The 142,141-nt window shown below is 55.0% G+C and overlaps 1 protein-coding gene across 1 annotated transcript; it reads right to left on the reverse strand.

Moving 5' to 3' along the window:
- Positions 1-38,130: 38,130 nt before the first annotated feature.
- Positions 38,131-104,770, reverse strand: HS3ST2 (heparan sulfate-glucosamine 3-sulfotransferase 2). Its single transcript, XM_066278526.1, has 2 exons — positions 103,938-104,770; positions 38,131-39,250 (listed from the first exon to the last, which is right to left on the reverse strand). The coding sequence occupies exons 1-2, from the start codon at positions 104,399-104,401 to the stop codon at positions 38,632-38,634; spliced, it is 1,083 nt and encodes a 360-aa protein (XP_066134623.1). The 5' UTR covers positions 104,402-104,770; the 3' UTR covers positions 38,131-38,631.
- Between the last annotated feature and the right edge of the window lie 37,371 nt (positions 104,771-142,141).

A 142,141-nucleotide genomic window follows, 5' to 3' on the forward strand; every position in this document is an offset into this window, starting at 1 on the left:
ATTGGTCTTAAATGGCACGGTGTAGTTCTTGTTAGAGAATGATAGTTTAGCTAGTATACAATTCTAAGTTGACAGCATTTCTCTTTTCGGCCCGTGGAGATCTCATTCTATTGTCCACAGGCTTCCATTGCTGCCCTTGCTCAGTCTGCTGCTCAAAGTTATATTCCTTGGGCAGCTTTTAAGATCTTTGCTCTCGGTGGGGGAGAGGGGAGGGGTTGTCTGAGCGATTCTTCAAGTTTTATTATGATGTGCACAAATGTGGATTTTTAAAAAAAACCCACTTTTTTGAACATGTAGGCTTGCCTACTCTCAGGATCCATTTATTTATGGGTTAATTAATTAACTTACCTTCAGTCATTATTTCTTCAAGGATTCCTCTTCTTCATTGTTTCTGTCTCCTTCTTTTGCTCAAGGGCGGGGTGGACGTCCTAGGATGTGTGCCCTCTCTCCCGTCCCCAACGGCTAGCCAGGGGCCGAGGGTGTTTGTTCATTTCCACCAGGGCAGTAAGTGCCCCAACGTGTCAGTTCAAGCTGCTAGTGTGCCTTCTCCCAATCCCACGGAGTCGAGCCCGCTGTTCATACCCCTGTCTGTCTGTGGGGTTTTGTGTGGGCCCCCTGGGGAGCCCCTGCCCAGCATCTCTGGAGGCTCACTTGCACTATCAGTGGGGGTACAGGTGGAGTTCTGGGGGCAGCAGAGGGGACAGAGGTGAGGCGTTCTGCGGGATTCACAGGCAGGCTTCTAGGTGGGGTCTGCGAGCCAGCCACCGGGATCTGTGGCTGGTGTCTGAGATCCACAGTGAGGATGCTGTGAGCCTCTGTGCTTTCCCCCTGCTCTTTCTCCACACTAATCCCTGAGTGATCTGGGTGGGGGAGGCCAAAGTGGTCCTCTTGGGGAGGAAGAGGCTGGGTCCACCAAGCATTTGCTCTGCTCAGTCAGCCCTGTGGGAGCGACTGCATCCAGCCAGGCTGCCCGGGGGGGTGGGGGAGATTATGCACGTAAAGTAAAACTTCTCTTCCCCTCTCCGGTGTGTCTGTTTTTGGATTTGTTGCTTGAATGGGGTGCTGGAATCTCTCCATTGGACTCCTGGGTTCCCAGAGAGGGATTCCCACCTGCGGAAGGGTGTTCAAATCGAGATTTCTGCTGGGGAGTGAGGCTGGGATCTCCCATCCACCATCGTGCTTACCTCACCTCGCAGTTCCCCTACCCCCTTCTTTTTTTTTTTTTTTTCTTTTACAGAAAGAGAGAGTCAGAAAGAGGGATAGACAGGGACAGACAGACAGGAACGGAGAGAGATGAGAAGCATCAATCATTAGTTTTTCGATGCGTGTTGCAACACCTTAGTTGTTCATTGATTGCTTTCTCATATGTGCCTTGACCGCGGGCCTTCAGCAGACTGAGTAACCTCTTGCTGGAGCCAGCGACCTTGGGTTCAGGCTGGTGAGCTTTTTGCTCAAATCAGATGAGCCTGTGCTCAAGCTGGCGACCTTGGGGTCTCGAACCTGGGTCCTCGGCATCCCAGTCCGACGCTCTATCCACTGTGCCACCGCTTGGTCAGGCTGGACGTAGGATTAGACAGTATGTTCTAGAATCAGCGTCTCTCAGCCGCTCCTCGTTTTATCTCTCTGTGCAATATGCTGGTTAGTTTTTTTTTCAGATCTGTGTTTCATGTCATTATTTTCTCTTTATCTGTTTCTTATCTGTTGATTATTTACTGTTCGTTGAGTTTTCCACTTAAATTATTATTATTTTTTATTTCTGAAAGTGATATTCAGTTACTTTTTACTCTTGCCTTTGCTCTTTTTGGATCACATTTTCTTTCTTTCTTTCTTTTTTTTAAAAAAAATACATTGTTTTTGTCCTGAATCTGACAATTCTATGTCAGGATGCTCATAGAGGTCTAAGTCTGCTAGTTGTTGTTTCTATTGATTTTCATCCACGGTGGCTCATTCATTCATGTGTCTTTCAGTTTTTATTAGTGAGCTGGTGTTTAGTGAGGTCCTGGGAGGCTGGGGTCGAGGGTGAGTCCCCGTAGAGAGAAGTGGCACTTTTTTCTTCTGAGCGCTCTGAGCACTACCAACCTGGCATCACTCTGATTATTCTTTTGTCTTGGGGTTTTCTGGATCATGTCGAGACCATGACTTAAGCCCCAAAGGTGTGTGAGAATAATCCTGTGGTCATGAATTCTTAAGGATATGTTGTTTCTCTTTTAGATCCCAGACCAAGTCCAACAGACACCTGAGTCTTACCTCTTCGCCAATAGAGGAATTATTTTCTAGTCAAACTTTTCACCAAGCCCTGGCCGGTTGGCTCGGTAGTAGAGCATCGACCTGGTGTGTGGATGTCCTGGGTTTGATTCCCAGTCAGGGCACACAAGAGAAGTGCCCATCTGCTTCTCCACCCCTCCTCTTCTTTCTCTCTCTCTCTCTTTCTCCTCTCCTGCAGCCATGGCTCAATTGAAGCGAGTTGGCTCCGGACGCTGAGAATAGCTCCATGGCCTCTACCTCAGGTGCTAAGAAGAGCTCCGTTGCTGAGCAACGGAGCAATGCCCCAGATAGGCAGAGCACTTCCTCCTAGTGGGCTTGCTGGGTGCATCTTGGTTGGGGCGCAAAGTCTGTCTTTGCTTCTCCTCCTCTCAAAAATAAAATAAAATAATAAAATAAAATAAAAATGTTTCACCAAGAGTATAGTCTTTCCCCACGTGGGTAGGTCTAGGACTTTGGTCATTTGTCTCCGAGTAACTATTCGAATCAGTACAATAGTAAAAACATTTTGGTCACTGAGACCGGGCAAATAGCCACATCTGGCGAGAGCCTCAGTGTCTAGGGGCCACCCTCATGTCCAGCCTGACTTTAGCTTTTGCCACCTAAGGGTTTCTGTTGCTTGCACTCCAGTCCATGTATTTATTTTACAAAATTTCCTATGTGTTTTGTGTCAGAAAAGAATTCTCTCCCTCACTCTATTAGGTTATTAGCAGTGCAAGCCCTGTGCTATTTTATTTTCTTCTTAACAACAGATAAGAAACATATCTGGTGCAGTAAACATTCACTTAAAACATAAGTTTTATAAATGAAGGAATTTACCTATGTGCATATTTCTTTGTACATTTCTGTGAGAGGTTTTTTTTTTTTTAAATTTCATTAAAATTCTTCTTTACACAGATAAATGTAAACATATGGGCTGATTTCTCCACTTTGAAAATGAAATTTCTTTTTCTTTTTCTTTTTTTTCTGGCAAACAGGCAATTACAACCTTCTTATCACTGTCTCTTAATGATAACGTAAGATAGTCCCTTTGTCCCAGATGTGAGTCCTTTGTTTCTTCCTCATGGAACGTTTTTGTTTTTCCTCTCCTCAGCTAACTGTCTCAGAGGTCATTATCGTTGCACATGCTTAATGCTATTTATAAAGCCAAAAAAAGAAAAACAAATCCAGAGAGTGTGTGTGAGAGCTGAGCAGACAGAGAGACACGGCGTGAGAGGTAGGACAGACGCAGGACGCAAAGCCCGAGACGGAGAGGCTGCAGGCACCCACGGACACGCGCCTTCCTCTCTGCGGACGTCTCATGAGAAGGGGAGAGCGTGTGCCCCCTCTGACCACAGCCCCCCTGGTCAGCTCCTGTGTCACCGCAGTGGCGTAACGGGGCTGTGGCGATGGCCGCTGTTGCGTTTCTTGGGGGGCCGGCGTGGGCTATTTGTTGATTTCAGGGTTGCTGCTAGTGACCCTGTGGACTAGAGGAAAGAAGCCTTCGTGATCAGACTGGGTCCAGGCTGGAAGCTGCACGACGACGAGCCATTTTGGGGACAGCGCCTGCTGAGGTCGTCGAAGTGGGCTTCGTTTTTGATAAACTCTCTGGTCTCAAGTCTCCCTGCAGCCGCAGGTGAGGGACGGCCAGGAGAGCAGTCCGGTCAGGGCCGGGGGGCCCCCCGCCAGCCTGGATACTTAACAACAAGGTGGCTTCTTCCTGCGGCCATCCGAGGGGTGGGGTGGGGGTTGTCCTTGGATAAGTATTGTGGACACAACGCCCTCGGAGACACGGCCTTGCCTCGGTGTCACTGAGACAATGTTTCTTTTAGGGCTAGCCCCTGGGGTGGGTGCTATACCAGGCAGGGCCGGTCTCGAGAGCCCCCTCTGGGCGGTGGTGCGTGAAAAGTGCTTACAGAGAGACCCGCACACCGAGCCTTGAGTCAGCGGACGGTCTGCACACGCTGGACGTCCCCCCCACGGCGTTCAAACCCGGGCCCCGGACGCCTCTCACGTCAGTTGGGAAGACGGCCGTGGAAGGAAGGGTCAGCAGTCCTGGCTCGAGCGAAATCAGCGTCCAGACGCGCACAGCAGCCAAGGCTTAAGTAGTCGGGGCCAGACACCGGACACCCTCGCCAGGCCCAGGTTGCGCACCAGGCCAAAGCACCACGTTCCGTCCAGACGTCCAGAGGAGACGCCACAGGCAAGCCCAAAAGCCAGGGTTGTCATGGCAATGTGGCAGAGCGTGGCCCAGGAATGGACCTGGGGACAGGTCCTGAGCTCAGGGAGTGGCTGGCCACCTCTTTCTGAATTCACTTTCCACCACCATCATCAAATCAGACCGTTTTTCTGTCTTCAGATGGACGAGGGTATGTCGGCCATCCCTTTCTGCAGTTACGGCCCTACACCAGTAGGTGGCGACCCTGCTTTGAGGAGTCACAACTCGGGGTTTATTTGGGAACTGGACACCATGATAAGGCACATTACACGCGTTATTTCATTTAAACTTGCGTGCTACGTAAAACAAACAAAAAGAGGTTTAGCAAGTTCTAAGAGCTTTGCTTAATGCCGTTCATTCAACAGGACGTTCTCAACACATTGCTTTTTTTTTTTTAGTTTGGGGCTGGCAGGAATGGGAACGATGACCATCGTGAATGCCGGACGGTGACAGGCTCTCAGATGAACACAGACATTGAAAAGATGATTAACGGCGTTCAGGGCTCACGGTAGCAGCCTTCTCAGGAGCCGGAATGTTGTCTTACAAACATGATTTAACTCAACCCTCAAAAAAAAAAAAACAAAAAAAACCCCCTATAGATCAAACCTTGCTGTTGTTCTCACCGCGTGGGTGATTTCACCGGGGCTCAGAGAGGGTGAGCCCATCGTAGGTGTCGGCATGTCAGAGCAGGTGACTGCCCCAAGGTCAAAGGCTTACTGTTCCCGGTGCCTCAAGTTCTGAGTGGGGAGTGCGGGCAGGGAGTCGAGACCCTTGTGCTCTGCTGGGAAACTTGGTCTCAGAAAGCAGCCTCTCCAACCTGACAAGCAGGGTGCAGGCGGAATTCTGACCCCAGGTCCTAGCACTGGTGGTGACTCAGGGACTTTGAGCTCCACTGGAGGGGGTGGCTGGGGTTTGTTTTTCTCACCTACAAAAGGATGGTTGGACTCTCTTTGTACAAAGGTTCCAAACTCTCATGTCTCAGGTGACAACCATGAGTGACTCGGGGCGGCAGGGGCTGCAGGAAACTGCTGGGCACACGTCTGACTTTCAGGGGCCGTTGGTTCTAGGCAATCCTTGACCCATAGGAATGCTGGCTGATTGTTCCTAGGTCCCCTGATTTTACAGGAGCACCCCGAAATCTGGCTTTTTATGTAAACTCTTCTTTTAAAAAAATGTTGGCAATGGATTTCAAGCTTTAAAAATAACATCTGTGCCTATTTTTATTTTTTTTTTTGACACAAAGAAAGAGTCAGAGGGAAAGACAGACAGAAAGGGAGATGAGAAGCATCAGTTCTTCATTACAGCTCCTTAGTTGTTTGTTGATTGCTTTCTCATATGTGAGAAAGGGGGGGGGCTACAGCAGAGTGAGTGACCCCTTGCTCAAGCCAGTGACCTTGGGCTCAAGCCAGTGACCTTGGGCTCAAGCCAGCAACCCCATGCTCAAGCTGGTGAGCCCGCGCTCAATCCAGTGATCTCGGGGTTTCGAACCTGGGTCCTCTGAGTTCCAGTCTGACGCTCCGTCCACTGCGCCACCGCTGGTCAGGCACACCTGTGCCTATTATTAGCACACCCACACACTTATACACACATAGCATGCACGCCATGCTCTGGATGGGGCTGGCCGATCCCTGACATTCTTCAATTCCTTGACCTTTAAAGGTCACGGTGCCGGCCAAGTGGAGTTGAGGAAGGAGAAGAAATTAGGAAGAGAAGGGAGCTGTCCGAGGGGCTTCCCTGGGATGCCGCCCTCCCACAGCGGCTCTCCCAGACCAGTGGGTCTACGCTGGTCAGTTCCAGAGCCACCTGGGAGCTTGGTCATCCTGCCGAGCCCAGGACTCTCTCCGTCTGCACTGAGCCTGGACCTCCTCTGTATACCGGGGGGGGGGGAGGGTGCTCTCCAGATGACTCTGATCACACTGAGGTGTAGTCCGTCCGTGGCTCTCAGCGCCGGCTGCTGTGCTGCGAGGCTCACCCAGGGAGTCTTTATGACCAGTGATGCCCAAGTCCTGCCCCGGGCCTGTGAAGTCAGGTGCTCTGAGCACAGAGAACAAGTTTCGGTGTCTTAAACAGTCCCCGGACAATTCTAGTGTGCGCCCAGGGCCGGGGACCCAGTGACCACAGCTTCCCGGTCAATGCTTTTCACACTGTAACGTGCCGGAAGGTCACCTCGGGACCTTGTTCACAATGCAGGTCCTGACTCGGTCAGTCTGTCTGTCTGTCTCTGGAGGGAAGCCCTGAGTGTCCCGGGCAATGCTGCTGCTGCTCTGGGGACCACACTTGGAGTGGCCGGGGTCTGGGAGGCTGTTTTCCAAACTTCCCCAATGCCAAGAAGCACCTGTTCTTGTTAAGTATCCGAATCCCATGGGGATGAATGAAGACCACCCTCATGAGAACAGGCAAAGGCTACTTGTTGAGAACTTGGCACGAGGCAAGAGAGGCAGCCGCGGGTCCCTTGAGCTGGGCGGAGACTCAAAGGCACGTGGGGGAGTGAGAGAGCTTTGTCCTGAGGAGAGGGGAGGGGCCAGGCGTGCCCTGATTGGCGCGTGGGCCCCGCGGGGAGCTGGAGACTGCCACCGAGAAGCAGGACATCCTGTGATGGGTTAGGAGGGCGTACTTGGCTGTCTCTGCCGAGTCCTAAATGGAAAGTGGGGACAAAAATCAGGGAAGCCGTTGATGAAGTCCTGGTGGGCGGGGCCGGTGGCGGTCAGGGCCGTTGTTTACTCCCTGGGCTGGTTGCTGCGGATACTGGGTCAGAGTTCTGTTTTCATCTGTAGCCCGGCCCTACGCACGCGTGTGTGTGTTCAGTTTGGACTCCCTGGTTTGAGAGATCTGGGTGGAGGCCCAGGGCATTATCATCGCCAGGACAGACAGGGAGGGGGTGTGGGGGCGGAGGGGGAGCCGTGGGAATGAGCCGCGAGCGATTTCATTCCCCGGGTGCCCACCCCAGGACCGGGGCGTGGTGAGGGGTCTTGCACGGTTCAGATGCCAGTTCTCTAGAAGGTAGCGTCTTCAAACCACAATGATTTCTTGCTTTCTGTGGTCTGAGGGTCGGCCGAGACCTCCCCGTGTGAATGAAGGCCCGAGAGCCCAAAGACAGCTGCGGGAAGCGCTTTGAGGAAGGGCTGTCGCTGAGGACTGGGGGCCATCGACACAACGGGTCAACGTGGGCCCCGAGGTTGCATTCTGGCAGATTTTACCCAGGAAGGGCAGTGACCCCCGGGGACTCCGAGACGGAGTTTCTTTCAATAAGATGCAGTGACTGGGGTCGGGGGTTAACTGGCTGCAGGCCGCCTGCTTTGGCGGGGACGATGTGACCGTTCACGGTCTTTGAACGACAGAGGAAGGTACGTGTGGCGTCAGTCCTATCAACGACAGCTCGTGTTCACTGAACACACAGCGTGTACCACACACCGTTCCAAACACGTGCAGACCTATCCCCCACTCAGCCCTCATGAATGACAACCTGATGAGTTAGGTCTTGATTGACAGGTAGGGAAACTGAGGCACAGAGCAATGAATGCATTTGCCCGAAGTCATAAAGTTAGAAGGCGGGGGGGGGGGGGGAGCGAGAGTGTGCGCTGACCACCAGGATGCCCACGCCGTGTACAGGACGCACTCGTCAAAGGAGTCGGCGCCCTTGGGAGCCCCAGGAGTAGACAGACAAGCAGCAACTGTCAGGCCAGGAGGGACTGGTTAGGGTGTCTCAGTCTCCCCAAGGACATGACCTCCTGGAACCACCCCGTCCTCGTCCCGAAAGGTGGCCGACCTTCTGCTCAGCCGCTTCCCCGCCCAGCGGGGGACCACTCGGTGCTGGTCCGAACACACCCAGGGCCAGCTCGGCCGTCGGGAGCTGGTGAAGATGCGGTCATGGTGGAAACGGTCACACTGTCGGTTGCTATGCCAACCTGTGAGGCCACTGCGGCTATCTTCTGGGAGATGCTGAGGCAGGAAAGGTCCTGGGGGCTGAGATGGGGCGGGGGGGGGCACTCAGAGTCTTCCTGAGTGGGTTTTTTTTTTGTTTTGTTTTTTTGTATTTTTCTGAAGCTGGAAACGGGGAGAGACAGTCAGACAGACTCCCGCATGCGCCCGACCGGGATCCACCCGGCACGCCCACCAGGGGCTACGCTCTGAGACCCACCAGGGGGCGATGCTCTGCTCCTCTGGGCATCGCTCTGCCGCGACCAGAGCCACTCTAGCACCTGGGGCAGAGGCCAAGGAGCCATCCCCAGCGCCCGGGGCCATCTTTGCTCCAATGGAGCCTCGGCTGTGGAAGGGGAAGAGAGAGACAGAGAGGAAGGAGAGGGGGAGGGGTGGAGAAGCAGATGGGCGCTTCTCCTGTGTGCCCTGGCCGGGAATCGAACCCGGGTCCCCCGCACGCCAGGCCGATGCTCTACCACTGAGCCAACCGGCCAGGGCCCCTGAGTGGGTTTTGAGTCTAGTCGGCCCCTGATAGCCTTCAGCGGCTTCCCTGACTCTGGGGTAACGTCCCCTGCCCGGCGTGGCTGCCGGACACCGCCCCGCACCACCAGCTGCCTCTCTGGGTCTTGATCCTCGTGTCCCTGCCCTCCGCCACCTCCCAGCCTCAGCCTGTGGTTCTCTGCCTGGTGCTCCACCCTTCCCTCCCCCCTCCTTCCATATATATATTTAATACTTGATTCATTTTAGAGAAGAGAGAGAAAGAGAGAGGTTGGGAGGGAGGAGCAGGAAGCATCCACTCCCACACGTGCCTTGACCGGGCAAGCCCGGGGTTTCAAACCAGCGACCTCAGTGTTCCAGGTCGATGCTTTATCCACGGCGCCACCACAGGCCAGGCCTTCCCCTCCCTCCTTCCTTCTTCATCCTCTGGCTTCAGTTTGTGTCTCTTCGTTTGGGAACCTGTGAGGACCAAGGACTGTGAAGGCTGTGAGTTTTGCTTCCCTTGCAGACGAGCCTGTGCTTATGCTGGTGGGAAAAGCTTGCCTCTTTCTGACCGGGGAGTAAGCCTTGCCCAGAAACAAAGATGCTGGTGTGTGCTCTTCGTTCCAAAAGAGATGGAGAGATCTGTTGTCAGAGAGATGAGCCCCAACCCCACCACAGACTCTCAGGATCCCTCTGGACGTGCGAGCTGGCGTCACCCTGAGTGTGATCTCTCCGTGCACGCGTGCAATGCCTCCCTGGCCTCTCAGGCTGTTGTGCCGGAACGCGGTGATTGGCGAGGGTCGGCGAGGAAGGCCGTCAGCAGGCTCCGTGCCAGGGGCTGAGGAACAGATCCCGGCAGCCTCTGAGACGGTCCCCAGGGCCACCTCCCAGCCTCAGCTAGTGGTTCTCTGCCCGGAGCTCTGCCCTTCCCTCTGGGACGGTCCCCAGGGCCATGGTCACCCTCGTGTTCCTGCCCTCCACCACCTCCCAGCCTCAGCATGTGGTTCTCTGCCCGGAGCTCCGCCCTCCCTTCTGAGACGGTCCCCAGGGCCATGGTGACCCTCGTGTCCCTGCCCTCTGCCACCTCCCAGCCTCAGCTAGTGGTTCTCTGCCCGGAGCTCCGCCCTTCCCTCTGAGATGGTCCCCAGGGCCATGGTGACCCTCGTGTCCCTGCCCTCTGCCACGTCCCAGCCTCAGCTAGTGGTTCTCTGCCCGGAGCTCTGCCCTTCCCTCTGAGACGGTCCCCAGGGCCAAGGTGACCCTCGTGTCCCTGCCCTCTGCCACGTCCCAGCCTCAGCATGTGGTTCTCTGCCTGGAGCTCCGCCCTTCCCTCTGAGACGGTCCCCAGGGCCATGGTCATCCTGAGTCAGTGACTGTTCGATCTTCTGCAGAGGGACGGTCCAGCAGAACAGCCGGTGACCGTGTGCGATTGGGGGAGAAGGGTTTGAAAGGAGCTGAGTGTCCAAGCAGTGTGACTTCGGCATGAGACTGAGGTCTCAGCGGGGCCTCTGCAGGAACCAGTGGCGGTGTGTGTGTGTGTGTGTGTGTGTGTGTGTGTGTGGCCAAGACAAGGGGAGGGCATCTGGCTTGCAAGAAGCCAGCACGGGCAGTGGACACTGAGCAAGGGCCAGATTCAGCCCCTGACACTTAGCCGTTCTGTCCCCAGAATGCAGGCGCCCACTCATCCAGAGAACAAGCATTAATGGGGGAGGGGGGTGCTTTTCAAATTGCTGAGACTGTGTTTCCAACACCCACAGGAAACAGGACCTGGGAGACCAATCAAGGCCAGCTCTAGAACCATCCGGAAAGCTCACACTTTCTTGCACCCCTAACTTGTGGACTGAAATGGCACTCACACACCCCGTCCTAAGTGATGAAACCACTTCACGTCAAGGCCGCGTCGCCGCAGGGGGGGGGGGCTCCGCAAGAACTGCTGAGCACAGGGGGGTGGCTTTCAGACGTCACCCCGGTTTTCCGGCTGATGCCGCCAGTGGTCAGACAGAGGAGAAGTCCCGCTGAGCCGGACGGAAGGATAGAAGAGCAGGGAGCGAGGCGTGCTTGCTGCAAGAGGTCTCTTGCAAAGGTGGAATCTTGGAAACTCCCCCCAAAACTGTCACTGGAGAGGGCAGGGCCAGCAACTGGGGCAGGAAAGACCCTAACTGACCTCCAGCCAGACCCTCCTGCCTCTGAGCTCCCCCGCCTGCCTCTGAGCTCCCCCGAATGCCTCGGAGTCCCCGGGTCGTGCAGGGAGGAGCGGGTGTCGAAGCCCCCCAGGGCACGGGGCTTCCAAGGGTGGCCCTGGTGGTCGGGGCCCTTGGCCTCGGGAGTGCATCCTTCGTTAGCCGTCTCCGGTGTGTCCCGAGCGAGCGGGGAACAGCTTAGACACAGACGCCGTGTGCCTGATCGACCGGTTTCCACCGAGTCCATACCTATTAGGGATCTGTTAGTAATTACCCAGTTCCACTGGTAAATCTGTTAGTAATTACCCCCCCCGGGGGGGGCGGTGTGCTCCGTGGGCAGTAACGAGCCCAGGTGCTGTCTCTCGGGCACCAGGACACCGGCGTCCTCTCTCAATAGGGTGACAGCGGGTTTCAAGGGCAATGGAGAGACTCGGGCTCACAGGTCGCTGTAATGGCTTTCGGAAAACTGCAGAGAGGGGTGGGGCGCTGGCACGGAGCTCCCCTCCGGCTTGATGGTTTTGGAGGCAGAGGGCTTAGCCCCCGCTTTCTGCTCTGGGCGGTTTTCTCTGCGTTGACTGGTGTAACGCTCACCGTGGCCTTTCCAGCCAGGGACCACTTAGCGGATGAAGAAAGTCAGGCTCCGGAAAGGTGACGTGACGTGCCCGGTGGGCTAAGGATGGAGCTGGCGGTCGATCTGGGGGACGTTGGGGTGGAAGCAGGGGTCCTGGACAGAAGAAGGGCGCCAGGAACCTTTTCTCGTTTCCCTTCTTGACTTCATGCTCGACGAGGGCGTGGCTATTTTAAGGAGATAAAGGCAAAAAGTAGGATTCTCATATCCGAAATCTTTGTCGTAATTCCTTGTTCTGTCTCACATAAGGGAGGACAGAGGTCCCTAACCTCTGTCCCCTCTCACATGCTTGTCAAACAACCTGCAGGTTCGCACAAGTTACTGTAAGACCCCAAAGTTCATCGTGCTAACAGCCGCACATAGAGCTTAGGAGAGAAAGCGGGTTTTCAGATAAAACAGAGATTCCCAGGGATTGGAAAGATGGTAGAATTCCGGGTGATTTTTGTTCCGTATCATACTTATATTTCATTTAAAATGGTCTCTGAAACAGTTACTTCTAGAGGAAGCAACCCTAACAGCTCTCCTCTGAATGCCATTTCAAAGAGAGTGGAAATGAAAGCCACATCTTTGACTTGAGAGAGCGTCTCGGCTGGAGTCAGGAAAAACAATGGTCTTAAACCAGGGGTCGGGGACCTGTGGCTCGCGAGCCAGATATGGCTCTTTTGATGGCTGCCTCTGGCTCGCAGACAAATCTTAATAAAAGAAATAATAACATTAAAAATATAAAACATTCTCATGGATTACAATGCATTCATTTCCTACTGCTCATGTTCATGGTTGCGGGTGGCTGGAGCCAATCACAGCTGTCCTCCGGGACAACACCACATTTTTATTGGATAATGCATCACGTACATGGGTCATTGTATGGCTCTCATGGAATGACATTTTAAAATATGTGGCGCTGGAAATGCTGAGGTCGCCGGTTCGAAACCCTGGGCTTGCCTGGTTAAGGCACATATGGGACTTGATGCTTCCAGCTCCTCCCCCCCTTCTCTCTCTGTCTCTCTCTCTACCTCTCTCTCTCTGTCTCTCCCCCTCCTCTCTAAAATGAATTTTAAAAAATAAAAAAATAAAATAAAATATGTGGCGTTCATGGCTCTTTCAGCCAAAAAGGTTCCCGACCGCTGGTCTTAAACGCTTTAGTCATTAAACACGTCAAAGACGAAAATGCATGAGCACTGACCCCAGGAAGCTAAGGTCCAGAAACAATAAACTCAAGGAAAGCAAAGTCAACATGTCCGACCCCTGCTGGGCTCTGCAGAAGGCACGGCTGGGATGACTGGCGATGTTGAGCATGTTTTCATCTACCTGTTGGCCACTGGTATGTCTTCTTTGGAGAGATGTCTATTCAGGTCCTCTGCCAATTTTTATTTTTATTTATTTTATTTTTTTGCTATGGAGTTGTAGGACCTCTTTATGTATTTCGGATCGGAACCCCTTATCTGAGATGTGGTCTGCAAACATTTCCCCCCACTCTGCAGGCTGCCTCATCCTCCTTCTGGTCGTCTCTTTCGTTGTGCGGAAGCCTTTTAGTTTGATGTAAATGTTAGAAATGCATTCACTTAAAAACCATAAGAGCAACAACCTTCTATGAGCCAAACAAATCACTTTTTTTTTTTTTTTCCTGGCTGTGGCTCGCCTCTCACCTGTGGGTCAGGAGAGCAGAAATCTGAGAGATGCTCTTCCAGGTGAAGGAGGAGGCAGAAGCCAGCCCCCCGCCAAGACCCAGAAGTCTTGGCCCGATGGCCTATGTCGCAGGTGAGGGGGCGCCCCAGAGGCCATGGGGGAGGCGGTTGGAGAAGCGAGGGCTTCCAGCACTCAGGAATGCGGCAGAAAGGCGAGGAACAGGGTAGCGGAGACCGCCAGAGGCTCGCTCCTTCTCCTCTGTAACAAAAATGCTGATCGCCTTGGGGCTCATTGCAACCTGGAATGGGAGTGATCTCCTGCTCTGTCTTGTAGGTAAATGTGGCTGTGGAAACGTAAGAGGGATTGTGTAGGGTTTCCAGGAAGTCTTCTTAAGAGGGAAGGGGCACATCCTTCTTTCTTCTTTTCTTCCTGCTGGCCGCTTGTAAGATGGGTGCAGTGGCCAAGCACGGGCAGCCATCTTGGCCCGTGAGGTGATGAGCTAAGGAGAACGGAACAGCAGGAAAGGAGTCTGGGTCCCTGATCACCATGGGGTTACCAGAGCCTTCCTGGACTCCCTAGTGCCAGGCTTATTGTTGCAAGAGAAGGATGTGTTTCTTTTTTTTCTTCTTTGTGTCGAGGGCTGACTTTCAATAGATCGCAGCGAGGGAGCTGCTCTGCTCCGTACGAAACCCCGACCCCCCCCTTTTTTCCCTTTGGGATGTGTTTCTATATTGCTCAAGTCACTGATAGGTTGAGGGGTGTTGGGTGGCAAGCACCTTGGGCAAGGAAGGAAGAAAGGTCATTTAATGTGAGAAAGAACACCCAGATGGCAAGCTTCATCTGAGATTCAGTCAATGTTTCTCAAAATGCTCCTTCATCCACCAGACAGCAAGGTGACCAGGCAGTGCCCAGGGGACCAACCACCCCAAATCTTCTAAATCAGCCTCTGTGGAGGTAGGTCCCAGAGCTGCATTGCAACTTGTCCCCCCAGGGGGGTTATGCACATGAAGGCCTGTGATCTAAAAGAAGGAAGGAAGGGAGGGAGGGAGAGAGGGGAGGGGAGGGGAGGGGAGGGAGGGAGGGGAGGGGAGGGAGGGAGGGGAGGGGAGGGGAGGGGAGGGGAAGGGGGGAGGGAGGGAGGGAGGGAGGGAGGGAGGGAGGGAGGGAAGGAAGGAAGGAAGGAAGGAAGGAAGGAAGGAAGGAAGGAGAGTATAGATCAGGGGGAGTCAACCTTTTTATACCTACCGCCCACTTTTGCATCTCTGTTAGTAGGAAAATTTTCTAACCGCCCGCCAGTTCCACAGTAATAGTGATTTATAAAGTAGGGAAGTAACTTTTTTATAAAATTCATAAAGCAGAGTTACAGCAAGTTAAAGCACATAATAATAATTACTTACCAAGTACTTTATGTTGGATTTTCGCTAAGTTTGGCAGAATAAATCTTTACAAAACAACTGACTATAGTTAAATCCATCTTTTTATTTATACTTTGGTTGCTCCGCTACCGCCCACCATAAAAGCTGGAGCGCCCCCTAGTGGGCGGGAGGGACCAGGTTGACCACCACTGCTCTAGACTATTGATCTAAATCCAGTTTGCCTGAAGGGGAGGGTTGTCACGTGACGCCCTCCTTGTGGGAAAGTTCGGCATCCCTGCCCTGAGGAACTCGGGCAAAGCTATGAGATTTGCTCTGGTTAATCCGCGTGAGCAGAAGCGTCCCTTCCAAACGAAACCCCTTAACGCCAGCACACGTGTTAACCATGTCTCAGTAATATTCCAAGTGGAAGCGATCTGATCAGCAGGCGTCCCGGTATGAGGACATCGTGGAGAGAGTCTCTCTCAACCTGTGCTGGAATTGCGGGTTGAGGAAGCTAGTAGTAACCTTTGCGTGTTCAGCCACTGAGACTTGGAGGTTGTCACGGCAGCAGAGCTTAACCCATTCTGACTGGTAGCAGCTGAGTGATCTAACACGGATTCGCCTCGTTGTACAGAGCTCTGCGGCTGTTTTCTTCCGATTGCCGAAGGGAATTTTTTACTTCATTTCAGTGAAACATTTTCTAAGTGTGTACTTTTTTTATTCTTGTGGGTGTCTTTTTCCCCCCCCTCTTCTCTCTGCTGAATAACCTTTTTAAACGTGTGTGTGTTTCCCCCAGTAAATATTTTCAGACCTGCAGCACGTTGAACAGGATTTACCAAATTCATCCCTTTTGATCATTTTTGTCTCTTACTTTATTTATTTCTTTATGCCATCAGTGCCTGAGTGTACTTCAGGAGCTCAGCCAAATTAGCATGTAGCCAGCATTCTCTCCTGTTTAAGAAGACATCGGCGTTTTGACAGCTAGGAGGAGGTGCGGAACGGTGTTGAATTCTACTTCGTTTTATTTTCCAATGGACCTAAACTTACAAAGGCATTCTGGGATGGTGAGACACCGTGATACATGTCACCTTACTACCCAGTATATTTATTACATTACTAAATTATAAAAGCTTGCAAGAAGGATCTCTACACAAGCTGGCAAAAAGTAGTTAAAGTGTTTAAACATTCATTCATTCAACCGATATGTATCCAGTGCCTCCAGTCTGCCAGAGGGACAGCCGGGAATGGCAGGTGGAGGTCCCGGGGGAGGGCTCATTAAGACTAGAAGGGTTAGAGGAAGGCTTAGGGCCAGTGGCCTGACTGAGCAAGTTACTTCATTTGCCCTCCCTGGGGCCTCAGTTTCCCTATCTGTAAAATGCAGGTGGTCATGAGTCACACAGTTATGTGAAAAATGGGCGAGCCCATGCATAGGAAGGGACACAAAGCTGGCCAACAGCAGATACTCTGGAGTTGTAGTCATGCTAGCCTTAGGCAGACACCCTAGGTGGGGACACAGGGTTTGTGAAGAGAGGTTTCTTTCTTTCTTTCTTTCTTTCTTTCTTTCTTTCTTTCTTTCTTTCTTTCTCCCTCCCTCCCTCCCTCCCTTCCTTCCCTACCTCCCTCCTTTTTCTTTATGCAGTGAGAGGCAGGGAGGCAGTCAGACAGACTCCCACATGTGCCCAACTGGGATCTACCCAGCATGCCCACCAGGGGGTGATGCTCTGCCCATCTGGGGCGTTGCTCCGCTGCAACCAGAGTCATTCTAGCGCCTGAGGCAGAGGCCATGAAGCCGTCCTCAGTGCCCGGGCCAACTTTGGAGCCTTGGCTGCGGGAGGGGAAGAGAGAGAGAGAGAAAGAGAGAGAAGCAAGAAGGGGAGGGGTGGAGAAGCAGATGGCCACTTCTCCTGTGTGCCCTGTCTGAGAATTGAACCCGGGACATCCACACGCCAGGCCAATGCTCTACCACTGAGTTAATCGGTGAAGACCAAGAGGTTGTTTTCTTGGAGAAAAGTGTGACAGTGGAGAAAGAAAGATGGTGGCAGAGCTGAGGGAGAAGGTCGCTTGTGTAGCTCGGGATGCTTAAGTGTGCTTTACGGGCAGAGGGAGAGGGAGAAAACACTGACAATTCCAGAGGTGGGACAGCAGGTGGAACTAAGCCTTGGAAAACCCAGCTTGGCACGGAATCCGGGTAGAGAAGTTAGACTCAACCCAGAGAGGCAGACCGCGCCTTCCGAGGCGGCGGGGAAGCCCAGAACGACAGCACGGAGATGCAGATGATGACCTCGGAGGGAGAGTGGAGGGGGTGCGGGCTCGCAGCTGCAGGTCTCCGTGAGGTAAGGAGGGTGCTGAGGCCGCGGCTTCAAGCTGCTGGGGAAAGGCTGTCAAGTACAGGCAGCTCTGGGCCCAGCTCTCCTGCTGGTCCCGCCCCAGGGCGCAGCGGGGGCAGAGAGACCCCGGGGCTGACGCGGGGCAGAAACATCCCTTCCTTCCCTGGCTTTTGAAAGACTGACTTCCCCCACTCCTCTAAAGATATTAAAAAGAACTCACAAGATTTCTAATCTGACAAGCATGCATTTTTTTTTCTTCTTTTTGCCCCAGGCTCCTTGGGAACTTAAAAGCAGCCAAGCTGTCACCCTGTCCTCAGGGATGGTGCGGAAAGGAGAATCTGGTCAGGTCCCTGTCACCTGTCACCCAGTCCTTCGATAACGTGTCACTTCCCCTTTGCTTGAGAAGGGCCAAACAAGTTGACCCGGCTCCCAGGCCCTCTGCCTGCTGGTCCCGCCTCTGCCGCCCGCACCCTTACCCACCAGCCTCTCCCCAGAGGCGCCCTGCCCGGTCCTGGGTGGGAGGCCGTCCAGGCTTTGAGTGCTGTGCGGCCTGGAAGCTTACAGCGCTGCCTAAGACGGCGGACGCCGCCATGACCTACCGCGAGGAAGGGAGGAAGGTGCTGGGAAGACAGGAAATACAGGAGCTGGCGCTGTCACAGATGGCGGAGACCCCCACGGGGTCTGTGTTCCTTCCCTGCTGTTTGTTCCCTCTGCCTGGAACATAGTGCTCAGGCCTGCCCGTCCTGGAGAGAGGAACTTCAGGGGCCCCTCCTCCTGCTGCCCTCTGTCCGTCTGTCCCGTGTCAAGGTCTGTCTCCCCCGCCGGGCCGGTCGGGGTCTGGTGTCCAGCCCGGGGACCGGGCTCCCACTCCCAGCACAGAGCAGGAATCAATACCTGTCTGGGCAGCGAGGCACCGGAGGAATGCATAAGCGAAGGAACTCATTGCTGGGGGGTGGGGGGTGGGGAGGGGGGCGAAGAAGCAGCGACCACGGGGACCTGCAGGGGGCGGTCGTGGGACGGGCAGCCCCGAGTGGGAGCGGCACTTAGGGGCCAACAGACCCGCGCTAGAAACAGCCTGGGGCCGGTGGGCGGAGGCTGTTCAAGGTTCCTTCTTTAGGGTCTTCTAGGGGCCGAAGGGCCCTTCGCCTCTGTTGCTGCAAACCCACCGGATACTTCTGCAGCTTGGCCTTTGGGGCTCAAGGGAAGGCCTCCCCTTGATCCACCTGTGGGTGCTGCAGGGCCGTCCGGTGATGAGGCCCCACTGGCTTTTCGGAGTTGGGAGTATCCTGAGTTTCCACCCGGGCTTTGCGACGTGGTTCCAGCTGCGAATTCATTCGAGCAAGTCGCTTCGCCACCGTTTCCGCACCCCCCCCGCACCCCCCCGACCCCCCCGCACCTCCCCCCCCGACCCCCCCCCCCCGCGGTCCCGTCCCCGCCTCCCCCGAGCCTCTGAGAAATGGGCGTGAGGGTGGTACTAGCTCAGGGGGGCCTGGCACCGGGCAGGGCGCAGGCGTCCGCGGGGACCAGTGTGAGAGTTGGGGCGTGGGGGGAGGGGGTTGTGAACTGACCTAAACGGGAGGTAGGGCCACCAGGCTCCCCTCGTGCGCCCCTGGGGGTGAGGCGGGGCCGGACGGGGCGGGGCTGGGCTGCAGAGGTTCTGGGGAGTCCAGCCCAGCTGGGGGGAGGTGCTTGTGCGCTCTCGGCTCCCGCGGCCTCCCTTCCCTCCCTTTCCGGCGGAGGCAGCGCTGCGGCGCACAAGGTGGCCCTTTTGGAAATGGGTTTTGCACTGGGCTGAAAGCGCCAGCGGCCGGCGTGGGGCCAGTAACCCCCGGGCTGGTGGGGACTTGCGGCTCTGGGCGGAGGCGGCTGCAGGGCGCGGGACCCGGTAGGGGAGCTCGCTCCAGCCGCGCTGGCACCGGACTGCCCGCCCTGCCGCGGGCGGAGTGGGCCAAGGTCCCACCGGGCTGCCGGACTGGCCACACAGAGCCAGACCAGACCCTCCAGGCATCGCCCTATGAGAGGCTGATTGGAGCCCTTGTGTCATTAGGAATCCTGGAGGTTTGTTGGATTGGATAAGGGAGGAGGTGGCGGCGACGGAATTGGATCCAGGATCTGAAGGGAGGCTGTAGCTCAGCAGCCCGGATTGACCCCTTTCTACCTGGTGTCCAGTTTGGTGGCTGTCACGATACGATACCGATTGCCACCTTCAGCCCCGGACTCAACAAGCTGAGGCGTGAGATTGAAGCTTTGCTTCTTACTGACTGACTTTGGGGAAATGATGTATTTGGGCCTCAATTTCCTTATCTGCAAAATGGAGCTGGTTAATAGGTGGTTCGCTCCCAGCCTGCTGTGGTCTAAAGTGCCTGTGTCTCCACCCCCTGTGCGAGCGTACGTTGTTGGATCCACGTACACAGTGGATTCCTAATGTCCACTGTGATGACAGGAGGAGGAGAGCCCTTTGGGAGGTGCTCAGGCCATGAGAGTGGGGCCCTGATGAGCGGGATTAGTGCCCAGTTAGGGACCTCAGAGGGTTCTCTTACCTCCTCTGCCCAGTGAGGACGCAGCTGGAACAGGGCTTGTCTAGGAGGCATGGAGCTGACCCGCACCACTCAGCCTTCCTGGACACCACGTCCCCTGGTGCCTGGATCCTGGACTTCCCACAGCCTCCAGCTGTGAGAAATACATTTCTGTTGTTTATAAGCCACCCTGTTTATGATTTTATTTTATAAAACACAGTCCTATAGCCCTGCAGACATGATTAATCAATGGCAGGCCTTCCTGCTGAGCCCAGAGAGCCTCGATTAATTACCCCAAGCGGCCGCTCATTAACTGGGGCTGGTGTTCAGGATGAAATCTGCACGTGGCCGCTGGCCTGGGGGTCTTGCCAGACCAAGAGCTTCAAGCCCTCAGTGGGAGGGGTGGACCCCCAGGCTGACACACAGACAACACCGGAGGACCCTCTGTCTGTGCAGGGGCCCACCCCACGGAGCAGGACTCACTTCAGTGGGTCGTTGGCGCCTGCTGAGCCTGCCCCCTCAGTGTGCCACTGTGGAGGCGGTTGGGAGGCGCTCTGACGGAGTCTGAAGCTGTCCACCAGGTGCGCTGGCCCTGGGGCCCCCGGGAAGGTGCAGGCCAAGGTCAGCTCCCACCTGAGCTCTGCCCAGGGCCACGTGGCTTGAGCTACCAAGCGATCTGCAGCTGCATGCCGCTTGTGCTGGCTGGGAGGTGCCCAGGAGAGGGCCCGCTGCTGACACAGCGTCTGACGGAGGCGTCTGCAGTGACAGTGACGGAGGCGTCTGCAGTGACAGTGACGGAGGCGTCTGCAGTGACAGTGACGGAGGCGTCCGCGGTGACAGTGATGGAGGCGTCTGCGGTGACAGTGAGGCCGGTGCTGCGTCTGAGGCCGCTCAGCAAGACACTCTGGGTACGCTGCAGCCAGATGCTGCTTGTTCGAGTGATTTTAGGCAAGTCTGAAGTGTGACGCGAGGTGTGACCACTCTTGCCTTGTGAGGCAGGGACTCGCCTCCACGCTGTAGGTGCTTTCGGGGGGCTGAGCACTGAGGGGGGGCAACGATGGACAGGCAGGAGGGCAGCACTTCCGGTCGACTGAGGGGGTGGCAGAGTCTGGGCTTGGTTTCCGGGGTGCCCTTGAGGAGCTCCGGAGAATCTGCTTCTCCTGAGCATCTGCGGTGACAGTGACGGAGGCGTCCGCGGTGACAGTGACGGAGGCGTCCGCGGTGACAGTGATGGAGGCGTCTGCGGTGACAGTGAGGGAGGCGTCTGGGTGACAGTGACGGAGGCGTCTGCGGTGACAGTGACGGAGGCATCTGAGGTGACAGTGAGGGAGGCGTCTGGGTGACAGTGACGGAGGCGTCTGCGGTGACAGTGAGGGAGGTGTCTGGGTGACAGTGACGGAGGTGTCCGCGGTGACAGTGAGGGAGGCGTCTGGGTGACAGTGACGGAGGCGTCTGCAGTGACAGTGATGGAGGCGTCTGCGGTGACAGTGAGGGAGGCGTCTGGGTGACAGTGACGGAGGCGTCCGCGGTGACAGTGAGGGAGGCGTCTGCGGTGACAGTGAGGGAGGCGTCAGCGGTGACAGTGACGGAGGCGTCTGTGGTGACAGTGACGGAGGCATCTGGGTGACAGTGACGGAGGCGTCTGGGTGACAGTGACGGAGGCTGACGGAGGCGTCCGCGGTGACAGTGATGGAGGCGTCTGCGGTGACAGTGAGGGAGGCGTCTGGGTGACAGTGAGGGAGGTGTCTGGGTGACAGTGACGGAGGCATCTGAGGTGACAGTGAGGGAGGCGTCTGGGTGACAGTGAGGGAGGCGTCTGGGTGACAGTGACGGAGGCGTCTGGGTGACAGTGAGGGAGGTGTCTGGGTGACAGTGACGGAGGTGTCCGCGGTGACAGTGAGGGAGGCGTCTGGGTGACAGTGACGGAGGCATCCGCGGTGACAGTGAGGGAGGCGTCTGCGGTGACAGTGAGGGAGGTGGCAGCGGTGACAGTGACGGAGGCGTCTGTGGTGACAGTGACAGTGACAGAGGCGTCTGCGGTGACGGTGACGGAGGCGCTGCGTGCCCACCGGGGCCCCACGCACTGTCACACCCACCGTTGCGTCAACAACGTCTGATAGAAGGAGATGTGAGCTGGAGGTTGCAGCCAACGTCTTGCTGTTAAACGCTCTCCCCTCCAGTCGTTGACCTTCCCCGTTGACGGGTGTCCCAGCCACCTGCAGCTTCCTCCTCTGAGTTCCGCGGGGTCACCCACGGGTTCCTGTCCAGGACCACCTGCTCCCCTCGGCACCAGCTTCTGCCCGGGTCAGCAGTCAACACAGAAGATGCTTCTTTCTCCCTCCCTGACCTCGAGCCCAGAAGTGTCTCTGCCAACTGAGACAGGAACGGCGTTTGACGCGATTCCCTTGCTCGCGCTGAAGCCTGCCGCGGTGCCGGCGGGCCGATCCGATCGAGAGAGGACGGGAGAACCCGGCGTGGGAGGGGGCTCTTGCCTTGAGAAGAGGACGGAGGGTGTGGACACGATGAACGGGAAGACTGCAGTGGCTTCTGAGGGGGCCGGCGACAGACGGACACTAGCATGTCCGTCTAGCATGCAGAGCGAGGCGGGTGGTTCATCCTGACTGAGTTGTTTGCAACGTCCGCTGAGCACTGGACGAAGGACTGACACAAGTCATCCACGTCCTCTCCTCCCAGTCCCGGAGGTCGGCCTGGAGGAGGCGGCATCGTTCAGAGGGGAACTTGCTCAGAGGAGGAGATGAGATCCCGTATACCCGCCAAGTAGACGTGAAGCAAGTGACGAGGGTGCGTTCGGGAGAGACCACAGAGGTCAGCGGAGGTCTTGTCCGGGGAAAGGCCAGGAAGGAAGGAAGCCTTGTGGGTGGAACCGTGGGGAGGCGTTTTGTCCTTTGACCTCAAGAGAGGATTTGAACCAGGTGGTGTTTAGGTGTCCATTAGAGGCTGAACCTGCACGTTCAGCCACGTCTGGCTGCCCGAGGGATGAGACTCTCGCTTTTAAGATAATAACATTATCATGAGAAAGTGCAAGTGAAATCATTGGTGACGAGAGACAGAGCTGTGTGTGTGGCTCCGTTAGCACTGCCTTGTGGGGACGAAGGCAGCAGGTGCAGACGGGAGGGGAGACACCTGTGTCACGTGCAAGAGGTACCTTGACCGAACTCGGCAATGGCACGTCCCCCTGCGGTTTCTCCCGCAGACTTTGGTAAAAAAACAAAACAAAACAATGGGGTGGTGGACAGATCGGGCAGTTGCTTGTTCAGGTTGACTTCCTGTTCCACCCTGGGCACAGACGCCTGGAAGAACGGCCCCTTGGGAACGGGAAGGCCAGCCCCTGGTGACCTGTGGCTCTGAGTCCTGGGGATGTGTGTCCCAGGTCGTGGCTGACCTGGTATCTGAGATGGATGGCATAGTGTCAGCCCTTGTCCCTGTACCGTGGGCAGGTGAGCCCAGGGCCACCACCAAGGATTTCGGAAGTCTGCTGCTTAGATGTTTTTCATTCTGCACTGACCACCAGGAGGTTGGGCATGTCCCAACGGAGTAATGGAAATGGATGAAGGCATCGGAAGTCCTTACTATGGACATCGCTTTATGGATGAAGCAATTGAGGTCCGGAAAGGCTAAGTCATAATAGAACTGATGTTAGAACCCAAATGTTTCTGACTCTAGTCCTTGTAGCCTCATATGGTGCCTTTTCAAAACTGTAGAGACTGAAGGAGGACAATGCAGGTATAATGAACCCTGGCCAGTTGGCTCAGTGGTAGAGCGTCAGCCTGGCATGTGGAAGTCCCAGATTCGATTCCCAGCCAGGGCACACAGGAGAAGCAACCATCTGCTTCTCCACCCCTCCCCCTCTCCTTCCTCTCTATCTCTCTCTTCTCCTCCTGCAACCACGGCTCCTTTGGAGCAAGTTGGCCCAGCATGGCTCTACTGCCTGCCTCAGGCACTAGAAATAGCTTGGTTGCTGAGCAACAGCCTTGGATGGGCAGACTATTGCCCCATAAGGGGTTTGCCAAGTAGATCCCAGTTGGGGTGTATGCAGGAGTCTGTCTCTCTGCCTTCTTGCTTCTCACTTAAGGGGGAAAAAAAGATGTAATGAATTGATTATGGAAAATAGTTACAATTTTTCCCTTTTCTGCGTCTTTTTCTCTTGCAAGGTGACCCTGAAGTTCTTCCTGTCTGGAGGCACTTTACTCTGGAACCCGGGCTGGCCTTGTTACCGCCTGTGTTGGTGTGTCAGCTTTGAGCTCACACCTCCCGGGCTCTTACAGGTTTTCATTCACCTCTTGGAACCCTGTCATTGCCGGGGCGGGGGGTGGGTGGGGTGGGGAGGACAGCCTGGGTTAACCGGCTGGAGGATGGGAAACCCCGTGGAGCAGGGTTGGTGACCCCAGCTAACTGCAGACGTCTGAGGTCAGCCTTTGATGGCCCAGCTCAGTGGAAAAGCTCGCTAATCCAGGAAACCGTGCCCAACACCCAGTGTTCACTGCTGCGCACGCCTGGTGTCCTCGGCTTGCTGGTTACACGGCCCCGTGTGGCAGCAGGTTGCTCACACAGAAAACCCTCTGGAAAGACGCACTATAGAATGCTGGCAGCAGGCTGGTCACGACTCCAGGAACCTGAAACCCTCCGAGGGCTCTGCACTCAGAGATGGATACAAAAGAAGAGAGAAAAAAAAGATACTCTCTAATTCCATCCGCGAGATGTTGCCCTTGGAGAAAGAAAAAGGAAACCGACATTCTGTGAGAGGCAGTGGAGAGTCATGGGCGGTTTTGAGGGCGACGCTGTTCACAGCGGAGGGCGGGTGGGGGAGGGAGGGCTCCGTGTCACTCAGTGACGAAGTGGCAGAGTAGGGGCTCTCGTCCAGGTCGGCTGGACGGCCCAGACCACCTTCTTCTTACTCGACTCTGTTTCCCCTCCAGTCACGGAGGAAGCTGGCATCCAGCTGGGCCCTGTGCCGACCTTGGGGTTCCCTAGTCGAAGGGAGGGTAGTCTCTCTCCCTGGAGGACGGGGAGGGCATGGAAAAGAAGGGGGTTTGGGGGTGTCACGGGACAAAAGTCTATTCAGAGCTCGCTTTCCTTCCAGCCGAGAAACACCGGGTCAGAGGGTTCCAGATGTAGGTAAGGAATCGTTTTGGATGGCGGTTTCCAATAGTCACTGGGTGCTTGGGACTCCCGCCTTGTTCCGTGTCCTGACCCGGGCTTGGGCTGTGAGCCCTGGTGATAGATCTTGGGGCTGCTCTTCCTCCGAGTTCTGGACTCGGTTGTGTTCCGGAAGAGGTTCTGGGGGAGGGGTCTAGGGTTCTACGTAGATGCGCCTTCGGCCGGCGTCTGAACTTCCTGGGCACTTCTGGGTCCTGGACCAGCTAGGGTTTGTGTTTCGTTGGGTTCTGCTGTTGGCTTCAGACCCGAGGGCCTTGGCTGAAGGGAGACGTGAGAGGGGATGGGGGAGGCAGGTGGGCTCGGGACCACCACCAGGGAGTGGCGTCCCCTCTTAGACAGTCCTCTCCTTTTCCTGCCCAGCCAGCCCCTCCCGTCTCGTCTCTCAGGAGATCTTTCTCCCTCCCCGTGGAGACGGCCGTCACTCCTTGTCCACCCAGGCGTGGACATATAAAAGCAAGCTTTGCATGGCGCCTCCAACTTTGGCCGCTGCCCCAAACAGCTGCCCCACGTCCCTGACACTGAGCCGTGGGTGAGTCCTGTGCGACTTGATGTCGCAGGAGAATTCTGAGGACAGGTTCTGACCGCACGCGGCTCGGGCAGCGCTGCCCGAGAGCCTGTAGCCCCTGGGCTGCAGGAGCCCAGAGTGTCCCTGTGGTCACCTTCTGATCGGGCCAAATGCGCCGGGGCTCCGTCTGTGCAGCGTGAGCTGGGCAAACCCAGGGGCTGGGGGTGCTTTCTCGGCTGGGTTGTTTTGGGGGCGGGCTCCCCATCAGGAAAGTTGGTAGCTGCCCTGTTTCTGCAGGGCCCAGGCCAGTGGGTGGCTGTCTAGCCCTGCTCAGTAAAAAGAGGTAGGACCAGAAACAGGCTTACAGAGGTAAATGCCTAGATTCTGGGCTGGGGGAGACAGGGTGGACAGGGGTGGGGCCACGGCTGGGAGAAGATGGAGGGGCAGGGAGATGGGGGAGGTAACAGTCGCATTAGAATGTTAAACACCAGCCCTGGCCGGTTGGCTCAGTGGTAGAGCCTCGACCCACCGTGTGGAAGTCCCAGGTTCGATTCCCGGCCAGGGCACACAGGAGAAGCGCCCATCTGCTTCTCCACCCCTCCCCCTCTCCTTCCTCTCTGTCTCTCTCTTCTCCTCCCACAGCAGAGGCTCCATTGGAGCAAAGATGGCCCGGGCGCTGGGGATGGCTCCTTGGCCTCTGCCCCAGGCGCTAGAGTGGCTCTGGTTGCGGCAGAGCGACGCCCCGGAGGGGCAGAGCATCGCCCCCTGGTGGGCAGAGCATCGCCCCTGGTGGGCGTGCCGGGTGGATCCCGGTCGGGCGCATGCGGGAGTATGTCTGACTGTCTCTCCCTGTTTCTAGCTTCAGAAAAATACAAAAAAAAAAATGTTAAACACCAGCCCTGGCCAGTTGGCTCAGTGGTAGAGCCTCGACCCAGCGTGTGGATGTGCCAGGTTCGATTCCCGGCGAGGGCACACAGGAGAGGCGCCCATCTGCTTCTCCGCCCCTCCCCCTCTCCTTCCTCTCTGTCTCTCTCTTCCCCTCCCACAGCCAAGGCTCCATTGGAGCAAAGTTGGCCCGGGCGCTGAGGATGGCTCTGTGGCCTCCACCTCAGGCACTAAGAAGAGCTAGGTTGTTGAGGAATGGAGCAACGCCCCAGGTGGGCAGAGCATCACCGCCTGGTGGACTTGCCGGGTGGATCCTAGTTGGGGCGCTTGTGGGAGTCTTTCTCTCTGCCTCCTCTCCTCTTACCGAATTAAAAAAAAAAAGAATGCTAAACAGCAGGCTCAGTGGTTGTTGCGTTCTACCTGCCGAGATTCCCAACACTTGACATCCAATTATAACTGTGGGTTCCTGTAAAACAGCCTGTTAACAGCTGTAAATGATCACCGTGTCGGTGGAGTGGCTGCTGGCTGAGAGGCCAACGCCGAGGACTACAGAAGTTGTTAACAAGCAGTAGTGTCTCTCTGCGTCCTCCTGCTCTGGGAGGTGCATGGACCCTGGAGGAGGACTACAGAAGTTGTCAACAAGCAGTAGTGTCTTTCTGCGTCCTCCTGCTCTGGGAGGTGCATGGACCCTGGAGGAGGACTACAGAAGTTGTCAACAAGCAGTAGTGTCTCTCTGCGTCCTCCTGCTCTGGGAGGTGCATGGAGCCTGGAGGAGGACTACAGAAGTTGTCAACAAGCAGTAGTGTCTCTCTGCGTCCTCCTGCTCTGGGAGGTGCATGGAGCCTGGAGGAGGACTACAGAAGTTGTCAACAAGCAGTAGTGTCTCTCTGCGTCCTCCTGCTCTGGGAGGTGCATGGACCCTGGAGGAGGACTACAGAAGTTGTCAACAAGCAGTAGTGTCTCTCTGCGTCCTCCTGCTCTGGGAGGTGCATGGAGCCTGGAGGAGGACTACAGAAGTTGTCAACAAGCAGTAGTGTCTCTCTGCGTCCTCCTGCCCTGGGAGGTGCATGGAGCCTGGAGGAGGACTACAGAAGTTGTCAACAAGCAGTAGTGTCTCTCTGCGTCCTCCTGCTCTGGGAGGTGCATGGAGCCTGGAGGAGGACTACAGAAGTTGTCAACAAGCAGTAGTGTCTCTCTGCGTCCTCCTGCTCTGGGAGGTGCATGGACCCTGGAGGAGGACTACAGAAGTTGTCAACAAGCAGTAGTGTCTCTCTGCGTCCTCCTGCTCTGGGAGGTGCATGGAGCCTGGAGGAGGACTACAGAAGTTGTCAACAAGCAGTAGTGTCTCTCTGCGTCCTCCTGCTCTGGGAGGTGCATGGAGCCTGGAGGAGGACTACAGAAGTTGTCAACAAGCAGTAGTGTCTCTCTGCGTCCTCCTGCCCTGGGAGGTGCATGGAGCCTGGAGGAGGACTACAGAAGTTGTCAACAAGCAGTAGTGTCTCTCTGCGTCCTCCTGCTCTGGGAGGTGCATGGAGCCTGGAGGAGGACTACAGAAGTTGTCAACAAGCAGTAGTGTCTCTCTGCGTCCTCCTGCCCTGGGAGGTGCATGGAGCCTGGAGGAGGACTACAGAAGTTGTCAACAAGCAGTAGTGTCTCTCTGCGTCCTCCTGCTCTGGGAGGTGCATGGACCCTGGAGGAGGACTACAGAAGTTGTCAACAAGCAGTAGTGTCTCTCTGCGTCCTCCTGCTCTGGGAGGTGCATGGAGCCTGGAGGAGGACTACAGAAGTTGTCAACAAGCAGTAGTGTCTCTCTGCGTCCTCCTGCCCTGGGAGGTGCATGGACCCTGGAGGAAGGAGCTCGTCTGCCAACGGGTCTGGAACGACACGTTCTGCCTCACGTACAGCTCTCTGTGCATGTGACGAGGGGGGGGAAGGCTTCTTTTCCAGGGTCCCTCAAATGTCCAACTGGTCACCCTCCATAGACAGGTGCCGACGGCTGTGCCCGAGGACCTGCAACACTACACACACACACACACACACACCACACACACATTGTGTGACTCCTGCCCACATAGACCATTGGACTCAAGGAAACATTCAAAACACATTCCTGAAGAGCTTGCTCCGCCCTTTATCGTCCCAGAGCCAGCGGCCCTTGCCCTCTGTCCCTTCTCTGGGCCAGCATCACTCAAGGGTCTGTCCCAGGGCTTAGCCTGACGGAGTTTGCTGTCTGTCTGTCTGTCTGTCTGTCTGCACCCGCTTCACCCCACGCAGGACTTCCCCAGAGGTTGGCATCCGTCGGTCCTCGCTTTCTCTCTCCAGACTTACAGAGATTTTTTTTTGCTTTTTATTGTCTCAGGGGTATTTGGAGAGAGAATGGAGGGAAAGTGGGCTCGATTCACCTTCTGAAACAAGAAGCAGGGTGTTACATTTTAAAATTTCGTAAGCTTTTTTTTTTTTTTTTTCTGAAGCTGGAAACGGGGAGAGACAGTCAGACAGACTCCCGCATTCGCCCGACCGGGATCCACCCGGCACGCCCACCAGGGGCAATGCTCTGCCCACCAGGGGGCGATGCTCTGCCCCTCCGGGGCATCACTCTGCCGCGACCAGAGCCAGAGGAGCCATCCCCAGCGCCCGGGCCATCTTTGCTCCAATGGAGCCTTGGCTGCGGGAGGGGAAGAGAGAGACAGAGAGGAAGGAGGGGGGAGTGGAGAAGCAAATGGGCGCTTCTCCTGTGTGCCCTGGCCCGGGAATCGAACCTAGGACTCCTGCACACCAGGCCAACGCTCTACTGCTGAGCCAACTGGCCAGGGCTGTAAGCTTTTTTCTCCCTTGTTCCATCAAGGAAAAGATATATGTAATATCAGTGGCGATGTTGCCAAATATGTGATAGATATCATCGCAGTCATCTCCTTGAGGATATCGTGACACAGGGACTGTCATCATCAGCCCTTTTTATAAGGAACGAAGATACAGAGAGGTCAAGCTCATACAACCCGTAAGTAGGTAAAGACAGTCTATTCAGTAAATGGTGCTGGGAATATCAGACAGACCAATACCTGCAGAAAGATGAAACTAGACCACTCTCACATACTATATCCAATCATAAGCTTAGTAATTTAAAAAAACTTTAAAAGATTTATTTATTCATTTTAGAGAGGGGAGAGAGAAAGAGAGAGAGAAGGGGGGGAGGAGCAGGAAGCATCAACTTCCATATGTGCCTTGACCAGGCAAGCCCAGGGTTTTAAACCGGCGACCTCAACACAATAATAAACTAAATAGATTAAAGAATTAAACGTAAGACTTGAATCCATAAGCCTCTTAGAAGAAAACATAGGCAGTAACATCTGGGACATTACTCTTCACAATATTTCTTCTGCTATAGCTCCTCAGGCCGTGAAAACCAAAGGGAGAAAAAAAATAAACCAATGGGACTACATCAAACTAAAAAGTTTTTACACAGCAAAATAAAGCAGCAACAAAAACAAAAGAGACAACCTACCGAGTGGGAGAAGGTATTCACCAATGATACATCTGGTAAGGGGTTAAGATCCAAAGTGTGTAAAGAACTCCTACTTCTCAACACCAGACAAACAAGCAGTGAAATTAAGAAATGGACAGAGGACCTGAACAGACACTTCTCTATAGAGGACAAACTGACTGACGGCCAGTGGGCATAGGGAAAGATGCTCAACGTCACTAATTATCAGAGAGATGCAAGTTAAAACCTGCAATGAGACACCACCTCCCACCTGTCAGAATGGCGCTCATCAACGAATCAGCAATGGTTGTAAGGTGGGAGGGGCAAGGGGGGGTTGAGTGTGAAAAACATGAAGGGAATAAGACGTACAAATTGGTAGTGACAAAAACGGTCATGAGGATGTAGAATACAACATAGGGAATATAGTTGATACTATTGTCATAACTATGATACATATGGTGCCCAGGCGGGCCCCCCCCCCCCCGGGACTCGGGAGGGTGGGGCTAGTGGATCTCCCACTGGGGGAGACGTGGTGTCAGTGAGTGGCATCTCTCTGGTGCACCGTGCCCACTCTAGCCTGCAGGGGACAGGTGGGGGAGAAGTGGCCCCTTGTCCCAGAGCCACACAGCTCAGTGTCTGACACCCCCTGAGTTTGTCCTCAAGAACCCTCCAGGGGAGTCTACGCCATGGCCCAGGTAGCTGATTCCTTCACAGAGCTTGAGATGGCCAGGCAGCCAGGAGGGTGAAGCTATCATGTTCCTGCAAGCTGACGTAGTTTGGTGGGGAGTGCTCTACCCAGGAAAGACGGCATCTGTGGGCAGTCTGGGAGAGGGACCCAGCAAGGGACCCCGCCCACTGTCCCTTCATCCCTTTCCCTGGAGCCACATGACCCAGTGTGTTCTTGCACAAGCCCGGTTGCTCCCCGCGGGGGCCGGCAGCGTGCAGTTGCACACAAGGTTTTGTGTCCTGGACCTTTCAGAGGGCACCGGCGTTGCTGGCGGGCTCCTGTCTCTCCGTGGTGGGCAGAACCCTTGCTGATTCTCACAGCCAGATGGTATGTGGGTGCCTCTTCTCAGCTCTGCTGTTCCAGGCTGGGGAGCCCAGCATGAGATTGAGAGCCCGCCTTTCCACCCCCCTCCTCGTGTTCTTCAGGGGGCACCTTTGTAGCCCTCTGGATTCTCAGCCACTGCACCTGGGTGTGAGGACAGGCTTTTTCTGATCTCTCTGCTCTTCCTTCCAGTCTCAACGTGGCTTCCTCTATAAACCCTCGTTTTTGTTTTTGTTTTTATAATTTTAAATTTTTTATTTATTTATTTTTACAGTGACAGAGAGAGAGACAGATAGGGACAGACAGACAGGAACGGAGAGAGATGAGAAGCATCAATCATCAGTCTCTCGTTGCGACACCTTAGTTGTTCATTGATTGCTCTCTCATATGTGCCTTGACCGTAGGCCTCCAGCAGACCAAGTAACCCCTTCCTTGAATTGAGCCTTGCTCAAACCAGATGAGCCCGCGCTCAAGCTGGCGACCTCGGGTCTCGAACCTGGGTCTGCCGCATCCCAGTCCAATGCTGTATCCACTGCGCCACCACCTGGTCAGGCTAAACCCTCGGTTTTAAGACTTCTGTTCTTAAAACCAAGTTAGTCTTCAGTTGGTTATTCAGGTTGATTGTTCTATAATTTAGTTGTAACTCCAGTTTGGACCTGGGAGGAGGTGAGTGTAACTTCCACCTGCTCCCCCACCAGCTTGGTGTGCTGTATCGAAGCTGTTGTACTGGTCTGGAAATCTTCTATCACCCTGCTCCTGGAGAAAACATTTGGCCCTAGAAAGCTTTAGCTTTTTGGTCTCGGTTTGGATTGCCTCAACTATGACAAATGATTATCGTGAACTCTTTGGATAGAGTCCATCAGGATAAACTCAAAATATAACCTATTCTAGCTAGAAAAGAAAAGATAAAAGTTCCACAACTTCCCAAATCACTGTCCCGTATTTCAAAACGGAAGGAAGGTCTCATTGTTAGTATAGGAGAGGATTTTAGGTAGTCTATTGAAGGGTGTGGGGGGAGGAGAGGGAGGGGGTTGAGGGAGGGGCGGGGCACAAAGAAAACCAGTTAGAAGGTGACGGAAGACAATTGGACTTTGGGTGATGGGAATGCAGCATAATCAAATGTCAAAATAACCTAGAGATGTTTTCTCTGAACATATGTACCCTGATTTATCAATGTCACCCCATTAAAATTAATAAAACATTTTTTTTCATGTTTGTTAGGGTCTGAGGGATCCAATAAAAGACTAGTATTCTTTTCCTCTGAATTCTGAACCCACTGAGGAACAGACGAAAGCACAGGCAGGTGGGAGGCTGCAGTGGCCTTCTCTCCACGGCTCAGATGAGACCTGGTGTGTTAGTGTCCTCTCTACCTCATCCTCTCCCTGACACTCTGGGCAGCCCACCCGAGGGAATGTGTGAGTCTGAGAAACAGACTCCTCTACCCTGATCACTGCCTGAGTCCAGGCTGCGAGGAGAGGGGAGGAGAAAGAGACGGGAACTATGATGTTTGATAAATTAGCTTTAGCCAACCAGGAAATGTGGACCAATGACTGCACCCACCCACCCACCAGGGAAAATGTTCACCACCTTTGGGAAGAGGAGAGAGGGTAGACAAGAGTCTCAGAGTGTTCTGTGACAGCCCCTTGTCTTCGGAGCCAAAGGACTGGGGCAGAGACACCGCCTCCCAGCAGTCGTTAGGCCTTCGTATCTTAATCAGGGTAAGTGAGACTGGTTTTCCACGTGTGACAGAAACATAAGGTTTCCTTTCAAAATAAATGTAAGTAAATAGGAAGGAATTGATGAAGAGGAAAAGATTAAGGTAACAATAGCGCAGGGGGTATGGGGATCTGACCGAAATGAGAAGGATGATGCTCCAATGTCTAAAGTTTGGGAAATGCTGGTCCCTGAAATCTCAGCGCCACATTGAACCTTCACAAACATCAGGGTCTCTCGTCCTAAGGTGCTCTGTGAGGACAGCAGCTTTGGTGGACTTATCTGACCCTTGATCATGGCTTGACTCGGTTTCACCCAATAGAGAATGGTTAGAATGAATCACCTAAGGCCCTCGATATATCATTGGCTTTGACTTCATATATATATATATATAAATCATGTATGGGTCTAGTCATATGATCTTAATCATATTGATCCAAGGTCTTCAATTCCCTCTCTCTCCTTCGCTCACTTCTCTAAATTCACTGTGAGAATCAGAGTGGGTAGGGTAGCAAATTTCTTTCTTTTCTTTTCTTTTCTTTTTTTTTTTTAAACACAGCCTAAAATGGGGCTGTGCCTTTCTGTAATTTGAACAGCTGTTCCTAGGTGAATTGGAAACATGTCCTTGTCACCACACCACGCGGATAGACCAGTATTCTTTGACCCACTGGTTGTCAAGGTCACAGTCACGGTTTCCAGGAGACAACACACAACAGCCAAACTTGTTGGCTACATGGTGACTGGTAGAATTAGCTGAATGTGAATTATACCAAAAAAGAAAACCTGAATTTTGGGGGGAAAAAAGTCTTGGCCTCCAAATGGGAAACATGAAGTTATCCTACCCAAAGCGTCCATTCACTCTCGGTCACACCTGGGTGTCCTTGGCTGTCAAAGATTCCCAAAAGGTAATGGCCGTAAGCTTGGGCTCGAAAATTGAAAGTCATTTCCCAGGGGGAAAGTCATTCCCCCCCCCAAATAGTCCCTCAGAAAAAAGACAGCGTGATCTTATGGCTGGGTCTTTACAAGGTCTCGGCATTAAAAGACAATCTCTGTCGTGAGCCACGCAGGACTGTTGGAAGCAGACTTGGTGCTAATTTGGGATGTTGACAGAGGGCGCCGGTGGGATCTGGTGACAGAGAAGGTGAAATTTAACACGAATTCAGTCCTTGTCCTTTGTGACATGAGCTCACGGTGCCAGGGTTGGATGTAGACAAGACCTTGGAAGGTCATCTTGACAATGGCAATGTAAAGTAACTGTGTGGCTGAATCATGACTCCACCCTTTTCTCAACAACCAACCAACCAACCAACCAGCCAATGACCAGAAAGGTCAACTGTCCTCATATCCTGAGACTGTGAAGTGCACTTTGAATTTGGGGAAGAAAAACTGACAGTAGCTTCTGAACTGGGTGTGGTGTCAGTGGGCCCAGGGTCCGAGCCAGTGACCGGGCATTGAGCCCAGTGCCCTCAATCCTTGGTTCCCAGTTTAACTCACCTAGAAAAGTCATGCCCCAGGGGCATCTCAGGCTGGCCTATGACACTCTTCTCCAGAAGAAGAACTCCTACTCTTTCTGCAGGTATTTTCTTGCAGAAAAAAGACACCTCTCTCTGGGAGGTGTCCTACTCACGCTTTCTGGTGTGGCTCCCCCGTCACCCCCTCCGGGAAAGTCCCTGCTTCTGGGAGGTAGTGGCTCCCCCTGGCCTCGGTGTTCCTGCCAAACTCCCCGAAACGGGCTTCTAGACACCATGGCGTCAGTCACTTGGACGCCTGTAAAAACGTTTGGGGCAGGAACATGGGTCGAGACACGGACGTACACTTAGGCTTTTCTGTCCCCTGGTCTTGTAAGCCAGACTCTCATTTCCAGGAAACTTCCACGATGCCTGTCGGAGCGGACAAAGTCCCCTAGGGGTTCAGTCATCTTCCCTGGCCACCGGTGGGTACTCCGGAGCTACCTGGGAGGTGTCCCCAAGTTCAGTTCCTTGGGACCTTCCTGTCCAGGCCCCCGGGGCCTCCAACATTCCTCTACCTGGTCCCATGTTCATCCATCAGACATGTGCTGTGTGCCTGCTACATGCTAGCAAGCTACATGCTTGACCCCCAAGAAGTTCCCGGTCTAGAGTCAAGGCAGGCATTTGAACGAAGAGTGATTATCTCGTGCTGATGAAAAGCCGTCACCAACAGGTGAACACACAAGAGTGAGCGGGTGACTCAGCCTGGCTGGGAAGGCTTCACGGATACCCGGTAAGGGACACCGGGTGAAATCTTACAGGAGCACGCTCGGGGTTTCTATTGGCTGGAGAGGCGGGGTGGGTTTCTATTGGCTGGAGAGGCGGGGTGGGTTTCTATTGGCTGGAGAGGCGGGGTGGGTTTCTATTGGCTGGAGAGGCGGGGTGGGTTTCTATTGGCTGGAGAGGCGGGGTGGGTTTCTATTGGCTGGAGAGGCGGGGTGGGTTTCTATTGGCTGGAGAGGCGGGGTGGGTTTCTATTGGCTGGAGAGGCGGGGTGGGTTTCTATTGGCTGGAGAGGCGGGGTGGGTTTCTATTGGCTGGAGAGGCGGGGTGGGTTTCTATTGGCTGGAGACGCAGGGTGGGTTTCTATTGGCTGGAGATGCGGGTGGGGCGGGGCATTCCAGGCAAAGGGGTGAAAGAGTCCGGAGAAGAAGGCCCAGCCGCGGTTCCGTGAGGCTGGAGCCGAGGGCGAGGGAGGAGAAGCAGCAGATGACCCAGGAAACTGGCGATCGCGGATGCCGGGGCACCACTGGCTCTGTGTCCTGGGGTCCCAGTGCTCACCCAGGGCAGGGCTGTGAACTCCAGGCCCACAGCGGCCAGGCAGACCACTAGATCAGAAAGGGGCAGGTGGGGTTGGAACACCAGGAGTGCAGCCCGTCCGGAGATGGCTGTGCATCCCTCCCGTGCTAGAGCACAGGCTCTGCATGCCCAAGCGGCCGTTAGAAAATATACACATGGGCCCTGGCCGGTTGGCTCAGTGGTAGAGCATCAGCCCAGCATGTGGATGTCCCGGGTTTGATTCCTGATCAGGACACACAGGAGAAGTGCCCATCTGCTTCTCCACCCTTCCCCCTTCTCTCTCCCTCTTTCTCTCTCTCTCCTCCCTTGCAGCCAAGGCTCGATTGGAGCAAGTTGGCCCCGGCACTGAGGATGGCTCCATGGCCTCCACCTCAGGTGCTAAGAAGACCTTGGTTGCTGAGCAACAGAGCAACACCCAGAATGAGCATAGCATTGCCCCCTAGTGGGCTGGCTGGGTGGATCCCCATTGAGGTCCATGCAGGAGTCTGTCTCTCTGCCTCCCCTCCTCTCACTAAAATAAAAAATAAATTAATTAATTTAAAAAAATCTGGATATCCATTATTTTCATATAAACCCTCCTAAGACGAAAACATTAGAAATGATTTCAAAACCTTACACTGGCCTAATCAAAACATATCTGATGTCCTCTCAAACCCCGGGCCTCTCGTGTGGCATTTGGGATGCAAAGCTTCAAAAGCAGAAGCTGAGAGTGGACATAGCTCGTCATCCGTTTCAGAAAGCTGTCCTTACAGGTCTCTCTGTGATGTTTACACCTGGGGGCTGGGTGCATCGCATCTGCACACCCTCACTGACACCCACACCCTCACTGACACCACACTCTCACTGTCACCACACCCTCACTGACACCACACCCTCACTGACACCACACTCTCACTGACACCACACCCTCACTGACACCCACACCCTCACTGACACCACACCCTCACTGACACCACACCCTCACTGACACCACACCCTCACTGACACCCACACCCTCACTGACACCACACCCTCATCCCCCCAGGCTGTCCCCAGCACACATCTGCACATCCCCACTGACACCACACTCTCACCCCCCAGACTGTCCCCAGCACACATCTGCATACCCCCACTGACACCACACTCTCACCCCCCAGACTGTCCCCAGCACACATCTGCACACCCCCACTGACACCACACTCTCACCGCCCCCCCCAGACTGTCCCCAGCACACATCTGCACACCCTCACTGACACCACACCCTCATCCCCCCAGGCTGTCCCCAGCACACATCTGCACACCCTCACTGACACCACACCCTCATCCCCCCAGGCTGTCCCCAGCACACATCTGCACACCTCCACTGACACCACACTCTCACCCCCCAGACTGTCCCCAGCACACATCTGGACACCCTCACTGACACCCACACTCTCACTGACACCACACCCTCACTGACACCACACTCTCACTGACACCACACTCTCACTGACACCCACACCCTCACTGACACCCACACCCTCACTGACCCCCCACCCTCACTGACACCCACACCCTCACTGACCCCCCACCCTCACTGACACCCACACCCTCACTGACACCACACTCTCACTGTCACCACACCCTCACTGACACCACACCCTCACTGACACCACACTCTCACTGACACCACACCCTCACTGACACCACACTCTCACTGACACCACACCCTCACTGACACCACACCCTCACTGACACCACACCCTCACTGACACCCACACCCTCACTGACCCCCCACCCTCACTGACACCACACCCTCACTGACACCACACTCTCACTGACACCACACCCTCACTGACACCACACCCTCACTGACACCCACACCCTCACTGACACCACACTCTCACTGACACCACACCCTCACTGACACCCACACCCTCACTGACACCACACTCTCACTGACACCACACCCTCACTGACACCCACACCCTCACTGACACCACACTCTCACTGACACCCACACCCTCACTGACACCACACTCTCACTGACACCCACACCCTCACTGACACCCACACCCTCACTGACACCACACTCTCACTGACACCCACACCCTCACTGACACCACACCCTCACCCCCCCAGGCTGTCCCCAGCACACATCTGCACACCTCCACTGACACCACACTCTCACCCCCCAGACTGTCCCCAGCACACATCTGCACACTCCCACTGACACCACACTCTCACCGCCCCCCCAGACTGTCCCCAGCACACATCTGCACACTCCCACTGACACCACACTCTCACCCCCCAGACTGTCCCCAGCACACATCTGCACACCCTCACTGACACCACACCCTCATCCCCCCAGGCTGTCCCCAGCACACATCTGCACACCCCCACTGACACCACACTCTCACCCCCCAGACTGTCCCCAGCACACATCTGCACACTCCCACTGACACCACACTCTCACCGCCCCCCCAGACTGTCCCCAGCACACATCTGCACACCCTCACTGACACCACACCCTCATCCCCCCAGGCTGTCCCCAGCACACATCTGCACATCCCCACTGACACCACACTCTCACCCCCCAGACTGTCCCCAGCACACATCTGCACACCCTCACTGACACCACACCCTCACTGACACCCACACCCTCACTGACACCCACACTCTCACTGACACCACACCCTCACTGACACCACACCCTCACTGACACCACACTCTCACCATCCCCCCAGGCTGTCCCCAGCACCGGCCCCCAAGGTGCAGGGAAGGCCTGAACCCAGTCCGCCGTGTGGAGAAAAGCCCAGTGCTCAGGACATGAGAGAGCCATATTTATTTCACATGGACAAGCATGATTGTGTCGCATGCTGAACGTGAAAGCTCGAGTGAGGCACGTTACCCGTAACAGCAGAATTATGTGCTTTTTTCTTCTCTTTTTGTCCACAGGGAGCAGAGACAGTCACCCTTCAAGCAGAGCTGAGACCACAGGCTTAGAAAGCTCTGGGCGATTCCATCGCCAAAGGACTTGTCTCTGAGGAGTGGCCCGGGGGTGGCGGGGGTGGGGTGGGAGGGGCCGCTGCTTCCGCTCTGCCTGTCGTGGTGAGGATGAGGATGGTCTCCCATGCCACCACCCAGGGCGGCTCAGCAGGGGTCAGCTCGGAGGAGAAGTCCCGGACACGCGGGTATGACCACGCTCACGCTTGGGTGGACAGTGACAGGGACAGCGGCACCGTCCCCACTCAGAACAGCTGTCATAACCGGGAGGCCATTCTTCCTAAAGCAGTTTCCCCGTGCAGCTTCCCGGCCACAGGGGAACGGTCTGGAATCGACAGGAAGCAGGTGGACTTTGCCCGGACGGACCGACCGGGAAGAGAGCTGGAGGCGGGGACGCTGTGGTCTCCTGGCCTTTGGCTGGGCTTCGGGGTTCCAGGGTGGTGGGACCCAAGAGGGGACAGGGGGCTGGAGCCCCCCGGGCGGGGGTGAGGGGGTGACAGGCTCCCGGAACAAACCTCACGGGGCGGGAGAGAGACCCACAGGGGGCCCGGCGGGCGGGGCTCATTCCCACCTGAAGTCCTGCCCGACGGTCTCGTAGAACCTGATGTTGTGAGGCCTGTAGAAGTCCCGGAGCTGGTCGATGACCTCGGGGTCGATCTGGACATGCGCCCGGCCCTTGGACTTGCCCAGACAGCGGGGCAGGAGGTTCGAGGCCGTCCTTCTCAAGCAAGGGAAGCCCTTGGTCTTGTTGAAGTAGAAGTGCTTGTCGGTGATGAACCGCTTGACGCCCAGGAAGTCCTGGACGCGGCCCAGCTCGCCGGCCGGGTCGGTGATGAGCCGCTCGCCGCTGACGAAGAGGATCTGGGCCAGCGGGAAGTAGCGCAGCCAGCGCTCCAGGTGCAGCGCGTACAGCCCGATGCGGATGGCGCTCCAGGATGCGTCCACCAGGCCCAGCGTGCGGTTGCGGAAGGACAGGCCCTCGAAGGTGGGGATGTCCGGCTTCTTGGACAGGGTCTGCGTGTAGTCGGAGATGGCGCGGGTCACGGGGTTCCGCACCACCACGATCAGCTTGGTGTGCCGGGACATGTTGAAGATCCGCCGCGGGGCCTCCTGCGTGACGAAGTAGCTGGGGGTCTTCTCCAGCGTGATCTGGGTGTCCAGGGTCCGGGGCATCAGGCTCCTGCCGGCGGAAGCAGATGCCGTGAGACGGGGCTCCCCTACCCCCCTGGGGGGCGGTTGGGTGTCCTCTCCTCCACCCCGCTTCCTAGTGGGGTCCCCTCCTCTCCCCTGTGACCTCTGGGGCTCCCCTCCCCCGGGAGGGGGCGGCTGGGGGTCCTCTCCTCCACCCTGCTTCCCAGTGGGGTCCCCTCCACTCCCCTGTGACCTCTGGGGCTCCCCTGCTCTCCCCTGTGACCTCTGGGGCTCCCCTCCCCCCGGGAGGGGGCGGCTGGGGGTCCTCTCCTCCACCCTGCTTCCCAGTGGGGTCCCCTCCACTCCCCTGTGACCTCTGGGGCTCCCCTCCTCTCCCCTGTGACCTCTGGGGCTCCCCTGCTCTCCCCTGTGACCTCTGGGGCTCCCCTGCTCTCCCCTGTGACCTCTGGGGCTCCCCTCCTCTCCCCTGTGACCTCTGGGGCTCCCCTGCTCTCCCCTGTGACCTCTGGGGGCTCCCCTCCTCTCCCCTGTGACCTCTGGGGCTCCCCTGCTCTCCCCTGTGACCTCTGGGGCTCCCCTGCTCTCCCCTGTGACCTCTGGGGCTCCCCTGCTCTCCCCTGTGACCTCTGGGGCTCCCCTCCTCTCCCCTGTGACCTCTGGGGCTCCCCTGCTCTACCTCTGGGGGCTCCCCTGCTCTCCCCTGTGACCTCTGGGGGCTCCCCTGCTCTCCCCTGTGACCTCTGGGGGCTCCCCTGCTCTCCCCTGGCGAGGGTCCCACTATGTCTCCTGCTGCTGCTGGTGGTGTTTAGTCTTTAACAGCTCTGCTCTAAGACAGGACATGCCTATCAGGATGGGTGAAAGCAGGAGGGAACAGCCCCTGAAGACACCCAGGCAGATCTGCGTGCGCTCAGAGGGACTCCCAAGGTCACTCCAAGACCAAGCGCTGACGTGACAGGAGGCAAGACAGAGCCCCTTCGCCGGATCTCCCGGAGGCACCGAGAAAGGCAGAAACAAACCCCCTCTCGGAGGGTACTGAGAAACAACACCTAAACAACGAACGCCGGGGCTTCTGGGAGGGGTCAGAGCAGGGGCGGTGGTAGGAGGTCAGGGGTGAATGACCATGACTTCTGTGACATCGTTTTTCTTACGCCGCTTGAAACTGTTAACGCGGTTAGGACACGGTGAAAAGATACCAACGAAGGCGCTGAATAGCGTTCTGGCCAAAGAGTTTTCTCCAAATACTGTACATGAGAAAATCTGTTTGGTTTTTTTGGGGGGTGGGGGGGAAGGCTCATTTTATAGGAATATCCAGTGTTGCAGAACTGAGTTCCAACCCCTGCGCTGCGCACCTGAAACTCATGTAAAATCACGTGGAATGTCGGTGGCAAGGGGAAAAGTGAACAAAGCGAAGGTATCGGTATCCTCTCATCATGGAATTAACCGGAAGGTATCGGTATCCTCTCATCATGGAATTAACCGGAAGGTATCGGTATCCTGTCATCGTGGAATTAACTGGTCACACGGCAGGAATTCTCAGCTCAGCACTACCCCCCCCCCCACACACACACACAATGTCTCTTCCTGCTGATACAGACTTGGAGCCCAGGGTCAAGCCAGTGCGCCCTGAGCAGAAGCCAGGCCTCGCAACCTCTCACTTCCTTATGTTTTAGTTTTTGTTTACTTCTTGTGGGAGGGACAGAGAGGGACAGACAGACAGGAAGGGAGAGAGATGAGCAGCATCCACTCTTCTCTGCGGCTCCTCCGTCTCCTCAGTTGTTCGTTGCAGGCCGGGGACCTCGGGGATTCGAACCCGGGTCCTCCGCATCCCAGTCCGACGCTCTATCCACGGTGCCACCGCCCGGTCAGGCGTTCCCGTCCTTGTTAATTCCCTGGCTCTGCAGGAGATTCTCAGGGGCGACGTGGAAGCCCCTTCCCAGCTGTGTCTCTTTCAGACCTTGATGGAGGGGAACACCCCTGGCTCCGGGTCACGGCTTCTTTCTGAAGGTCATGTTTTACTTTAAAGTAGTTTATTATTATTATTAATTATTTTTATTTATTTATTTATTTATTTATATTTTTCTGAAGCTGGAAACGGGGAGAGACAGTCAGACAGACTCCCGCATGCGCCCGACTGGGATCCACCTGGCACGCCCACCAGGGACGACGCTTTGCCCACCAGGGGGTGATGCTCTGCCCCTGGGGGGGGGTCGCTCTGCTGTGACCAGAGCCACTCTAGCGCCTGAGGCAGAGGCCAAGGAGCCATCCCCAGCGCCCGGGCCAACTTTGCTCCGATGGAGCCTTGGCTGCGGGAGGGGAAGAGAGAGACAGAGAGGAAAGAGGGGGGGTGGAGAAGCAAATGGGCGCTTCTCCTGTGTGCCCTGCCCGGGAATCCAACCCAGGTCCCCAGCACGCCAGGCCGATGCTCTACCGCTGAGCCAACCGTCCAGGGCCATTAATTATTTTTTAATGCTGGCCACCCATTAGACCACCCAAGGAATTTTAAAACATACAGATATCTGGGCCCCATCCTGGACCAACTGATTGAAACTATTTGGGGTTGGGTACTTTTTTAAATCTCCTCATGTGATTCCAATTGAAGGCAGTTGAGAACCACCGATAGAAGGTTCTGCCTCCTAACCCTACGATAGAGCAACCCCCCAAAGCATTCGTCCTCACGTTCCTGGGGAGCCCGGACCCCTGGTTCCCAGTCGTCTTCATCTCGGATCCTGCCATCATGCCTCTCCGGTCCCCTGGCCTCACCCGGGGCGCCCGCGTCAAACCCACCTCTGTCTGTGCCTCTCCTTAACCTGGCCGGCCGCACTGGGCTGTTCAGTGTCCCCCCAGTTTGCTTGTATGTTGTGTGTTTTGGGTGAAGCCCTCTGCAGCCGGTCAGGGGAAGTTCCTCCCCGGCTCTTAGCTTATTACCACCTCCGCCAGGGAGCCTTCCCTGGTTGTCCCAGTTTGTAGGAAAATGGCAGAGAGATTCAACTGCAGTCTTGAGACGAGTCTTGGGTGCGGACTTCTGAACGCCAAGTCCTGCGGGGGCGGAACGCTGCCCCCACCAGCGCTACGAGGATTGTTTAGGAAGCAGCTGATCCCTGTAGCCATTTTCCCACGTGCCTGGGGGGTATGGGGGAGGGGAGGGTCAGCTTTCTCTGCACCTGAATCCACTGTGGACTAACGTGACCAGGGCTCTGCTAATCTGCTTGATGAGCCAAGAGACCAATAAACACGATGAGGCTGCAGAGATCTGGGTTCTGGGTCCTAGAGGCCGGGAGTCCCCTGGACCCACTTTTCTCTGCTGTGTTTTGTGTGTGTTGTTTCTGACGTCCAGCGGCGCCGTCCTCTCGGGCACACTCACGGCGGAGCCGGTCTCGGCACTAGTTATTACCCCCTCCCCAGAAGAGCAAGGCCTTTGCCCCCCCCCCCCGTGAAGCTGCCGTTTTCCATACATTCGCTGCATTGATTGTCACCCTAGAGCAGGGGTCCCCAAACTTTTTACACAGGGGGCCAGTTCACTGTCCCTCAGACCATTGGAGGGCCGGACTAAAAAAAAAAACTATGAACAAATCACTATGCACACTGCATATATCTTATTTTAAAGTAAAAAAAAACCAAAATGGGAATGAATACAATATTTAAAATAAAGAACAAGTACATTTAAATCAACAAACTGACCAGTATTTCAATGGGAACTATGCTCCTCTCACTGACCACCAATGAAAGAGGTGCCCCTTGGCCCTGGCCGGTTGGCTCAGTGGTAGAGCATCGGCCTGGTTTGTGGAAGTCCCCGGTTCGATTCCCGGCCAGGGCACACAGGAGAAGCGCCCATCTGCTTCTCCACCCCTCCCCCTCTCCTTCCTCTCTGTCTCTCTCTTCCCCTCCCGCAGCCAAGGCTCCATTGGAGCAAAGTTGGCCCGGGCGCTGGGGATGGCTCCGTGGCCTCTGCCCCAGGCGCTAGAGTGGCTCTGGTTGCAACAGAGCAACACCCCAGATGGGCAGAGCATCGCCCCCTGGTGGGCGTGCCAGGTGGATCCGGGTCGGGCACATGCGGGAGTCTGTCTGACTGCCTCCCCGTTTCCAGCTTCAGAAAAATGCAGAAAAGGAAAAAAAAGAAAAAAAAAAAAAGAGGTGCCCCTTCCGGAAGTGCGGCGGGGCCGGATAAATGGCCTCAGGGGGCCGCATGCGGCCCATGGGCCGTAGTTTGGGGACCCCTGACCTACGGCATGCCAGGGACAGAACGGTCGGCAAGGCACTGACAGCCGATAAACCACAAGCGTGAGTGGGTCCCCTTTTCCTGTGTGAGGAGCCGCACCTGAACCCTGCTTCCCCCGAGGGCTGGTGGCTTCCCTCTTCCGGCCGTCAGAGCTCTGTCGAAACCCACTTTCTGGGAGGTCCCCAAGGTCCCGGGTGCCAGGAGGAAGCTGGCTTTTCCAGAGAACTCCCAGAGAGAGCGGCACCTAACCACCCCCCCCCCGCCCCTGGTGTCCCCGTCATTGGGTCACCCCCCTCCCCCGCACCTGGTGTCCCCATCATTGGGTCACCCCCCCCCCCCCCGCCGCCTGTCAGGGCTGCTGTCGGCCCTGTTGCGTCAGAAGGGAGTTGAGGGAGGTGTGAGGGCTGCGTCCCTTGGCTGGAGTGTCACCGCCATCTGTCCAGGCCCTGGCCCGTCCCTCGGGGAGATGGTGAGAGGCGGCGTAAGCCTGTGCCCGGCTCTTCTGCGGAGACCCCTGGCTTGCCAGTTCCCTCCGGAAACACCTGTTTCTTTCTCCCGCACCTCGTCTATGACGGGATTCGTCCCGGGTCCTGTCTCGTGACAGGTGGACACTAGAAAGGGGTCCTCCTCGCATGGCATAGCCGCACAGAGACTGCCGGGGCATGTGGCCTGCTGGCCTGAGCCAACGGCCTCCGGTTCCTCCACGCTGGCACAAACGGCCGCAGTCCCTCCTTTTCTTCGGCTGAGTGAAATAAGCCAGGCGCAGAAAGACACGCTATAGGACCTCAGTGACGTGGGGACGCTCTGTGTCGAGCTCGGAGCCAGGGATCAGAATGGCGGCTCCCAGGGGCCGAGGTGTGTGTGTGTGGGGGGGGGGGGCGGGACGGGACAGGGAGGTGCTGGCCCAAGGGCACGGCCAAGGGCACGGCTTTTCAGTTACACAAGGAATCATACGCCCGGGGTCTCCTGTCCAGAATGAGTGGCCGTCGTTAAGCATGCTGGATTGGATCCTTGGGAGTTGCTAAGAGACGCGGTCCGATGCGAGGTGAGGTGATGAATGCATTAACTGACTGGATCGTGGTGATCGGGTCGTGAGGGGCAGGATAGTGTCACATCAGGGTGTGTGTAACTCTAAAAACATGACACTCAGCGTGGGGCAGCCACCCACACGGTCTGCTGTGGACTGAACGCTTGCCTTCCTCTGCAGGCCCGCACGGCGATGCCCCAGCCCCCCGAGTGGTGGTATTAGGAGGGGTCCTGGGGGTGCAGCCCTCCAGAATGGGGCTTGGTGCCCTGGGAAGGAGAGACACGAGAGAAGTGACCTCTCCCCTCTGCCGTGCGAGAGCCGGTGAGAAAGCAGCTGTCGGCAAACCAGGGAGAGAGGTCTCACCAGGAACCACACCGGCCAGAGTTTTGATCTTGGAAAAGAAGGGCACGAAAGAAAAAAAAGGCAAAAACCACAGTTCAAGTGTGGAAATGTGAATATTAAAAACCAATGGAGGCCCTGGCCGGTTGGCTCAGCGGTAGAGCGTCGGCCTGGCGTGCGGAGGACCCGGGTTCGATTCCCGGCCAGGGCACACAGGAGAAGCGCCCATTTGCTTCTCCACCCCTCCGCCACGCTTTCCTCTCTGTCTCTCTCTTCCCCTCCCGCAGCCAGGGCTCCATTGGAGCAAAGATGGCCCGGGCGCTGAGGATGGCTCCTTGGCCTCTGCCCCAGGCGCTAGAGTGGCTCTGGTCGCAACATGGCGACGCCCAGGATGGGCAGAGCATCGCCCCATGGTGGGCGTGCCGGGTGGATCCCGGTCGGGCGCATGCGGGAGTCTGTCTGACTGTCTCTCCCTGTTTCCAGCTTCAGAAAAAAACAAAAACAAAAACAAAAAAAACCAATGGAGACGGGCCCAATGCCACATTTTAGAAGGACCCCAAGAAAGATTTCTCATATCTGTGTTTGCAAGACCACCCAGCACCTGGGGACAGAAACGTGTCCTAGGAAAACGGAGCGGTTCGGTGACATCAGGAAGACGCCGGTCTAAAGAGAGCCGGAGCCATGACACTTAACACCAGAAGACACAGAGAGGATTCAGGAGAAAAGACATTCCGTGGGACAAAGTGCGCCGTTTGATACTGGTCGAGGCCCAATGCACAGCAGTGCCCGTGAGTAACAGTGTATCTCGGCTCCGCTGGGGTCCCAGTTGACGGATAAACGGTAGACAAAGTGTCCAGCGAAGAGCGTGAAGAGCGGGTGGCCAGCGACAAAGGAAGACGTATTTTGGGGAGAAGGGAGGGTGTGTCACTAAGGAGAAGAAAGTGGATTCTTGCCACAGGATCTTCCGGTCACCCTGGACCTGGAGGCAGCAGAACCCCGGGAGGGGTGAGAGGTGCAGGCAGAGGTCCAGTCCGTGTCAGAGGTCAGGAGAAAGAGCGCTGAGATTGTGGAGCTGCCCCGCCGGACAGCCGGGTCACCACCCTGCTCCCTCCCATCTGGGCAGAGGAAGAGGAGGAGGAGGAGGAGAAGGAAGAGGAGGAGGAGGAGGAAGAGGAGGAGGAGGAGAAGGAGGAGGAGGAGGAGGAAGAGGAGGAGGAGGAGGAAGAGGAGAAGGAGGAGGAGGAGGAGGAGGAAGAAGAGGAGGAGGAGGGAGAAGAGGAGGAGAAGGAGGAGGAGGAAGAAGAAGAGGAGGAGGAGGAGGAAGAGGAGAAGGAGGAAGAAGAGGAGGAGGAGGAGGAGGGGGAGGAGGAGATGGAGGAGGAGGAGGGGGAGGAGGAGATGGAGGAGGAGGGGGGGGAGGAGGAGATGGAGGAGGAGGAGGAAGAGGAGCAGGAGGAAGAGGAGGAGGAGGAGGAGGAGGAGGAGGGGGAGGAGGAAGAAGAGGGGGAGGAGGAGGAGGAGGAGGGAGAGGAGGAGACGACAACACTTTGGAGCCACTGAGCCCAGAGTGAGACCCTGGCAGGACGCCGGCAGGCAGGCTCGGCTCCTGCGAGCTGGCCCGTAGGAAGCCTCTCAGGGGAGACTGACCAGTCAAGATTGCGAGTGATCGCTACCAGAGCACAATTTATTAAAAGAGAAGCCGCCCCGTCCCATGGAAATCCATATCATTACATCTAATACAGAATCATACATAATTCAGCACAGAAGTAGGTCAAAGAAAGAAAAAAAAAGAAAAGATTATTCTCCACGGATTCCAAAAAGTCACTCAGTAAATTCCACATTCATTGCTGATTAAAAAATAATAATAATAACCTTAGGAGCTCAGCTCATTTAAACCTCATGACAGTCAAAAGCACCTGGCAGGTATTGGTATTATCAGTCTTATTATTCAGGTAAGAAATTGTGGCGCAGGGAAGTAACCTGCCCAAACGCCCAAGGAACTGATTGGGAAGCCAGGCTCGAAGCCCAGTGGTTCTGACTTCAACAACTGGGCAAGGTCATCTCCAGGCTGTGAGTCTCATTCACGTACAGCAACACAAAGATGCCTGCCAACACGATGAATACTTCATACTGTTTTATAATTTATAGACAGTTAAATTAAAACTTTCATAAACGGGGGTGGGGGTGGGTGGGAAATGGAAAGTGTCACCATATCAGAAAGACAGCTATTCTTCTCAAATTAATTTATCAGTCAAATGCAATTCTCATCCAATACCAAGAGGATTTAAATAATTGAATTTGACCTTGCAACGATGAAGTCCCTTTCAGACGAATCAATTGCAGATAAGACTGTATTAGAAGGAAGACTCACAGGCAGGAATCTGAGATTGTTACAATATCTAGGATAAAACCGTCATTTAAACCGTGTGGCTCAGGAACAGGTGAATGGATTACTAAAACAGAACTCAAATCCATAACCAAGCACAACTGTCAGCAAAACACATGGTAAAGTTGACATTTTTTTTTTCTTTTCTTTCCTTTTCTTTTTTCTTTTTTGCGTGTGATAGAGACAGAGAGACAGAGAGAGGGACAGATAGAGACAGACAGGAAGGAGAGAGATGAGAAGCATCAATTTTCTGTTGTGGCACCTTAGCTGTTCATTGATTGCTTTCTCATATGTGCCTTGATCAGGGGGGCTACAGCAGAGCGAGTGACCCCTCGCTCAAGCCAGCGACCTTGGGCTCAAGCCAGCGACCTTGAACTTCAAGCCAGCAACCTTGGACTTCAAGCCAGCAACCCTTGGGCTCATGCCAGCGACCATGGGGTCATGTTAATGATCCCATGCTCAAACCAGCGACCTCGGGGTCTCGAACCTGGGTCCTCTGCACCCCAGTCTGATGCACTATCCACTGCGCCACTGCCTGTCAGGCTACCGTTGGCATTTCAATCTGTTGGGAAATTATGGATTACTGGATTACTGGAACTTGACTGGGACAGTCAGCAAATCAGCTGGGAAAAAAAATAAAGTCAGGTTTTCTGATTCACACCTACGTCAGGATTAATTCCAGATGAAAACTTTCTTTCGAGGTCAGGAAGGCAACAGAGTAAAAGATGGGTGTGTGGGCTGACACGTGCACCCTCTGGAGAACTGGGAAGTGTTTACATCTGTGACGCCAAAGGAAGAAAACACAGACCCGACGTGTGACCACAGACACGGTCGAAAGTTTGGAAGTTAAAAAAATCACCACAAGGGCCCTGGCCGGTTGGCTCAGTGGTAGAGCGTCGGCCTGGCGTGCAGGGGACCTGGGTTCGATTCCCGGCCAGGGCACACAGGAGAAGCGCCCATTTGCTTCTCCACCCCCCACCCTCCTTCCTCTCTGTCTCTCTCTTCCCCTCCCGCAGCCAAGGCTCCATTGGAGCAAAGATTGCCTGGGCGCTGGGGATGGCTCCTTGGCCTCTGCCCCAGGCGCTGGAGTGGCTCTGGTCGTGGCAGAGCGACGCCCCGGAGGGGCAGAGCATCGCCCCCTGGTGGGCAGAGCGTCGCCCCTAGTGGGCGTGCCGGGTGGATCCCGGTCGGGTACATGTGGGAGTCTGTCTGACTGTCTCTCCCCGTTTCCAGCTTCAGAGAAATACAAAAAAAAAAAAAAAAATCACCACAAGCCTGACCAGGCAGTGGCGCAGGGGATAGAGCATCAGACTCGAACATGGAGGACCCAGGTTCGAGAGCCCGAGGTCGCCAGCTTGAGCACAGGTTCATCTGGTTTGAGCAAGTCTCACCAGCTTGAGCCCTAGGTCGCTGGCTTGAGCAAGGGGTCACTCGGTCTGCTGTAGTCCCCTGGTCAAGGCACATATGAGAAAGCAATCAATGAACAACTAAGGTGCCGCAATGAAGAAATGATGCTTCTCATCTCTCTCCCTTCCTGTCTGTCTGTCCCTATCTGTCCTTCTCTCTGTCTCTCTCTGTCTCTGTCACACACACAGAAAAATCACCACAAGGGTAAATAATATGTAAAACAACCCCCCCCACACACGCACACACACACAACTCTGTCTCATATAGAATAAACAACTAGTTACTATCTTTCATAAGTGGAATCCTTATAAATCAATAAGAAAAACACCCCAAGGGAAAACCAAGGGAAGGACAAAATTCCTGAAGGAAGGTACAAAATTGGCAGCAGAGCCACATTCACTAGGTTTCAAAGAAACACAAATCCAAATACGACAGCATTTTTGAACAACCAGGAAGTTCAGATAGTTGCAGAAAGATGTATAGGACAGAAGGACGAGCAACACAGTGTCATTTCCTTAGAGCAGTGAGCGGACAGACACAAATGTACCTCACGCTATCCTGGTTACACGACGGTTGATGCATTTCGTGAAATGCTGATGCTGTGATAATTAAAAAAATTTTTTTTAGAAAATGTTTAAGGCAATGGGGAAATGCTGGTACGAAGCTGTCGGCAGAAAATACTACGTATACATGATAACTGGTCCCCGTGCGTGTGTGCAAAGTTGTCTAAACCTGGATATCAAAAGGAAGAACGCAGTCACCCCTGGTTATTTAGCACCTCTCACTCTCCCTACTCTATCATGTGGGCAAAAGTAGGTTTGCAGGAGCATGCTAAAAACAAACAAAAACAAAACATTAACTCAGAGTTTATTCCTCTATGATCATTTATGAATTATTGTCTTATGTTTCACACGCACTGTAAACCTACTTTTGCCCACCCTACCTATAAAAAGATGCGACCGGCTGTGCGCGGTGACTTGTCCTGAGAGGTGTGGAGAACAGGCTGGGCTTTGCTGGAGCGAATCCTGGGAAACCTGTTCCCACTCTGCTCCAAGAGCACGTATAACTTCTCAATAAGACGCTCCAGTGCCGAGCCAGGCTCCCTTCCAGCCGCACAGACTGCAACAGCAACGTGGAAGAGTAAGGGGAGATGTGTGATGCTGACCCCCGCCCCTCCTCCTCCCCCCCCGCCCCCCCCCTTCGCCAAGAACACAGCGGGTGGCCCTGGGGGAGGGGGGCTGAGGGGAGGAGGGCTGAAAGGAAACTTTAAAAAAAAATTTTATTACAGAGCCTTTTTGTATCCTTGGACCTCTTTTGTCAAATGCCTTTTTTTTTTTTTTTTTTTTTAATGAGTGCAGAAGAGGAAGAAGAAAAAAAGACACAGGCTTTGGAAACCTTTTTTTTTTCTTTTTGTCACTCAGCAGAGCGTTGGGAAAGTCACTGACCTCTCTCGGAGCCTCTGCTTCTGCTGCGTTCAAGGGGATAAAAACAAAGCCTACGGCGCAGGATTGTGGGGAGCGCTGGAGAGGAGGCGCGGACGCGGCTGCCCGAGTGTGTTGGCTGGCGCAGAGTGGGTGCTTGTGAGAGTAGGTGCTGGCGCAGAGTAGGTGCTTGTGAGAGTAGGTGCTGGCGCAGAGTAGGTGCTTGTGAGAGTAGGTGCTGGCGCAGAGTAGGTGCTTGTGAGAGTAGGTGCTGGCGCAGAGTAGGTGCTTGTGAGAGTAGGTGCTGGCGCAGAGTAGGTGCTTGTGAGAGTAGGTGCTGGCGCAGAGTGGGTGCTTGTGAGACGTAAGGGTGAGGACTGAGCTCGTACCTGCCTGAGTCTGGGGGGAGGACCGGAGCAGAACGCCACGACCCACCCTGGAGCCAAGCCAGGGTGCCCGCCTCTTGCTAACAAAGCCGTTAAATGTTCAATCGAGATACCTACCCCAGCGCAGAGCCCTGCGGGGCACAAGGGGGAAGTGCCTTCTACCACCACACAGCTGCTCCTTCTCAAAACTGCACAGCTAATTAGCCAGAATCCTCGTCAGCCGTCTCCATGTGGACTCACACTGAGCATGTCAGCAAACCCTGGCCCTTTGCTGTGCAACACAGGCGCTTCCTTCTGCCCACGGGAGCCTCCAGCAAGATGCTGCGTGCCTGGGGAGGTGAGCAAGCAGAGCCTCCCTTTGACTCAACCTGCTGGGAGACTTTCCTCAGCGCCAGGCCAGCTGGATAGCTCTTTAGAAGTAGAAAGGCACAAAGACTTAGTGATTAAACCCACAAAACTCCGGGCTGAGCCTGACCTTCCTTCCTTCCTTCCTTCCTTCCTTCCTTCCTTCCTTCCTTCCTTCCTTCCTTCCTTCCTTCCCTCCCTCCCTCCCTCCCTCCCTCCCTCCTTCCTTCCTTCCTCCCTCCCTCCTTCCCTCCCTTCCACTCTTTCTCCCTTCCTTTCTTCTTTATTCAATGAGAGGAAGGGAGGCAGAGAGACAGACTCCCGCATGCGCCCAACCGGGATCCACCGGCATGCCCACCAGGGGGCAATGCTCTGCCCATCTGGACGTCACTCTGTCACAACCAGAGCCATTCTAGTGCCTGGGGCAGAGGCCATGGAGCCATCCTCAGCGCCCGGGGTCAACTTTGCTCCAATGGAGCCTTGGCTGCGGGAGGGGAAGAGAGAGATAGAGAGGAAGGAGAGGGGGAGGGGTGGAGAAGCAGATGGGCGCTTCTCCTGTGTGCCCTGGCCAGGAATCGAACCCAGGACTTCCACACATTTGGCTGATGCTCTACTGCTGAGCCAACCTGCCCGGGCCTGGCTTCTAATTCTAATTGATGCCCTGTTCACTGAGAAGTCCCAAGTAAGTTATTTAACCTCCTGAAGCCTCAGTTTTCTCATGCATTAAAAGGGACCCGTTATGGTGCCTACTTTACAGGATTATTGTAATAATTAGGGGTGAGAATGAGAATTAAATGTACTCTGCACAGTATCTGGTGCTCTGCAAGGCCTCAAAGATTTGTTAACAAAATTTAAAGATATATAAATATGTGCTTTTTCATCAGAAGATCCAAAGGAAGGGTGATATCCTTTGGAGCAAAGGATAGGGAGCGAGGAGGTCATTTTACAGCAGGACAGTGTATGTGGCTGAACCCTGCAAAAACCAGAAGAGACAGTTGCAAAGAACATTCACCCTGTCCTCTGTGTCAGGCTGATACTTTGCTTATTAATTATCCTTTTGAAAGGAAAATGTGCGGAAAACTGTTTAAAAGTATGATTCCATGAATGCTCAGAAACATTTCAGCGGTTTCAAAAATAAAAATACAGCAATGCTCCTCTAACTAAATTCTTTTACAGGTTTTATTCTAAAGGAGTGATTTAAAACCCCCAGTCGGGTTAGGACCGCCATCGGGTGATGAGATCGCTTGTGTCAACATTTTTTTCAAGGGGTGGGCTGTCGTATACATGTAATTATTATTTAACTCTATGCACGTATTAGGAAAGTAATCTCCTGATTGTCAAGGAGGTCCAAGGAGAGATGTCAGCGCTTTCTTGTTTTGCTTTGATTGTAGAAGATTGTAACGGAGGAGACGTGGGCGTTTCCTTATTATACCAAGAATCAATCGGGACGTAGAAGAAGGTAGATGCTGTTTAGCGGCTCTATCTTGAAGTCAAACCGAAGAACTGTCATCGCTCCAAAGGTAGCTCTTTGGTTTGTTTTATTTTTATTTTATCTTTATTTTTTTGTATTTTTCTGAAGTGAGAAGCGTGGAGGCAGACAGACAGACTCCTGCATGCGCCCGATCGGGATCCACCCGGCACGCCCACCAGGGGGCGATGCTCTGCCCATCTGGGGCGTTGCTCTGTTGCAACCAGAGCCATTCTAGCGCCTGAGGCAGAGGCCATGGAGCCATCCTCAGTGCTCGGGCCAACTTTGCTCCAATGGAGCTTTGGCTGCGGGAGGGGAAGAGAGAGACAGAGAGGAAGGAGAGGGGGAGGGGTGGAGAAGCAGATGGACGCCTCTCCTGTGTGCCCTGGCCGGGAATCGAACCCGAGACTTTCACACTCTTGGGACTTCCACACTCTGGCTCTACCACTGAGCCAACTAGCCAGGGCCCATTTTTATTTTTAAAGCAATATTCTTGTACCACCTCTTCTTTATCCAGTCCTCTAGTGAAGGACGCTTGGGTTGTCTCCACGTCTTGGCCGCTGTGAGTAAGTAATGCTGCGATGAACAGATGAGCATGGGGGTGCCTGAGTCTTTTAGGAATACATGTTCTCACACTTTCCTGATGGACACACATGAGAACCCCACTCGGCTATCAGAAGAGATGAAATACTGCTCTCTGTGACGACATGGATGGGTCTTGAGGGCATCACGGTAAGTGAAACAAGTCAGATGGGAGAAACCAAGAACCGTTTGATGCCACGCGTCTGTGGGGCAGAGACCTGCAGGCAGCAAGTAAACCAACGAGACAAACACATGAAACAGAAACTCCGGGACACAGACCACAGGACGGTGGCGGCCAGAGGGGGAGACGGTGGGCAGTGGAGAAAGCTCCCGGGACTCGAGTCCACGGTGCTGGAAGGAGAGGCGACTGGGTGGCGAACACACAATACAGTACACAGATCACGCATCGTAGACTTGTCCACACGCAATACAGTACACGGATCACGCCTCGTAGACTTGTCCACACGCAATACAGTACACGGATCACGCATCGTAGACTTGTCCACACGCAATACAGTACACGGATCACGCATCGTAGACTTGTCCACACGCAATACAGTACACGGATCATGCCTCGTAGACTTGTCCACACGCAATACAGTACACGGATCACGTCTCGTAGACTTGTCCACACGCAATACAGTACACGGATCACGTCTCGTAGACTTGTCCACACGCAATACAGTACACGGATCACGCCTCGTAGACTTGTCCACACGCAATACAGTACACGGATCACGCCTCGTAGACTTGTCCACACGCAATACAGTACACGGATCACGCCTCGTAGACTTGTCCACACGCAATACAGTACGCGGATCACGCCTCGTAGACTTGTCCACACGCAATACAGTACGCGGATCACGCATCGTAGACTTGTCCACACGCAATACAGTACGCGGATCACGCCTCGTAGACTTGTCCACACGCAATACAGTACGCGGATCACGCCTCGTAGACTTGTCCACACGCAATACAGTACGCGGATCACGCCTCGTAGACTTGTCCACACGCAATACAGTATGCGGATCACGCCTCGTAGACTTGTCCACACGCAATACAGTACGCGGATCACGCCTCGTAGACTTGTCCACACGCAATACAGTACGCGGATCACGCCTCGTAGACTTGTCCACACGCAATACAGTGCGCGGATCACGCCTCGTAGACTTGTCCACACGCAATACAGTGCACGGATCACGCCTCGTAGACTTGTCCACACGCAATACAGTGCACGGATCACGCCTCGTAGACTTGTCCACACGCAATACAGTGCACGGATCACGCCTCGTAGACTTGTCCACACGCAATACAGTGCACGGATCACGCCTCATAGACTTGTCCACACGCAATACAGTGCACGGATCACGCCTCGTAGACTTGTCCACACGCAATACAGTACACGGATCACGCCTCGTAGACTTGTCCACACGCAATACAGTACACGGATCACGCATCGTAGACTTGTCCACACGCAATACAGTACACGGATCACGCCTCGTAGACTTGTCCGCTCGAAACCAACACAATCTCATGAACCAAGGTTACCCCACCAAGTTTAATTAAAATGTTTAAAGATATATATATTTTTTGTCAAAGGTCATTATTACCCAGAAAGAAGGAATGCAAAAGGAATTCCCAGAAACCCAGCCCTTCCCCCACCTCCTGGTGTGGTCACCACGCTGTGCCCGAGGGCCAAGCACGCCCAGCGGAGAAACTGTCTCGGGCCGGGCTGACCAGCTGCCCCTCCGCGCTCTGAGTCCGTGTGTCCGCACGTCTGCGCTGGAGAAAGTGACATTTCCGCAATGGGTCACCTTCCGTGCCGGCCTGGCTGGACGAAGGGACGCCCCGGTAGCTGGTGAAAGGTTATCTCTGGGGTTGTGTCTGTGACGGTTGATTTTGTAGACTGAGTAAAGAAGACCCCCAAACACCTCGGGTGGGGCCGTCCAATCCACCGTGGGCCCCACTAGGACGAAAAAGGCAGGGGAAGGGCAGGCTCGCTCTCTCTTCTCGAGCTGGGGCGTCCACCTTGTCCTGCCCTGGACATCAGGGCTCCGGGTACTTACACCACCAGCTCCCCGGCTCTCAGACCTCGGACTTGGACTGACCCCCCCCCCCCCCCGCGTTCCTGGGCCTCCAGTTACGGACAGCAGACCATGGAACTCCTCAGCCTCCACAGAACTGCACAGCCAATTCCTAGGGCCGATCTCTTACATGCGACTCTCTGCACCCCGGTGGCCTGCTCCTCTGTAGCTCCCTCACTGGCCCAGTTTCTTGGGGCGTCTGCGTGAGCCACGCCCCGCATGGGAGCCATGGGCGGGCCGGAGGGAGAGGGTCGCCGCCCGAGGGCTGGCAGGTGCCGGGCCAGAGACACCACACACGCGTGGGGTGGAAGTTTGGAATGATGAGACACCACACACGCGTGGGGTGGAAGTTTGGAATGATGAGACCCCGCACACGCGTGGGATGGAGGTTTGGAATGATGAGACCCCGCACACGTGTGGGGTGGAAGTTTGGAATGATGAGACCCCGCACACGCGTGGGGTGGAGGTTTGGAATGATGAGACCCCGCACACGCGTGGGATGGAGGTTTGGAATGATGAGACCCCGCACACGCGTGGGGTGGAAGTTTGGAATGATGAGACCTCGCACACGTGTGGGATGGAAGTTTGGAATGATGAGACCCCGCACACGCGTGGGATGGAGGTTTGGAATGATGAAACCCCGCACACGTGTGGGGTGGAAGTTTGGAATGATGAGACCTCGCACACGTGTGGGATGGAAGTTTGGAATGATGAGACCCCGCACATGCGTGGGATGGAGGTTTGGAAAGATGAGACCCCGCACACGCGTGGGGTGGAAGTTTGGAATGATGAGACCCCGCACACGTGGGGTGGGAGTTTGGAATGATGAGACCTCGCACACGCGTGGGGTGGAAGTTTGGAATGATGAGACCCCGCACACGCGTGAGGTGGAAGTTTGGAGTGATGAGACCCCGCACACGCGTGGGGTGGAAGTTTGGAAATGACGACCGAAGGTGGGGAGGGAGGCCACCAGGCAGGCACAAGAAACGCTCTCAGAAATGCTGGGCCTCGATGACGTGTCTGTGACTCACAGTTCAGAAGGGGGCTCGCCCTGGAAAGAGGGAGGTCTGTGTGTATGACCTGGAGTGGAATGAAAGTCCCCTCAGGTTCTCGAGATGGTTCTGTGTTTTCTGAAATCTGACAGAGGTCCCTTGGCGGGCAGTGGAGACGCACCGGCGTCAGCCCACTACTGAAAGTTTGTGTCTGTCGTTTCCTGCCCGGGGTCCCCCGCCGGCCGAGGGAGGAATGGGGTGGAGTCTCGTCTCCACTGGGTTTACCAAGCCGTCCCCCAAGCGGCTGGGCTGACTGGGAGAGGCACCTTGGTCTCTTCGTGTTGGAGGTGGTCCTGGGCCCGCACGAGGGATCCCTTCACTGGGGTTTGAGCCAAATAGGGACGTCCATCACTGGGTCATCCAAGCCTTGGGTCCAGTGGGGCACCGTGAGCACATTCTTACCTTCCAGCGCCCCTTCCACCAATTGTACTTCCAAAGGAAGGTTTTCTGCCGATGATTGGTATCAGAGAGAGAAGAGAGAAGCTGTGTTTCACCTGACCAGTGGTGGCACAGCGGATGGAGCACTGACCTGGGACGCTGAGGTCCCGGGGTCGAAACCCTGAGGTCACTGGCTGAACGTAGGCTCACCAGCTTGAGCGCGGGGTCACTGGCTCGAGCATGGGATCATAGACACGAACTCCACGGTCACCGGCTTCAGCCCAAAGGTCACTGGCTTGAAGCTCAAGGTCGCTGGCTTAAGCAAAGGGTCACTGGCTCTGCTGTAGCCCCCCCCCATCCCAAGTCAAGGCACATATGAGAAAGCAATCAATGAACCACTAAAGTGACGCAACTATGAGTTGATGCCTCTCATCTCTCTCCCTTCCTGTCTCTTTCACAAAAAAAAAAAAAAAGAAAAAGAAAAAGAAAAGCTACATTCCAGTTTGTTTATTGCTCTAAAGCATCTGTTCCTTGGCTGTGTTTTGCCGGGAGACCTGGCAACTCGTATTCATAAACAGGCTGCTCTGGGTTTAATTGTGCAGCTAACTCGCGCTATAAAGTGGGGTCCGCAGCGGCCCCGACGGTTTCTGGGGAAGAAGCGAATGAGCCCCCAGGGCAGAGGCGGATCTGACCGCGGGGGGGCACACCAGGTGCCCCCACCCCCGGGGCCCCGACTTCTGCAGGGCCCCGCGAAACCCCGACTTGACACGTGACACTTTTTTATAACGACACCAAGTTTGGTTTCCTATGCACCATTTTAACATGAATAGTGCCAACTATTTTTTATTGATTTAAAAATATGGTTAACATGTATTTTTATTTCTCCTGTCTCTCTCTTTTTTTTAAGGGCCCAATGTTTTTTATTCTGCACCCGGGGGCCTCAACCGACCTTGATCCGCCTCTGCTGTAGGGCCCCTTTGTCCAGAAGATGCTGTGTGTAACGGCTCCCCCCGTAAGCAACACATGCCTAGCTCTCAGGCTGGGGGTGCGAGGGAGCTTGGGCCCCATGAGCCCCCAGATCAGGCTCATTTCTGATGACCTGACCTCAGAGACAGCCGGGCTGGGCTAGAGAGGGTCCATCGAAACCTCCAACTCCCAGCATGGACTCCCGGGGGGGGGGGCTGGATGCGGCCGCCGTGTCCCAGACCCTCTGTGGGCGGTGTGCCCAAGCCCACCTCCCCTCCTGACACGCCGGGCGAGGTGCCTGCTGCCCCCGAGGGAAGCGTGCCCACTCTGTTCCCAGGCGAGGGGCATCCCTGGACTGGGGTGGCACCCAGGCGTTGTTCTGAAGTGGAGGCTTAGGAGCATACGGTGGGGGGAGGCTGTCCCCTTCCCAGCCACCTCTCACAGAGGCCTCTCAAGTTAAAAAGACAGAAACGGGCGGGGTGTGGGGGTGGTCGTGTGCCATGTAAGAGAGAAAGACATCATGGTTTAGGGCTCACGATGTGTCCGGGAAGAAGGGGTCAAGGTAGATGTTGAGATGGATCAGACTTTTTTTTTTTTTTGTATTTTTCTGAAGTGAGAAGCAGGGAGGCAGAGAGACAGACTCCTGCATGCGCCCGACTGGGATCCACCCAGCATGCCCACCAGGGAGCGATGCTCTCTGCCCATCTGGGGTGTTGCTCTGTTGCAACCAGAGCCATTCTAGCGCCTGAGGCAGAGGCCACAGAGCCATCCTCAGCGCCCGGGCCAACTTTGCTCCAATGGAGCCTTGGCTGCGGGAGGGGAAGAGAGAGACAGAGAGGAAGGAGAGGGGGAGGGGTGGAGAAGCAGATGGGTGCTTCTCCTGTGTGCCCTGGCTGGGAATCGAACCCCGGATGTCCATTTGTCAGGCTGACGCTCTACCACTGAGCCAACTGGCCAGGGCCTAGAAGTGACATGTTCATTTCTCCCTGCATCCATTCTTTTTACTTTTATTTTTTTTGGAACTAGGACGTGAGGAGGGGTGTGATTAATTGCTAATGTCAAACTGCAACAGAAGGAAGTATATAGTTCAGCCATCATCTCATATTTTATCAGCAGGCAAAAAAACAAAACAAAACAAAACAAAACACCCCTCCCCAACCAGCTGAGAGCTTATTCCATCCACTCGAACGACTTCCCAAGACAGCTCACTCCATTTCTTTGTTGTTGTGGCTGCTGTTGTTGTTGGTGCCAAATGTGAGCCGCGTGAGCTTCCTTCCCCTCCATCGTCCGTCCCCATCGTCCGTCCGCGGCCCGTGGTGGGTGGGTCTTCTGCGAGCTGGTCTCCACCTGACGGCTTTTCAGACCCTTCTGCAGTGGAGCCGTCCTGTCCTGGCACAATCGCTCCTTTTCCAGCCAGTCTTGCCCATCGGAACAGTTCTTTCCCGTTGGTGTTCTATGGCCCCTCCAGTCTTCCGGCCGGCTCTCTTCACGGCCGCGGGAGCCCTTGGCGTTGCCTGGCTGCGGTCTGTCCCGGTGGGCACCTGCCCGCTAGGGCGCAGCGGGCAACGTGCCCCGAGCTTTGCCCTCTCAGGGCAGTGGCAGCCAGCACCCACGGCCAGCGTCCTCGGGGACTGGCACCTGCTGGAGGGGGACCGTGTTCCGAGAGGGCTGTAGAGCGATCTGAATCTGCCCCAGATGGAGCGTATGGTGAGCAGGGAGCTGCGTGCTCTGAGGATCGGAACGCGGCCACACGCACCCCCCTCGCTGACCCCCCGGATGCTCTCTGGAAATCTCACACGGGCTACTTTCCTATTTTTTTTTTCAAGCCAAGTCAGAAATAAAGATTTCCATGGGGCCCTGGCCGGTTGGCTCAGGGGTAGGGCGTCGGCCTGGCGTGCAGGGGACCCGGGTTCGATTCCCGGCCAGGGCACACAGGAGAAGCGCCCATCTGCTTCTCCACCCCTCCCCCCCTCCTTCCTCTCTGTCTCTCTCTTCCCCTCCCGCAGCCAAGGCTCCACTGGAGCAAAGTTGGCCCGGGTGCTGGGGATGGCTCCTTGGCCTCTGCCCCAGGCGCTAGAGTGGCTCTGGTTGCAGCAGAGCGACACCCTGAAGGGTGTCGCCCCCTGGTGGGCGTGCCGGGTGGATCCCGGTCGGGCGTATGCGGGAGTCTGTCTGACTGTCTCTCCCCGTTTCCAGCTTCAGAAAAATGCAAAAAAAAAAAAAAAAAAAGATGCCCTGGCCGGTTGGCTCAGCGGTAGAGCGTCGGCCTAGCGTGCGGAGGACCCGGGTTCGATTCCCGGCCAGGGCACACAGGAGAAGCGCCCATTTGCTTCTCCACCCCTCCGCCGCGCTTTCCTCTCTGTCTCTCTCCTCCCCTCCCGCAGCCGAGGCTCCATTGGAGCAAAGATGGCCCGGGCGCTGGGGATGGCTCTGTGGCCTCTGCCTCAGGCGCTAGAGTGGCTCTGGTCGCAACATGGCGACGCCCAGGATGGGCAGAGCATCGCCCCCTGGTGGGCAGAGCGTCGCCCCTGGTGGGCGTGCCGGGTGGATCCTGGTCGGGCGCATGCGGGAGTCTGTCTGACTGTCTCTCCCTGTTTCCAGCTTCAGAAAAATGAAAAAAAAAAAAAAAAAAAAAAGATTTCCATGGGAAAAACATTTCGGCGATAAAATGTTGGCAAGTGGTTTTACACAACATAGCAAAGGCTACAAAATGACAACAACAGCCACACGCACACAGTGAGGACCAACCCAGACGTGTCCCCTGATGCACAGCCTCTTCCCGGCCGCAGGTCGCAACCGCGTGCCCTCCAGCCCCTGGTTGGCCCTCCGGCCTCCGACCAGATGTTTGTTAAGTGCCAATTAAATGCTGAGAACTTGAGGATCTTTCGAACGATGACATTAAGCGAAGGGCCTTGGGCCCCGGTTTCTGAGATGCTAGGAAGTACCCGCTCCAGCTTCCCGGGGTCACTGGAGACCTCTCTGTCCCCACGTTGCTGAGAAGTTAGAACTGCCGGGCCCGTCCCCACTGCAAACCTGTGTGCCCCTCCCGCAGCTTCCTGTGTACTCTGCTCTCTCTCCACAAGGTTCCCCCGGATTCTCGCTATTCTGACGTGGGCAGGACGTGCACTCTGGCCCCTGGTTGGAGCACAGAGGGGGCTGGTGGCTGAGGGGAGACGGGGAAACAGAGGAAGCTGGTAGGGACAGTGTAAGAGGCGGGACCTGCGGGCGGCTCTCAGAGCCTCACCTTGTAGACCATTCTCTGCCCGTGACTGTAAAGATGTCCCTGTAAAGATGTCCCCGGGCACAGTTTGAGGTCCCAGAGGAAAAAGGACTCATTTCTATCAGAAGTCCATTAGAGCCTTGACCAGGTGATGGTGCAGTGGATAGAGCATCAGACCGGGACGCAGAGGACCCAGGTTGGAAACCCTGAGGTCGCCAGCTTGAGTGCGGGGTCACTGGCTTGAGCCCAAAGGTCGCTGGCTCGAGCAAAGGGTCACTCAGTCTGCTGTAACCCCCCACCCCCACCCCCAGGTCAAGGCACATATGAGAAAGCAGTCAATAAACAATTAAGGTGCCACAACAAAGAACTGATGCTTCTCATCTCTCTCCCTTCCTGTCTGTCCCTATCTGTCCCTCTCTCTGTCTCTCTCTGTCTCTGTCAAAAAAAAAAAAAAGTCCATTAGATCATATCCTGGGGGAACTCTGATTGGCTCCTTTCGAGTCACATGCCATCCCCGAACCCATCCCTCGTGCCCCCTCCAGGGATGGGGTGCCTGCTGTGGTCTCATGACCCCTCCCTCAACCAGGGCCACCTGGCACAGAGGAGGTTCCCCAGAGAAAAGCCCGGGTCCAGTGCCAGCTGGAGAGGGTACCGGATGCCAGGCAGGCGAAGCCCGACCCAGCTGGTCCACGCCCCCTGACGTCAGCGCTTCCTCCCCTTGGCGCTGTTACACAGTTACCGGACAGGGGACAAGCTGAGCCGGGGGACTCACAGTTACCGGACAGGGGACAAGCTGAGCCGGGGGACTCACAGTTACCAGACAGGGGACAAGCTGAGCCGGGGGACTCACAGTTACCGGACAGGGGACAAGCTGAGCCGGGGGACTCACAGTTACCGGACAGGGGACAAGCTGAGCCGGGGGACTCACAGTTACCGGACAGGGGACAAGCTGAGCCGGGGGACTCACCGTTACCGGACAGGGGACAAGCTGAGCCAGGGACTCACCGTTACCAGACGGGGGACAAGCTGAGCCGGGGACTCACAGTTACCGGACAGGGGACAAGCTGAGCCGGGGACTTACCGTTATCAGACGGGGGACAAGCTGAGCCGGGGGCTCACAGTTACCGGACAGGGGACAAGCTGAGCCGGGGACTCACCGTTACCGGACAGGGGACAAACTGAGCCGGGGACTCACCGTTACCGGACAGGGGACAAGCTGAGCCGGGGGATTCACCGTTACCGGACAGGGGACAAGCTGAGCCGGGGACTCACAGTTACCGGACAGGGGACAAGCTGAGCCGGGGACTTACCGTTACCAGACGGGGGACAAGCTGAGCCGGGGGCTCACAGTTACCGGACAGGGGACAAGCTGAGCCGGGGGACTCACCGTTACCGGACAGGGGACAAACTGAGCCGGGGACTCACCGTTACCGGACAGGGGACAAGCTGAGCCGGGGGATTCACCGTTACCGGACAGGGGACAAGCTGAGCCGGGGGACTCACAGTTACCGGACAGGGGACAAACTGAGCCGGGGGATTCACCGTTACCGGACAGGGGACAAGCTGAGCCGGGGGATTCACCGTTACCGGACAGGGGACAAGCTGAGCCGGGGGACTCACAGTTACCGGACAGGGGACAAGCTGAGCCGGGGGATTCACCGTTACCGGACAGGGGACAAGCTGAGCCGGGGGACTCACCGTTACCGGACAGGGGACAAGCTGAGCCGGGGGACTCACAGTTACCGGACAGGGGACAAGCTGAGCCGGGGGACTCACAGTTACCGGACAGGGGACAAACTGAGCCAGGGACTCACCATTACCAGACAGGGGACAAGCTCAGCCGGGGGACTCACCGTTACCGGACAGGGGACAAGCTGAGCCGGGGGACTCACCGTTACCGGACAGGGGACAAGCTGAGCCGGGGGACTCACAGTTACCGGACAGGGGACAAGCTGAGCCGGGGGACTCACCGTTACTGGACAGGGGACAAGCTGAGCCGGGGGCTCTGCAGACCTGAGGCTTTCCTCTGTCACTCGATCACTCTCTCACCCTTGGTGGGGGGCAGGCGGCCCCTGGAGAGCCCGGGGGGCTGGGCTCTAGGCTGCAGGGAGCTGGGCGGGGCTGGGGGCGGGGTGCTCTCTCTCTCTCGCCCAGACCCACCCTTACCTGCTGGGCAGTCGTGGTCTCCCTCCCAGGCCAGCGGCCCCTGGGCCCCATCTGGGTGCCTGGCCGTGGAAAACCCTGCACTCTGGTGGCCAGAGGAGCACAGTACCCGCCTCACCCACTGTGGGAGCTGAGAGAGAGACCTCAGACCTCACGCCCGGCCGGAGAAGTCGGCAGTGGCGTCGCGACCCACAGAGTAACTTCACTCCAGCGGACGGACGGACGGATGGATGGACGAGGGCGGTGCCCGCCGGGTGGGCAGCCGCATTGCTGCTGCAGCGACTCAGCTCGTGAGCTCCGCGTGCCTCTCTCCCCTCGACACACCTTACCCGCCGTTCCTCTCACGGACGACGGGGCCGGCCCACTAGAGACAGGCGCGCCCACGGCACACCCCTGGGGGGGACCCCCCGCGGGGCGGCCGACTCAGCAGAGGGCGCTCAACCCCTGCCCCACCCGCTGTCTGCCCGCCTCCTCCCCAGGGCACGGCGCCCGGCACGCAGACACTGGCAGGGACAGACGGACGCCACAGAGGGCTGAGCTCCCTCCCCCTGGGGGAGGTCAGGGACCCGTGCAGGGGACGGGACAGCTCCCGACACAGCCACACCCTGCAGGGCTTTGGGGCAGCGCCGCTCCTGAGGCCGTGGGTTGGCTTCTGTGGGAACCTCCCCAAAACTCATCAATCTGGCGACTTGCTCGGAGAGGGGAGACTGCTTGGGGCTGTCGAGATGCAGACGGCAGGCTGGTGATGACATTGTACCCATGATGAGCGTGTAGCCAAGAGCCCGGACCATCTGTGACTGTAGATAGATGATCCTGGCACTGGCAGGTGGAGGCTGGTGCTGATCTCTTAAAAATGAAGTACAAAATAACTGACTACTTTTTTCTCACTCTTCTCTACCAAAACAACAACAAAACAAACAGACAAACAAACAAAACAAACAAAAACTACTGCAGGACGACTTAGAAAGGGCTTTGGGCAAACGCCAGCAGAATGTCTGTTCTCTGCCTCTTACTCCTCTGACTTCATCTCCGATCCTTTCCCACCTCCCTCCCCCCCACTCCTGCCTCACCGGCTATTTTGCAGCTGACGCCAGGCACATTCCTACCACAGGACCTTTGCACATGTTCTCTCTGGGTGGAAAGCTCTTCCCGCAGATCTCCATGCCTCCCTTCCCGGGAAAGACATCCCTGACCGGCGTATTTAAGCTTATAACGCCCTCCCCTGTACTCCTTCACCTCACTCCTTTCATTTCTCTGCATCACTCACCAACTTTTAATATACTCCACCACTTATTATCTCTGTTGCTTGGATCATGTCACGCCCACTATCCTTCCGTGTTTCACGTCTCCCCCCGGGGTGGGGTGATGGAGGTGGCCCTTGTGCGCAGTGATAACTCACACTTGTCCACAGACAGGAAAAGTTGATCCCTTTCTGATCGCTCCCTGTTTAGTCAAGGATAAAGTCTCGGTTTGGTGTCACTGTGTCTCTGACACATTACTCTCCTTTTTTTTTTTTTTTTAACCGAGAGCCGAGAGAGAGAGAGAGAGAGAGAGAGAGAGAGAGAGAGAGAGAGAGAGCGCGCACCTCTCAGGCTCTGGGCTGTCAGCAGACAACGGAGTCCAATCCGAAGCAGATAGCTTCATTTTGTTTGTATTGTGTTTATTTCTTTGGCAAAAGACAGGTTTTCCGTTGACCCTCGTGATAACATGGTACTTTTGAGATTGTGTTTTCCAGGTTAAGTTAAACGATCATGAAGGGGCGACGGGAAGGACAGACGTTTAGGGAACTGGAGTATAAACAACAAAGTCTGAATAACCTCCCGCAAGGCGCTCAGCCTTCCCACAGTCGGTATTGCGGTCTCTCACATCTGTTCCTGCACTGTGGACGACAGACAGGCAGGAGCAGCAGGGTCCCCTCCCGCCGGCCACCCCTCCCCGTAGCCCTGCCCCGAACGGGTGTCCTGGCGCTGTCTTCTGGGAGAACTCCTGTTCGTGCCTCTGAAGAAGTCAGTGTCAACATCACCTCCTCTGAGAAGCCCTTCGTGATTCTTCTGTGCAAGACGACATTTGATCTGTGCTCCTCCCCGCCGCCTGACCACCTTGTCGACGGCTCTGTTATCGCAATAATCCCACGGCACCATCTTCCTCGTTTAGACAGCAGCCCCTTGAAGGACACACCGTCCTATCTATTCCTCGTCATACCTGCCACACCTGGTGCATATCAGATGCTAAACAATGTTGGGTGGAATTCTACCTCACAGACACTCTCTAGGACAATCTGGTCGCCTGGCGCGTTGGGAGTTTTGGGGAGAGGTCTGGGATGAAATCCAAGCAGAGGCTGGCTTGAACCCTCCTCGGGGTCCATCGTGACCCTGAGACACCCTGGGATGTCCAGATCCTGTCCTCTGTCCAGGTGATTAATTCCCAGCCTGGCACAAGAAGCATAGGCATCCTCCCCTGTACACCGAGTCCCCCTGGCCAACAGAGTGCGTCAGAAGGGACTTCCATTTCCCTGCCCGCTTTTGTTTGATTTTACTTTATTTTATATATTTATTCAGTGAGAGGAGGGGAGGGAGAGGAGAGGGAGAGATAGACTCCCGCGTGTGCCTTGACTGGGATCCACTCAACAAGCCCACTAGGGGGCGATGCTCTGCCCATCTGGGGCCTTTGCTCTGTTGTTCAGCAGCTGAGCTCTTCTTAGCACCTGAGGCAGAGGACATGGAGCCATCCTCAGTGACTGGGGCCAACTTGCTCCAATGGAGCCATGGCTGCAGGAAGTAAAGAGAGAGAGATAGAGAGAAAGGAGGGGGAGAGGGGTGGAGAAGCAGATGGGCACTTCTCTTATGTGCCCTGGCCAGCAATCAAACCCGGGACTTCTACATACTAGGCCAATGCTCCACCACTGAGCCAACCAGCCAGGGCCTCTCTGCCCACTTTAAACCACACAGAAAGGCTTCAGCCAGGCGAGCACTGCTGGTCTGTCTCCCCAGCCTTTAGCAATGCCTCCTGTGGATTTTACTAGCTGGAAAGTTTGAGGAAGTGACCAACCATACTGTGGCCAGCCTCCCTCCAGATCCCTGCTGGAACCAGCTGTCCCCAAACACAGGTATTCTCATCCCTCTGGGCCATCAGTGCCACACCAAGGGGCAGCTGAGCGGGATGCCTGCAGTCGCCCGGTTCCTGGGCGCGCAAACCCTGGTGACCAGGTGGGTGAGTGTGACTCAGCAGGATGGTTAGCAGGCTCTTCTGACTACGTTCTGAAGCCACCCGCGTCGGTGACGGAGCCGGCATTTTGATCGCATCTGACCCGACTCCGTTGGTTCTGAACTTGGGAAGGGAAGAGAAGAATGCTGTCTTATGGACAGCCCTCCTCACACCCCAACTTCCAACAGAGTGAAAAGTCTTGGATGTCTACAGAGGCCAGAAGTCACGCTCAGGCAGGGGACTTGAGTGGCTCCCTGGGGTGGGGGTGGGGGGGTCTGTGCTAAGGGCGGAACGGGGCGTGCTGTCGGAAGACTGTCCCAGGCCAAAGCTCCAGCATCCCAGCCCCCTTTAAGGGGCTCTGGCTTGTGTGACCGCCCTATCATGGCAAGAGCCCACCAATTTAGGGTCCACCTGTCCCCTTTTCTGCTTCTGCCCTTCCTAGTTCCCCCGCCAGCCTCTCACGACCGCCTCACTCTCTCAACTGTGGCATCAGGTGTGGTGACAAAGTGCCCGCGTCAGTTCATCCCCCCACCCCCACCCCAGGCACCTCTGGGAGAGCCAGCGCAGTGACCGTGTGTCTGGCGTCTGTCTTCCCTTCTTTAATGGCAGTGCCAGCGATACCAACCTTGCAGGGCACGTGCTGAGCCTGGTGCCTGCCCCGTGGTCCCTGCTCTGTTGATCTTGGCTGCTGTGACCAGGGTCCCACTTGGACATGATGCCACAGCCCTGGCCTTCGGCACCCCCTTCTCGTTCTTGGTATTGACCCTCACCACGCCGACGGCAGGTAAAAGTCCTACCCACTGCATCCGCCCAGCCCTAGCGGAAACAGAGAGGCGTCTGCCCACGCTGCCTCCCCACAGGGCTTCTAGAAGGATCGGACACGCTCCAGAGCGTCCAGATCCAGGCAGTGCTCCTGGGGCTGTAACCCCCGGTGAATCTCTTCAGAAGGTCTTGGGGACTCAGAACACGAGGCCTCTTGGGTGCTTTAGTGGCTCAGGGACGCAGGACCCAGAGATCTGAGGAGAACAGGGCTCCGTCGTTGGCCCAGATGGCTCGGCTTCCTGGGGCCGCAGGGACCTGTCCCGACGGCGACCGGCTCCAGCCCTAGCAGCTGCCTCTGCCAGTTCTCAGCAGGGACGTTCCCAGTGAATAATGCCTCTTCTTCCCAGACAGCATATGGCCTTGGCACAGCTTGGCATTGAAGAGGCCCAGACACTCACAGCCAGCCACATGGGCCCCCTGCCTAAGTGACTCCGGCCCAGCCAGCCGTGGCGAGGAAGCCCAGGCTGGAGGACAGGAGTGGGTCCCACTGCGGACCAGGCTGGAGGGGGAAGCAGAGCACGGGTCCCCACTGGAGTCACCCTGGTGCAGTCAGCACGGAACCAGTTCCCGGCAAGTCCGAGAGCTTGGAGATGGGGTATGAGGAACACTCACCTCGGGGCGTCTCACTCAACACAGGCCGAGCAAGCAGTTTTGCAGTGTGGCTACCGGTCACGGTGGGGTTGGTTATTGCCAAACCGGCCACGGCAACATCCCTTCCTGTATGAACGCCGTTTGGAAGGACCCTCCCACAGGGGGACTCCAAACTTAGCCACATGACTACTCGCTTTGGTCAACTGGACGGTAGCAAATGTAACACACGCAGACACTGGGAAAGTTCTTGCGCACCGAGGCGCCTGCTCGCTGCGTAGACCCCGTGGCCCACACCGAGCCTGCCGGGACGAGCCTGCGGGAGGGACAGGGGACCACGCGGGGACGGGGTCCCCACCATCTCGGGCTCCCTGGACCCAGCCAGCCCCGGTCGACCCACTCGTGGGCCACCGACGCGTGACTGAGTCCAGCCAAGTTCAGGCGAGGCTGGCCCGGGTCAGAAGGGCTGCCCGGGTGAGCTCAGGCCAGACTGCCAACCAGCCGGCCGAGTGGCGGAGTTTTTCATACACCCCGATGTCTTGCAGCAGTTGGTTACACAACGAAAGTGAATCGGAACACCTGGCCTGGGTTCTGTGCTGTCAGAGACTGTCCCCGTAGACAGACGTGGCTTAACCTGGCTGGACTCTGACACATCCCTCCAGAACATCCCAGAACAGCCATTTACAAACTCGTGCAAGAACAGAGGAAGTGGTTAGGTATTCAACGTGACCTGTACAGGGAACAGAAGCCATCTGCCCTTGCTTGTCCCCTTCCGGTCCAGGTCCCCGGTCGCCCCAACGTTTCCGTCAGAGACTAGTAAGTAGAAGTCAAGTGAAACGGCCCAAGCAGCTGGCCCCTGAAGTGAGACGAGATCGAATGGCCACCTAAATGCCTACGACGATGTCCCACCCAGGCTTTGAACTTGGGGCTTTGAACCTGCTTGGTGGTGTCCGCCTCCTCTGCCACGCCCCGTCTCATAACCCTTTTGTGTGATGGATTCTCGCCCGCGGGTGCTGACGCACCGGCTCAGACACGGGGTCACGGTGGCCCTCCCCACGGGGGGACGGAGGGGGCAGGCTCTGAAATCTGCTCGGAGAACTCAGAGGTCCAGCGCTGGGATGACAGCACAGGGTCCCTACGCCGGCAAAACGCTGGCTGGCCACCACTCCCGTGCTCCGGGCGGGGGAGGGCTTCCCGTGACCCGTCAGTCCTTCACGCTAAGGCGGTGGCGTACAAACCAACATTGTCACCACTCCCGTGCCCCGGGCGGGGGGAGGGCTTCCCGTGACCCGTCAGTCCTTCACGCTAAGGCGGTGGCGTAGGAACCAACATTGTCACCACTCCCGTGCCCCGGGCGGGGGGAGGGCTTCCCGTGACCCGTCAGTCCTTCACGCTAAGGCGGTGGCGTAGGAACCAACATTGTTACCACTTCACAGACGAGGCGCGGAGAGGTTCGTGGACGTAAGTGTGGCCACCTGGGTGGCGAGTGGGTGGAGCCAGGATGTGACACCAGGTCTCCTTCCGCGAGAGCCCGCGTTAGTTAGCCAGACCGTTCCGCGTTAAGTGGCTGAACGTCCGGAAATCGTCTACATAGCTCCTTCTCCCTCTGCCTCTCGTAAACCCGCGTGAGGGCCCTCAGCAGGGACGCAGATGGCCTAAAAGAAGTCTGTATTTTGGATTCTTTGGGATGACTTTGGGAGAATCTTCTATTCTGGGGTTCAGAGCTGCCTCCTCCGCCCGCCTCCGCAGGGGAGCCCGCCGCCCCGGGGGGGGGGGGGGAGGGGCGGGTGCCGGCGTGGCCGGTTCAGACGCTCGCGTGGGTCAGGCAGGTCCCAGTGGGGTGAGCTGGGTGGGGTTTGGTGGGGAAGCGCGGGCAGCATGCCTCTCCTAAGGGGGACACTTCTTCCCAGATGATTGTTAGCAAGCAGGATGACGGGTCACAGCTGCCCAATCTCCCCGTGTTTTAAGACAAAGCCAGTACGTAATTCAATTCCGTGCCATGTTTTTTATTTTTAAGTTGGTACCAAATTTTTTTTTTTTTTTAAAATCGTTTTCCTCTCAAATACCATGGGAGCCAAACAAAACTTTTCTTGGTCCAAATATTGCCCAAGGACAGCACCTGCTACATTCGGTGCCGGAGATAAAATTCAAGGTAAATGACAATAAGATCCAGGCTAAGTTAAAGGGGGGAATTTATCCTCTGGAAAGTAAGTGCGGAATAAACATCTTTGGGGTCGATACGAGGAGTGAAGGGCGGATCACCCAGCAGTCTTCCACGTGGGTCGATCTCCAGGGCCTCCGAGCTGACCAGTCAGACAACCGTCCCCTCCTGTGCAGAGCAGATTGGCAAGCTGGGCGTGGAAATGTTTATCTGCGTGTCTGCTGTGCGACCAGCTCTCTGGGCGCCCGCGGCTCCCAGACCCCGTCTCCGTCAACAGTCCGCGGACGTCTGTAACCACGCCGCGCCACAGGGCGTCTGCTTGCGCTCACGCGGGGGGCAGCTCCTCGAGGGCTGTGCTGGAGGCCTGTCCACCCCGCCCAGGGGAGCCACCCGGACCCTGGAAATGCCTCCTTGTCCCGGCCAACGTCCGCGTCTGAGCCACACGGATTCCCAGCCCAGGAAATGTTACTGGTCCTCACTGCGGCCTCCAAATGCCAGGGCCCTGCGGGCAGCAGGATACTGGACCGGGTTCATCCATTCGGCCTGTGTTTCCTGTAGAAAGTGCCGGGTTCAATTCCCAGTCAAGGCACACAGGAGAAGTGACCATCTGCTTCTCCACCCCTCTGCCTCTCTCTTCTCCTCCCACAGCCATGGCTCAGTTTGAGGAAGTTGGCCCCAGGCGCTGAGGATGGCTCCATGGCCTCACCTCAGGCACTGGAATAGTTTGGTTGCCGAGCCACGGAGCAGCAGCTCCAGACAGGGATTGACAGCTGGATCCCAGTTGGGGCTCATGTGGGAGTCTGTCTATCCGCTTCCCTGCGTCTCACATCTCCTACGTGCTAGGTCCTGCTCTAGAGTCCAGCAGACGGAACAAGAGACAACGCCCCCTGCCCCTGTGGACGCCGTGTGGCTGTGGGGAGATGGACAGAACAGCACACGTCAAGGGAAGGTCCGGTGTGTCAGACGCAGGGGAGATGGACATAACAGGACACATCAAGGGAAGGTCCAGTGTGTCGGACACAGGGGAGATGGACGTAACAGGACACATCAAGGGAAGGTCCAGTGTGTCGGACACAGGGGAGATGGACGTAACAGGACACATCAAGGGAAGGTCCAGTGTGTCGGACACAGGGGAGATGGACGTAACAGGACACATCAAGGGAAGATGCAGGCTGAGGAGGAGAAGGAAGCCGGGACAGGAGGCTGCAGGCCGAGGGAGGTCAGCACTCCACAAAGGGAGCCCAGGGGAGGCCTCGCCCGGAAGGGGGCTGTTTGAGCAGAGACGTAAAGGACATTGAGGGAGGGGGGGCACAAACATTCCCGGTGGGGGGATCGGGGGTGTGGCACTGCAGGTGGCACGGTGCCCGGTGTACCCTAGGGATGGAGGGCGAAGAGGGTGCCCAGGTTGCTGGACGGGACACAGGGGAGGGGTCGCGGGAGAGGAGGTCAGAGAGACAAAGCGGAAGAGGCCGGAGGTCCCGGAAGGACTTGTGCGTTCCTCCGGAGTGGAACCAGAAGCAGATGGCCTGGGCTGCTGTGCTGGGCACAGGGGAGGGGTCGCGGGAGAGGAGGTCAGAGAGACAAAGCAGACGAGGCCGGAGGTGATGGAAGGACTTGTGCGTTCCTCCGGAGTGGAACCAGAAGCAGACGGCCTGGGCTGCTGTGCTGGGCACAGGTGGCAGAGAGGAGAGGACAGGGAAGCAAGAATCAGTTAGGAGGCTGCTGACCGTCACCCGGGACAGAGAGGGCAGGCACGCGGCTTGGTCGGGAGTGAGTAGAAGTGGTCAGATGGTGGAGGCATCCGAATCCCCAAATCCTCAGTATTCCTGCCACCCCAGCTTAATGGGTATTCCTGGTGGGCTTCAGGGGTGGTCTACAGATCCCCCGCATTGTCTGAAAGAGAAAAATGCTGTTCTCTGTGGGGCAACTTTATGGGAGGGTCAGCATTGTGCTCTGTGGTCCAGTGGCCTGAATTCACATTCCATGTGAATCACTTCCTCTCTCTATCACCCCAGGCAAGTAAGTCTCAGTACCCTCACTTCTACGCTCAGGGAGATTCATAACTGTACCTATCTTATAAATGTAATGTAAGAATCTATAAAGCTCGTAGTAAGTGTTCTCAACCCATGTGAGCTATTGTTTTCCAACTTTCTCAAGGGATCAGTGGCCCAAACAAGGTGGAGACTCTGAGGCTTTGCCTTCAACCTAAGCTGGACCACAAATGATGTAAAAGGGCTCCTCTGGGCCCTGGAGCCCTGGCTGTTTGGCTCAGTGGTTGAGCATCAGCCTGGCGTGTAGAAGTGCCGGATTCAGTTCCCAGTCAAGGCTCACAGGAGAAGTGACCATCTGCTTCTCCACCCTTCTGCCTCTCTCTTCTACTCCCACAGCCATGGCTCAGTTTGAGGAAGTTGGCCCCAGGCACTGAGGATGGCTCCAAGGCCTCACCTCAGGCACTGTAATAGTTTGGTTGCCGAGCCACGGAGCAGCAGCCCCAGATGGGCAGAGCATCAGCCCCAGACAGGGATTGCCAGCTGGGTCCCGGTTGGGGCTCATGTGGGAGTCTATCTGCTTCCCTGCCTCTCACTTGATTAAAAAAACAAACAATCAAAAAACAACAAGGGCTCTGTTTTTCTCCACTGGCTTAAATGAAAAGGAGGTTGAAGAGGTGGGGTTTGGGCTCACATCCACTCTAGAAACTTGAACCGGGAAACGGGGTCTCCTGAGGGCCAAGTAATTTGCAAGGGTCTGCCCACGTTTCCGGCACTAGCAGGCGGCTGGGCGGCGTGTGAATCCGCGCCGGATCTTCTCAACACCGCCCTACCTTCCCAACGTCGTGGGGGGGGGGGGGGGGGAGGGGCCGGGGAGGGGACTTCCGTCAGAAGGCGGGGTCAGCTCTGCCTTGGAGGGCTACTTTGTAGCCCCCAGCCCTGGCTCCACCTGGGTCTCCTTCTGTTCTTCCAACAACGTACGTCCCGGGGGCAGGTCTCGCTGGGCCGAGGGGAAAGGCTGCCCTGAGACTCTTCCCACGGTCGGAAACAGGTCCCTCGAACCCCCAGGGACAGCGCTTGTACCCGAGTCCCCCTGGGGACTCGACCCGCGGAGCCTCCTGAACCTGCCGTTTCCATAACGGGCCATCTTCCTGTCTGCTAACGTCTAATTACCGACACTAATGGGCCCATGCGTTTTAAAAAATGAAATGATGGGTTTTATTCAATTAGCAAAAGCACTAAACTGCTGAGTCGACCCGGCCAGGGACGCAGAGGACTGGTATTTAGTTAGACAGGCGTCCGAGCTCGGGAACCGTCAGTCGGGGCATAACCGCCCCGGTGGGCGGATTCACCTTTAGATTAACAACAGCCCCGGGCAGGTCCTCAGCTCGGAAAGGTACCTGACCCTTGAGTACTGCTGATTTTTAAAAATGCTTCCTGACATCGCATTTTCTGTCTGACTTACAGGGAAATAAATAACGTATCAGCTGGGCGAGTCGAGAGGAAAAAGACCCGATCCTGTCGAGCCCCACCCCACGGAGATAAACAAACTTTGCTGACAGTGTATTGGATCTTGTCCCAGACGTCTTAGGGTGCCTACTTGTCAAATTTTGTACACATCTGTAAACCGTGAGGGGTCAGCGTCACGCAGAGGGGGTATCCTGCACGTCAGCAGCACGAGTGGGGGTCAGGAGGTGATCCGTCCGTGTGTTAAGCGCCTGTTGACGAGCTGGGTTTCGGAAAACTGCAACGTTGTAACAGGTGTGCGCTGTTTTCTTGTGAGGACCCCTCAAGCCCCTGAGCTGGGGAGAGAACCAGCAAGCTCAGAGGAGTCTGGGCACCCACCCGATGGGTCACCAGACCCAGAGCGATTGGGGGCGGGGTCTTCTCTGGAGCTTCCAGGTATTTCCTCAGCAAAAAGGGTTTATTCAGGGGGAAAAAAAAAAAAGTGACTGCAATCTGGTTCCCGCAACTGTGGCAAGCTCCATGCAAGTCACCAGCACTCCTGTGGTTTTAACATCTGAGCCTGTAACCATGTTGAGACATGTTGATCTACGTGCAAGAATTATTCTCCAAATGGCTAGCCAGTTTGTCCCAATGCCATTGGTTGAATAAGTCACTTCCCACTGATGCAAATGCCGCTTTATCATATACTAAATTAAAATTATTTTAAGTGGATTTTCTATCCTATTCCACTGATCTTCCTTAGAGTAGCATTAGACTTTTCATTATGGTCAACTTAGTGTTTTCATATAATAGTCTTATTCTTCCTGTTCAAAAAAAATTTTTTTTAGTATTTTTCATGGATCTCCAGGAAAATACCATGAAACTGTTCATTTTTTATTTTTAGATTTATTTTTATTATTTTTATTTATTTATTTTTATTCAGTGAGAGGAGGGGAGGCAGAGAGACAGACACTCGCATGCGCCCTGACCAGGATCCACCTGGCAAGTCCGCTAGGGGGCGATGCTCTGCCTATCTGGGGCATTGCTCCATTGCTCAGCAACTGAGCTCTTCTTAGTGCCTGAGATGAAAGCCATGGAGCCATCCTCAGTGCCCAGGGCCAACTTGCTCCCATGGAGCCATGGCTGCGGGAGAGGAAGAGAGAAAGGGAGAGAGAGAGAGAGAGAGAAGCAAGAGGGGTGGGGTAGAGAAGCAGATGGGCGCTTTTCCTGTGTGCCCTGACTGTGAATCGAACCCGGGACTTTGACACGCCAAGCTGACGCTCTACCACTGAGCCAGTCGGCCAGGGCCTGTGTTTATCCCTCTTTCTGGAGCTGCCCGTGAGGGCCAAAGTGAGAGCTCTTCCTCAGCCTCTGGTGCCCAGCACTGCGTCCCCAGGCGCTGTACTCATCAGGGCAGGGTTTGCAAGGTGAACGAGCGAACAGCAACAGAACCAGCTCTCCTGCTTAAGAACCCCTCCCGTCCCTCCTTCCTCTCCCTTCCGTTGCGCGAGTGGCTTATTAATTATGGATGGGAATGGAAGCTCTAAAACAGAAGCCAGTGGGGGTATCATCACACCCTCCCCGCGTGTGCAGGCTCATAAGGAGGTTATTAAAAATGGATAAGGCAGCCGTAATTGGGCTCCAGCCTACCAGAAATCTTAGAGGAAGCAGATGGAGCATTTGGGCATTTTCTGTGCTTTCATCTAAACCAGCCAAAAGAAAAAAAAAAGAAAGAAAGAAAGAAAAAAAAGAAAAAGAAAATTGATTAGAAGCTTGCCTCTCACATTGCAGTATGGATGTCCAGGTATCAGTAGCCGGGGTGCTGGCCGGAGGGGCTCCCCAGAGCGGGACCGGAACCCGAGACACAGGTTTTATTTAGAGTTAACTCGGATCTGTGTGTTCTTTGGAGAGTTTGGGCACTTGGCCAAAAAAGCTGTAAGCGCATTTTTTCCCCCAAATACATACATTTCCCTTTCATTCTGACATGGGGCCGGGAAGGAAATTTTCACGAACACGCTTTTCACATCTCATGCTGTAAACTCGTCTCCAGTCCCTCGTCGAGAGGCCACGCGGGAAAGAACTAGGAGGGGCTTTCTTAAAGGAAACCAGCAAGAGCCCTGGCCAGCTGGCTCAGTGGTAGAGCATCGGCCTGGCACGCAGGAGTCCTGGGTTCGATTCCCGGCCAGGGCACACAGGAGAGGTGCCCATCTGCTTCTCCACCCCTCCCCCTCTCCTTCCTCTCTGTCTCTCTCTTCCTCTCCCGCAGCCGAGGCTCCATTGGAGCAAAGTTGGCCCTGGGCACTGAGGATGGCTCTGTGGCCTCTGCCTCAGGTGCTAGAATGGCTCTGGATGCAACAGAGCAACACCCCAAATGGGCAGAGCATCGCCTCCTGGTGGGCATGCCGGGTGGATCCCGGTCGGGCGCATGCGGGAATCTGTCTGACTGGCTCCCCGTTTCTCACTTAGGATCTGCCCGGGGCCGGTTCCAATTCCTGCTGGAGAAGTGGCCGCAGGACCTGTGCCTAAACCAGGCAGGAGACCCCGGCTGGAGGAAGTGATACGGGGCTCAAAGGTTTGTGTGTGAGCTAATCAGGGCCCATGAGTCTACCGCTAAACTCTTCCTGGGAGGCTGGGAGGGAAGCACACACTTCTTCTGTGGATGGGATTGTGAGGCCGTGAGGACGGAAGCTGTGGCAGGCATCGTGCCACCGCAAAGAGCTGGAGAATGAGGTTAGCACAGGGAGGAGAGGGGAGAGGGAGGGAGGAGGAGGAGGGAGGGGGGAGAGAGAAGGAGGGAGGGGGGAGAGAGAGAAGGAGGGTAGGAGGAAGGGAAGGAAGGAGAGAGATAGAGAGAGAGAGGAGGAGGGAGGGGGAGAGAGAAGGAAGGAGGGGGAGAGAGAGAAGGAGGGAGGGGGGAAAGGAGAAGGAGGGTGGGAGGAAGGGAAGGAAGGAGAGAGATAGAGAGAGAGAGGGAAGGAGGAAGAGACTTGCATTATTTGTGGCACCCCTGAACCCAGCCATACCAATAGCCAGAATGACCCCTGAACTTTTTCAGCTAAGTGAGACAGTAACTTCTTTTTTGCTTAAGCCAGTTTTTGGTTTCATTTATTCTTTTTTTTTTTTTTTTTAAGGTCATCTGTCTATGAAAGAGTCTCCTGAGTCTCACAAAAAACCCTGATCTGAAGGCGTCTAGGACACCCGGGTGTTTGAAACCTGCCGTGATGGCCTTGTCAAGGTGTGGAGAAGTCTCGGGCCAGTGCCGGGACCATCTGTGGCCTCACCTTCCTTCGCTGTCCCCCCAGGAGGCTCAACCCCCGAACTCGGAAGATCTTCCAGCTCAGGATGTTCGTGGAGGAACATGAGCAGGGGAATCCGACACCCTCCACTTGGGAGGACACGCCGGGCCTGGGTAGAGCGCTCATCAATTAACAGTAACTTAAAAGAAACTGTCTATGTCATAAAATGGGCAAAGGACACAGAAAGGCTTTTGAAAATGATTTTCTGCAGGAAATAGGAGTAAATACCCATGGCATTTGCTTTGTACTTTCTTTCTTTTTTCTTTTAATTCAGTGAGAGGAGGGGAGGCAGTGACAGGCTCTCGCATGCACCTGGACCAGGATCCACCCAGCATGCCCACTAGGGGGAGATGCTCTGCCCATCTGGGCACAGCTTCATTGCTCAGCAACCAAGCTCTTCTTAGCACCTGAGGCCTAAGAGCCATACCTAGTGACCAGGGCCAACCTGCTTCAATGGAGCCATGGCTGCAGGAGGGGAAGAAAAAGATAGAGAAGTGAGGGGTAGAGGGGTGGAGAAACAGATGGGCGTCTTTCCTGTGTGCTCTGGCCGGGAATCAAACCTGGGACATCCACATGCCGGGCTGATGCTCTACCACTGAACCAACCGCCCAGGGCGCTTTGTACTTTCAATAAAATGAAAGAAAATGCAGACTCCATGAAACAAAAACATAGACAAGATGAAGGGAAATGATGGAAGTGATTACAACTGAGAGGCAGAAATGAATTAAGCCATTTATAAGTGAACTTGATACAGAACTCCTAAATAAACAATGCAGAAAAGCAGCTAGCCGTGGTTATCACATCGCTTCGGGATGGCGACCGTCCTCAATCGGAGCGGCGAGACCCGGCGCCCCAGGTGTGCACAGGGACCACTCGGGGGCTCCGTCTGTTTGGCTGAACTGGGTGCCGTGCTGACGTGGCATCTAGAACGAGCAGATCCTGCGATCGAGGGGCCCAGAGGAAGCCAGCCCCCCCCCCCACGGGACGGCGTGGGGTGGTCCTGCGCGTGCCGGAATCGAGCTTCTTCTGCAGCTGCTTCCAGGCGGAAGCAGTAAGAGCCGGTATACACTACGGACCTCATTCCCTTTCCAGCTCTGGGGTGACCTTGGAAGCCCATGGGGAGGTGGAGCTTCCGTGAGCTGGGTCCCCACGTGGCCACAGGAACATGGAGCGTGAGCAAAACATCAAACTCTGCTGTGCAAACCGCTGAGGGGCCAGGGCTGTTTGTTACTGCAGCCGAACGTGGCCTGTTCAGTCTCTGCACCGAGCCGGAGGGAGAATGAGACCACCCACGGGGCGGCATTCCCACAAAGAGAAGACGGCTGTAACGCTGTGCGTAATCCTGGATAGAGCACACGTGTTAGTAAAAGTTCCTCTCCCCCTTTGTGTATGCTCTTAGTCCCGGGTGTGGGGGCGGGCGGTTGGATCATTTTAAAGAGGCAGAGGACGGGTTATTTTAGAGAGGGGACTGTATGCATATGAGCTTGTGCTGGCCGGCCGGGCAGACATGACATGGGGTCGGGAGTGACCACCGCCGAAAAGAGGGGAGATCATCTCTGCTCCACCGGCAGCGCACGGCCCGTGGCATCCCTCCCGTCCCTCTGGGTGTTTAAATAACACACCATTCCCGTTTCCTAGATGAGAGGGAAAAAAAAGTAACAGGCACAGAGGGCAGGAAGAGCCTCCACCCCCCACACGCAGTGAGCCAGGGCATCTTCCCAAGCCCGCGGGGTTGAAAACGTTCAACGTGGGAAGGCGTTTAAAGACTCTGGAAAGCGGCTGGGTCACTCTACAGCGCACGTCACCGGCTGCGAAGACGATCGTGTCTGTCTGGAGGCCTCGGAAGGTCACCACGGTCCACGGCCTGCCTCCGCGTTTCCTGTCTCTGCAGCCAGCATGGGGCACTCGTCAGGCCCCACGACGGTACATCACGGCCCCTCTCGCAGACGATGGCGGTGAGAAGGGGGGGGGGATTGGCGTGAAGACACAGAGGACCCCCCCCTCCCGGAGACCACAGGGAGGACGGAGAGGGAGGGGCAGGGGCAGCGTCCTCTCGGCTGAACGCGCAGGAACAGGCCTGGGGCATGGGAGGGCGGAGGTGGCGTGCACGAGAGAATGCCTCTCTGCACGTCCTCAGAGGAGAGCGTTTCACAACCAGACTTACAAGCACTTCTGAGGCTTAAAAAAAAAAAGCTCAGCCCTGGCCAGTTGGCTCAGTGGTAGAGCGTCGGCCTGGCGTGAGGGGGACCCAGGTTCGATTCCCGGCCAGGGCACATAGGAGAAGCTCCCATTTGCTTCTCCACCCCCCCTCCTTCCTCTCTGTCTCTCTCTTCCCCTCCCACAGCCAAGGCTCCATTGGAGCAAAGATGGCCCGGGCACTGGGGATGGCTCCTTGGCCTCTGCCCCAGGCGCTGGAGTGGCTCTGGTCGTGACAGAGCATCGACCCCTGGTGGGCAGAGTGTCGCCTCTCGTGGGCGTGCTGGGTGGATCCCGGTCGGGCGCATGCGGGAGTCTGTCTGACTGTCTCTCCCCGTTTCCAGCTTCAGAAAAATACAAAAACAAACAAACAAAAACAAAAACAAACAAACAAAAAGCTCTACGAAGTCCTGTTTTTGACAGACTGAAACCACCATCTTTTCGTCCAGTCTGTGGTGAACATCTGCTCATTTCTGTTAAAAAGAAAGAAAGAAAAGAAATCTGGATAGAACACCTACTGTCCAAGGAGAGGGTGCTGTTGATTAGCCCTGGGGACAGTCGTTGATCAATCCTCAGTCCTTGTAACAGACCTCACAGGTCTCTTCACCCTGGTTTCCCCAAACAAGGAAACGGAGGTTCAGAAAGGTGACGCGGCCCTGAGCAAGGTCACAGAGTCAGGGGAAGCGGCTCCCCGACCCCCCGACCCATCCTCTTTCCGCTGCACCTTGTAGCCACCCACCTAACGGCAAATCAGATACAAGTCCTGCAGCTAAAGAGCCCTGGAGCCAGCCAGCCAGGAGGATGGGCACATCGGAGGGAGAAGGGTGGGACTGTCCACCCCACGGGCATGGGCGGGCCCCATCCGGCCAGGACTCAAAGAGAAAAGGAACCTCCCAGCCGAACCTACGTTGCCTTCTGGTTTCTCTCTAAATCATCACAGGTTGAGGGCTGATCACACTCCGCGCTCCGTGGCTGACGTATCAGCAGTGCTGGTCCGTGCGTGGCCCTTTCTTGTGTCTTTATTAATTACCGTATCCTCTTTTCTCCTCACACCCCTCTCTCCCATAATAAGGCCACCCTTTCTCCCATAATTAATGTGCATCTTTTTAAATTGAGTCTGTCCTTGTAAAATGTTACGTTTTGCATATGGGTTTTTAAGAACCCACGCCTACGCAGTACCGCGCTGAGTCTCTCGTTCCCTTCCGCACCTTTCTAACGTGGCGCTGGGCCTTTAAGGTCTGTCTGTGTTTCTGTGGGTTCCTCCTTCCACGTGCTGATTCTGAGTGCTGCCCAGGGCCCCACGCGGTGTGTGTGTGTCCAGCGGCGGACATCGAGACTGGGCTCGCCTCCCCGGCCACCACAGCTGTGTCACCGTCCCCACCTCTGCACCTGCCTCTCTGTGGAGCTCTGTGAGAATGCCGTCGGGCTCTCTGCCCGGGCCTGGAACCCTGGGGAGGGCGACGGTTGCTTTGACGGAGAACGTCCCAGCGGCTCTTCAGAAAGAAGGTAAGCCTTCCTTCCTTCCGGTCAGCGGGGCGAGAGTCCCACGGCCTCTCGTCCACCCCATGACACATGGCGTTTTTTCTAGATGTGGCCAGTCGGATAGGTGTGAACCGACGTCTCAGACAGTTTTCATTTTAATCTCTACAAATGCGGGCGTAGAGAGCATACCGTTGTTGCTGTTGTTGTTCTTGTTGTTTTAAACTGCCTACTATGTGCCGGGCACCACGGGTGATTCCAAACGAGAATGGGACAGGGTCTGGGATCTCACCACACCTACACGGGGTAACAGAATGAGGCCAAGCATACAACAAGGGGTGGGGAGAGACAGGCAGGGCTGGCAGTGAGATGCAAAGCAGACACCACTGTCTGAAGCCGATAATTGTATCTTAGCAAGAGCTGCCCGGGCCTCTGAGCCCGGCGCGGTGACCGGTACGAAGGGCCCGCTCCTGTCTCTCCACGCTGAGATGACATCAGACAATGCACGGTCTTTTGTGAATGAGAAGGAAACTCGACGGGAAAAGACTGGAAGCCCTTTGCCAAGAGCTGAATCTGCTCTAACACAAAGACTCGTCCTCAGCATCCTCCTAAGTTGTTTATTGTCTCGCTCAGCAAACGTCGCTGTGATTAAAGAGCCCCCTCGCGAGGCCCCGAGCAAAGCAGACTGAGCCCACATAAATTTTCCTGTCAATTGAAATGCTGGGTAAAATATTACCATAAAAAAAAAAAAGATACACAGATGAGCTCCCCAAGAAAGAAATTGAGATCCCTGAATGCCGGAAACCAAGAGAGTCCTGATCGTTAGAATGATGCCCCAGTGGCCCCCACAGGCGTAACCGTGTTCACATCTAGGATTTAGTTGAACAAGTCGTTACGCCCCTGAAGGAGGAAGGTGAGGAGCCTTACGCTCAGGTGAGGCGGTTACCGGGAACCCAGAGCCCTGCCCAGGGCTGGGAACCTCCTAAGGGCTCCCCTCTCTGGGACGGAAGACGAGAGACACTCTCCCCAGTGGCCCAAGAGAAGGGTAAGGAACTCTGCCTTTACTCAGGGCCCTGGGAAAACAGGCTAAGTCTTGAGAAACTGAGACCCTGAGCTTGTGTCCGGCGAGCACGGTGCGGGAGTCGGTCTCAAAGCAAGAGAGGACCCGGAAGTCTGTCTGGAAGTCTGTCTCAGCACAGCAGAAGCCAACGCCAAGCCGCTCGGTAGAAACATCTCCCCGGGGTGCTTAGATGCAAAAACAACCCCCGCTAAAATGAGCTTGAAATTAAAAAAAAAAAGAAAAATCACAAAACACGACGGCAACATGAACCACCTTAACGGAGAACAAGAAGACAAGACAGCCAGGAAGTGGGACCTTCCCAAGAACCTGAGATAACCGAGCAATTTAAAGGAAACACTTCGTGTTTAACATCATTGAAGAGATTAAAGGGAGAAAGAAGAGGAAACACCCATGAAAAGATAAACACAGGATGGGGGGGGGGGGAATGGGCAACTCCAAGTTGTAGCAAAAGTTCTAGACTTTTCAAATGGAGCTCTTTTTTTTTTTTTTCGTATTAAACACAGAGACTCTGACACCCATTAAAAACACAAAGGAAACTCTGAGAAAGTTTAACACAGAGAAATCGAAGGAAGGAAACGGGGGGAGAATGGTCGAAATGAGAGAAACGGCATCAAAAAGTACAACAGACACATCTAAGAGGAGGTCCTGGAGGGAAGAGGGAGAAAGGACGGAAAAGGAGACACTCCAAGGAAAGAGGGCTGAGAATTTCCCCCGCCCGGTAAAAGAGCGTCATCCTCAGGGCTGGGTAAGCAACACGTGTCCCGACCACTCTGAAAAACCAGCCCACGGCAGTGGAATCACCGAACGCCCGAACGCCCAAGCTCTCGTCGGAAGCAGCCAGAGACAAAAGACTTCTCCGCCCACACAAGAACGAGCCCGATGCCGGGACTTCTCCAAACCGTCCGGAAGTCCGGAAGACACCGGAATCACATCTCCCAGGATGGGGGGTGTGTGTGTGTGTGTGTGACCGCCAGTTTATACAGAACTGACAACCACCTAGAATCCTTTAACGAGGTCGCTCATGGCAAAGCTCGAAGGCAAAATAGACATTTTCAGAAAAATAAGTGGCGGAACGTGCCCGTGAAGAAAAGTGGTTCAGGGCGGACTTCCGTGGGCGGCAACGGGACTCAGGAGGAGGAAGTGGGGATGGAAATTTCCCGGGGGGGGGGGGAAGGAAACACTCGGAACCCCCCGGATAAATCCCCACAGAGTTTGTTTCTTACAGAAAAGGAAGGCGTCGAGATGACAGGACCGGGGTCGAGGGTTAACGAGGTGCAGGCTGAGACGGGACCACGGCCGACGAGGTCACCCACAGAAATTGCTGTGCTAAGGTTCTTGTGTTTTGCAGGAAGAAGGCGGAACATCGATACCTGCTAGACCAGGGGTCCCCAAACTTTTTACACAGGGGGCCAGTTCACTGTCCCTCAGACCGTTGGAGGGCCGGACTATAAAAAAAACAACTATGAACAAATCCCTATGCACACTGCACAGATCTTATTTTAAAGTAAAAAAACAAAACGGGAACAAATACAATATTTAAAATAAAGAACAAGTAAATTTAAATCAACAAACTGACCAGTATTTCAATGGGAACTATGCTCCTCTCACTGACCACCAATGAGAGAGGGGCCCCTTCCAGAAGTGCGACGGGGGCCGGATAAATGGCCGCAGGGGGCTGCATGCGGCCCGCGGGCCATAGTTTGGGGACCCCTGTGCTAGACGGTTAAGTGAAAACCGTGAGGATGAACCGCTAAGAGAGTGGAAGGAGAACAGGTCGCTTCCCAGGCGGTTGACAGAGAGGAGTCGGGGGTGGGGGGCTCTGTGGAGCGTGGTGCTCCAGAACCCCTGGGTTCCACCCCCCCCAGCCGCCTGGGGGAGGTCGTGGGAAATGGTCAGCACCCCTCTCGGCAGCTGGATGGAAGTCCTGTTGCCTCCCAGGGCAGCCAGCAGCACTTAGGCACCATCGAAGAGTTGCTATTTCATGAGCTGCTTGGGGTACCTCCCAAGAGCCAGTGAGCTCTGTGAATAAGCAACGACCGGCTGGAGGGGACCCCCCCCCCCTGGACCTGAGTGCCCAGGAGGTGCAGTGGCAGGAATTCGACGGGAGGACGGCACCCCATGCCCTCTGACACGAGGCCACCCTCGCGGGCAAAGCTGCCCACGGAAACCTGGTGTCAAAGACCACGTGCTCGCCGCACACACACCGCCAGCCGCGTCCGTGCCCGGGGGTGTTATCATGGAAACTGGCTTCTGAGTCAAGTGGAAGGCTGCTACCTTTTGTCTCATTTTTGCACAACCTTGCGAATTTTTGTTTCTTTTCTTTTTTTTCCCCCCTAACTGTGACCATTTCCTTTACATTAAAAAGCTGACGAAGACCCCATGGATACCAAGTGGATCACAAGACAGCTTCCATCAAGAAGATGAAATTCTCTGAACAATGTTGCATGCACGTTGTTGTCCCTCGGAGGGGCGTAGGAACACGGCTCTCCTCACGTGCTCAGAGCGGCTCATCAGCAAAAGTGCAGTTAGAAGCATCTAACAACATTCAGTCTAGTTCACTGGAGGAGGAATGCCAGAACCTTCCGGTGAAAGGGAGAAAATGTGTCATCGTTTAAAAAAAGCACAGAATACGCTGTCCTCAGTTGAAGGAAAAATGTGTAGTGGCTTCTACCCTGGAAAGGAGATGTGTGTGTGTGTGTGTGTGTGTGTGTGTGTGATGGAGACAGAGAGACAGATAGGGACAGACAGACAGGAAGGGAGAGAGATGAGAAGCATCAATTCTTCGTTGCGGCACCTTAGTTGTTCATTGATTGCTTTCTCATATGTGCCTTGATCGAGGGGTTACAGCAGACCAAGTAACCCCTCGCTCAAGCCAGCGACCTTGAGCTAAGCTGGTGACCTTGGGTTTCAAGCCAGTGACCTTTGGGCTCAAGCCAGCGACCATGGGGTCATGTCTATGAGCCCACGTTCAAGCCAGTGACCCAGTGCTCAAGCTGGTGAGCCTGCACTCAAGCCGGCAACCTCGGGGACCCAGGAACCTGGGTCCTCGGCGTCCCAGTCTGACGCTCTATCCCCTGCGCCACCGCCTGGTCAGGCTGGAAAGGAGATTTCACCTGACGCACAGAGGTTCCATATCCTGCAGCTTTTGTGCCGAGATGTGTACAACACTGAGAAATGCTGCTCTAAGACCTGATTTAATTTATCAAATGCGAGTGGCAGACCACTCAGAAGGGCAACTATTTTTAAGGCCAAAAGGGAGTAAGGCGAGGACACTCCTCCGTGACTTAAGACTTCTGATCCAGAGCCCCCTTCCCGGCTGCCTGAGAAAGTTCTCTCCCTCCTGCCTGTGCAGCTGTGAGTGGACGGGCCACATGTTGTCCGTGGATGGCTGGAGCTGGGATGAGTCCTGCCCTGTCTGTGTCGTGCAAACATTCATTGTCCACTCAGCAAACAGTTTCCGGCGTCACTGGGTGCCCGACGCCTTCCCGGGCACAGGGGACAGGTCAGTGCGTCACTCCACAGCAGTGGACAACAACAGGTGCTTCAGGATGGTCGGTGCCGCGGGGGACGGCGCCCACAGAGCCGCCCAAGGCCACGCAGGACGCACGGTGGGTGGTCTTCCCGTTGCGTGCGGTTCACAGACGGGTGGCGGTGTCGGCTGGTGTGCGGTGGCGTGTGGGCTGGGGGTTCACATTCGGGCACCGAAGAGGCATGAGGCCGGCCCGGGCTGCGCGCTGTGAATAGGTCGGCTTCACTGAGCCCGCAGCCTAGGGTCACGGGACCAAGGCGGGGCTTCCTGGGAAGAACAGCATTCCCTGGACTCTTTTCCAGGTGGCAGAGGGGACGAGGGCACCTCACAGACAGACACCTGTCCCACCCACCGCGCCAGCTTACAGGAGGAAGCACGAACTTTTCAGGGGCCACCGTCCTCTGTAACCAAACGGTCTCCTCTCTCAGTCACATTCCCGCCCTTTTCCGAACCCCCTCCCCCTGCCCTTTCATAAACGCAGCTGCAGGAACGTCCACTGAGGGTGTTGGCCGCTGTGGACACCTCATCGATAGCTTCTCCTGACAGTTCTCTCCCTCTTCCCCTCCCGCAGCCAGCGGCTGGACTGGCTCGAGCATCAGTCCCAGCAAGGACTCTGGTCCAAACTGTTCGGCTCCAACCCACTTGGATGGAACAACACAAGGACGTCACAGCCACCCGAGGGGCAACGGGTTCTGTCTGAGTTCTGTGGACGTACTCTGCAGCGGCTGCAGGGGAGAGGACGCTTCCGCTCACTGCCAACGACGCCTCTCAGACCCTAAGCCGTGGACCGCGTGTCGGAAACGGGGTGCCCCGTGGGAGAAATCCGGGCCAGGACTGGGAACGGGGGACCCCGTTTAAGTCACGCCAGGCGTTCCAAGACATTTTTACAAGATAAACATGAGACCACAACAGACAAGACGTGGAAACCGCCGAAGTGCCCACAGACAGACGAGGGGTCAAGAGGTTGTGCGGTGTCTGTACCACAGACTAGGATTCCGCCAGAGAAGGACGGCTGACGTCGTGAGAAATCCTTGCCACGTGCAACAGCGTGGAGGGACCCGGAGGGTGTGAACGTGACGTGAAACAAGTCAGACAGAAAAAGGACAAGCACTGTGTGGTTTGCTTCTGTGTGGGATATTTAAAAATGAACGAGAAAGGGGCCCTGGCCGGTTGGCTCAGTGGTAGAGCGTCAGCCTGGTGTGTGGAAGTCCTGGGTTTGAGTCCCAGCCAGGGCACACAGGAGAAGCGCCCATCTGCTTCTCCACCCCTCCCCCTCTCCTTCCTCTCTGTCTCTCTCTTCCCCTCCCGCAGCCAAGGCTCCACTGGAGCAAAGATGGCCCGGGCGCTGGGGATGGCTCCTTGGCCTCTGCCCCAGGTGCTAGAGTGGCTCTGGTCGCGGCAGAGCCACGCCCCGGAGGGGCAGAGCATCGCCCCCTGGTGGGCGTGCTGGGCGGATCCTGATCGGGCGCATGCGGGAGTCTGTCTCTCTGCCTCCCTGTTTCTCACTTTGGAAAAAAAATAATAAATGAACAAGAAAGAAGATACGTCACAGAGGCTGACAACAGATCGGTGGTCAGCTGAGGGGAAGCAGGTGGACGGAGGGCAAAACGGGTCAAGGGGTCCCATTGTCGAGGGACGACGGAAGCTGGACTTTTGGTGGTGGTCACGATGTCATGGGTACAGATGTTGAATTAGGTTGCACACCTGAAACTTATAGAACGGAATAAACCAGTGTTTTTTCAACCACCTGTCCGCAGACTGCCGCTGGTCTACCAGGAATTTCATGGCAGTCGGTGAAAGCGTTAGCCATCCTGACGCGGTACGAAGACGACAGACCCGATGGTCTTAGCCTCATTCGCTTACGCCCAGGGCGAGTGCCACTTACCAGCCTGAACTATTGATGACGAGACTATTGAGGTGGTCTCAGATAGCTTTAGAACCTGGAGGCTCATGCAGATAACCCTTTGCACCGTGCAGAGCATTTACAGATCACGCTTAGCTGGTAGAAAGTGTTTGGACACGTGTATGTGTGTGGTATTCAGTGCGCCGCACGCGTGATGTTCGGAGGTCAAGCACCGGCTTGTGCCGTGTTGCCCGATCATGCACGGTGAGATAAAACCACGTCGCCCGTTTCCGTTTCCGGCCGGCGGGGTCCCCACTGGTTCCCAAGTGTAAAAACGTTGAAAACCACTGTTATCAACCAGTGTGACCTCGAGAAACGAAACAGAAGTCTCCAGAACTCAATCACCGAGTCAGGAGAGGAGGGGATAAACAACAAACACAAACAGAACGCAGAGGGCAGAAAAATGTCCCGATATTGTTGATAATCAGAACAGAGACGAGAAAAACGTAAACGCTTTCGCTGAGAAACGATCGGCAGTCACCAGATGAAAATAGACAAGCCAACCAAATTCTCTGCGCCTACCGGAAACATGTCGGAAATACGTAATCGTAACAGGCAACCCAACCAAGCAGCCTCTTTTTAAAAGAAAGAGAAATCTCCAGCAGGATAAACAAGTAACCAGGATTTCTGAAAATTAATAAAAACGGGCAATACACGTTTTTCAGTAGTTATCAACGTTTTTTTCCCCCAGATTAAAACGCATGTTTTTATGCGTTAGGTGGCAGGGATGGAACAGACTGTTAACAGTGTAACAACCTGTGGAGAACACATACTTGCCTCGGCCACATGGTCACGGGGCGGGGGCGGGGGGAGCCGTCATCTTGTATCAAAAGCTGCTTGTTTTTTAAGTATGCTTCTTCTCGAACCCAAAAATTCTTCTGCAAGACATCCCTCCTGAGTGGGTGGTGGGGTAGACAAGATGCTTGTTGCTGTCGTTTTTATTTTTAAATAGTAAAATCTGGGGACACTCCTCGCATCCATCAATAGGAGATTGGGGTTCACCCTCTGAGTGAGGACGTACACGAACAGTCGTCCTGGACTCAAAGGGTTAAACAGTTCACGGTATATAAGCCTTTAAAACGACTCTAGACCCGTACTCACTGTCCTAGAAAGAGCTCCGTGTCCTATTGGGCACACGAGTTGCATGTGACAGAACATATCATAAAACACCGTACCACGGAAATGGATGCATCTGTGCATGAAACGGCAGATAAAGCACCCACGTGATTCGCCTGGAGTGGCAACAAGCAAAATTCTAACAGTGGTTACAATTAGAAGCACCACCATCTCGGGTCACTTTTTCATTCTCTGATCCATTTCCTAATTTTTTTTTTTTTAAAACCACGTCCCACATCTATTGTAATTGCTCAGAGAATACATCGACGCAGGAAAGGCGCAGAGAGTAGCGTTCCCCGCCTGCCCCGCCCTGTCTCCCCAGTCTCACCCTCGGGGGGGGGGGGCTGCTGGTATTCGCTTCTCACGGTTCCTTTCAGAATTAATGTAGGCGTCAGTCACAGATCTGAATGTCTATTACTCCTTTCCACCGTTCTCCACAAAAGATAATGTATGTTCTTCACCTTGTTATTTTTAACTGACAATATCTTGAGAACTTTCCATAACAGGAAATACATATATATTTTTTGTATCTGCTATGCCACATTATTCTGTGTGAATAGATCTTTATTTTATCTGCTTGTTTGCTTACAGATGAATTATAATCAGGAAAAATACAAGTAATTATATGTTGGGGACAATGGTGACTATGAGATGTCAGATGTCTTTTCTTTTTCAACGAGAGAGAGAAAGAGAGAGAGAGAGAGAGATGGATGAGAAGCATCAACTCGTAGTTGCATCATTTAGTTGTTCATTGATTGCTTCTCACACGTGCCTTGACGGGAGTAGGGGGCTCCAGCTGAGCCAGTGACCTCCGGCTCAAGCCAGCGACCTTGTGCTCAAGCCGGAGACCTTGAGCTTCAAGCCGTCATCACCCTTTGGGCTCAAGCCAGCCACCTTGGGGTCATGTCTGTGATCCCACGCTCAGGCCGGCAACCTCAGGGTTTCAAACCTGGGGCCTCAGCATCCCTGAATGGTGCTCAATCCACTGCGCTGCTGCCTGGTCAGGCCAGACGTCCTGATGTGCAATATGACCATCGCTTTGAACTGAGTTACCATGAAGAACCACACAGGCCGTCTTTCCCTCAGAACGCGGCCCAGAGCCAGGGAAGTTGGAGGGTGGGTGGGTGCCCCACACGCCTCAGGGTGCATCCTCTACTGCGGTTTCTGACACAAACCACCCCACGCTCCACCCCTCCCCGTCACCGCGTTCTGTGACGTCCTCGTCACACCGCCCTCTGCCCTGGGGACCTCCCTCTCCAGCCGTACAGGCTCCTGAGTTACGGCAACCGCTTCCACAAATTCAGTTGTCGCCCACAGGTTGGCAACACTCCCACGGGGCCTCCAGCCCAGGCGGCTGCAGCTCAGCCAGCCAAGCACCGTCTGAGTCCCCTGAGGCAAGCACGCCCGTCCAGACCAGCCCAGGGGTGTGGGGGGGTGCAGGGGTGTGAGGGTGCGGGGGTGTGGGGGTGCGGGGGTGTGGGGGTGTGGGGTGCGGGTGTGCGGGTGTGCGGGGGTGTGAGGGTGCGGGGGTGCGGGGGTGCAGGGGTGCGGGGGTGTGGGGGTGTGAGTGGGGGGTGTGAGGGTGTGGGGGTGCGGGGGTGTGGGGGTGCAGGGATGCGGGGGTGCGGGGTTGTGGGGGTGCAGGGATGCGGGGGTGCGGGTGTGCGGGTGTGCGGGGGTGTGAGGGTGCGAGGATGCGGGGGGTGCGGGGGTGTAGGGTGCGGGGGTGCGGGGGTGTGGGGGTGTGAGGTGTGGGGTGTGAGGGTGTGGGGGTGTGGGAGTGTGGGGTGTGGGGTGTGAGGGTGTGGGGGTGTGGGGGTGTGGGGGTGTGGGAGTGTGGGGTGTGGGGTGTGGGGGTGCGGGGGTGTGGGAGTGTGGGGTGTGAGGGTGTGGGGGTGTGGGGGTGCAGGGATGCGGGGGTGTGGGGTTGTGGGGGTGCAGGGGGTGCGGGGTGTGGGGTTGTGGGGGTGTGCAGGGGTGTGAGGGTGTGGGGGTTTGGGGTGCGGGGGGTGTGGGGCTGTGGGGAGCGGGGATTCTTTACCGAGTACGGGAAGAGGAAACGGTGGGCATCTCCAGTGCAGGAGGGGTGTCCTTTCCCAGCTCTGTCCGGACGGGGTACATTTCAGGAGCTTGTTGTCCCTGCTGAGTTGACTCAAGGTGGGAGGTAGGTTGAACAGGGGGATGCTTCTAGCCGAGTCCTCAGGCTGGTGACGGGCCTCAGTGGTCAGGAGGCCGGACATGCCCTCAGGAGATTGTGAAGTGCCTGGCCGGACGTCTGTGTTGGCCACCACGGCCCCAGACCACCGTGAAATCTTCTCGACCTTTGCTTCAGACCACGTCACGGGTCAGGAATGTGGGCGCGGGACACGGAAGATTTTAGAACCACCCCATGTCCTTGAGTCGAACTCACAAGAAGGATGGAAGTTAGAGAGGGTTGCTAACTTGAAACATTCAGGGGCTGCGTCTCTCTGATAATTAGGGACCCCTCTATTGAAGGGGGTGTAGGATGCTTTTCAGTAGCTGAGTTGTATAATCATGGATGTTTTGGAAATAAAGTTTTAATTTTTATTTTATATTTAAAAGTATCTTGGCCCTGGCCAGGTGGCTCAGTGGATAGAGCATCAGCCCAGCATATGGATGTCCCAGGTTTGAAGTGACCATCTGCTTCTTCCTCCCTTCTCCTCCCCCTTCTCTCCTTCTTCCCTTCCCACAGCCAGAGGCTCAGTGGGTTCGAGCATCAGCCCCGGGTCCTGAGGATAGCTATCTTGGAGCGCATCAGCCTTAGGTCCTAAAAATAGCTCAGTACTTGAGCATCGGCCCCAAATGGGTTTGCTGGGTGGATTCCAGTTGGGGGGGTGCATGAGGGAGCCAGCCTCACTATATACCCCCTCCTCTCCTCTAGAAAAATAAATAAATAAAAATAAATAAAATAAAACTATCTTCTAGGAGGACAGATGTTTTATTGGCGTTTGGCTCTATGAATTTTAACAGGTACAGAGTCATGTGACCACCGCTGTGCTCGGGGTAAGAATGAGGGCATGGCCCCAAGATTCCCTCCTCTGCCTCTTGATGGCCACACCCTCCCCCCTGCCCCCAACCGGGAGCCACAGGGCACTCTCTCCCGTTTTAATTTTGTCTGTCTGATAGCGCTGTGTAAATGGAATCACGCAGGACACACGACCATTTTTTCCCTCGGCACAATGTCTTTGAGATTCATCCAAGTCACAGTTTTTTATTTTTAATTTTTATTTTTTTAAAGAAACAACTGATAAAGGTTTTACCGAGGTTACTCAGGTTGGTACAGTATGGACACTTTGGGTTAGGGCAGCTTCAGGTAATCTCTTAAAGAGCCTGTATGGCAACTTTACCAAACCCAGAGTCCAGATAAAATTATACAAAACGGATCTGGGGGAAAAAAAAGATCTAAAAATACTGCCTGGCTGGATCTGTTCCCCCAGTTCCTCCAAGGAGGCCCTCATTCTCCCATGATGCCCTGCCGATTTGCAATTTAAATCGGAATCACAGCTTTGTAAAAACCACCCAGACTTTGTCATGTCAGCCAGTCCCCGCCCCCCACACTGTCAACAGACCCTGACACCCAAGTATGACAAAATAACACAGTGACAGCAAAACCAGAGGGACCTAGGTGGGCTGGTGGGTCAGCGCTTTCCAAGGTGTGGGGTGCGAGCCACTAGTAGTTTAAAAAACAACAACACGCATTTTAGGTCACACATGGACGTGACTTGACATGCCGCTTAATCACAACGTGAGAAGGTGACTCTCATTCTGCTCAACTCCTTTGCGGACAATACATCACGGAGAAGGTCTTAGGTGCTAAAATGTCGTGGACACCCGTCCAACAGTTTTGATTCTCTCTCCTTAACAGAAAATTTTTTTTTTTTTTTTTTTTTTTTAAAAGAGGCTGCCTCAAGTAGGACAGGCCGGGGCCAAGGGGTTTGGTTTTATGACCACTTTCTGTTTCCAACAAGCGATGATTCTCATTGAGGACAGTGATACAGAGTTTCGTGTTTAAGGAACTAAGTTCAATCAGAAGCTATGTCAATGCCATGTAAAATAAAAGTAAAGGAAGTATCATTAGGCACATCTAAGAATAACCCCAAAGGACTGAGGGTTGGGGAGCAGTGGGTCGGATTTTAGAGAATGCGGACTGCCCCCCCTCCGAGGCGGACGGAGCCTGGAGGGTCAGCCGGCTCCTCCACGGAGGGTCCAGCACCCGGCCCCTCAGGGCCCACCATGCACCCAGCCCCGGGGGGCTCCCTTCACATCAAAGCCTGGCTTTAAAGATCTCCTGAGGGAGGGCAGCTGCCTTCTTCCCTCCATCCTCGTCTTCTCCTCTGGGCCCCTCGGCTCCCCCGTCCCAAGGTTCTCCTGTCATCCCTTCAGGTGCCGATGACCAGTGGAGGCTGAACAGACGTTTCTTCCGGGCGGCTCTCTACGGTCCAGCCCTTCGCCTCTCCTGGTCAGCAAGACCCGCTGTGCTCCAGGGTGGACTTCTGCCGTCACCAAACCACCAAGGGTGTTCGCGTTCTGGAACAAGCAAGTGTGTAGCGAAAACAGGCACCTCTGAGCCCTGGCCGGTGAGCTCAGTGGTAGAGCATTGGCCCAGCGTGGAAAAGTCCCGGGTTCGATTCCCGACCAGGGCACACAGGGGAAGCACCCATCTGCTTCTCCACCCCTCCCCCTCTCCTTCCTCTCTGTCTCTCTCTTCCCCTCCCGCAGTCAAGGCTCCATTGGAGCAAAGTTGAGCCGGGCGCTGGGGATGGCTCCATGGCCTCTGCTTCAGACACTAGAGTGGCTCCGGCCACAATGGAGCAACGCCCCAGATGGGCAGAGCATCGCCCCTTGGTGGGCATGCCAGGTGCATCCTGGTCGGGTACACGCGGGGGTCTGTCTCTCTGCCTCCCCCCACATCTGAGTGTACCTCTGAGCCCCCCTCTCCTCTGAGCCCTCCTACCCTAGGAGGATGCAGAAGGGTGGCCAGCTTTCTGAGCCATCCTGAAAATGGCACCCTGAGCAGGGACCGTGGCCAGTGGCAGAGAGCTGCTGTCCTGTGGAGAAGCCGTTCGGAGCAGAGAGCCATTCCAAGCCCAGGGACCTTGGGGGACCCTGTGAGCACGCCCGTGAACCAATGACAGTGAGGATCAGCGGGGGTTGCTGGCTCCTGCCCTGGGGGAGGGGGCATTGACAACCCAACAGGTTGCTCCCAGCAGGGGTCACCCTGGTTCCAGGTTCTCACCTCCCTGCCGGCCTGACTGAGGAGACTCCAGCTTTCCTCACCTTGACCAAGGTCCGCGTGATTCCTTTTTGTCTCCCAAGACATGGACGGCAGCTCCATGAGGGGTCCCAGCTCCTCCCAGCACAATCCAAGAAGGGGGGGCCCACAACAGGGATAAGACCTCCCAGGCACTTAGGACGCCGAATCGCTACAGCAGCTCAGGAGGTGGGGATGCTTGACGCCCTCGCTCTGGAGGGAGGAAGCCCGTGCTTAGAGAGGTGACGCTCTGGAGGGAGGACGCCCATGCTTAGAGAGGTGACGCTCTGGAGGGAGGACGCCCGTGCTTAGAGAGGTGACACGGCCGACCCCACAGCCAGCCGGAGGTGGGGGTGGGGGGACACGGTCACACCTGTCTCTGTTTCTGAGGCCCCTGCCCTCTCAGAGTCACGGAAGGACATCCTCCAGGTAAAAAGATCCAGCCACAGACGTGTCCCGTTTGGTCCACACGTGTTCTATAAATGTCGCGAAGCAAAAAGACACAACTGGAACTGACATTTCACTTTTTATTTTTTAAACGCCATATTTTAAGCTTTTTTTTTTTTTCCCCTGGGAAAAATAGGAAGGAAGGAAGAAAGGAAGGGAGGGAGGGAGGAAGGGAGGGAGGGAGGGAGGGAGGAAGGAAGGAAACCATATCTAGAAGATCTGCCAATGTAGGAATGGCAAAAAAAAAAAAAGAGAGAGAGAAACAAAAACACAGACGTCTGGTGGCACTGACTATGGCTGTCTCTTCCCAATGGGACATGCCCCGCCAAGGGGACTCACACTCTCTCTCTGAACAGGACAATGCCCAGTCCTTCCTGTCCCACAGGAAACCTCATTCATTCAGGGCGTGCCCACAGAGTCCCCGAGGACGCTGGGCTTGGGGTGGCGGCTTCTCCGCGGGACAGGAGCTCTCCGCCACTGGCCCGGCTCACGGTGCCATTTTCCGAACGGCTCAGAGCTGGACCGTCCTTCCGGGCACCTCCCTGGGCAGCAGCCATCTGAACGGGCTTGGGGTGCTCAGAGGTTCCAGCGCTGGAGACGACCCTGTTTTCAGAGCTGCCATCGGAGTCCTGTCCATAGGGGTGCTCCTGTCAAAACCGGTTTGACACAAGCTCCTCCCAGCGTCACCGTAGGCCTCTGCCCTTCTCGCCATCCTCGGCAGGAGAGGACGACGGAGTGAAGTCAGGTTCCTTCCCTCCTGGAGACGCGACAGAGGGACAGGCAGAGATCTGGCCACGCCGCCCGAGAACGCCCTGCTCCCGGAGACGGAGCCGCAGTGCTTCAGAGAAAAATCCCCGAGAGGGGGCCGGCGGGAGGCACGGTGCCACCGCAGAGCGTCGCGATGACTTGACTCATTTCTCTCGGAATTAATAATTCAGATCCCCAGCACTATTTCAGCCAGAAGTGGCCCATAAACTGCAGAGGGTTTAACCAACCACTTCTGAAAATGGGGATTGATCCTGGGGAAACGCTACCTCCGCCTGCAGCCCTCTCGCTCTCGGCTCGAGCAGGATGAGAGCTGTGAGATGATGTCACAGCTTCATTAAAACCGTCAAAGCAGAAACGGGCTGCAAGGAGGCCGCGGAGGCCGAGCGCGCTCCCCCTCGCCCTGGCGGCGGCAGCTTGGGGCCCAGTGAGCCTGTGGGAAGCCAGGACGGGGCTCAGTTCTGCCGGAAGGGAACCATGCCCACGAGCCCCCCAAGTCAAGGCAGCCGGCTCCCTGGCCAAGCATGTCCAGGAGGGGCACGGATGAGAGGCCGCGGGACACACTGAGTGACAGGCGGGCGTCTCCGGTGTGCGGTGGAGCTAATTCACCGCCAAAGGACCTCAGGAGGTCACCTAGAACACTTTATATATATACGATATATAAAACCTCAAAGACTCCTAGAAAGAGGGACGATGCCACCTGCCAGTTACTTGGGAGCTGCCCGGAGGCCTCTAAGTTACAGCAGAACACGACTCTTTTCTTTGGTCAGTTCAAGGACAGCTGCAGATAAAATACTCAACCAGTCACACTCTGGAAGTGTGTTAGGTTCAAACCCCAGCCTGTCACCTGTTAGGGCTTGAAAGACAAAGCCCTCAATAGATGTCATCATCGCAGCCACCACTGCCACCTCTCCCCCAGCCCTGTGCAACCCAGCGACAAATCCTGCTGCCGTCTACCTCCCACCCTCCTGCACTGCCCCTGCCAGAACCAGACCAGCATCCCCCACCTCCAGCCCCCGCGCTGGGACCACCTGCCCTGCCGCGATGGCCAAGCCTCACGCCGCGCGCCGCGGGGGGGGGGGGGGGAGGAACTGCCCCTGTCCTACCTCGGCCTCATAATTTCCCGTTTTGTCACTTGCCATCCTCGAGTCAACAACTTTATTTGGCTACGACAGCAGACAGTCGATATTATTGTATATTCGTTTCGGGTGTGTAGCCCAAGTGGTTAGGCGTTTAGACGTTTTACAAAGTGTCCCCTTCGACACTTTCCGGGCCTCGCCTGGCACCATACATAGTTACCGTATCGCCCCATGTACGAGACGCACCTTAATTTTGGGGGCCTGAAATTTGAAGGAAAAAAAAAAAGTCTTACATAAAAGTGATTGAACTCAAGTTCTATTCATCGTAAAATCCATGCCACTCCTCGTCACTGTCCGGACTCCCATCCACGAGCCTGTCCTCGCCCCGGGTCTGGTGACGCATCCCCGTCTTCAACCAGGGGCGCAAAAACAAGCGGGAAAAAGTGGGAAATGCAAGTAAAAGAGTTTGCAGCCCCTGTATAAGACGCACCCAGTTTTTAGACCCCAAATTTTTCGGGAAACGGTGCGTCTCACACAGGGGGAAACATGGCATGACAATGTTGTTGACGGTACTCCCTGTGCTGCAGCCGACACCCCCCCCCAGTCTCCTGCAACGACCAAGCTGCACATCTCGGTCCCTCCCCTGTCACCCCCCCACCCCCCCCACCTGGCAGCCGGCAGTCTGTTCTCTGCACCTTCGAGTCTCTTTCTGTTTGGTTGATTTCGTCCTGTTCACTAGCACTAATTCCCTCTGGGTCCACTCCTGTGGTTGCAAATGGTAAGCTTTCATTCTTCTTCTCTTTTTTTAAATGAGCCTCATAATTCTTTTTTTTAGTTAGGGACGCGCCCCTGCCCCCTAAGTTGCTGTCTTGACTTGTGCAGCACTGATGCCCCCAGGGCCCTGGACAACCTTGGTAGATGTCATCGCGGGCGGGTGGGGACGCTGCTGATTTCCTACTGGTCACAGGAGTGAAGAAACCCGTGGATGGCCCTGGCCAGTTGGCTCAGCGGTAGAGCGTTGGCCTGGCATGCGGGGGACCTGGGTTCGATTCCCGGCCAGGGCACACAGGAGAGGCGCCATCTGTTTCTCCACCACCCCCCTCCTTCCTCTCTGTCTCTCTCTTCCCCTCCCACAGCCAAGGCTCCATTGGAGCAAAGATGGCCCAGGCGCTGGGGATGGCTCCTTGGCTTCTACCCCAGGCGCTAGAGTGGCTCTGGTCACGGCAGAGCGACGCCCCGGAGGGGCAGAGTATCGCCCCCTGGTGGGCAGAGCGTTGCCCCTGGTGGGCGTGCCGGGTGGATCCTGGTCGGGCACATGCGGGAGTCTGTCTGACTGTCTCTCCCCGTTTCCAGCTTCAGAAAAATACAAAAAAAAAAAAAAAAAAAAAAAAAGAAAGAAACCCGTGGTTTTGTTCTCTTTATTGAAATACCTGCTCTGCCCCTTATTCAGGGAAGCCTGCTCTTCGGGAGGCTAAGACGGTCTGGTCAACACCACAAGTCAAACACGCTCAACGCTCCTGTGTTGTGTTCCGCGTCCTCCTTGGGCTCAGTTCTCCTTCCCGCCAACACATCGACCGGGGCGGGAGGCTAGAAACACCGCGGGACTTACAGAAGCCGGGTTCTCGGCCACCCCCGGCCACGTGTCCCACGGGAACGCTGTGCGCCCCCATCTCAGTGACTCTGGGCACAAGGCAGACCTACTAAGAATCCCCGAATCTCACAGGGAGGAAGGAGGAGCACTGACTTCCCCACTTCACTCTCAACCCTCCGGCTGCACCGGGGAAAAGCCCCACAGTTGATGTTAATATTTCTATAGCTGCTCTTAGGGGGAGTATTCCCGACTGGCCTCTTCTAAGCCAGGATGGGGGGCAGGCTGGGGCCAGGCGAGCCACCGTAGGCAGCAAAAACCCAACAGCGCCGTTTTGTGTTCAGTTTCCTTTCTTATGATTGCTTTCCAGGGACGGCGACGGACCCCGGGGCTCCATTTAGGGTGGTTTTCAAAGGACGTTGTTTCTTAAAGATACGTGTGACAACTGGACCTGCACGCCGCGTGCTGGGTTTACAGGCGCGCAGCGCGTCTCTAGAAAGACCCACACAAACGGGCACCTGTGCTGGCTTCTGGGAGAAGGGAAGGCGTGGCGGACACACGGGTGGGAAAGAGGAGAACCATCTCACTCAATGTCCTTTGTCACTTCTGACACTGGCATTAGGCGAACCTGTTATCTATTCTGAAGTCTATACACTGAAGGAAAAAAAAAAAAAGTAAGCCCAGTTCCTTGGGGGGGGGGGATTGACGATTTTTTTTAATGTGCTCACTCACGTAAGCCAAAACAGTTGAATGGCAGCAGGAGGCGTGCCAGGTTTGGGCAAACATCAGGAAGGTGGAACTGGAAAATGCTACCCTCAGAGAACGGTGTTTGTGTGTATGGGGGGGCAATGCCATCCCCCAGAAGACGGCAGGGAGAGGTCCTCAGGGTCAACCGTGATCAGACACCCTGAGTCTTCTCACAGGAGCTGGCAGCCGTGGGCACCGAGAAGGAGCCACTGTGAGCGCCTCTGGCTTCGAGGCCGGGAGCAGACTCCAGGTGGACGTGTGCCCAGGAAACCCACGTGACACTCAAGCCCCGGTGACCCAGCACGTGTGGCTCCTGTTCCCCGGGGAGAATGTGCTCAGTGACCAGCCCTTTGTCCCTCTCCCAATGCCATCTTCCTGCGGAGACCCCGCCTTGGCCCAGCGGCCCAGCTGGGTGGCTTGACAGGCAGCAATTACCTCTGAATGCGAAGCTATTTCCACTCACTGGTGGCTCTCCCCCACCCCGTCGCCAAGCTGCCCGTGGTCTACCAGGCGCTGGAGCCCATCAGCGCGGCCCATTAGGAGAACAAAGTGGCAGCCCAGCCGGCCTCCGGCAACCTGGCACTGAGCCTGGCAGTCGTGGGTGTTTGACAAACAAACAAATGGATTAACCTGCCCCCCCACCCTGGGGGGTTGAGCTCCGGAGGACGGTGAGTCCTCCGGAGGGAAGGTTGGCCGGGTGACCTTTCAGACCCCTCCAGCCGGACTCAGCCCGGGTGCCTGCCCGCCCACCCACTGCGCCCGCCCCCGCGGCTGAGTCCTCGCTGGCTTGTCCAGATGGCCTCCCTTCCAGGGCCTTCTGTGGACCCCGACGACGGGCAGGGAACCGCGGGCTTCTGCCCCGCCTCCCCGCCCACTCTGTCAATCAACCGCTCAGAACTGATGTGTGCGGTGCAACCAAAGGGAAGGAAGTTATCCTACGGTCCTGCGTGCGTGCCCGTGCAGGACCATCAGCAAGCATCCCGCGGGGCACTGACTCTGCCCAGAACCTGTTAGGGACCCGGGATGCGTCTCCCGAGTGCGGAGAGAGGGTGGGTGGTCCGGCCACGCGTCAAGACCAGGCCTGTCACAGTCTTATCCGCCGGTGGGTGTCGGCCCACACGCCCCTCCCCCACTTCAGAACTGAGGCTTTCAGCGAGATTGCATTGGGTGACACTCAAAAACACGGAAAACGGGCACAGCCCCTCGACCAGAAGAGCAGGATGTGGGGGGCTCCCCGCGGAGCCAGGCACTCGCCCCTGGTTCAGTGAGAGGCTCTCCAGGGCGAAACCCACCTCTGGGGAGAGGGTTTCCATCCGGTATGGAAGCGTGGTATCTCAGATACATCCTGATTGCAGAGATGTTCAAATGTGGGGGGAGGGGGACATGCTTCTTAAGAATCAATGGTAAGTGATACGTTCCTATTTTAACCAACAGCCTTCACCAAGGGCTTTGGGGGGGGGTCCGCTTTTTTTTTTTTTTTTTTTTTAATTCTTCATTGCAAGGTCCTCCACGGTCCCTCTAAGCTCCGGGGGCAGCAGAGCCAGCTCTGCAGAAGGACCGCCTGTGTGCCCACCCTGAGGGTTCCTCGGTGCCGGGCAAGCAGGGTGCCCGTGCAGGACCCACCCTGTCTCCAGCGTGCGCCGGGCGGACACGGAGCTGCGAGGCCGGCGAGGATTTACGGACACCGTGGTTTCATTTAATCAGCCTGTCGGACGTCCGCCCGGAGACCGAGGCTGGGCCGCGCCTTAGGAAGACGGCCGCGCACGAACGCTGCGCTTGCGTGCACGAGGGCGCAGGCCACACGAACGCTGCGCTTGCGTGCACGAGGGCGCATGCGCCACCCGGGCCTCCGTGCACACGCGGCCGGCGTGGCTCCGAGCGGGTCACGGGCTGGTCGCCGTGTTCAAGAGGGTTCGAGTCTCTGCGCGCGCGGCATCCCCGGTCTCTGCCTCCGGCGTTCCTTCTTCCTCCAGCTCGTCCTCGGGGATCGATCTCTTGACGGAAACGAGCTGCAGAAAGCGACAGACCCTCTTTCTGGGTTTCCTGTCCCCTTTCTTACTTAGACCGTGGCCTCTGGGGGCAGACACTGTGTCTGGTCTCTCCGTCTTACACCCCTGCCCGGAAAACCATCACGCCGAACAGATACACCTGACGGGGACAGAAACGGGCTCCTCTACCGAGACGCAGACGCCGGAGCCCGGGGTCCATCACCACGTGGTCTCCTGCTCTTGTTGGCCGATCGGTCCATTTCAAAGGAGACTCACAGCCTCTCCACAATGCTCCCCACACCCCCACCCCGACCCTCCACGTGCAAAATGGAGAACACTTCACCCAAAATTCAGCTCCCCCCCCCCAAGACTCTTAAACACCAGCAGGCGAGACACGGCTCACCTCTCTTCTCAAAAATGAAGACCCTGAATATTGTCTCACGCCGGAGCCCTCGCGGTCACGGCGGCCCAGACAGCATCTCAGGAGCATCTCAGGTGGGAGGAAGGATGCCCCTCGCCCCGTCTGACTGAGTTTTCGGAAGATGGCGAGTCCAGCAGGTCCGGCACCCTTCCCACCGGGAAGACGAGCTCTCTGACAACCGGGGGCGGGAAGTGACCGACTTTTCATCAGCGAGGACAGCCACGGAGCAAAAAAACCCGAGAATGAAACTGAAGCGGAGCTGACAGGAGAATCGGAGGCCAGGACCCCTTCCTCGTCTCCCGGAACGGTTTCCCCAGCAATTCGTGAACTCGTCAGGCCCACGGGGGGGGGGGGGGGGGGGGGGGGCGGACAGCAGCAGAGCTGGACACCAGTGGCTTTGCCCCGGATAGGGCTGAGGGGGATAACGGGAGTATGGGCCCCGAAACCACAGGGGGGGACAGTTGTGACGTTGCCACCGTGTCTGTACGCGCCACAGAAGTCCCCGGCCCGAGCGCTTCCTCGCCCTTCCAAACGGCCTCCTCGGATAGGAGCAGCGGGTGCCCTTCGACCGGGAGGACACAGAGGTGCAGGTCATGGTGCTTCCAGCCACACGGCGTCCCCAGTGCCCCGATCACACAGTCACAGAGGGTCTCACTCTGTCCACCTGTCCCAGCAGCCAGCCTCCGGCACCCTGCAGGCTCTGCAGCCCCCCACCCCACCCCCACCCCCACCGCTGCCGTGGGGAAGAAACTAAGAAAGGGAACCAATGGACAGAGGAGACCCGCCTCTGTGATTGGGGGGCGGGGGGTGTCCCACCACAGGGGGCTGGGCTGCAGCCTGACACGGGCTGGTTCCCAAGAGCAGAGGCGGATGTAACGGCCGTGGGGGCACCAGGCGCGCGCCCTGGGCCCCAACTTCTGAAGGGCCCCGCAGAACCCCAGCTGGACACTTTTCTCAAGTGACACCAAGTTTGCTTTCCTATGTGCCATTTTAACATGAATAATAGTACGTACTATTTTTTATTTATTTAACTATGGTTAACATGTATTTGTATTTTCCCTGTCTGTCTGTCTGTCTCTTTCTCTCTCAAAGAGCCCAAGATTTTTTATTCTGCGCCCGGGGCCTCCACCAACCTTAATCCGCCCCTGCCCAAGAGGCTGCCCGGACTGGGGACGAGGAAGGCACGGTCCTTCCGGCCGCCGGTGCCTCTCGGGCTCCGTGTCACCTCCGGGCCTGTCTCTGTCCACCCACAGAAAGAAGTCTCCCCTTTGGGTTGAGAGGAAAGCTGTTATTTATTCCACTGTCCGTCCAAAGCTGGGCCTGGGAGCCCAGAGAGGTGTCCCCAGGGGCCGAGCCGGGGCGGGTCACGTGAGAACCACCGCCAAGAACTCTGCCACCCCACTTCGGAAAACCACGGTCCCCACAACGGGTGCAGAGGCTCTTTGGCCAAGTGGACCCGGGGGACACTGGCTTTCTGGTGGTGGGCTGTGTGGGGCAATGGTTAGAGCACTGGCCTGAAAGGTACACACACACACACACACACACACACGTGTGTGCGCCAGGGACTTCCGGTCCTAACCCTCATCCACTTGCTTTGTGGCCCCATTTCACACGCTCTCTCCTCTTGGGGCCCCCGTGTTCACCTCAGTCAAACAAGCAGAGCCAGCAGGCAGGGGAGAAGGAAGAATCGTATCACCTGCCATTCAACAAGGTGTGGAATTCGGGGACAAGAAGGCGGGTGTTAGAGGCCCCCTCCGCCACCCCCGTCACCCCCGTCACCTCCGTCACCCCCGTCACGTCTGCAGCTCATGCACGTTATCTGGGGTGATCATCGAGGATAAAACACACGCAGAAGAATGTTCTGGAATTACTGAAACCGCACCCCAACGGGACAGTGTCCCCAGCCTCCCAACGGGACAGTGCATCCCAGCGGGACAGCGTTCCCCAGCCTCGATGGTGATCCCCAAGCAGACGTCCCCCCGTCCATGCCCGGCCGCGCCCAGACATCCCCCCACTCCCGCCCGCGCCCACTGTTCTCTGAGGAGCACGAGGGCCGAGGGTTAGGCTAAGTCAGACCCTGAGGAGCGGCGCGGTCAGAGTGCTCGGTGTTAAATAAAACCTACCAGAGACTCAGCTGAGAATTTTAGCAGAATCCAAATGTGCTAGGAAAAAAAAAAAAAGAGAGAGAGAAAAGGCACAGCTCCCATCTCTAAGGTTCACAGCGAAGCTGGCTTAGAATCACACATGCCAAGGTTAAAAATAAGCAGCGGCCGCCCCTGAGTGACAGGGGCTCTGAGAAGGGAGCCCACGGCCTGGCCTGGCGTTCGTGGTGTGGGGCCGGAGAGCTCAGGGCAGGGACGCCCAGGGCACAGGTGTTTATTGGAGGGTGCGCTGGCTAACAGCCAGACACTGAGCACTTTGTGATTTCTGCACTTAAAAAGCACTTCACTTGGGCAGAGGGTTTCGTAAAGGTCTCCAGACTTTCCCTCCAGGGCACCCCGCTGTGCATTAGAGTCTGACCACGGTGCTGACCCACAGCACGGCTCTGCTGTTTGATGCCCCCGCCTTCCTTCCCGCCCTGGGGTCTGGCTCCAGCTCTGTCCTTGCTCACTCACCTCATACGCCCAGATGGGACGCCTTCGGGTCACAGCTTGGAGAGCGCCCGCCAGACCTGCCGTTCCGGCCACCCTGTTCCACTGAGCCCACATAGTGGTGCTCGGACCACCCACAGGCCAGCTCTCCCAGCTGGGCCCCACTGGGGACGTTACACGTCTGTCTGCCTCCAGAGGACAATCGGGTCCCAGCCCGTGCCCCCCACAGCCATGACCACTGCAGGCTACCCGGCCAAGGTGACCAGTCGGCCCCGGGGCTCCCCTTCTTGCAGTCCAGGGCCCCGTGTTATGAGCCCAGTGGGGTCTATCTAATGAAGGGGTCCTCTGCCTGATACACTTAGGTCTTTCTACTTCCTAAAGGGGTTACTTTCATTTAAAAAAAATTAACAATGAGCTTAAGCTACTGTGCAGCGAGCACCGTGCCCCTCCCTAGCTCCGTTATGATGCAGGCATTCCCAGAAAGTCTTCACGCAGCCAGGGGTGCGGTGGGAATTCTGTGAGCGGTGTGTCATGGGGAGCCCCATACATTACACACACACCCCGGGGATGCGCGGATCAGCCCACATGCGAGGGCCGGGTCTACCCCTCAGCACCACACAGGGCTCGGGGAGGTCAACGGACATGGAACAACAGTTCAGTCTGCCGCCTTGCAGAAGCTTCCGGCCACCCTCCCGGCACCACCAACCTGGGCGGCTCTCCTCCCCAGCAGGGCGGTGGAGGAACGGACCGTCTACCTATGTCCAAGGGACTGCCCCCCAGGACCCTGCCCACCCGTATCCCAAACTCCCCATCCTGCTGGCGGGTCTAGAAGCACGCCCAGTGTGGCCTCTTTAAAGCACTTTAGAAAGAAAGGCCTAGGGGAGGCAGGGAGGGCAGGGGAGTAGTCCCTGCCCAACGTAACCTAGGAGGAAACCGAGGTGCAAAGAGGTTTAGCGATTTGCTACAGCTGAGCAGCAGAGCGCCTGTGTGCGTGCGTGCGTGTGTCAGCGCCGGGGGGCGGGGACCTCACAGATAAACCACTGACTCAGTGTCAGAGGGCGGGGGTCTCAGCCCAGCCACCGCAGCAGGTATCTGCAGAAGGGAACTTCCTCAGCCCCGGGAAGTCCGGCGATGACTTTTCATCGGACCTGAAGGACAGGGACCTCGCCCAAGCACAGAACCCTGTCGCGAAGGGGTTGTCCTGCTCTAACTTTCCACCTTTCCCGGGGTCCTTCGAAGGCCAGGAATGACCTGCGGAGAGTCCCGGGAGGGCTGTGCGCAGGGAGCACGTGTCCTTTCTGGATCCGCTCGCCCTGAGGTCTGGCTAAAGCCCCCCCCCCTCCCCCCTCCAGGCCACTCCAGTGCCAATGGCCCTTTGCCGTTCAAGAAACCCCGTGTCCAGTGAAGAAAGGCAAATTCTAGGTCAGTCCCTCGGCCGGTGTCTCCCACCTCCACGAGTTAGCCTGAACCCACAGAATGAGCCGGGTTAAGGGGAAGAGAAAACGCAGGGGCGGCCCGAGAACGGAGCCCGCTGGGCGCCGGGCGGGCCGGGGGCTCCCCCGCCTTACCTGTACCAGTCCAGCCCGCGCCCGTAGTTCCTGTCGAAGAAGTGGGGCTCCGTGCCCAAGGCCCGCACGTCCGGGTGCACACGGATAAACTCCAGGACGGCGCGCGTGCCCCCCTTCTTGACGCCCACAATGAGGGCCTGGGGCAGCCGCTTGGTGCCCAGCCTCGGCGAGCCCGAGAGGTTGGCCGCCGAGAGGCGCGGGGCGGGCGCCGCGGCGGGCGCGCTGGGGGCCGGCCCCGCGGGATCGCAGGGGCGGGACTTTTGCAGAAGTTTCTGGCCGTCCGCGCCGGGGCCGCGGAGGCAGCGGGGCGCGCGGAGGAGGCGGCTCCGGCCGAGGTGGTCGCAGCAGCCCAGGAGGCTGTAGCACAGGTACGTGCAGGACAGCGAGAGCGTGAAGGCGAAGAGCAGCCTGCGCGCCCTCCGCGGCTGAGGTGGCCCCGCGCGGCCCAGGACCCTATAGGCCATGGCTCCATGGGCCCGCGCCGGGGCGCATGGTTTCCGAGGGGTCGCCGGCGGCGGAGTTCCCGGGACCCTCCGGCCGCCTAGGGGGCTCGAGCGGCGCGGCTGGCCGGACCACGCGGGGCGGCCGCGGGGGGCGCCGTCTCTTCCAGGCGCGGCCGGCTGGGGCGTGCACCATGCCCAGGGGGCCAGGGAGTGGCGGCTCCTCGGGGCACGGGCGGCTGTGCCTCCCACATTGCCCGGTCCTAGGCGACGGGGCTCCTGGCGATGGGGCTATTCCCGGCGCTTCTGGGCTCTTGGACGGGCCGGGGCCGGAGCGCACCCAGCTCGGGAAGCCCCATGCCCGAACCCCGGCAGCCGCGCGGCGGTGCGGGCGGGCGGCGGGCGCACGGTGGCGCTGGCGCGGGCCCCGCTCCTGCTCCTCGGGAAATGCCGAGCCGAGCGCGCTGCCGGCTCTATTTAAGGAGTCGCCTGACGTCAGCCGCGCGGGTCCCCGGAGCCGGCGCCCCGCCCGGGACCTGGCCTCCTCCCATCCCCGTACCCCTCCCGAGGCACTGACACACAGCCCGGGCCCTTCACGCGCAGGCCGCGCCCTACGGGAGCCCTGGCTAGCTTGGGGGCGGAGCGGGAGACAGCGGAAACATTGACCCCCCCAGCAGGCTGGACACCCCCCCGCCCCGCCCTCACCACCACACTGGCCTCGCGACACCAAGGGGTTGGAGCCCGGGTCGAGATTGCGCCAACACCCGGCCCCAGACAGAGACCCGGCGCAGACGCAAGCACTCTGCACGGATGAACGGTGCCCCCCCCTCACCCCCGCGCGGACACAGGCACGCACACAAATACACGTACACACACCTACCCTGAGCGGGACCCCCCCACACCCACAGGGGCTAGGGAGGGAGAAATCTGCCTTGGCCGTAGAAACACCTACTGGGACACTTCCCTCCGGCCCCCACCCCATCATCTCACCAAACAGACGCAGAGCCTGGAACCGGACACCGTGCCCTGCGTGCAGGCATGCTCGGGACGGGACGGGGACACGAGCGCGAGACGGGATGCGTGGAGGAGCCGAGCGTGAGTGAGATTCCGTGACTATTTAGGGAGCTTCGGAGCCCTCCTCCCACCCCCGCGCGCTGACTCACACCCAGGCGGCTGGCTCTGTCTCACACCCAGGAAGCGTGAGGCCCCACCACCCCACTGTCAGTCCACCTCTGGCTGGGCCTGGGGCAGGGCGGGGAGGAGAGTGCCAGCCCCAAAGCAGCCACTCTGCGCGCGCGGGCCACCTTCCCTCTTAGCGGCCGCCCCCTAGCGTCCGGCTGCTCCCTGGGGAGCTGTGCAGGGTCCCATAGCGTCCTTAAGGTCCTGGGCACTCCGGACTGCTTCACTCGGCGGCCCGAGGAAGAGGGAAGAGGAGGCGGGGAGGACTTGGAAGCGTTTCCACTTGGAATGATTCCTGAGAGACTGGCCACAGGACCGTGACCAGCGTCCGCCTGAGGAGACCAATCCAGTCGGCCCAGAATGATCGCACTAGTTAGTGGCCATCAGAACAGGAGGACTAAATGACCAGGGCCCAGAAAGCAGCTAAGTGGTAAGTCCGTGACAATGCCAAGTCACGGTGCTCAGGTGGAACCAAGTGAGTGCCCCCATTAAATGTCTGAGTGACCACCATCGCTCCCCTAACCCCCCCCCACCCACCCCCCCCCACACAAAACTGAGCATCCTTCTTCAGGGAATAACTAACTGGCCAGGCTCTGTGGACCTCAGCCCCAAGCCAGGGCATTTTGTCCCTAAAGCAGACCCATTTGTAGACACCCTAGGCCAGTCCTTCTGCCAGAGAGAAGAGCCACCACCAAGTTGGTGTCAGGCACTCCGCGTGTACCGACTGCTTTAGATATTCACCACAACCTGTTAGGTTGTTACCCTTGTCCCCACCACACTTTGCTTCCTTAATCCTAAATAGTGGCTCACGTTTATGGGAGTCCTCGTGTTGTGCCGGTAAAGTGCACATCACGTGACAATCGGCCACCTCTTTTGTCTCCAAAGGGAGAGAGAGGTTCCGGTACAATTCCTCACTTACAGGCAGCGAGGTGAAGTCAGTGATGGACGGAGCTGGGATGAACCCCCCCACACACACCGGCTGTCTGTCTGACTTCAAGAGGCAAGCTCTTCCTGACAGCGCGTGGCAGGGCCCTAACATCCTGGGGCCGTTCTAACTGAAACTCCATCCCCGAGCTGAACTCGTTTGTCTGGATCACTTTGCAGGTCTGACGCCCGGGACCGGAGGAGCCGCGGCAGGTGTGGGTGGGAAGGTGCGGCGGGACTCAAACCTGTCTTTCGTCAAGTGCGTCTCGCGATGCCACCTAGGACCACACGATGCCACCTAGGAACGCGTCACCTCCGTGTCTCGGAGCTGCATCACACTGCTGGCACCTCAAGCTTGCAGCCAAGTCACCTCGCCCGGGGTTTCTTTACGGGCGCTACTGATGAGGGCACATCCGTTGGCTCCACACGGGGCTTGTGCAGGGGGCTCCTGTGGAGGGAACATGTCGGTCCTTGCACATCTGACCTGATTAAATGGTATCTGATCTCAGCAGTTCGCTGCTTCCATTTACCAAAAAAAAAAAAAAAAAGTCTAGACACTTGAATCTTGAATTGGGATAGCTTTTATTTCTTCAAAAAAAAGAGGAGGTAGGAAGATTGAATCCCAACAGCTTTAGCCTTGATCCCAGGTGTGCCCCAGGGCAAGGGGGTGGTCCTCTCTGAGCCTCAGTTTTCTCACCTGTGTAATGGGGGAAGGGGGTTATAATGAACTTCCAAAGCCTCTGTGGGTTCTGATGTATAATTCTATGGTGCTATTACTCCATGTTTGATTACTATTTCATTAACTCCTCACTAAAAATGTTAATAAAAATGTCAAAACAAATATGTTGACAGGAGTTCTGATATGTACTTTCACACTGTGAACCTGCTATTCTGCCGTTGTTAAAATTACAAGGTGAAGGCCCCAGCCAGTTGGCTCAGCGGTAGAGTGTTGGCCTGGCGTGCGGGGGAGCCGGGTTCGATTCCTGGCCAGGGCACACAGGAGAAGCGCCCATTTGCTTCTCCACTCCCCACCCCCTCCTTCCTCTCTGTCTCTCTCTTCCCCTCCCGCAGCCAAGGCTCCATTGGAGCAAAGATGGCCCGGGCGCTGGGGATGGCTCCTTGGCCTCTGCCCCAGGTGCTAGAGTGGCTCTGGTCGTGGCAGAGCGACGCCCCGGAGGGGCAGAGCATCGCCCCCTGGTGGGCAGAGCGTTGCCCCTGGTGGGCGTGCCGGTTGGATCCTGGTTGGGCGCATGCGGGAGTCTGTCTGGCTGTCTCTCCCCGTTTCCAGCTTCAGAAAAATACAAAAAAAAAAAATTACAAGGTAAAACATTGATTCAGCCAGACCTGTGGTGGGGCAGTGGATAAAGCATTGACCTGGAACGCTGAGGTTGCCAGTTCAAAACCCAGGGCTTGCCTGGTCAAGGCATAAATGGGAATTGATGCTTCCTGCTCCTTCCCCCTTTTCCTCTCTCTCTAAATAAATCAAATCCTTAATATTTTTTTTTTAAATGTAGATTAATCCACTCTGACAAGCACTTTATTCTTAGTGAGGAAAAGATAGGATAGTTCTTTCTCATCATTTTGTGCTTGGCTCCATTTTAAACTTATTTTTATCTTTGAATGTATAAATTCTGAAATTCTTGGGCATTCAGATGATACCCAGAAGAGCCAGGCAGCTCTGCCTCTTCAAATTTCCACCCAGAGTATTGACTAGGACTTCTTCATGGAGCGTAGGATAGGGGACATGCTTGTTCACTACCTCCCACCTCTCTTTTTTTACAGTAGCACCATGATTTTCCTTTGAGGGAATCAGGGAGGATGGTGTTTGGGCCGTATGGCTTGTCAGAGACACTCACTTAAACAAGACATGCTCCTTTTGCTCTCCCTGGGAAGGCGATGCCATTGGCTCGGCGCTGGTCTGGCCCCACAGTGTCGGGGATCCAGGCTCCGCCATGTGTCCCCTCCATCCTTAGATGACCATGTGATCAAGATGACTTGTTCTCTGCAGTGATCATGCCCACATTCTGCACAAAAGTAAGGAAGCCATATCCCTTTGAGCAGTGGTCCCCAATCTTTTTTTTTGGGCCACGGACTGGTTTAATGTCAGAAAATATTTTCACGGACCGGCCTTTAGGGTGGGACGGATAAATGTATCACGTGACCGAGACAAGTGTCAAGAGTGAGTCTTGGATGTGACAGAGGGAATCTGGTCATTTAAAAAAAAATAAAACATCGTTCAGACTTAAATATAAATAAAATGGATATAATGTAAGTTATTTATTCTTTCTCTGCAGACCGGTACCAAATGGCCCACGGACCAATAGCGGTCCGTGACCCGGGGGGTTGGGGACCACTGAATCAGGAGACAGTCTGAAGCAGGTTGAGTTTTCCATGTTCTCAGAGATGCTGTCGGCTGGAAACCAGCGCCCAGAAGCGTGAACGGGGAGACGGACGGCCAGCTCTTCCTGCGGTGTCCCCGCGGCTCAGCGCTGTTCCGAGCCCACACTGTCTGCGACTTGCCCTGTCTGTGCCACCTGGCTTTCCGAACCAGACGTAAACTGCCTGGGGGCAAGGACTACACGGCTACTTCCAAATCAGCCCGGTGCTTGGAACTCTGGCTGCCGGCTCACACTGGGCGGGACCCGCTTGCTTTCTGTATGTCTCCTCTTCCTCTGGACGGACCACGAAACGCTACCGGGTGAGGGCTTCCCCAGAAAGAACGAATATTCCATTTCAGAATTGAGCCGACGTGGATTATTGAGAATGTCAGGAAGATTCTAAGCCTGTTCCCTTGTTTAAAAATATTGTAGGCCCTGGCCGGTTGGCTCAGTGGTAGAGCGTCGGCCTGGTGTGCAGGAGTCCCGGGTTTGATTCCCGGCCAGGGCACACAGGAGAAGCGCCCATCTGCTTCTCCACCCCTCCCCCTCTCCTTCCTCTCTGTCTCTCTCTTCCCCTCCCGCAGCCAAGGCTCCACTGGAGCAAAGTTGGCCCGGGCGCTGAGGATGGCTTCATGGCCTCTGCCTCAGGCGCTAGAATGGCTCTGGTTGTAACAGAGCAACTCCCCGGATGTGCAGAGCATCGCCCCCTGGTGGGCATGCCGGGTGGATCCTGGTCGGGCACATGCGGGAGTCTGTCTGACTGCCTCCCCGTTTCCAGCTTCGGAAAAATACAAATATATATATATATTGTAGAGCTGGCCGGGGAGACTCCCCTCACCCCCCTTCTGGCCTTTTAATCAAATGAAAGCAGATAAGAATGTCACCACTGGTATTGTCACCCCCCCAATTTATTAATTTCCTGAGATACAGATCTTAGTGGAATAGGACAGGGATGAGCGGAAAAGTACCTTGCTCTAGAGAACAACGTAGAGAAATATGTTTGTTTGCTTCTATTGAGTTTTTGTTTCCCTTCCACCGTGTGTCATACAGATAATATATTCTTAAGGCGGAAACAAATGAAAATCCTGAGAAGCAAATAAACAAACAAAAGAAACAGTCCCTCAAATTATAGCGCTAAAAAATAACGATTGTTCGTGTTTTATTTACGTCCTTCCAATTTTAAATGTCTTTGTTTGCTCGCTCAGGGGTCAGCCCCTATCTACTCTTTTGGTCAAGTCTGAGGTTTTATTTTTACGTAACAATACTGTGAATCTACTTTGTATCCTTGTAGACAGACTGATGCAGATATAATACTTGCAGAAGGGGAAAACAGCTTTGTCCTGGCGATGCCAGAAGGGAGGAACAATGGAAGACTCAGTCCTGGGAATAATGTTTAGCGCTCTGGGTTCAGCTTTGCCGGAAGCTATCTGTTCAAGAGACAGGAAAGCATCATAGTGGTTAGGAGGGCAGTGTCTGGACGCAGACTGCCCGGGTTCAAATCCTGGCTCTGCTACTAGAATTAACCCAGAAAATAAACATCAAGCACTTGGAACAGAGCCTGGCTAAGGATAAGCCTTCAGTCAACATGAGCCGTTACTATGTTGCAAACTTTTCAGTTACATCCATCAGTAAATGATCTTTCTGGACTTAAGCCATTTTGACAGAGGCTGATAGGTACTTTTCAATTCGATTTTCATCTTTCAACCTACTTGAAAATTTTATCGACAAGCAAATAAAAATCAGTCCCTGTTCTTTGTAATCACCTGAGACACCCCCTCCCCCACAGCCCCTGCTCTGGATCTCCAGCTTAGCTCCCTGCTATTTAAATGTTTCTAGGAAAGTCACCAAATGTCCTCTCTGGACATAGCTCATCACAAGTGTCCAACAAGTGCGTGTGGGATAAATAGATAGGTACGACCCTCGACACTCTGTCCACCTAGAGGACAACACTTTCAGTCCAAGAGGACACGATACAACTGACCTTCAGGACTGAATTCTCTGTGTAGCGACCGTCACCTTGACATCCTCTGCTCCCTCTGCGCTCAGTCTGACTTCCGTGGAGAAACACGCTGTTTTTATTTCTCGCTTAAAATATCACCCACTCCCTCCACACGCTCTCCCTGCGGCTGTATTTCCTGTTTAAAAAATCAACATTCTGCCCGTCCGGTGCCCAGCGCCCGCACCCACACAGCCGAACGCAGTGAAGGCACAGGCGTGACGATGCCCGTCACTCTCGAAATCCGTTGCCTCCGATCTCGACTGGACCCTTGACGGTTCCTCACAATCCTCAGCCTACCGCGCTCCCTAGCCCGTGCCTTCTCTCCCGTTTCCTGCGAAAGTATTTCTTTCTCTCTCTCCTTCCTTCTCAAAACCCTCTGAAGGCTCGGCTGACGACCTGGCTTCCTCCTTCCCCGGTACAGAGAGAAGCAAGTGGAAGAGATCTGGGACCCTGACCTCGTCCCACCTGCCTATGGCTCTCTGCACCGTCTCTCTTTTCTCTCCTGTTGTGACAGGACCAGACGGTCCGTGTTTTCCGACGTGTGTGCTGGTTCCCACCCCCCCCCCCCCAGCCTTCATCTGCCCCAGGTGTGCATCCAGCCGCCCTTCCCTCTCCCCCCTGCACCCAGCTCTGCCCCCTCCCCTCCCCCGGGTCCTTCCAAACACGTTGGTATTTCTTGTTTGTCACCAGAAGGAAAGAGAAACACCGTGGTCTGGACCTCGCCTCTCCCTCCCGCTGGAGTTCCGTGCCTAGTCCCATCTTGACCCCGAGCACGCTCCCCTCCCTCCCGGACTCCGCATTTTCTCCTCCCCTCCCCTTGGAGCCGGTTCCAGTCCAATGGGCGCTCCCTCCTCTCCTCCAGAGCTGTTCTTCTCAAGGTTGCCCGTGACGTCCCACGGTGCTGAACTCACCTTCTTTGTCCTCCCTGAACGTGACCCGTGAACAGCGCTGGACGCGGCTGACCCTCTTCCTGGAAGGTTTCGTTCGCCGGGGTCTCAGCACACCATGTTCCGCTAGTGTTCTTCTCGCCTCTCTGCTTCTCCTTCCAAACCGCCTTCGATGGTTCCCTTTTGCCTCCGTGACCTCTCACGTGGGGGGATCGTGGGGATTAGTCCTCCAACATCATCTCTGAGTACTCTACCCTGGCGACCCCATAAGTCCCGTGGCTGTAGATATACCACTTAAATACGACCACCTCTCAAATGTGTCCCTCTTTTCCCCCCGAAGGGTCTACTCAACATCTCCACCTGATGTTTCATAGGCATCTCAAACCAGGTATGTCCCCAGCTGAACTTGCTACTTCCCTTAACACCTGCTTTTATCGTGGTCTCAGTCGTCTAAGTACAGAGGAACTTTCACCTTTGACCCAGAGTTCGCCTCGACTCCTCTCTCTCTCTCACACCCCAGGTCGGACCTCCTCCCACACTTCCACGCTCCCCTTCGGACGGCAAGATGCAGGAAACCTGAAAACGATACTCCTCAGTATCCCTGGCCAGCTGTTTTTTTAATTTTTTCTCCTCCCCCCCCCCCCCACCCCAAGCTGGTTTTTAATTAGGTTTGCCCCCAGGGAGGCCCTGGCAGGACTCTGGCGAACAGACGGGAGGGAGAAACCATGTTCTTTCTGCACCCAGAAGCGGCTCACACGGAACTTGGCAGCAACCGGTGCCGGGTGGGTGCAGGTCTCTGATCGCCTGTGCATGGAGCACGGAGCACGGACCTGGGCATCCCTATAGCCTCCCGAGGGCGGAACTCCTGGGCGGAACAGACCCCCTGCCGCTCAGACAGCAAGGTCCTGCCGGGAGTGGGGGCCCCGGGCTTTCCTGTCACCGGGCGGGTGTGGCTGTGGTTCCTAAGGCAACGGCGAGAGGAGCAGACACCCCAGCAGTCACAGTGAGGTCTCAGTCACGGGCTCTGGTGTCCTTCTCACTACTCACAGCGCCTTTGGCTCCTGCAGCCAGCCTGGGAGGAGTTCCCATCGTTCCTGGTTGCTAAGCAACAGTATCCATCCCTGGTGGCCCCTCCCACCCTCCCATCAGGTCCGGAGACCATCTCCTGCACTAAACCCGTTCTGTTGGAAATACATGCCCAGAGCGGTTCTGTTTTCCTGAGTACATAGAGGCGGACGAGTACACAGCCGCCAACAGGCCTTCCTGCAGCCGTCTCCATGCTGAAGGGGAGGGTCCTTCTGTGTGACGCCCCCCTTGGTGGCTTCCGATCTCACCTTAGAGCAAGGGTCCCCAAACTTTTTCTACAGGGGGCCAGTTCACTCTCCCTCAGACCGTTGGAGGGCCAGACTATAAAAAACAAATATGAACAAATCCCTATGCACACTGCACATATCTTATTTTAAAGTAAAAAAACAAAATGGGAACAAATACAATATTTACAATAAAGAACAAGTAAATTTAAATCAACAAACTGACCAGTATTCCAATGGGAACTATGGGCCTGCTTTTGGCTAATGAGATGGTCAATGTGCTCCTCTCACTGACCACCAATGAAAAAGGTGCCCCTTCCGGAAGTGCGGCGGGGGCCGGATAAATGGCCTCAGGGGGCTGCATGTGGCCCACGGGCCGTAGTTTGGGGACCCCTGCCTTAGAGGGAAGATCCACCCCCTGGGGCTGGAGACTTGTCAGCCTGGGGAGAATTCTCTTGAGATCATCAACCCACAACAAAACTGCCCACTGCCTGGATCCCTCCGTCCCGCCCCCAAACTACTCCAGCGACTAGCAGACTGGGACCCGGCCCCTTGCAGACGTGAGAACCACGAGAAGGCTCACGAATACAGACGTCTTATCCAGGGTGGGGCCAAAGCAGGTCCACGTTGTTCCCACGGAAAGTCATACAAGAACGAAGAGATAATACGAGAACCAGCTGAGTGTTTCGTGCCCTCGCCGCCACCAGCCTACCTACTTCCGCCCCATCCTGCATCAGAGGAGGGTTTTAACCTAATTCCTCTCGTTTCACACCAACACGCCTTCCCTTCCCGCCATATCGTTTGGGGCTGCCCTGTCTGGAGCGCATCTTAAGTCCATTCTGTTCCCTATAGAATTAGTGACTAGAATGTGCAGCACAGTGTCCTTGTTGTGTGCCGGGCAGGGAATCCCTGGACGTCCAGGTGCTGAGCCTCACGCCCCCTCCTGCCTCTCCTATGCTGGAGGCCTCGGAGCCCGGAACTGGAGCCGGAGCTGGAGCTGGAGACCGGAGCTGGAGACCGGAGCCGGAGCTGGAGCTGGAGCCGGAGCTGGAGCTGGAGCTGGAGCCGGAGCTGGAGCTGGAGCCAGAGCTGGAGACCAGAGCTGGAGCTGGAGACCGGAGCTGGAGCTGGAGACCAGGGCCGGAGCTGGAGCTGGAGGCCGGAGCCGGAGCTGGAGACCGGAGCTGGAGGCGGAGCTGGAGACTGGAGCTGGAGCTGGAGACCGGAGCCGGAGCCGTTTCAGATGCTCTGGGGCGGTGTTTCCTGCTTCTGGTGGCTCGGGGCTCAGAGCCACCGTCTGCGCACTGCACTGCACTGCCACTGCGTGCTGCTCCCACTCTTTTTTATTGCAACCTCTCACTCACTGCTGTCTTCTCACTCTCTCTGTCCTTGAGGACCCATCAAGGGCCTCCCTCCTCTGGACACAGTTGGTGCCAGGAGACACAGTCTTTGTGACAGAGGGGCTCTGAGAGAACCGTGAACTCCTCTGACAAAAAAGAGAAGCCCTCAGGTGGTGACCCTCCAGCTAATCCGAGAGTCACCAGCTCCCGCCAGCTCTGTGTCTTCAGTTCTGACGAGTCCCTCAGATGCAGACCCTGCGGGGGGCAGAGCAGAGGGCCCGTCAGCGGTCCAAGGAGGTCAGCCGGCGGGTAGGCGGGGAAACGAACTCTTCTGTCCCGGGCACGCTGTCCTCGAATCGTTCCTTTTATAACAGAGGTCGTGTGGCACCGCCGAGGCTGAGGGGCCCCTGGACCAGCCCCCAGCAATCCCTGTCTGCTTCCCCACAGTCACCGCCGTGACCACAGTGCGGGCGGCATGTGTTCAGTCTCCATGTGCGTTTGTGTGTAGAAATGTAGGGAAAACCAGCACACTGTACTGGGGGCCCGGGAGGAGTGCGCAGAGGTAATTATGATCTTTTACAACTTGTTTTTTTTTTCCTCACTCAGCATGTTAATGCCTATGGATCCGTTTTTTTCACTTTTTTTTTTCTTTTTCAATTACAATCGACATGCAATATTCCGTTAGTTTCCAAGTGTACAGCATTGTGGGTAGACATTTATATACCATATTTTTCTCTCCATAAGATGCACTTTCCCTCCCCCCCCCCAAAAAAAAAGTGGAGGGGAAAATGCCCGTGCATCTTATGGAGCGAAAAATACGGTATTTTATTAAATATGTTAACACACCATTTGGTTCAGAATTTTTTTTTTCCTTATTTTCCTCCTTCAAACCCTAGGTGCGTCTTATGGAGTGAAAAAATCCGGTAACTTCCGGAAGGATCCCAGCACCAGTGAGTCCAGTGCCCAGCCGGCCCCAGACATAGCTATTCTGGCGCTAGCGACTGCGTCCCCTGTGCCGGGCTCTCCACCCCTGGGACTAGTCCGTCACTGCTCACCGGTGCCTCTCCACCCCTTCACCCGGTCACCCGGTCACCCCGCCCTCCCCAGACCCCCTCTCCTCTGGCAAGCGCCCGTCTGTGTTCTCTGTAGCTACGACTCGCTTTCCGTTGTATTTTGTTTCTTTCTTTTAAGGTCTTTTCAGATTCGACATGTCAGTGAACTTACATGATACTCGTCTTCCGTTGTCGGACTGACTGCACCCAGCCTGACACCCTCCGGGCCGACCCCGCCGTCTCAGGTGGAAGGTCCGCTCTTTCCCACGGCTGAGGCGTGGTCCATTGCCCGTCTGCACCCTCTCCTCCCCTTCATCCTCCTCTTCATCCTCCCCTTCATCCTCCCCTTCATCCTCCCCTTCATCCTCCCCTTCATCCTCCCCTTCATCCTCCTCTTCATCCTCCTCCTCCTCTTCCTCCTCCTCTTCATCCTCCTCCTCCTCCTCTTCATCCTCCTCCTCATCCTCCTCCTCCTCCTCTTCCTCCTCCTCTTCCTCCTCCTCTTCATCCTCCTCCTCTTCATCGTCCTCTTCATCCTCCCCTTCATCCTCCTCTTCATCCTCCCCTTCATCCTCCCCTTCATCCTCCCCTTCATCCTCCCCTTCATCCTCCTCTTCATCCTCCTCCTCCTCCTCTTCCTCCTCCTCCTCATCCTCCTCTTCCTCCTCCTCTTCCTCCTCCTCTTCATCCTCCTCCTCCTCCTCTTCATCCTCCTCCTCATCCTCCACCTCCTCCTCCTCTTCCTCCTCCTCCTCTTCATCGTCCTCTTCATCCTCCTCTTCATCCTCCCCTTCATCCTCCTCTTCATCCTCCTCCTCATCCTCCTCTTCATCCTCCACCTCCTCCTCCTCTTCCTCCTCCTCTTCATCCTCCTCCTCTTCATCGTCCTCTTCATCCTCCTCCTCTTCATCGTCCTCTTCATCCTCCTCTTCATCCTCCCCTTCATCCTCCTCTTCATCCTCCCCTTCATCCTCCTCTTCATCCTCCTCCTCATCCTCCTCTTCATCCTCCTCTTCCTCCTCCTCTTCCTCCGGTTGTCTGCTGATGGGCTCCCAGGTCGCTTCTGGGTCTGATCATGCCCGTCGGTTTAATTCAGCCTGCAAAGCATTTTATCATCTCTCAGACGCTTCCGGTTGTTTCGGGGGGGGGGGGGTTGGGTTGGGGTTTTTTTGCATTTTTCCAAAGCTGGAAACCGGGAGGCAGTCAGACAAACTCCCATATGCCCCCGACCGGGATCCACCCGGCATGCCCACCAGGGGGCGATGCTCTGCCCATCTGGGGCGTTGCTCTGTTGCAACCAGAGCCATTCTAGCACCTGGGGCAGAGGCCATGGAGCCATCCTCAGTGCCCAGGCCAACTTTGCTCCAGTGGAGCCTCGGCTGAGGGAGGGGAAGAGAGAGACAGAGAGGAAGGAGAGGGGGAGGGGTGGAGAAGCAGATGGGCGCTTCTCCTGTGTGCCCTGGCCGGGAATCAAACCTGGGACTCCTGCACGCCAGGCCGACGCTCTACCACTGAGCCAACCGGCCAGGGCTGTTTTCAATTTTTTATATAACTGATAGATCATGGCTGGTGAGCCATTTCCCTGTTAACAGGCAGGTGGTTTTTTGCCTCCGTTGGGATTACGCTTGGCGTCATCTAACTGAGCGGCCCACCGGGACGGCAGTTTGGGTTAGGGTATCAGGTTGCTTCTCACTGGCAGGAAGGTCCAAAGAAGTCTGCTGTCTGGACCTGTACGACGTCTCCAGGAAGGCAGCCGGGCTTCCAGCTCTGGGAAACCTGGGACGTGTCTCGCCTTTCTCGCGGGTGAGGATGGGTGCCACCGTGCCCACAGTCCCGTCTCCCATCTGGAGACTGCTTTGGGGGACCCTCTTACGATGTCCCAGAATTCCCACACTAATATCTGAAAGGCAGACACCGCAGGTCAAACCAAAAACACGAGGCTCGTGCGTTCCAAAAGGGAATTTATGTTACAGGCGCCTGGGTGCAGGCAGGCTGAGACCAGCAAAGGGTGTCGACCCCGAGGGAGGGACGGGGCAGGGGTTAGTTACATGGATTCCTCAAAGGGCTTTGGGCAAAGACAGCTACAAGGTCGCTTCTTCTGTTTGTGGCCACAGTTCCTCAAAACCGTCTGCACCCCGATCCAATCGCCCCTTATCAGCACCCGTGTTACAGTGATACAATGCTATAGTAATTAAATATATAGAAATGTAGAAAAATATGGAAGGTATATAGAAATAAATTAGGGTATAATATTAAAAGCAATTAAGGAAAGTAGATAAGGCTATGCCGTCCAGATAGGAAGTAAACTAGCGTGTGCAGATATGATGGTCAGACTCTGCTTTTCCCGTGAGGCTCAGTTAGTGTGTGTGTGAGGTTATACATAGATAAGAAGTGGCTTGATGTCACAACTCTGTAGGTTAACATAAACAAGAAATGTCCCTAGGAATACCTTAAAAGTGGCTTGAGGTAACATTTCGGTAGATTAACATAAAAAGGGCTCCCTGCCAGAAACTCCCAAAAAGGTGGTTTGAGGTGATAATCCTGTAGATTGACACCTGTTAGAAGGTGTTGGCCAGAAAAGGTACTAAAGCTGAGGGGCCCCCTGCTGCGGTAGTCGCCCAGACTCCAACATTGACGTGGGCTGTCTCCACGCCACTCTGAGCTCTGACCAGACAGCCGAGAGGAGCATGCCCACGGGGCCCCCTTCAGCTGCGCCCAGGCACGCCATAGGATCTGTGAGTAATAAACTGCCTGCGTGATTCTTGCAACTAACCTGTGTGTCGGTTGTGTCTTTCCTCTGGTGGCAGTTAGTGTGGGCACTCATAAGTAGCATCCTCACAGCCACCTCAAGAGCAGTCTCGAAGAGGCTGCCAGCCCCGCTGATAAGCAGGAGTGTCCCACTGCGCGGGGAAGTCGACTCGGGGACGCCTGATCGACATGGAGCTCGGGCTCCACTGGGACATCGCAGCTGTGAGGGAGGTCTGAGCCGGATAACTGAGCGGGCAAGTCCTTCTTCCTCCTTCCGGCCTGCACTGTGCTTAAGAAAGCCGGTGGCTGAGTAGCCGTTTTATCTGTCCACAGCCACTCAGCTTGCGTTGGCTAGCATTTGATCACGCAGCCACCCCCCCCCCCCCCGGCTGCCAGGGAAGCTGGGACATGTGATCCCTGCTGGGCAGGAATGTTAACACTGTTGGTGTGAAAGAGAAAATGGAGTCTGGCAGGCAGTTAGCAGCCGTGTCCGCCTCAAGTGCTTCCCAGCCGGTCCGTTGCTCTTACAAGCACGCTTTGATGAATGACTTCGAAGGCAGGGAGGGAGCACAGTCAAATATCCCAAATCAACTGGAAGAGACCCCTGGGCCCCAGGGCTGGAGCAGGAAGGGGAGGGGGCATCCCCAAGTTCACCTTGTGCGGTCATTCGGTCATTAAAGCTGGTGAACCCTTTAATTGCTGGATCATGGGACAGTTTGGGGTCATGGGGGGGCGGGGGAACGTTGAAGTGATCCAAACAGATGGAGTCGGGGGTATTTGCAGGATCTGAGGTGAGGGCTATCCGCCAACCCAGAGAGGAGTATATGTGTCTTCTAGTGATGGGCAGAGCCCCGCCTACCCCTGCCCTGACTGTGTCCCGGTGCTAGTGACTCAAACACAAGCGGGAAAATCAAACGTGAGTCAAGTGCAAAATAAAAATACGGCTCCATAACGTCAACTGGAGAAAATTGTTCCAAAGACAATAAAGTGTATTGATTGCTAACTTAAAAAAAAAAAAAGTGTTCTACCTTTTTTACTCTGGGTAGAGACTTACCCCAAGAAAATAGGTCATGGAGATGTGCAAAGGTTTGTGCATAAGGGGCTTGGTGAGGGATAGTGCTTTTTTTTTGGTATAAAACGGGAAGCAGTTTTAAAATTGCACCAGGGTTTTTTTTGCTTAAATAGATTATAGCCTCTTGTTCTTTCAGGGTCCGCCCCCACCCCCAAATCAGAGTGTGCTCGGAGGAGGCCCCAGATCAGAGAAGGAACAAGGGTGGTGGCCCCCACGTTTCCAGACGTGGTCCCCGAGTGAGTTCATGAAGTGGCTCCCAGCCCTGGCTGCCCGTTAGAATCACCTGAGGGGCTTTAAAAATAAAGACTGTTGCCATCGGAGGCCTTGCCCACTGGTCCTGGGTGAGGTCTAGGACTGGGCATGGTTCTTACAAAGCTCCCTGGGTGACTGTCAGTGTGCAGCCAGGGTCGAGAACCATCGCTCCCCCGGCACGGCCTTGAAGCTGATTAATTCCACAGGCTCGTGACCAAAGCTGGAGCTCATAGCGTCCAGACGCCCAAGGGAAGCCGGGCTGATGGCAAGCGGGCAGCGGCCGACCTCCCTCGCGCCCCGAGAGCCTGGCCTCCCCGCCCCACCCCCGCCTTGCTGCAAGCTCCCCCCCCCCCCCCCCGGCCAAGGATGTGGTGTCAGCTTTGACACCGTGGGCGTCCCCGGCGACCTTGGCAATCACACCGACCGACCCAGGGGTGAGGGATGTCTTGACTGTTCTGTGACAAACTGCCACGACAAAGGCTTCCCACCAGCTTGTGTTTCCATTTTTAGCCTCTTTATTACTTCCATCTGTTGACGGGGATGCAGCAGCAGAGGTGGGGCGGCACGCTGCCTCCAGCCAGCCGGCCGTCCTGGGGCCTGTACCCGTCAGCACAACAGGACCCTGGGCCTGTACCCGTCAGCACGGCGGTCCCTGGGCCCGTACCGGTCAGCACAGCCGTCCCTGGGCCCGTGCCCGTCAGCACAGCCGTCCCTGGGCCCGTGCCCGTCAGCACGGCCGTCCCTGGGCCCGTGCCCGTCAGCACGGCCATCCCTGGGCCCGTGCCCGCCAGCCTGCCCATGGGCTGCCCTGTGCCAGCCGATGGGCACCCCTGCTCCCAGGTGGGTCCCTCCTCCTGTTCGAGCACACCAGCCACCACCTTAACCCCTCGGTCTCTGCTCCCACTCCTCCACCTCGGCGACAAGCGTGCAGTTGGCACGACTTCCTGGCACTTCTTTGCTCGCCCAGTGCCAGCCCGAGGCCTCGCTGTGCACCTTGGAGATGCTGCTCCATTTCCATCAGCGACGGCCTCTTCCCTGACGCCTCCCACCCCCCTGCCTCTGTCTCTGCCTCCCACCCGCCCCGACCCCGCCTCTAATAATGCAGGGACCGCCGCTCGCTCACGTCAGGGCGGTTATTAACAGAGTGCAGGAGGCGATGTATCAATGCTCCAAATCCCCTCACTCCTGTAAGTGCAGGGAAAGGGAAGAGATGGAGACAGTACTCCTTGGGGCCCTTCATTATCCGCACCCTTCCCACCGTGCCCAGACTCCAAACAGAAGACGATTCCAGAGCGGCGTTTCCCGAACGTCCAACATGAGCATGCACCTGCGCAGTCTCCACCCACCCCAGGTTCTGACGAACGAGATGATTTACTTCTATTAAAGCATCTTTCCTTTTATGCTTAATAGGTGTTTTTACCTAGATAGTTTCAGGATGATCCTAATCATTACTAAAAGGAAAGAAAGAAAGAAAGAAAGAAAGAGGGGAGGGAGGGAGGGAGGGAAGGAGGAAAAGGAAGGAAGGAAGGAAGGAAGGAAGGAAGGAAGGAAGGAAGGAAGGAAGGAAGGAAAGAAGGAAAGAAGGAAAGAAGGAAAGAAGGAAAGAAGGAAAAGAAAAGAAGGGAGGGAAGGAAGGAAGGAAGGAAGGAAGGAAGGAAGGAAGGAAGGAAGGAAGGAAGGAAGGAAGGAAAAAGAAAGAAAGAAAGAAAGAAAGAAAGAAAGAAAGAAAGAAAGAAAGAAAGAAAGTATCCTTTGCCAAAACCGAAGGTCACCTTAAAAACATACCCAAATAAAGAAGAAAAAACTGTTACTGCCCTTCCTCAGCTACTGCTGCCTGCTGGACGCTGAGTCTGAGACCGGCTCTCTCTCTGTGGAGTAAGAGCTGAGTGAGGAAGGGGGGTGTGCAGGACACAGCGCAAGGCGGAGAAGTCCTCTGGGCGTGATCAGGAGTACTGAGAGATTTTGTGAAAGAGTAACTTTCTCGGTGACTGGCGGCCGTGTGACACCTGGATTTCCCTTAGTGCCCCCCACGACTCAACGCCTCACACAGGGAGGGGGGGGGATACTGCTGGAGCCCGTGCTCACTTCTATTCCCCGTGAGAGCCCCTCTCTGCCTCCTTTCTGAGAGTAAGTCCAAACACGGTTTTGAGGGGAGTCCTTTTTCCTTTGAACCAGGCCAACCACCTACTGACTAATAAATCCCCCCCACACCCCGACAGACAGTATGTTAGGACTGGGTTACGGCTCAAAAGCTGTAGTGCTAACAAGTGCTCCAGATGACTGACAGACAGCGAGACGAGTTGGGGACACCCCAACTTGTCCGGGAGCTTTGCTGAAACAGCAGGGACCCCTCCGAACTCTGCCCCAATCCCAGAATACCTCACCCTCTCTCCACCTCTCAGCTGTAATCTAAATCTCTCTGCAAGACACTTCCACCAGACAGGTCCCCTTGTCCCTTACAACCACCCTGCGAAACTGAAAAACAAACAAACCTTTTTATATAGTTTCCCCCCCTCCCCAAGTCACCCTCCCCCCAGCCTTACACCTGGGACGGGGCAGAGACAGAGAGGAGAGGCAGAAAAGCAAGCCCACCTCCTCTCCACCACTAAAGGACGCAAATGTTTCCCCTCCGGTTTGTTCCCTGTTTCGCTAGAACTTGGACCTCTGGGAAAGTTTGGTTCTAAGACGGGCTGGTGAGAGGAAAGGCTGTCAGGGCAATAGTGTTCAAACGCGCTTGAACTCAGCTTGAGAGCCTGCCCGGGGGTGGGGTGGGGGGTGGGGGTGGAGAGGCTCACTGTTGGTCCGGTAACCTCGTCCCAGGAGGGACACTCATTCAGGATCAAGCATTCGCAGAAGGCATCGTGCGGGCTCTCTACAATCCAGGCCAGTATCTGCTGACACCCATCCTGACTTGGGGGTTCAACGTCATCTCTGCCAGCCAGTCGACAGGGTGGCAGATAAAGCTTGTAGACCAGGGGTCCCCAAACTTTTTACATAGGGGGCCAGTTCACTGTCCCTCAGACCGTTGGAGGGCCAGACTATAAAAAAAACTATGAACAAATCCCTATGCACACTGCACAGATCTTATTTTAAAGTAAAAAAAACAAAACGGGAACAAATACAATATTTAAAATAAAGAACAAGTAAATTTAAATCAACCAACTGACCAGTATTGCAATGGGAACTATGCTCCTCTCACTGACCACCAATGAAAGAGGTGCCCCTTTCCGGAAGTGCGGTGGGGGCCGGATAAATGGCCTCAGGGGGCCGCATGTGGCCCGCGGGCCGTAGTTTGGGGACCCTTGTTGTAGACGCTGGAGCCAGGCGGGCTTGAGTTCAAGACCTGTCTTCCCTGCTTGCTGCCCAAGTGACTCTGACCAGGTTTTATCCTAGCATGTTAACTTTCTTATCTCTGCTGAGGGTAACAACAACTCCAGAGGCGACAGGCTAGAGTCGCTGTGAGGATCAGAGGAGAAAAGGGGGATGAAGAGATTTGCAGCCTGCCCCCCGGAGGGGAATGCAGGTACTACATCAGTGTTCGCCTCCCTCATCACCATCACTGGGGAACAATTTTGTGGGGTTTTTTTTTTCATTTTCTGTTGCATGAGGTTTTAGAACTGTTTCTATATATTTCTGCATCGCTGATTTCAAATCTGAAATCCATTTTTTTTTTGGTGCATGCTCTAGTTTTTATGCAATTTTAATTTCTTTTTGTTACAGTTAATGGCATGCATTGGTTTTTAAATTGGAGTTACAAAGCAACGACTCTTGGATTGAACATAACCGTAAGACAATGAATGGTTTACAAACATCACTTTTACATAATTGTAATTGTTTTTAAATGTAAAAAGTTATTATCTGATAAACAAACACCCTCTTATTTTGTTTTAAGATTGAATCATGGCTTCTTCGAGTAGGCGTAAATGTAAGAATAGTCCTGACACCTTCTGTTATATATGTAGCTGTTACACACTTCAACGTCAAAGGCGCAATATTTCATCATTTGTGACACGTGCATATATTGACTATTTTCAAGTTCCCCTTGGCGATCAAGACAAGAATTGGGCTCCTCATATTGTGAGTCATAATTGTGAGGAAATGCTTCGTGACTGGACAAAAGGAAAATGCAAAGGAATGCCTTTTGGTATCCCATGGTTTGGCGTGAACCTAAGGACCGCAGCAGTGACTGTTATTTCTGTCTGATCCATACAAAGGGCATCAGCAAGAAAAAACGGCATATGATCGCATATCCTAATATTCCTTCAGCAATATGACCTATCCCACACTCTGAGACACTCCTGGCTCCAGTTTTCAATGGTTTTATTTCTTCAAAGGATGAAGAAAGTGAACATGGTGATCAAGTGTATTTTGATAAGATGCATGAGGAAGTGGTTGTAGAATCTGAAAGGTCTTCTTCTGATGCCAAGCAGTCATTAACCGCTCAGCAGTTTAGCCAACCCGAATTGAATGACTTAGTAAGAATGACATAAAAATTGTCCTCGACTTTCTGAAGTATGAGGAGCATAACTGGATCATTTGTGTGGATCTTAAAATAGTAAATTTCCTGCTAGGACAACAGGGAGGTTTCACAAAGTATCCTTGCTTTCTGTGTTTGTGGAACAGCCGAGCTCGGGAGAAACACTGGACACAGAATGAGTGGCCAAAACGTGAAGCTCTGGAAGTAGGGATGCAAAATATTGTGAATGAACCTGTAGTTAATCGAAACAGGATCATTTTTCCCCTACTTCACATCAAACTTGGCTGAATAAAGCAGTTTGTTCAGCTTTGAATAGAGAAATTGAATGCTTTCAACATATTATTTCTGCTTTTCCTGCCTTGTCTTTCGAGAAGATAAAAGCAGGTGTATTCGATGGACCTCAAATTCGAACCCTCATACGTGATGAAGAATTTGCCAGGAAAATAAATAAGGAGGAGAAAGCAGCATGGCAGTCTTTTTGTGGCAATTACAAAGAACTTCCGTGGCAACAAAAAAGCAGAAAACTATGAACTTCTGGTTCAAAGGATGCTGTTGGCTTTCTGCGACATTGGATGTAACATGATTGTTAAGATTCACTTCCTGAACAGTCTCCTTGATAAGTTTCCCGAAAATCTTGGAGCTGTCAGTGATGAGCAGACTACTGCTGGAGCATCAAATGAGATTGTCCTCAACAAGTACACAAACGCAAGAGCTACAAACGCCAATTTTTGCCTGGATAGAATTTAAATAAGTTTTGTGCAAATTTTATGATTAAAATAAGTGTTTTAATATGTTCTATTTCAAAAATGTAGACAAATTCTGGTGCAATCATATCTTTTAGTGTATTAGTGTATTTACTGCATTATATAAATTATTATACTTTCACAAAGATGATGCCCAAGAAGACATTCTACTTCGTTATATTAAACTAAATGTCGAAAATTTTACAATAAGATGAAAACCTAAAATCTTGAATTGCAAAAATACTGTAGCTTACAGAGAAAAGCTAATGTCAGATTTGCGATCAGCACCCTTGAATTAGGTTAAGAACAAGTGTTTCTGTGGATGCAACAAAAACTTTGTTCCCCAGCATTGGCTTTTCACAAATGGAATCATACACTATGTAACCTTCTGAGATTGGGCTTTTCACTCAGCACTATTCTCTAGAGATCTGCCCAAGTTGTTGCTGCATCGAACATTGTTTCCTTCTCATTTCTAGGGATGTGCCTGTTTCTTTAATCATTTGCCCATTGAAGGACATGTGGTTGTTTCCTTTTTTTTTTTTTTTTTTTTCCTGGCCTATTACACACATAGCTGCTATGAGGATTAAAGGCACAGATTGTTCTAAGGGACATAAGATTCATTTCCCTGGGATAAATGACCCAAAGTTGAATTGCTGGAACAAATCACATTGCATGTTCAGTTTATAAGAAATTGCTAGACTGTTTCCCAGAGCCGCCGTACCACGTGACATTGTACAAGTGACCCAGTTTCTCTGCATCCTCACCAGCACCGGGTGCTCTCACTGTTTTGTGTTTTAGGGATTCTGACAGGTGGGTCATGATATCTTATCATGGTCTCAGCGTGTGTTTCTCGATGGCTAATAATGTTGGCCATCTTTTTTCTGTGTTTATTTTCTATCTACAGATTCTTCATGTCTCTTCATGTCTTTTGCCTCTTTTCTAACTTGATTTTTTTCTTTTTACTACTGAGTCTTAAAAGTTTTTTTTCAGTAGTCTAGACACTGGTCCTTCATTGGATATGTGGTATGCAAAATATTTTTCTTCCGGTCTACAGCTTGCCTTTCCGTTCTTTTAACAGTTCTTTCACGAGACAAACATTTTTAACTTGAAGAAGTCAGATTCGTCAATCCTTTTTTTTTAGCCCTAGATCCTGAAGATTTTCTCTGAAGTTTTTTTTTTTTCCCCCTAAAAGTTTTATAGTTTTATATGTCAGTTAATGAACCTTTTTAAAGTTAATTTGGTGTGAAATGTGAGGTTCAGGTTCAGGTTCGGATCTCCACCCAGATTTTGTGTATTATTATTATTAATATAAATATACACTATTATAAAAATAAACTGTATCCCATCTTGCATCCTATTCTATAGCCTCATTTCCTCACAAAGTCCTAGATTACAGGCATTTTTACATGCCAATACATTTTAATGTGTAGGATGGCTTCCAATAAATAATAAGTCATCATCACATCCACGGGTCCTACTTTATGAGGAAGAAGACCTGTTTTTTTTGTTGTTGTTATTTTTGTTATTTTTGGGTTTTTTTTGTATTTTTCTGAAGCTGGAAATGGGGAGAGACAGTCAGACAGACTTCCGCATGTGCCCGACCGGGATCCACCTGGCACGCCCACCAGGGGCGACGTTCTGCCCACCAGGGGGCGATGCTCTGCCGCAACCAGAGCCACTCTAGCGCCTGGGGCAGAGGCCAAGGAGCCATCCCCAGCACCCGGGCCATCTTTGCTCCAATGGAGCCTTGGCTGCGGGAGGGGAAGAGAGAGACAGAGAGGAAGGAGAGGAGGGGGTGGAGAATCAAATGGGCGCTTCTCCTATGTGCCCTGGCCGGAAATCAAACCCGGGTCCCCTGCACGCCAGGCCGACGCTCTACCGCTGAGCCAACTGGCCAGGGCAGAAGACCTGTTTTAAAGTTTTGCTTTGCACTGTCTCAGCATCCATTCAGCGGAAAATCCTTTTTTAGCTTAAAGCGGCCGGTACCCGTATCTGCGGCCCGAAGCTAAGAACTCTCAAGTGAACTCTCAAGTAAGCATACACGCAGCTTTCTGAGAGGTTCATTAAGCAAACACTCCATGTCAAGAATGCCGGAGAAAGTGCTAGAGCCTAGGAAACTGCTTCCCCTGGAGTCCCTCAGGCTTCTGGGTTAGACCACACGGGAGAAGCCGGCACTTCCCATTTAACCTCGTCTTGGAGTGCGTTAAAACAGTCCCGACCCAGGGCGGTCCTGTTACTGGTTCCAGCAGGCATTGGAAGGCTTGCACAGATGTGCTGCGCCCCTGAGGCACTGCTCAGGTTGGGGTTGAGGCTTGTAGACGGCCCTCAGGGGGGTCTTCCCTAGGAGAGGGGCCAGCGTTGTCTGGGGAGTTCTCTGCCCAGGGGTCTCCGTGCAGCCCTCGCCTGACTTGTCCGGATGGTAATCACAGTCCAGGAGGGGACCCGGACCTGTGTGCTTGGGGACGCTCCTTCAGGCGATTGTCATCTTTCCTTTCAAGTGTTCCAAAGTAGGAATGTCTCCTTGGAAACTCCCTGGGTTGAGTCCTTCTAGAAAGAGGGAGTGCTCACTTCTGAAGCATCCCGGTTGTTGTTCGCGCTCCTTGGCTATTAAGAGTTCTAGTTACTGGCTATACGTTTATTTACCTTAGAACTTCCTCCCACGTGGGTCACCTTTTCATGATAAAGCTGTGGTCCTCGTCCTTCACTACACCTTGGCGACGATTTGAGGAGCTGTGAGGGACGGGCAGCTGCCCCACCCCCCGCCCCCGCCCCCCGGAGGGTCTGATACAGTGGTCCCGGGCGCATCCTTAGCGCAAGAGCGTTTTAAAGCGCCCAGGTGATTTGACTGCAGAGATGGAGTTGAGAACCCCTATGTGAAAAGCGCATAGAGTTGCAAATTCATGGAGCGGGGCGTGAGAGTTCTTAGCTTCAAGCAACAGGGACTGATACCGCCTGGGGTCGCCACACAGGTCAGGAGGCACAAACCATGATGAGCTCTAGTGTTATCCAAAAACAGACCTCGGCTACTGAGGTCCAGACAAGGGCTGCCGTGCAGGACAGCGGGCCCAGTATTGCCAAATGGGGGGATTTTTTGTTTTTGAAAGAAAGGCTGGAATTCCAGGTCTATAAGTGAAATCTCAGGATTGATTCTTAGATGTTGGCAAGCGATACAAAAAGGAATAAAGTCTACAGGCTACATCCAGCCAGGGGGCCTGGACCTCTGCCCCCTAGACCATTTTAGCACCGCGATTTCTTCTAAATCACATCTGGGGCTGGTCATTCTGTGTTCTGGGGGCTGTTATGTGCACTCAGGGTAGGATGTGTAGAAGCACTCCTGGTCTGGCCCCACGAGAGGTCAGTAGTAACCCTGGGGGGTGGGGGGCAATACTGCCACTTTTCTGGAAGAACTCTGATTAATTACCTCCAATGACGAGGAGCTCACCCCAGAAGCCACCAGTCCTACGGTTCCATGAGGCTGACGATAAGGAGGCTGCTTATTTTCCTAAGTAAGAACGCGTACATACCCTTCCCAAAACTTCCACCGATGACTGACGTTTCCATTGTCCTAACGCCACCTAAAAGCAAGGCTTCCAAATTTCACTGTCGCCTCCTGTGTGCCGGGCAACGTCTGCTCTTCCGCCTGCCGAGTCCCCGGGTTGCTCCCTGCGCGCCTCCGGAGACGCGCACGTTTTCCTGACCACGCGACTGTCCTCCGCTGAGTGCCCTCCGGGTCCTCCGTCCTCGGTTCCCCGCCCCCCTGCGGGCACCGCGCTGAGCTCAGCAACCCAGGTGCGGCCCACGCCGCGGGGCCGAGGCCGGCAGAGGGCTGCCGTTTCCTGCCTCCTCCGGCGTGGCGCTTCTATTAATGCATCTCTGGGTCCCATTAGTTGCGTTTGTTTTGGCGACCACATCCCACGGCGGACTCAGGCTGAGCTTGTGGTCAATTAAAACCCACAGCTCTTGGTCATGGTGCTCTTAGACTGGTTTTTATTCCATCCTAGACCGCTGCAGGTGCGTGTGTGCGCGCGCGGTGTGTGTGTGCGCGCGCGGTGTGTGTGTGTGTGTGCGCGCGCGCGCGCGCGCGGGCATGCCTCTCTGCACCTCAACCAAATTTTAGCATACTATAATACATTTACTGTCGTTAACTTGCATCTCCTTAGTTTCCGTATATCATCCTCGTATATTAGAGACTTTGAATCCATATTTATCCTTCAACCCAAAGAGCTCTTCCGCCCCATTCTGTGTCACTCACATAGCTCAGCTGCCCTCCTGTGTCCTCGCTTTAAGTCATTCTCAGAAATGTTGTCCAGGGCCATCTGGACAAGAACACTGTGCGCCTTCCCCCGACAGCTTCTCCTCCCCAGACGTCATGAACTCAGGGATGATTCAGTATCCCCAACCCCAGCCCTCCTGCCCGGTGTTTATCTACAAGCTATTGGAAGGTATTGAAATACACTATTATTCAGCCTTAAAAAAAAAAAAAAAAAAAAGCAAGGAAATTCTGGCACAGGCGACCACATGGAGGAACCTTAAGGACATTCATCAAAATCAGCCAGTCACAGGCCCTGGCCTGTTGGCTCAGTGGTAGAGCATCGGCCTGGCGTGCAGGAGTCCCGGGTTCGATTCCCAGCCAGGGCACACAGGAGAAGCGCCCATTTGCTTCTCCACCCCTCCCCCTCTCCTTCCTCTCTGTCTCTCTCTTCCCCTCCCACAGCTGAGGCTCCATTGGAGCAAAGTTGGCCCGGGCGCTGGGGATGGCTCTATGGCCTCTGCCTCAGGCGCTAGAGTGGCTCTGATTGCAACAGAGCGACGCCCCGGATGGGCAGAGCATCGCCCCCTGGTGGGCATGCTGGGTGGATCCCGGTCAGGTGTATGCGGGAGTCTGTGTGACTGCTTCCCCACTTCTAACTGGAAAAATAAAAAATAAAATAAAGTTTTTTAAAATTCTCTTGAGATTTGCCTTTTATGGAAAGAGAGATTAGCCTGTTTTTTTCTAATCTGAGTCCTGCAGGAAGCCGCTGGGTCTCCTGGGGAGGGGTGGGTGCGGGGTGTGAGAGAACACAAGAGGCCGGGAGAGCTTCAAGGTCGGAGACTTCGGTGGACGGACGGCCGGGAGGGCAGAGGGTGCTGGCGGAGAACAGGTCTGAGGGGCAGGGGGAGGGGGGTGGAGAGTTTGAGGTGGAACATGCCGTCTGTTGGAACAGGGAACCCCCCCCCAGGGGGGGGGCAGGTGGAGACGGGAGGAGCAAGGCTGACAGACGGACGACAGGTGGGGCGTTCGCTGGTTCCGTGTAGGAGTCCCCGGGGCTCCGTGGGAGGGAGTGTGAGAACAGTGGTGTGGACGCAGACAGTGTGGGGCCAGGACCACGGTGCCAGACGTGCGTACCCAGGTGTGGGGCCCGGACCACGGTGCCAGACGTGCGTACCCAGGTGCTCCCTGGACCACGGTGCCAGACGTGCGTACCCAGGTGTGGGGCCCGGACCACGGTGCCAGACGTGCGTACCCAGGTGTGGGGCCGGGACCACGGTGCCAGACGTGCGTACCCAGGTGTGGGGGCCGGGACCACGGTGCCAGACGTGCGTACCCAGGTGTGGGGCCGGGACCACGGTGCCAGACGTGCGTACCCAGGTGTGGGGCCCGGACCACGGTGCCAGACGTGCGTACCCAGGTGTGGGGCCCGGACCACGGTGCCAGACGTGCGTACCCAGGTGCTCCCTGGACCACGGTGCCAGACGTGCGTACCCAGGTGTGGGGCCCGGACCACGGTGCCAGATGTGCGTACCCAGGTGCTCCCTGGACCACGGTGCCAGACGTGCGTACCCAGGTGTGGGGCCCGGACCACGGTGCCAGACGTGCGTACCCAGGTGTGGGGCCCGGACCACGGTGCCAGACGTGCGTACCCAGGTGTGGGGCCCGGACCACAGTGCCAGACGTGAGTACCCAGGTGTGGGGCCCGGACCATGGTGCCAGACGTGCGTACCCAGGTGTGGGGCCCGGACCACGGTGCCAGACGTGCGTATCCAGGTGTGGGGCCCGGACCACGGTGCCAGACGTGCGTACCCAGGTGTGGGGCCGGGACCACGGTGCCAGACGTGCGTACCCAGGTGCTCCCTGGACCACGGTGCCAGACGTGCGTACCCAGGTGTGGGGGCCGGGACCACGGTGCCAGACGTGCGTACCCAGGTGCTCCCTGGACCACGGTGCCAGACGTGCGTACCCAGCTGCTCCCTGGGCCACGGTGCCAGACGTGCGTACCCAGCTGCTCCCAGGACCACGGTGCCAGATGTGCGTACCCAGCTGCTCCCTGGGCCACGGTGCCAGACGTGCGTACCCAGCTGCTCCCTGGACCACAGTGCCAGACGTGCATACCCAGGTGTGGGGGCCGGGACCACGGTGCCAGACGTGCGTACCCAGGTGTGGGGCCCGGACCACGGTGCCAGACGTGCGTATCCAGGTGTGGGGCCCGGACCACGGTGCCAGACGTGCGTACCCAGGTGCTCCCTGGACCACGGTGCCAGACGTGCGTACCCAGGTGTGGGGGCCGGGACCACGGTGCCAGACGTGCGTACCCAGGTGCTCCCTGGACCACGGTGCCAGACGTGCGTACCCAGCTGCTCCCTGGGCCACGGTGCCAGATGTGCGTACCCAGCTGCTCCCTGGGCCACGGTGCCAGACGTGCGTACCCAGCTGCTCCCAGGACCACGGTGCCAGATGTGCGTACCCAGCTGCTGCTCCCTGGGCCACGGTGCCAGACGTGCGTACCCAGCTGCTCCCTGGGCCACGGTGCCAGACGTGCGTACCCAGCTGCTCCCAGGACCACGGTGCCAGATGTGCGTACCCAGCTGCTCCCTGGGCCACGGTGCCAGACGTGCGTACCCAGCTGCTCCCAGGACCACGGTGCCAGACGTGCGTACCCAGCTGCTCCCTGGACCACGGTGCCAGACGTGCGTACCCAGCTGCTCCCTGGGCCACGGTGCCAGATGTGCGTACCCAGCTGCTCCCTGGACCACGGTGCCAGACGTGCGTACCCAGCTGCTCCCTGGGCCTCGGAGTGTGGGAGTGTTCGACTCGCGGACGGAACAGGATCAAAGCCAGCCCGTGAGCTCCCACCTCAAATCCGGGCCCCCGCGGTGTCGCCCAATGTCAGTCAATTACAGGCGTCTTCCCAGTGTTCCCACAGACGCCTGGAACCTTCCCAGGGCCCTGGCGGCCTCCACCCGCCCCCAGCGCCTTGGGACAGCGAGTCCTCTCCATCACCGTTCTAGAACAGTGGTCGGCAAACCGCGGCTCCCAAGCCACAGGTGGCTCTTTGGCCCCTGGAGTGTGGCTCTTCCGCAAAATACCACGTGTGGGCGCTACCTCGATAAGGAATGTACTTCCCTATATAGTTAAAGTTTTAAAAATTTGGCTCTCAAAAGAAATTTCAATCGTTGTTCTGTTGATATTCGGCTCTGTTGACTCATGAGTTTGCCGACCACTCTTCTAGAACGTTCTCTCATCCAGGCACCGCCTTTCCCCACGGTCACGTGCGGTGCACTTACTGTCCAGCGTATGCAAAGCTCCTCAATGCCCGTACCCTAGGTTGATGGGGTTTTTGTCTGTTTGTTTTTTAACATTGATCAAATCATATCACATCTTTGCTTAAAACCCTTAGAGAAAGTCCAGACCCTTCCTGTGGGTTCTGGAGGCCACACGGTTGGAGATCTTTACAACACGGTTCCCTCTGCTCGGCCTGCCGGGTCCCCCACTGTCTTCATACCTGAATGTCATCTTGGGTGCATATCTACCAAGTCACTGTCGTCTTTTCTTTTCTTTTTTTTTTAATTCAGCAAGAAGAGGGGAGGCAGAGACAGACTCTCTCCTGCATCTGAATTGGGATTGACCCAGCAAGCCCACTAGGGGGCGATGCTCTGCCCATCTGGGGCATTGTTCCATTGCTCAGCAACTGAGCTCTTCTTAGCACCTGAGGTGGAGGCCATGGAGCCATCCTCGTTCCAACTGAGCCATGGCTGCAGGAGGGGTAGCGAGAGAGAGAGAGAAGCAAGAGGGGGAGGGGTGAAGAAGCAGATGGGCGCCTCTCCTGTGTACCCTGACTGGGAATCAAACCCAGGACATCCACATGCCGGGCTGATGCTCAACCACTGAGCAAACTGGCCAGGGCCCGAGTGATCTTTTCTCACCATCCTGGAGGCAGTGCTGTGCATGCTTGTGGTACTCGCTGCTGGAGGGGCAAGGTCAGAGCCGCTCGGTCTTGCTTTAATAGACATGCGGTTTTCTTTGTGTGTGTATGTGTGTGTCTGAAGAGAACTATTTTCCTGCTCAGACGCCGGCTGCCTCATCTCTTCATTTTTGAAATGTAAGAGACATTTTTAAAGCGTGTCTAGGGGTAGGTCTCCTTTCATTAGTTTTCTTTTTTCCTGGGGAAAAAAAATTACATTTTTTTATGTAAGAGCAGGAGAGCATTTGCTTGTTCTGTCCTTTATGATTCTCTATTTATTATACTGTCGTGTCCCGGCCGCCTCGGGATTTCCCTTCTGCTCGCTGTGGTCTGTTCCTGTGATGTCGTGAACGCGGCAGGTTGACCCGACTGGCACTGGCCCCCCCTCCGAGTCGGGGGGGCCTGAGTGCCCAGCAGACGTCTCTCACAGGGCAGCCATGTCAGAAGCAGGGGGCGTCCCCTCAGAAACCCCGGCGGCCCCATCCTCGGGGAGACCAGGAGCCACAGGAGACGGTCTGGAAATAACCAGATTAGAGGCAGTATTCCGGCCCTGATGTCTCCGTCTGGTCTGAGTGGAGAGATCAAAGTTTGTCTTTATGTCCACAGCCCAAAAGAAAGGGGGGGGGGCCAGTCCAAAACAATGTCACTGCTAATTCAATTGGTTTTTGTAATGTGTAAATCACTCGGGCCCTTTTGGGTTTTGCAGCCATCCGCCCACCACGGCGCGTTCTAATCTGTTTAGAACTGAACTCCGTGGCCAGGTCTCCGGGCTGAGATGGGCACAGAGGGGCCCTCTGGACTGTCCGCCCTCCGACCCCCATCCCCGCCCCAGACTTCAGTTATAAAGTGTGCAGCCTCCGCTTTCCTACGCGCCGGGAAGAGAAAAACAGCCCTTCACTAATTTTAGCGATTTCTCTCTCTCCATGCCTGCCTTTTCCTTTGCCCACTGTTTTTCTTCTTCTTCTTCAACATAAGGCGAGAAACTTGGATGTAAGAAGAAGCGACGTTTTCAAGTGTTTCTCAATCGCCAAATTTAATTCCACTGGGCATAACCACCGTTAATTTACCACATTGTCCGGAATGGAGTCAGCGTCCCAGCTGACACAGCCCAGAGCTCTCGAAGGTCAGCGAGAGATGATTAAACACACAAAGCTTCCAGAACGCGTAATCCCGATCTATAAACGTTATTTCCATCTGGCAGCGTAGAGAAAGCAAAACCATCATTGGTCTCGGATCTGTGGCTGTCAGAGCCGGTGGGGCGGGGCAGGGCGGGCGGGGGCCAACCCCACAGCTGGAGTCATGCTTGTCCCCCACGCCCCGGCCGCAGCCCAAGTGACCGGCCAGGCAGGGTGAGGCTGATATGGGGGTAGTCAGGCCCCCAGAGCTCCCTCTCTGCATGTGCGGCTCTCTAGAGAGCTGGGTGCTTTTCTGCATGTCTATGGGTTTGAATCAGGAAATTACTTCTATTGATTTGGACGGGGGCGGGGGGGGGAGTGTGTGATATAAATTTACATTCTGTCTCCTGGTTCCCGAGCTAAATGCCAGCAAACATCCCACCCCTGTCCAGACAGCCAAGTGACACCGGCCATTCAGAGGGCCCTGCGGTTTGTGGGGGGAGGGGAGGGTTCGGCCAGGTCAGCGGTGCTCTGGGGGTGTCTGTATTGAGATCTTTTTAAAATTTTTTAATTTTTCTTTAGGAACTGTGTCAGACACACAGTCACTCCGGAACAGCCGTGTCCCCAGTACAGCTGTTCGCGTTTTCTCGTATTTGCTGAACGTCCCGGAGAGCACAGAAGGCAGCCACGCCCTGACGTGGACATGCCACCCTGGTCCCCTCCCAGCCTTCCTCCTCAGCTGTACACACAGCCCGGGAGCTGCTCTGTGCCCCACGAACGTTTTCACTCGTTTACCGCACACAGATACAGCTTTACGGTTTAGAGAGATGATGCTGTGCTCGCCGCGTCTTCGGCAGTGTGGTGCTGAGATTTCTCAGCGTTGATCGGCATAGACCTAGGCTATTTTAACTGCAGGAGAGCGTTTCATTACATAGATAATAAACACGGCTTACTGTCGTTACACTGCAGGCTGTTTCCAGTGTTCACTGTCACACACAGCACCACAATGAACCCTCTGATGCCCTCTACTTCCTTGTGGGCAAGCAGGAGAGTTGCTTTAAGGCAGTGTCTGTTAAATTCTTTTTTTATTTATTATTTATCATGACCCACAGAAAGAATACACTTATACTGCCACCAACACACGCATAATTCTTACAAAAACCAATACCCAGCCTGACCAGATGGTGACGCAGTAGATAGAGCATTGATCTGGGATGCTGAGGACTCAGGTTCGAAACCCCAAGGTCGCTGGCTTGAGCGCAGGCTCACCAGCTTGAGTGCGGGGTTGCTGGCTTGAGTGTAGGATCATAGACATGACCCCATGGTCACTGGCTTGAGCCCAAAGGTCACTGGCTTGAAGCCTAAGGTCACTGGCTTGAAGCCCAAGGTCGCTGGCTTGAGCCCAAGGTTGCTGGCTTGAAGCCCAAGGTCGCTGGCTTGAACCCAAGGTTGCTGGCATGAGCAAGGGGTCACTGGCTCTGCTGTAGCCCCTCACTCAAAGCACATATGAGAAAGCAATCAATGAGCAACTAAGGTGACACAATAAAGAGTTGATGCTTTTCATCTCTCTCCCTTCCTGTCTGTCTGTCCCTCTCTGTCCCTCTCTCTGTCTCTCCCACTATAAAAAAGAAGAACAAAGGCAACCCAAAGTCAGCAGAACAAAGGACATAGTAAAAATTAGAGCAGAACTAAATGAAATAGAGATTTAAAAAAACCCCATAGAAAATATTAATAAAACAAAGAGCTGGTTCTTTGAAAAAATTAATCAAATCTACAAACCTCTGGCTAGACTTACTAAGGAAAAAAGAGAAAGGACTCATATAAACAAAACTGGAAATGAAAAAGGAGAAATTACCACACACATCATAGACACACAAAGGATCAGAGTAGAATATTATGAAAGATTATATGCCACCAAATTCAACAATCTAGAAGAAATGGATAAATTCCTAGAACTATGCAATCTTCCTAGACTGAGTTGCGAAGAGGTAGAAAACCTGAACAGACCCATAAGCAGGGAGGAAATAGAAACAACTATCAAAAACCTCCCCAAACATAAAAGTCCAGGACCAGATGGCTACACTAGTGAATCCTACCAAACATTCAAAGAAGATTTAGTACCTATCCTTCTCAAAGTCTTCCAAAAAATAGGAGAAACAATACTTCCTAACACATTTTATGAGGCCAATGTAACCCTCATACCAAAACCTGGCAAGGACAACACAAAACAAGAAAACTACAGACCAGTATCTCTAATGAACACAGATGCAAAAAGTCCTAAACAAAACACTAACAAATTGAATACAATAGCACCTTGAAAAAAATAATACATCATGAGCAAGTGGGATTCATTCCAGGAGCACAAGGATGGTTCAACACATGGAAATCAATCAATATAATATATTACATCGACAAATCAAAGAACAAAAAAATCCATATGATCCTATCCATAGATGCAGAAAAGGCATTTGATAAGATACAACATCCCTTTATGGTTAAAACACTCAATAAAATGTGTCTAGAATGAAAGTACTTCAACATAATAAAGGCTATATATGACAAACCATCAGCCAGTATCATACTCAATGGTGAAAAAATGAAGGCTTTTCCTCTAAAATCAGGAACAAGACAAGGCTGCCCACTCTCTCCACTCTTATTCAACATAGTGCTAGAAGTTTTAGCCAGAGCAATCAGGCAAGAGAAAGAATATAAAGGCATCCATATTGGGAAAGAAGAAGTAAAGGTATCACTTTTCACAGATGGCATGATCTTGTATCTAGAAAACCCCAAAGACTCCACCAAAAAACCATTAGAAACAATAAACAAACACAGTCAAGTTGTAGGACATAAATCCAATACAAAAAAGTCTACAGCATTCTTGTATGCCAATGATGAAACTTTAGAAAATGAACAAAAAAAAAAACCAATTCCTTTTACAACTGCAACAACAACAACAAATACCTAGGAATAAACTTAACAAAAGATGTGAAGGACCTTTATACTGAAAACAACAAAGCATTATTAAAAGAAATTGAAAAGATACAATGAAATGGAAAAATATCCCATGTTTGTGGATTGGAAGAATCAACATAGTTAAAATGGCCATATTACTCAGAGCAAAATATACAAATTTAAGGCCATCCTCATTAAAACCCCAATGCCATTTTTTAAAGATATACCCCCCCACATATTTGTATAGAACAATAAAAGACCTTGAATAGCCAAAGCAATCCTGATTTTTTTAAAAAACGAAGATGAAGATATCACACTACCTGACAACTTCAAATTATATTATAGAGCCATGATAATCAAAACAGCATGGTACTGGCAGAAAAACAGACACTCAGACCAATAGAACAGAATCAAGAGCCCAGAAATAAAACCACATATATACGGAGAAATAATCTTCAACAAAGTCACCAAAAACACACAATGGAAAAAAGAAAGCCTCTCCAATAAATGGTGCTGGGAAAACTGGAAAGCCACACGCAAAAGAATGAAACTTGACTACAATTTGTCCCCGTGCACAGAAGTTAATCCAAAATGGATCAAAGACCTAAATATAAGATCTGAAACAATAAACCACATAGAAGAAAACATAGGTACTAAGCTCACGGACCTTTGGCCACAGAGAATATTTTATAAATTTTACCCCCAAAGGCAAGGGAAGTAAAAGCAAAAATAAATGAAAAGGACTTTATTAAACTAAAGAGCTTTTTTTCACAGCAAAGCAAAAAGGCAGCTAACCAAATGAGAAATGATCTTCACAGACAACAGCTCCAATAGGAGGTTACTACTCAAAATATATAAAGAGCCTGACCTGTGGTGGCGCAGTGGATAAAGCGTCGACCTAGAAATGCTGAGGTCGCCGGTTCAAAACCCTGGGCTTGCCTGGTCAAGGCACATATGGGAGCTGATGCTTCCAGCTCCTCCCCCCTGTCTCTCTTTCCTTTCTCTCTCTCTCTCTGTCTTTCTCCCTCTCTCTCTTCTCTCTAAAATGAATAAATAAATAAATAATTTTTAAAAAACCCTCTTATAAAAAAAAATATATATATATAAAGAACTCACAAAGTTCAGTAATAAACAAGCAAACAATCCAATTAAAAATGGAGAGAGGACCAGAACAGACACTTCTCCTGAGAAGACATACAAATGGCCAATATACCTTACTTTTCGCTCCATAAGATGCACCTGACCATAAGATACACCTAGGGTTTTAAGGAGGAAAATAAGAAAAAAAAAACATTCTGAACCAAATGGTATGTTAAAATATTTAATAAAATACCATGTTTTTCACTTCATATGATGCACAGGCATTTTCCCCTCCACTTTTGGGAGGGAAAGTGCGTCTTATGGAGCAAAAAACATGGTATATATGAAAAGAGGCTCATCCTCACTAGCTATTAGAGAAATGCACATCAAAACCACAATGAGATACCACCTCCCGCCTGTCAGACTGGCTGTTATCAATAAGACACGGCTTTAGTGCAAGTTATGAAGTGGCTTCCACCATTAGAAGAGAGAGAATGTCTCTAGAGGAAGCAGGTTCTAGTTTAAAATATATCAGTGTGCATCTGCTGTGAAACCGAGCCTGATTCTACTTGACTAGATTTCAATGATGCTTGATCAAAACATGACTAATACAGAGAAAGTCCATCTATCAGCCTATGGAGATCAATCACTTCCCTAGAGGAAAGGTTGAAGAATGAACATATAATAGTGAAGGTCGGAAAGAATTTTCTACATGCAACACAGAAACTTCAAAATGAAGCACAGATAAATTTCACCAAATAAAAAACTCCTTAATGTGTTCTAAAACATATTTGTAAAAACTCAGGATTTTACATACTGGTGTGAATCATTGACACCTGATATATAAAGAGCTCTTACAAATCAATAAGATAAAAATGAACTGCCCCAATAGAAAAATGGGTAATGAACGTGAAATATAGATTTATAAAATAAATAGAAAGAGTTAATAAAAAAATACCTCATTCACAAGCAAACAAATGCAAATAAAAACAAGACACCCTTTCCAACAATTAAACTGGCAATGATTATCCAGAAAAAAATACTATTTAGTGTTGGCAGGTGCTCAGGAAAGTGAGCACATTTTTTAGACATTTTAAAAACCACAATACCGTGCATATAATGTGACCCAACAGTAGTCATAGATGGGCACAAACATTTGGCTATTAGAATGCTTAAATGAAGTACTGGTTATACGAACAGAAAATTGGTAAATGGGACGAATACCAAAAGGCATTCAATTCTCTGAACACTGGCGTCTTCCAAAGTAAAAAAAAAAAAAATGATCTAGTCATGAACAATGAAACTGGAGGAAAAGGGACCTGTGGTGAACAGTTCAGCCATTCAGCTATGCCTGTTCATCCAGCAACTACTTGCGGAGTGTGTATCCATCTTTTTAGCACCACTCGATGTCAAGATGAACAAGACAAGAGTACCTCCCATCCAGGAACATACAGGGTATTGTGAGGGGCATTTGGTCAATGGCACAAAAGAAGTGTGATCTGTGTGTGTGGCCACGCTCTCTCACCCTTCCCCTCCAACAAACCACAAGTCGATCCTGGCAAATGACTCAAATGTGGGAGAATCTCTGGCAACATTTAGCAGTTCTACACCACGAGTAAAATCACCAGGAACAGAGAGAGAAGATCAAATAAACAAAGGGAGAAGGAATGTGACTGTTGAAACTCCAAGTCTGAGAGGAGGGTGTATCAGTTGCTATGTAACAGTGTTACCAGACCCTCCGCTATGAAACAGTGTTACCAGACCCTCCGCTATGTAACAGTGTTACCAGACCCTCCGCTATGTAAGTGTTACCAGACTCTCTGCTATGTAACAGTGTTACCAGACCCTCTGCTATGTAACAGTGTTACCAGTCCCTCGCAGTTTTAAAACCACTGTGTTCTCTCCAGTGTCTGCGGTTCAGGACCCCGGGCACAGCTGAGCCGAGTCTTCTGCTTCAGGGTCTTTCAAGACGGCCATCAAGGTGTCAGCGGGGTCTGTGGTTTCATCGGAAGGCTCCCCGGGGAGAGGGGAGACGCAGAGTCCGCTTCCAAACTCACGTGGCTGCCGGCAGGATTCAAGTCCCCGCGGGCTGTCAGGCTAAGAGGGCCTCGATTTCCCACTGGCCGTTGGCTGGAAGTCACCCTCAGCTTCCCAGCGGTCTGTCCGCCAGCAGCCGCTCTGAGAGCCCTTGGCGCGCGGCCTTCCTCACGTTTCCACGTGCTTTACCAAAGCCAGGAAGGGACGGCCGCCGGCTGGCGAGACAGACGCTGTCGCCTTATGTAACATGGTCACGGGAGTGACACCCTGTCCCCCGTGGCTGCGTGCTGTCGGTGACAAGTATGTCACAGGTCCTGTCCACACCTCAGAGGAGACTACACAACGTGAGTACCAGGAGGCAGGGATTGTTTGGGATCATCTGAGAGTCTGTCCATCACAGCATGTAAGAAGAGAAACATTAAGTCACTGATGTTGAGTCACGGGGGGGGGGGGGGGGGGGGGGGGAGGCAGCCAAATCACAGAAGCAGCGTCAGGGAGGGAATGAAGTAAACCACCAAACTGAGCCCAGGGGGGGTTGTCCTGCCTCATCTGTCTGCCAGATGATCCCCCCATTTGCAAAAATGGTCCATCCCATGCCCCTTTCTAAACTTACATGTGGTTTCTCTAGGGCAGGACACGCAAATTCAGATCCCCACACGGGTTGGGCAGGTAACATAAGTACAGCTGGGAGGGCGATAGGGAGAGGTGGGGACTGTGGCAAAGCAGCACACACAGCCCATCGCCGAGGCCCAGTCACCAGGCAGCTTTGTCACCAGTTGTGGGAATACAGGCCTGTCCTGTTAGCGTTCCTTATTTTTACAAAGGAGCCCCCAAACACATTTATACGTGACATTTCTGAAAACTTAAAGTTATTTTGTGAACTAAGCGAAACCCACCTACAGGTCAGAGCCAGCCCCAGAACCGCAGTGCCGGACCAGACCCGGCACCTCCGTGAGCCCTTGTGCAGGGACACAGAGCAAGGTCGTGCGCTGAGCTTCCAGCTCGTATTTTCCACTGCGCTGGCACCTGGCTGCCACTGGACAGCTTCCTTTTCTCTTGAACTTCTGATTGTGCAAACCCCTCGCATTCGAAGCAGACGGGCTTGCTGATTAGTTTTACATTTCAAGAGCTTGAAAGTCTCCAAATTTGGAAGTCAGTGGATTCTCCTGAAGAAGTCATTGGATAAGGAAATCATCCCTCCAGGGTTACCCTGGACTCAGAAGAAAGCCCCGCCTTTCTCAGGCGAGGGTGGGAAGTCCTCCGGCCACCGTGGAGGCCCCGGTCCGCCCTAGGTCTGGCTCCGAGGCCCCGAAGAGCTGCTCTGCAGCCTCAGAACCCGAGACCAGGGGTTCTCAGAGGCAGGAGAGGGTGCAATGGGACTTTGGAGGCCGCAGCCAGCCCTCTCCGCCTCCTGCAGAGGCAGGCCCTTGAATTTAATCATTCCACTTGAGCCTGAGAATGAAGGGACAGCTTTTCATCTTCCTGAGTGGATTTCAGAGCTTACTCAGCGTAATCCTCACAGATCTGTCACTGACCCGGCGAAGATAATGGCGAGAGGGACATGCAGGTCCCCCACCAAGGGGCCCCTGGGAGGGTGGTTTCGGGGAGGAAAGCCCCTTCTGGGCCCGTCCAGAGGGACAGTCTCAGCCCAGGCCCAGAGGGCTACGGGCCTGTGGTGGCTGCCATCCTCCGTCCTCCTCGGGGCAGCAGCATCATGTCCCCTGGGGGCCTGAGGACAGGCCTCCACTTGAATCTCTAACTGACCCAGTTACGGGCGCTTTCATGTGAGTAACAGTGGTGGTTTTGAAGTGAAGTGGCTATTTCTTCTCTTTTTTTTAAATGTGTCCATTTTTAGGCTTTGCAAACATAAGACAGGGATATGGGTTAAAAATAAGTAAATAAAGGACTCCCAGGAAAGGTTAGCCCCCCAACTCCATTCCCAGCCCAGGGCAGTCGCTGGTACGGTGGTTCTGCTGAGCAAAAGCGCTGCTCAGGTTCCT

The sequence above is a fragment of the Saccopteryx bilineata genome, chromosome 4 (genome assembly GCF_036850765.1).
Source record: "Saccopteryx bilineata isolate mSacBil1 chromosome 4, mSacBil1_pri_phased_curated, whole genome shotgun sequence".
Taxonomy (NCBI): domain Eukaryota; kingdom Metazoa; phylum Chordata; class Mammalia; order Chiroptera; family Emballonuridae; genus Saccopteryx; species Saccopteryx bilineata.

Coding starts and splice junctions, on each gene's coding strand:
- HS3ST2 (XM_066278526.1), bottom strand. CDS start 104,401: ATGGCCTATAGGGTCCTGGGCCGCGCGGGGCCACCTCAGCCGCGGAGG. Junction 39,251..103,937: donor CGCGGGCTGGACTGGTACAG/GTAAGGCGGGGG, acceptor TTCCGCCGGCAG/GAGCCTGATGCCCCGGACCC.